A 144,179-nucleotide genomic window follows, 5' to 3' on the forward strand; every position below is an offset into this window, starting at 1 on the left:
AAGAAAGATATATAGGTAGATAGATAAGTAGATAGATAGATAAGTAGATAGATAGATGATAGATAAGTAGATAGATAGATAAGTAGATAGATAGATAGAACAAGCAAAGGAGTGGAACTGAGCAAGGGACAGTGCATTGAAGAGAGGGGTACTTGGACATGACCCGAGATGCTGAAATATTCTAAGTAATGAGTACCTGAAGAGCACCAAGTGACTGAGAAGTCTGGGTTACAAGATGTGGCTGCTAAGGAGCAGGCAACAGTGATAAAATGATAACCTAGAGGCAGGTGGTAATGGGCATCCTAGCAATGGGGGCTTTTGGAGAGCACTGGGAAGCAGAGAGAACAGGAAGTGGCTGAGCAAGACAAAGCAACCATAAAAGATCAGTTCAATGAGACAAAGTTGTGCAAACTTTCCCATATAGTAGCACACAAAGAGAGACACTCGTATGGCCCAGCAGAGTAGAGAGACTGGCTATTGGGGCTACAGACATTTGCTTGAGTGCCAAAATTCTTCCTCACTCCAGAAAAGTATAAAGAAATAAAGTGAACATGTCAAAAAAATATGTGTTCATTGGTTGAGAAGCTGTGCAACAGAGTCTATTTTTCTCAGGTCCAGAGGAGACCACTCAGGGGTGCTGGTGTGGCTCAGAGATGCCATTAAAAGCATTAGCTTCTCATATGCCTTTAATTTGTAGACCTTGGTTTGGTTGTTATCCTCATGTTTCTAATGTAGCATTAGCCTATGATATTTGAAGGGTTCCATGTGACCTCCTTGGCCAATGCTTCAACAAGATGTAACACATTTCATGCACTGAAGGCTTTACTTGGTGGCATAAGACCTGCAGCTTTAGATGTCGCATTTATGTTCCAGGTGAGACGGAAGAGTGGGCAACAGGGCAACAACAGTGTCAAAGGGAAACAGTGCAGGAAGTGAGTGCCACCAGTTAGAAGAGCTGTCCCAGAAGATTTGCCAGAGACTTCTTACACTTTATTGGTTGGGAACCTGTGAGGTGACTGTCATAGAGTAAACTAGAAGATGTTTTGTAGCTATGCATGATGAGATGAATTTAAGAGATTTTCAGTGAGTAAAACTGGCAGGGTTTGGAAACTGCTGAGATATTTGGAGGAATCCGGGCAGTTTAGAAATACTTCCAGACTTCCTATTGCTAACTGACATGTGGAATACAGGTTTATAGTTTAGAATGTGTTTACACCACACAGGAATTTGACTGATTTGAGTCCAGAAACTGGAGGCTTTAACCATATTCCCTGGGCTACCTTTCCTTTCATTACCCCTTAGATATTCTAACCTTTTCTAGAGCCCAGATTACAAGCCACTGATAACCTTTGACCCATTTATTTTCTCCCCTCTTTCACCTATGAAGCTCATTTTGCTTCTGGAAGGTACCAAGCAATGAGGGTGTGTGAGAGAGTGGGAGGAAACCATCACTATTGCCCCTGTCCCTGATGTCTGGATTCAGGGAGGACCTGGACTGAGTGACAGTCTCTTCTTAGCCATTCTTTCTCAGATGCCTATTTTGTACCTGACCAATATATTCTTTTTCTCTTGTCACTGCAACAAATCACTACATTTATTGGCTTAAAGCAGAATACATTTATTGCTTTACTATTCTAGGGACAATACCTCTAAGGTCAAGGTATTAGGGATATAGTCCTGGAGGTTTTAGTAGCCCATCTCCTAGTTTCTAGAGGCTCCCTACATTCCTTTCATGACACCTTATACTGTGGACTCTGATGCTCTTGTTTCCCTCTTGTAAAGATCCTTATTGGGCCCACCTGGATAATCCAGGATCTTGTCCCCATTGCAAAATCCTTAACTGGCTCACATTTGCAAAGTTCCTTTAACCACTTAAAGTAATGCCAACATTTGAATGATTGTTCTCATGTCAAATTCATAAATTCAAACCAACCCCTAATGTAGTGATATTAAGGGGTTGGAATTTGGAAAGACAAATCCCAGGGGCCACAGGGGACTCATTTGTAAGAGTGGGATTGGTGTACCTACAGAAGCAGTCTAAGGGAGTTGATCACCTTTTCAACTGTGAGGATGTGAGGAAGGTACCATCTACCATGCAGGGGACAAACCCTCAACAGACTCCAAATCTATGGAAATACTAACCATTAGACCTTCTATTATTCTCCAAACTATGATCAATACATTGTTGATGTTTACAAATTACATAATCAAATGTTTCATAGCAGTCTAACAGGACCAAGACTGGTAACACACTTATAGGATTAGGTTGTGAAAATGTGATGCTTGGGCCTTATTCTGTCTGCCAGAGTTAAGCATGTTCACTGACATGTGCTCGGTCTTCTGCTCACAGATAAGGCACCATCTCTGCTCTTAGAGAGCCTTACAGCTTAAGGGAGAAGGCATAGAAATACACAGTTAATTCCACAGCATGAGAGGGAAACCCAGATAGGAACTCTTAAGAGAAGCTCTGTTAGATTTTGAGATAGGCATGAATTAGACAAATAAATAATAATGAATTAAACATTTATATATTTATTACTACCTATCAGGTAGTGCTCTAATTAGGAGTAAAGTAGGCACTAGTATCTATAACTTACAGATTTTGTAGGATGGAGTGTCTCAGCTCTCTCTTTTTTTGCCTTATTTTAAAATGTGGATTTTCAACAAATTGGGCTATGCTCAGCCACATTAGGAAGGATAATCTTGCTTAGTAATTACTTACTGCTTCTTATGGATTCTTACTGATTCAAATGCCAGTTTCCTCCAATCACAGGCCTACCAAGAAACAACATATTGCCAGTGGGTCCATTAGCTTCCTGTTGCTCTAACTGACACCCAAGACAATCAGTTTATAAAGAGAAAAGGTTCATTCTGGCTCACAGTTTCAGAAGTGTCAATCCATTAGTTGACTCCATTGCTTTTAGCCCAGTGGCATGGAAGCCAGTAGTGATGGAAGTAGATGGCAGAGGAAAAACAAAAAATAAAACAAAACAAAACTCCAAAACCAAACAAAAAACCCCCAACTGTTTGTCTGATGTCAAGGAAACAAAAAGGGAGAGAGAAAGAAGAGGCTCAAATCCTATCACCTTCTTTAAGAGCCGCCGCCAAAGACCTAAGCTCCACCTCTTTAAGGTTCTGCCACCATCTAGTAGCAACCTTCCACCATCCCAGTAAAAGCTTCCAAAACATGGCATTTCAGAGACAATTAAGATATAAACAGCAATCAGTTATTTAAACAGTCATCAGCTAAAATTATGTGCAGGGATAAAGATGGAGCAGAGATTGAGAAATGGCCAACCAATGACTGGCCCAAATTGAGACACATTGCATGTAAGAGAGCCAATCCCTGACACTATTAATGATATGCTGCTGTGCTTGTGGACAGGAGCCTAGCATAACTGTCTCCTGAGAGGCCCTAATGACAAATGGATGGAAACAGATGTCAAGACCCACAGCCAAAAACATCAGGAGGAGCTCAGGAACTCTTTTGGAAGAGTGGGAATAGAATTGAGTGAGCAGGAGGGGTCTAGGACACCACAAGAAGATCTGTAGGGTCAACTAACCTGGCCCATAGGGTCTCACAGAGATTGAACCACCAACCAAAGAACATGCATGGGATGGACCTAGGCCCCCTACACATACACAGCAGATGTGCACTTTGGTCTTCATGTGGATCCCCTAACAACTGGAGTAGAGGCTGTCTCAGACTCTGTTCCCTGTTACTGGAGCTTCTTTCCCTAACTGGACTACTTAGTTGGGCTTCAGTGGGAGAAGATGCACTTAGGCCTACTGTGACTGGAGGTTCCAGGATGGCGTGGTACCCAACGGGAGGAGAAGGGGAGGGGGTAGTGGGGAAAGAGATTTGTGAGGGTGGGACTGGGAGGAGAGGAGGAATGGAGATGGGGGGAAGTAAAGCAAACAAAGAAATAAATTAAATAAACCAACCATTGTAATGAATAAATGGAGACTGGGGATATTCGTGCCTGTGACACATGCCTTTCTTCATGAACCATTTTGTGTATGTGTGTCAGATATATGCAGGAGCGTGCATGCATGTGTGTGTGTGTGTGTGTGTGTGTGTGTGTGTGTGTGTGTGTATGCCAGAGGTCAACCTTGCATGTCATTCCCTCAGGTTCCATTCACTTTTTAAAGACAAGGTCCTTTATTGCCCTGGAATTTACCATGGAGAGTAGGTTGGATAGAAACTTAGTGCCAGGGATCTTCCCATTTCCTCCCCAGTGTGAAGATCACAAGTTTACTGCAATCCCTGACTTAAATAATGGTTCTGGGTATTTAAACTCAGATCATGGTGCTTGCAAGGCCAGTGCATCCCAGCCCTGCTTTCGTTTCTTGAGACAGACTTGCAGTGTAGCCTGGGTGGCTCGGTAGCTCACCATGTAGCCTAGGTGCCTTTGAATTCACTATCCTGCTTCAGCCTTCCAAGAGTTGAGATCACATACATGTGACACTATGTCTTGCTCTCATTACTCCAAATTACGGTGAAAATCAGAGTCCTCTCTCTGGCTTGACTGTTTGGTGCATGCAACCACTTTCACCCCAGCGTCTTGCCCTCTGCTGTGGAGTCACAAGTCTTCTTCCAGCATTTTGATGGGTCTCACTTTCCACTCCACTCTAATCTTTTGCAACATGTCATTATTCTCTCAGTCTCCAGACACCAGCAGTGTCACATAGCAAGTTCCTGACAGAACTGCAGCCTCTAAGTCTTGTCTTGGGTCATTTCCATCCTCCCTATTGTGATGGTTCTCAACTCACCAGTGCCTCCTTCAGTCTGATTAATCTTTCAATAGATGACTGATTTTTAAACACCTCCAGCACACCTTTGCCTGTTACACATTGACTTTACCCTACCCTATGATAGCTGAAATTGACCACTGCCTCCTCTGTGCTCCCCAAATACCCTGCATTTGATATGGGCCCTATATACTCTGCCCACACTTGAGTTCTTCTAAGGTAGCCACTGACTGATTTCTCTGCTCCTAGGGAGGCATGCCTTCAGTTCGACTATGCTACCCAGAGAGTGCTATAATATACAGAATCACCAAGGAACCACTAACCCAACCTAGGGTCATGGAAGGTTTCTCAGAAAGTATACTGTGTATACTTTGAGTAAAATGGTCATTGGTATTTTAAGGAGAGGAACCTTGATGGCTGTGGAATGAGATAATAGCTAGTCATACGGGGAAAACTTTGGGCAATGTAAGGCCCTCCCCCCCCCCAGATTCAAATGCAGAGGTTGAACTGATTTCCTAGGGCTTTCCCTAGCTTAGTAGGACAACCATGTGACTTATGTTGTCCTTCCTGTATTCTAGAGTATTCCTTCTCCTCTTCCTCCTCCTTTTCCTCATCTTCCTCCCCAACCCCAAATCTTCAAATGCCCTGCAGTTCTCCCTCTCGCACACAGAGCATACACATCATTGTCCCACACATTTTTGCATCAATGTTCAAATTGACATTCCATATTTTTCCCCTCATAATCTGATGGAGTATCACTCACAAAATAGGAACAAGAGCAGAGCAGTCTGGCCACATCTGCTCACCATGCCCCTGCTGCAGTGCCTGGCACATAGTGTTTAGAATAAGGGTTCCAGCATGGACTTGACTAGGCCTTGGCAGATTTCTCTTCAACACCCTACCCAGGTGAACCTCATTCCTAGGAGAATGGCCTAGAAATGGAGTGTTATAGTAAATGCCCCTAATATGTGTCAGTGGAAAGAAATTGGATTGAAACTAGATTTCTTTGAGCCTGTGTTTGTCAGGTATTAAATAAAGAGTCTGTTATGCATCTTCTAGTAATGTTCTGTGAATTCAGGGGCAGTAGTATTAAAGAAAGGAGCGCTCACACAGATGTTGTTGGATCACAATGCCTCCTGTGGAGACAAGTAGGGCCACTCTGAAGGACAGCTAGAAGGACTTAGTGTTCGTTTTTTTCTTTACATCCTGTCTGCAGTTGTGGAGGGGGTGTTATACTTACTGTCTCTGTTTACCTTCATTTCACCATTGCTATGGTCTGAATGTACCCCGAAAGTTGAGCACTGAAACTTAATTCTAGCACGTGGCTGCCACTGACAGGTCTTTAGGGATGACTAAGCCCTGAGGAAGGAGACTTATGAGTGGGATTCAGGCTCTAACAAAAGAGCTCAAAGGGGGTGGTTCTTTCTCTTCTGTGAGTCATGTGAGTCATGGTGTTTACTCTGGAGGACACTGCAATAGTCCTGCATTCCATTTCCATCCTCAACTGCTTTTTATCTCAATAACTTTTGGCAATTAATACACTCCTGTCAATCGTCCAATTTTATTTTTAAATCACCATTGAACAATAGGGCTTTAAAAGTGTCATTGTCAGGCTTTCTTTATTCATTTCTCTGGAAGACATGTTATGTCTCTGGAAGACATTTTTCTATTAAAGATCCGAGGAGGGGTTTAATCCCAGGCAGAGTATGTTCATTAATGGGTTTTCACATGTTATTTTACATAACGGGGCTCACCTCTACTTTCTACTGAAGGGAAAACCATTTGGTAATTGTTTCGACTCCTGTGAAGAAGTCAAATTGGCTCAGAGCCAGGGTGGTATAATGGGGTATCAGGGAGGAGACAGACCCAGGTTTAAATTTTTGCTTTGCACCTACTTGCACAAGATACCTAATCTCTGTGAGTCTTCTTTGCTCAGTGTAAATGGGGCAATGATGCCTTTCACCAGAACACACGTTAGTAGCTGGAACAGCAAAGGCTTTCAGCATACTGGTCCTGTCCCTAGAAACATTTGTTTATATCTAAAGGATTTTGTTGGAGAGTGTCTGGACTAATTATAAAGCATCCTGGAGAGTCATGTGAATCCACTTTGAATTGAACCACTAGTAGATAAGGCTGGACTTAAATAGAAAACCTTCTGGTAATTAACCTGAGGTTGGGTGATTTTAAGCCAGTTTTCATTCTGTGGCAGAAACAAAAAAGATGAGTCTGGAGAAATGCTGTTCCTTTAATTGAAGGAACACTTTCGTGTTCTCAGATCTATTTTAATCCTAAGTGCCGATTATGCATCATTCTCTCCTGTTAACAGACACTTCTGTAAGTGATCTGCACACAGAGAAATACGATTCTTACATAAATACTGCACCAGGAGAAATTATCTTATTACCTAATATGCCAAAAAGCTAATAAGATAAAGAAATGGTACGAGTCATTTTTGGACAATATTAAACTTGCTTTTAGCTCATGGAAATAAAATGTAATTTCTTTTCATTATTCCTCTCATCAGGTAGAACAGAGGCAATGGAAGAGTAGAGGTATTTATTATACAGCAGTGTTCCTGAGCTTTCTTTAAGGCTGGGGGAGAAATTCAGGCAGGATGGCCTTGAATTAGGATTTTGATGACTTCCATTTAGAGAAAACATTTCTTCTGTCTGCCAGAAGCTTCTTACTTAGTTGTAAAAGACTTGCCTCTACCTGCTTGCATGTGTGCATCCACTGAGAAATATATCTTGTCTACCTGTTTACGCTTGTCTCACAGTGCCTGCAGTGCTGCTTAGAGGGGGAGTGGGGTCTTGAGTTATCTATTGCAAAGGTGACTCTGTGCCAAATTAGGATATTTAAGTTATCTAAGAAGTATTAGCCCCACAAGACTTTGAAATGGTGTTCCTTTGGGGAGTTGAATATCATATTTTCAAGTGAATAAACAATTGATTTTGAAAGAAATTTAAGCAGGACTCAAATGAATAAAAATTTCCAGCTGAAATCATCATCTGGTCAGTGTGTGATCTGGGGTGATGGAAGTAAGTAATACTTTGATTTGAGCACTGCTTACATGGTACAGTTATCATGCATGCCCCCCCTGGAGTCGGGGGGGGGGAGCACACTACACTCTTCCTATCTCTTTGATAGAAATAACACTAACTAAATGCTGTCAGCCTCCTGTGACATGCAATTTTTCATCCAAGCAAAATATAATGTACCCTGGACCTCAAAGAAATTTAATAATCTTTCCACAGTCTTATGATTTGCTAGAGCTCCCTACAAACACCCACAGAAACTATATTTGCCCGGAGATTTAAGGTAATGGACAGACAGCTGCAACAAGAGGGATTTTTTTTATTCCACATTAAGCAGACACATTGTGCCTATGTTGGGAAGAGTGTGTGTGTGGAATGTGTCCTTCTAAGGACATCTTCAGAACCTATTTAAAAACCTACATCTATTTGTGAAACTCTCTGCATAGATCTATTATTGGGGTGCAGGAATGAACTACATGAATGAGAAACATGATAGCATCTTTCCATAATCCAACACCAACAGGACCCCTGATGAGTGACAACTATCACAGGATTAATTGCAAAGCTTTTAGAACCTACAGACATATTTGTGAAGCTGTGTTATTTTCTGGGGCAGTTATTTGTTTAAATGTTCATTTTCCTTTACAGACGAAACATAGGGCTGTATTTAGAGAAAACTAGAGGGACCTTCTGAGTTCAACTGTTGAGGTGCAGGCTGACTTACAGGTTTAATATTTAGCTTGGTTAATTAAATCCCATTCTATGCCCTGAATTTAATTATCTTAACTGATGTGGTAATTTAATATAATAATAAAAAGGGGTTAATGAGAAAAGGAAGAGAACTGGGCTATTCATTCATCTGGATCAGTGGGAGCATTTTTTTTTTCTTGAAGTGTCAGTTTATGGATGGTGATGGTTTATTGGGCATTATGAATTTTCAATTAGTGAGAAAATGGAAATGAAAGACAGACAGTAGATCATCAAGGAATGGTCACATTCAGAAATAGGTAAAATGCTCATTCTGTAAAGTTCAGGGCAGATTTTAATGTGACTTGATGATAAGGTAGACACTTTTTACCTTCATAAGTTGTAGATAAATCATGTTCTTTTTACACTGCACAAGCAGGTCTCTGTGCTGTGCTCCTTCTCAAATAGAAAGTCATGTCTTTTCTTCTTTTAAATAAAAGTGAGCATTATAAAAGATGATCTTTCTTGTTGGCTGTCATTTTTCAGAAAAAATAGTCTGCTTCCTCCATACAGTACTCAACCTGACCTCTGTGGAGCCCAGGGCCGGAGAAGCAGACCTTGATTCAAACCTACTGGATGGAGGTTTGCTGTTTTTTTGTTTGTTTGTTTTGTTTTTTGACAGGTTACCCAATCTCATGGAGCCTTGCTTGCATTTCCTGTGAAATGAAGATGATGCTATCTGCTCTTCACGGACTACTGAGAAAATAAAGTGAAAGAATATAGTAGTCCCCACATGGCCTGGCTGACACATTATGGGTGCTTTGTAAATGGTGACCTTTATCTTCCTAACAAGACACAGGTATTCTTATAAATAACAGATAGGAATGTGTCATAATGCTACAGGAAATACCAAATCTTCTGGCTTACCAAGTAGACAGTGTGCCTCAAACTTTAAAGGCCCCGTGATTCATCCTGGGATCTGGTTCTATATAAATTTGCCTTCAGCCTGAGACTCTACATCTCTATCAGGGTTTCAGATGACAAGGACAGTGCTTGTTGGGGACCATACTTTTAAGTAACATAGAATTAGGGCAATGACTTCTAAATACTGAGGAAGCTTTGACAGTTGCAAGCTTTACTAAGTTGCAAAACAGAACTTTACTCTCTTCCTTGATTTACATAATGAGAGAATATCAGGGAACTCTGCATATACTATAGAAAAAAATTGAATAAACACATTTAAAAATTTGGGAAGCTCAAATTCATTCTACACACTTTCATTTATTGTCTGGACAGATAAAGTACAAATAATTCAAACACAACAAGATTATGAAAAAAACATTTACAATACTTTCCCTCAGAAATCATCTAAACTAGCAAGATTAACATGAATTCATTCATTTATAACTAAAGTATACAACTGCCTGGTCCTAAGATTTTTTTTCCTTTTTTTTCCCCCAGATTGAACACATCATAGAGAAGAGATTTTGGCATGCCTTTCCCATGAATGCTTAGCAAATGCATCAGAACTTTGCCAGCAAACTGCATTCATTCATAGCAGGTGACATATAAAGGTTTCCCTGAATGTTGAACGAGTGTTCTCTGAACTGAAATCTGGTGTTATTTATTTTTCTCCAAAAACCGAAAAGAGGAAAAAAAATAGAAAAAAAATTTAAAGGAGTAGTCTATGATGCAGCCTCGGTTTTCGTTATCTGTCTACCACTACAACGACTACTACAAAGTTTGCCTCTTCAGTGTGCAAACAACAGTCCTGTCTACATGCACTTAGTGGGTTCAGCATGGGAAAAAATGCACAAAATAAGCACAAGTTATAAATAACCATAACGTTTTATTACCATTAAGACTAAACTTGTATTGAAAAGATTTTATGTAACAAGACAAGAAAAGCAATAGCAAATTTTACTATCAACTAGATTATGCATAGCGAGTAACTGTTTCTATTACCCAGGGAAGAGCATGAACTCTTGGATTTTTTTGTTTCATTTTTGTTTTAAATATATAACCGTACAAAGCACAAACGTACTAAAATGATCAGTGCGCTGGACATGGGAGTTTGCTCCCATAGTCCTTTTGTTCCCTTAGCTCTGTTTAGATTTCCCCAATCTGAATTACATTAAAATAAAGACCCAGTTTTTTTTTTAAAATTTTTCTACTGTGCAGTAAGAAAAAATATTCACAACAAACATGACAATATATCAAACAATAGTTCTACACAAGTTACCTTGATACCTCTTTAACTGTCACTTAAATATCGTAAGAAAACATTTTAAGACATATACAAACAAAACTAGCCAAGTGTTACAACTTATAATAAATTAACCAAAGGAAAAAATAACTTTATATATATATTTATATTATATATACACATACACACACACAACAGAAGGACACGATAATATGCTTCTTCCCAAAGTTTAAGTAAACAAACAAGTAGTCTAGCCAATCTAGCTATATTTGATCTTGGCCATAGGCATCATCACACCTGCAATTAAATAAATAAGTGTTTCAAGCAACATAAACAGTGTTTCAAATGTACCCACACAGCCCAGTTTTATCAGCATGGGCTACAAAGTGAATTAGAAAATTGCTTAATGAATATAAAGCAAATGTATCTTTTTTTCCCCTCTCCTAAACACGTTTACATTTAACTAATACTAAGATATGTAAATAATTTTGTAGCACCTACTGCTCAAACTAAGGAAGTTTTAGATTAAAAGGAAAATGAATCTTTTTAATTTTTGTTCTGCTGACATCCCATACTGATGACTTAAAGAAAAACTGTCTTTCAACTCATCTCCTTGCTTTTGGGTTTTGACTGTGGGGAACTGTGGTACCCTGGGTAGAATGAACACTCCTTTCCCCTAGCAATTAATATTTTTTATTATTATTACATGCTATGAAAAGATATGAAGATCATCTGTTTATAGCCCATCCTTCAAAAAACAGTCTACGAATCCAGTTTAAAACACACATCTTGATCTCTAAAAAGTTACCAGTGCAGTATGAACGCGACAAAGTTGTCAATTTCCCCTAAATTAGCCAGTCAAAATATTTTTTCTCAAATCCAGATTCTCTTGTAAAAATTCTTTATATTTTATAAAAATAGATTTTTCTTGAAACCCATTTTCAGCAAAGAGACCACCTCTTTGGCAACAATGTTAATGTTATTAAATTGTTAATGTCATCAGGTACCCCCTTTCCCCGTCCCCTAACAGAAGACTGTTTTAGTTCACATGATATAAAAGAAAAAAGGAAAAATAAAAAAATTTGCAAAAGTTTTTTTTCATTTTTGCAATTTTTATTATTCCTCTTTAATTTGTGTGGGGGGTTTTCTTTTTAACCAATCTGATTGGATCAACATTTTGACAAAAAAGAAAAATCTTTTTTTTCTTCCTTTGAATCCCATTACTTTGTAAAAATTGTTTGTTATTTTTTTGTGTTTTTTGTTTTTCTTCTTCAAATGAGCGAATGGTCATCTTAAAAAGACCCACCTTCAAGGAAGGTAGTAAAGTTAGCTGGCTGGGTAAAAATCCCTGCACATTGCTATCTATGTATATTATATTCAACAACGACAGCTATGAAAGAACATTCAATGCATCAAAGGTATTTTTTTGTTTTTTTTTCTTTTTTTTTCTAAGCATTATAAAATCCTTTCCTGGTACACCTCAGGATAATCCAATGTTTTAATACTTAGGCAACGCGGGCTTATAAAGTCCATGGTTGAATATAAGCCTTGGAAAGTTTGTCTCTCTCTTTTGTGTATGTGTGTGCGCGCATGTTTTGTTCGTATATATTTATATATATTTTTAATAGGTAAGGGTGAGAAATTCAGGACTTGTGGGCTTTGTTGGTTTTAAAGGAAACTTGCAACACTCTGTCTCCCAGGCGATAACCATTGAGGCTGGCGATGGCCATGGCTGCCTCATCGTAGTTGGTCATGGTGACGAAGCCGAATCCCTTGCACTTGTTGGTGTTGAAGTCACGGATGACCTTGACGTTGTTCACTGCGCCAAAGGGGCCAAAGAGCTGCCAGAGGACACTCTCATCAGAGTCAGGGGACAGGTTATAGACGAAGATGCACCAGCCTGTGCCTGTGTGACCAGGGATGTTCATTCCCACGAGACTTGTCATCCCGTCAATGGTGATTGGGGAGAACCTGGGGGGACAAGCAGAAGGGGGGACTGGTCCAGACATCAGTCTGACCATGGATGACACACAGATGCACAGACACAGACACGGGGCAAAGGGCTGAGTGAGTGTTTGCAGGAGAGTCTTCAGGGTTTCAAAACCAAAATGCAAAAGCTAACATCTGTGACATTTCTTTCATTAAGATAGATAGCTAAGGCCTGTGCATGCCTTAGGAAATGACCAAGTCATTTCCTAAAAGCCACGAGAGGCCCCCACATCAAGGCTTTACACAGTTCTAACAGTCTATGTTCATACATTGTCCCACCCTGAACCCTACCCGGCCATAGACTGTGAGTTCTCAGGGAAGGGACTCTGGTTCATCCATTCTAATGCTGGGTTTATTCATTCAGTAGAGTGCATACAGGCTGTCATAGACAGTGGCCCATAGAAAAAAAATACATGTTTATTGATTGAGTGAATGACAGTTTTGATGTCAGTGCTTAGAAAATGTTACTCTGTTACCTTTTAGGAGATTAAGAGATACGCCTAGAAGGGCTCAACTGTACCATCATCACAGCCCCTCCACTTACATCTGTCAGAGACCTCTTGGTGTCACTGAGGTTGTAAATACATGAGGAGATATCTTATTATTAACCAGATGAGGGTCTTGTGTTCTATTCAGGAGTTATTCATGAGGGTTCTCCCATAGAACTGGGGCAGTTATAATGGATAACTACTCCTTGATACTGTATCGTCTCAAATCCATTACTGAGCAATCACTGGAACAAGACCTCAAGTGGTTTGTGAAGTTTTAAGTTTTGAATTCCTATACATTAGAAAAGCATAAAAAAACTCTTTGCTTCAGTGAGACTATTGAATTAGGTTAGAAATGTCATGATTTTTGTTTGTTTAGAATTGAGAAGGAAAAAAATCTTTAGATTTTATTCACTGTCTGATAAAATAAACCCACGTGGCATTTGTAATGGAAGAAACAGTTAGGGTACCAGAGTCTATGGCAGAACAGTATTGGCAATATTTTGTTTCACCCTGAACTTTGGCCTATTCACTGATGAGCAGATTGCTTTTCATTTGGTTGGATTTTTTGAGGGGTGAGGGGGAGGAAATGGGGAAAGAGGAAGTCCAAAATAGACAGGGGTATGGGACAAAGTGCAAGTTATGACTATTTTAAAAAGTTAACAGACACTCTTGGAGGTTTAGAAGTCATTAAAATTTCACATTTAAGTAGAATTTAGATAATAATCTAAAGATATGCTATGAAGAACAACTCAGTAGAATTTTTTTCTTTTTTCTTTTTTTTTTTTTTTTTTGCTACTATTCAACAAACCAAGTTTCTCTTTTGCTTAAAAACTAACAGTAAAACAAAAGCAAAACTCTTTATGGTACAGATCCTTAAAGGGGTAAAATGACTTAATTGTTATTTGTATTAATTTTAAGGACTGACTTAGAAACTATTTCTCCTTCAGCCTGACAACTTTCCATTTGTGTGCACAAAGCAACCAACTACTTATTATAAGGCCAAGATCAGAGACAATAAGGGGGTTTTAAGCAGGACTGCCACTCAAGTTGGTGATAATTACCTGGAACACTAAAGTTGGATGGAGGCCACATCCAAATCTTGATTTATTAAAAAGGAGAATCTTGTTACTGACTAGTGCTGGCTATGCTTGATTGGGCTGGGCTGGACTGGATTAGACACTGGATGATGTGGCAACACATGTGTCTTGCAACCTTTTCAACATAGCATCTCATGCTAATTCGCCAATGTTAAAGAGCAGCAAAGATATGGATTAGAGCTAGGAAGATGCAGTGTGCCGGGAACAGGCAAGCAGTGTGTTAGACATGTGGAGGTAAGTCAGTGTCAGCATCGCCAGTGCTGGGACTGGGATTTAAGAGGATGCTGCTATCTCTGCAGGTGAAGCTGCAGTCAGCTTACCCCCTTCACTGTGTGGTAGTTCTCAGCGTCAGGGTACTCACCATGCATAGCCAAGTGGTGAGAGACCTGGATAAAGTGGGGGTTGTGCTGGTGGCTATTTAATACCGCACCCCTTTCCCTCAATTGAGGAAGGGGTATTAAAGAGCACATCTCTACTGAGGAGGAAGATGAGGATGCTATTTATGTCCCTGGCAGTGCAGTGGAGCCTCTCAGGTCACATATGGGCACCTCACGGATATAGTGAGATAACCCACCTAAGTTCTAAGGCTCTGATTTTGGGTTGGGCCTGGAAAACCTTTTGATTATGTTCAGAAACTCTCAAATCCTTGGTCCGTTTTCAGTCTACAGCCTCATAAAAGGGGGGCTTTTTATTCTTTAATAATCTTTAATATTCTTTATAGAAAATAAACCTCAAATGTAAGCCCTCCCACACATATAACTGAGAGAATACTCATAATAACAGCTGAAACCTGTAATAAAAGAAGCCCTTGGTTGAGGTGCACACAGATATACTTCATTCCCAAGATGTGCCTCGAAATGCACAGAGGTGGGGTCAGAGTCAAAGAAGCCATCCATGTTTTAATTCATGATTTGGCCAAGGCTTATGGTCCAAAAATAAAAAAAAAAATTCCTACTGAAAATCACAAGATTGTCAGCAATGATTAGCAAAATATTCTAATTTTGATTTGCTGGGATCTGCCCTCTTAAACTGAATCCTCATAAGAAATGTAAGACAGGTGCTTGGCAAGTCTGCAAAATCAGCCAGAAAAGTCAGGGCTTTCTCCTCAACGGAAGGCACACAGGACTAGATCAGATCACCCAGGACTTGGTAGCTGTGGCACCTGAACCATAGGGAAAGCCCACCTGCAAAAATAATAATAAAAAAAAGAAAAAAGAAAAAAGAAAAAGGAAAAGAAATAAAAAAGAAAAAAGAAAAAAGAAAAAGAAATACATTTTTGTGTGCCCCAAAAGAAACAAAATCAACCAAGATTCAAAATTGAAATTAAGAATTTGACATGTCGGTGGAAGAAAAAAGAAAAATTAAAAAAAAATAAGTAAAGTTAGTGAATTAAAAAAAAAATCTAGCCCCAGTCTGTGCCAACACGGACATCTGGCAATCTGTGGAGTTTTAATTACCTCTTTACGCCATAGGCCATATTAAGCAAATTGTCCAGCCTGCAAAGAGAAGGAGGGTCTCTGGGTTAATGCTTCGCAGATGGCAAGTTCACTCAATGGAACTATTAATAAGAATGCTCCATTTTCAAAGAAGAAAAGCTCAACAACTTTCCCCACTGCTCAGGAGTCTCTCCACGGGAAGTTCTCTCTCTTTCCTCTTTCCAATGGCAAGTAATACATGTCCAGGTCAATGCTAGAGCCTAAAGCAGGTGTCGAACAAACCCTGTTTTCTTTCAAGGTCTGAATTAATTCATTGTTCCCCTACCCCAGAAAATTTGTCCAAATTTCCTTTTATGTCATCTGAAACTGTTAAAGCTGGTGACTTTCTTACATTGTTTACTTTTTATTACAACTAAGCTTGTGAGCAAAGTTCTCTGTTTCAGGTTAACAACACATCATCACAGACTACACGTAGGAAAGGAAACAGATCTTTTCTGTTAGTCTAGATGCTTTTCCTAAATCTGGCCACACATATACAGTTTAGGAGGCAGGGAGATTTTGTAAGCTAAGATTAAAAAAAAAAAAACCAAACAAACCAAAAAACAAACAGACAACCCCTTCCAAACAGCTTACTATTTACAGCCTCAACGCACCTCCCAGCAAAATGTCATTATGTGATAATCTTCCTCCAATGCACTACTTTACTTGAGGACAAGCTATTCACACTATGGGGCAGGAGTCACCATAGTTTCCACCATCAGGAGTCGGCTGGAAAGGCTCTTTTACATAAATACTACATGCACTTCCACACAAAATAGAAATTAAGTGGCTCAGGCCCTTCATGAAATCATTAACCATTTCAGGGCCATGGGGCACAGGAGGACACATGAAGAGACCAATTTCTTCCCTCACACTAGCCAGATGAATGGCTACTATTACACAGAGAAGGACCTATTTTCTCACGCGAGGTTTGACAACGAGAAGAGCCTTTCATTAAAGGGAAGTTGCTACGTGGCAGAATAAAGTAATCGCTTAGAATTTACTAAGGGGAGGTCAAGACCGTGCGTCTCCCCTGCACAACAGAGGCTGGTTAGAATCTTACTCCTGGCCTGGGAAAAACTAGCCTTGCAAAAATGTCCCACAGGGAACTTGTCTATTTGAACCAAGGTCTTGCTGGTGTTGGGTCTCCAAAAAATCACTAGTAAGGGATGGATGAATCTTCCTTTTCTTCTTCCCAGGGTATGTGACTTAACAGAGTAAAGATAATATTAAAGAGAGTCTCTCCTCCCCTGGATTCCAACAGAATTACTTAGGAAAAGGTGAGAGCAAGCCACTCCTGGCAAGGATCTGCCCTTGGTCTACCCTGCCTTAAGACCAAGCTGCTGCATATGGCTGCATCTTAATGATCAGCTCCACTGAGACAGACTCCGCTTGTCTGGCTAAATACAGAGATTTTGTATATACTAGTGAATCTCAAGTTCACTACATAGTCATAGTGACAGGCTGGCAGAGGGACAGGAAGTGCATCTAGGCTCATCATTTGATTTTATAGAAGTGGAAAATGATGCTCTGTCGAATTGGCCCACAGTGATGGCTTGGGTGGGGCAGAGGGAGTGTGCTTTGTTCTGTCCTTCAGAGCTATGGGCGCTCCGGCCCATGCTTCATTCCATAGTGGTGTCTAAGTAGTGGCTAGTAGGCTCCTTCCTTTGCAGGAATGCCTACCTGAATCTTTGAGCCTGGTGGTGGAGAGGGCCTGGGTATCGCCTGTTGGGGGACTGGTACAGCTGGGAGAGCAGGGCCTGGCTGGACTTCTGGCTGGGGTTGTTGGCAAACTTCACAGTAATCGGTTCTGTAGCACCGCTGGGCTTCTGGCCATTCAGCCCTTTGATGGCTTCTTCTGCTTCAATCCTCTTATCAAAGCGGATGAATCCCACCCCTCTAGAGACCCCTGGGGAAAGAAAAAGAACATTTGTAAAGAGTGAACAAATGTATCACTGGGAAGTGCCCTGTGGATATTTTGCAGACTCAAGCCACCTGTGAGGCCAGCTCCCTGAATATTTGTCATTCACCAAAAGGCATGGGTGCATTTCTACCAGCATTGCTCTGGACAGACGCCTCCAGAGCAGAGAGCACAGGGCTGTTTCCCTCCAGGCCTTCACAGCTGCCCTGTTCAGTCCCTATCCACCTTTAGTTATTGTGCCTCATGTACCACATAACCAGAATTGTCATTTATTTGAAGAGCAACCTCTGACCACACACTGCACCCTTTAGGTACATAGTCTGAGCCTCTTTTGAACTCTTTGAATAATGCACTTTATATCTGACACTTATTCTTTGTTGTCTTAAACAGGAACAAATAAAACCTACAAATTACCTTTCTTTGCTACATGTAGATAAAATCCAGACTTTTCAGGATAGCAATTGTTGCCTTTGGCAATCTGGCTTCAAATCTCCTATTGAAATTCACATCAGCCACACTGACTTGCATTGAACAAGTCATATTCATTCTCAATATTCTACCTCAGGATATCCCACCTTCTGCATCCAGACTACTCTGTTCCTTCCTTTTTGCCAGGAAACTGCATCATTCTCCAAAGCTCTGTTCCAAAATTACCTCTGCCATGGGGCCTTTCCAACAACTACTGCCAGGCACAGTACACCTTTTTCTGAGCTCTCCTGGGACAGCACACAGTCCCTAGCAAGTATCTGCCATATTGGAGTCATGTGAAAGCAGGCTCTCTGTCTCCTTTATCCTTGGCTTGGAGTGTCTCTCTCTGCACAGTGTTTGAGGCAGAATCAACACCAGTGGGAGTTGGCAGCATGAATCAAATAGTAAGCATCTCAAATTGGCATCAAATTAGGCATAGACAAGACAGTGTAATGGACAGTGTAGGCCAAGCTACCTTATATCTCTTCCTGAGATGCTGGTTGGGTTTCTTTCTTATGGACAAAGAACCCTGGCACTAGAAACTCAGTCCATACCTCTGCACTGTTGACTAGTTAGTGGGAAATACGACTCCCTACTTCAGATGATTTCTGATGTGTAGAATAAAGCAGCTTGAAGTCTCCTCTAGTTCTTCCTCACTGTGGTCTGGAGCTAGAGCTGTACATATAGTTACTTTCACACACTGGTTGGAGGCTGAGAGAAACTTTGAAGGCCACAGAATACTACTCCCAACTTGACACCCAAATCTTCCTTTACAACTCTGCCGAGTAGTTTAGCTGTGGAGACTCTGGCTTCTCAAGAAGGCTCATTCAGGTGGTCTATGTACAAGTGTCAGAAACCTGCCTGTTCAGGTTATAAACCCTCACCTTCAACAACCACGGACCTACTTCTGTAGGTAAGAGGTACAGGGACATTAACAACAAGGAAACACTTAACCTGTGACTTGATCAACCAGGATGCGTGAGGTGATGATGCGACCGTACTGAGAGAAAAGCTGCTCCAGCTCCTTCTGGGTCATGGTCTTGGGAAGGCCACTAACGTACAGGTTAGCATCCCTGATTGAGGCCGAGCTTGGACGGGCGTAGGACACCTGGGAGAAGGCGAGAGATGCTAAATGCATGACAGGTACTCAGGGAGGAGACTGAGGTAATAACCAAGATGACAGTTCCTTGTTTGTCCTTAGGACCCATGGATCTTGTATAAGAATAAGAACAGGAGAACAACAAGAGATGAACAAAAGGAGAGTTGTCGACAGAACTTGAAACAAACGCACAGATAAGGGTCTCTAAGTGCAGAACAAAATAGCTACTGTATGGCATCTGTTAAATGCAGAACTTCCCACGCATGAAGTTCTGAAGATTTATCTCCTGGATGTGGGAGTATAGATGATTTACTGTATCCAACACATAATAATCTTTGAATAAACCAAAAAAAAAAAAAAAGGCCCTGAAATTCTGTTCTGCACATTTCTCTCTGTGCCATCCTCCCCACCCCCATTCCCTATCCAAAGCATAAAAGCAATCAGGTTCCCTGTAAGATTTTTTTTTTTTATGTCCCATCCTTTGTGTTGCTCCAATCTGTTCCCATGAGGTCTGCTCTCGCTGAATGACAAAGTGCTGGTGAAATGGGGTTGAATGAACATCTGCTTGTTAAACTCGATATGTGACCTTGTTGTCACATCTGCAAGGACCGATTGCCTCTAACTTCGAGGCAGGGCAAATAGAACCACAACAAACAGAATGGGGGCATGGTAGACAAGGAGGAGGGGAAGGATGGTGGGAGAGAAGAGAGAGCCTCTGTGGTGCTTATAATAAGCTTGACTTTGTAAATTTCTCCTCCCAGATCTCCCAACTGCTGTTTTTTTCCTTCCCAAAAAGCTAACACAGAGTTGTAAACAGATCTGAGATTCCATCTGCAAAAAGCCAAATCTTCAGCAGTACACATAAGCAAAGCAAACCCCAGCAGTCATTAATTTTAGACTTTCATTTACTTATTTATTTATTTTTTTAAGAAAACAACATCAGACATTTGAAATATAATTTACAGCTAGTCTAACAAAAGCACTTTCCTGCTAAAGCTATTTCTGGGGCGGTTATGGCTCAGAACGGATGATGAAAGCAGTCATTTTAGAGTACATCTGACAACGGTGGACAGGAAGGGACCTAGATGCCTTAGCATTTCTCAGCTGGCAGTCTTATTTAATCTATACGACAGATCCAGAAGACCCACTAAATCCATAAGAGTGAGAATGCGTGTATGGCTGTGCGAGTGTGATTATGGGTACACATGAATGTATGGGCACACAACTTTGACATTAGGAGCTAACCTTGAGCAGCAAAGCTGGCCTTGTTTGTGACATCTTCAGGCAAAGAAAATAAGTTCAGAGAGAAGATGAAGGGTGGGCAGACCCCCTTCCTCATGGAGCAGTCCCCCTTTCTATGACAGGGACACTAGGTCCCTTTATGAGTTCTATACCTAAATATAGATGTTGACTCAACAGAAAATGAAGTGAATGACTAATCTGCCTCGCTAGCCTCCTCTCACTGATGGAGCCAGGCAGCTTCCTTCAGTATCTACATCTTCTAGAAAATCATGGGTGACCTGGGGGCCTCTGCACACGCCACATCTTCTCAGCACATGGCAGAGAAACACAGTGACCTTTACATGGTGGGTCTGTGTGTGCATTTGAGGCCAGGGAGCTGAAGGATCAGAAGCTCCATGTAAATATCTGGACAGGACTCTACTCCACAGAAAGTGCTCCCATTCTGTTGGGGCAGCTAGAGCTGGGGTCTAGAAAGTGGCATGTTGAGGCAGACTCTTGGGCAAAGGGAGTTGGCACTGGAAAGTCAATGTCATAATCAAAACTTATTTTTCCCAAAGATGATCTTGAGGCAGAATCTCAGCTGAGATGGAGAGAATTATAGCCACAGAACCCCAGAGACCGTCCCAGGCCCAGGGCAGTGGTAGATCTGAAGGGAAGCAGCATCTGGGATATTCTATCCCCATTCTAAGCCCTGTTTAGTTTTTCTCTTCTATTTAGAACCACAGCTTATTGTTATTTTAGCCCTTTGTGCAAGGGACCTCTGAGGGAGGACCAGGCAAAAGTGATTGGGAAAAGATTTGCCCAGTGTTGCATCCAAATGCTCATCCTCAGACCTAAAAAGTTCAACTTCTTCTCTCAAACATTTGTTAAACTCCAGCAGAAGGACTGCAAATGTCAGGCCCTCTGCTAACCTGAAACATGTCCAGCAAAATGTTGACCTTCAGCCCCTGCAGAAGGACTGTACTGGTGGCATGGTGCCCCTCCTGATCTGGCGACTTGGAGCTCAGGGCTCCCGATGTTGGATGCTATAGACAGTGCCCTGGGAGAATTTCACTTGCCTCGAACCATCAGGATCTTGCTCATTTCATTCATCTAGGATCTCTGATGGGAAGATTGGCATTTCTAGGTCAGCGCAGCTCTTGTTCTAGACAAAGCTGTGAGTGAAGAAGCCACTCCTCTTTGTGTGAGGGTGGCCCAAAGGCAGGTGACTGAACTGTAGACTGCACACACAGTCTTGACAGAGATTTTCAGCATTTCCACATGCTCCAGATCTCTCTTCCTGTGAGTTTGTTGTCCCCTTACCCCACTACAAAAGGACACAATAGCAACAAACTTGGGAGCCTAGATGCTAGAAGTAGCCTTGAAAATCTAGTGGGGGACCCAAGAAAGGCTCATCTCCCACAGACGTTTCTGAGAACAGGAAGTTCACATCGTCATGAAGATCCTACACTACCCTTGGCTACCACTGGCTGCTGCAAAGCTCTTCTTTGAGGCCTCAGGAACATCCTTCCTGCTCTTATGAGCCTTCATCTTTGACAGGTGCTAGTTAGAGTGTTAGGTAACGGCATTTTGAAATGTTTCTCCAAAGTGTAAACTTATGTTACTTTAACTGAAATTGAGATCCCAATAGAGAATAGAAGAAAGATACAGAGCTTAAGAACAGCTTTAGTGTTGGAGAACTTTAGGAGTTCTATTCCCTTTCCAGATGTGTGACTTTGTACCTGAGAGGCATCTTTTGAGTAACATAGCTCAGAAGTTCTCTAAAAGAGCCACTTGCATGTAAGATTCCTAGGTGCAAAGATTGGCCCAAAGTAAGTGCTCAATAAACCTTGACTTTGACATGGTTGCTATGTAAACAGGCCTTATTCTAGACACTGGGGAGCAGAAATGTATACAACAGTCCCTGACATGCAGGGCTGCAAGTCTAGCAGAGGAGACATGCACAGCTTCCTTTATTATTTGAAGATCAAGCTACAGATTTTTCCCCAGCCTGTTGTAACACCCTATTCTCTGAGTGAATACAAACTCCCCAGAGCAGGCAGGTCCCCAGGGAACATTCATTCTAAAGAAACCAGGAAAATGGCAACAGAGAGCAGACTCTGGGGCTGCCAGGGCTTCTATGAGCAAGCCCCCCCCCCCCCCCAGGGACCTGTAATCCCACCTGTGGGGGCAGGGAGAACAGAAAGCAGCCAGCTGGCTCCTGAGAACCACAGCTTTGCCTGTGAGGACTGGTTTACCTGTGTGCCTGCGGACTCAGTCCTCTCACAAACAGGCCAGGTGTCTGCTTTTGTGGCTCTAGCCTTTATGCTCCTCTGTACCTGTCACCTGATACAGACCATTCTAAGAAAAATCCTGGGGGTAAGGCCTCAAGGTAACATCTCAGGTGCAGTTTGATCCTGTCACATTCCCCCCACCCCCCAGCTCACAGCTTTCCAATGTGTCTTAAACACCTAGCAATACAAGTCTGGATGCTTTACCTAGGCATTCAGAGCAGTTGGCCCTGGCAGCTGGCCTAACCTCATCTCCCGCTGACCTCCACATGCACCCTTACGCCTTAGTTCAGACAAAGACACAGTCCCAGGTTTCTGGATACGTATTGACAGTTTCTACCTCCACGCCTTTGTTCTTTGTGTTTGATTATCCTCATGGTAAAATGAATTCCCAATTCCCTTCTAGGCCTAGCCATGTCCTCCACGAGGCCCAGGTGTACACGGCGCTTCTTTTCATGGCTGCTACGGAAGTGTCTGTCTCCATGGTCACCGCTGCCATGCCCTATCCCCCACCACAGCCATCTGTCCCTAACACTCACCTCCTCCATCAGGTTGCGCATCACAGTGGTCCTGGCACACTCATTTTCCACCTGGTTTCAAAGCCTTACTAGGGCAGGAGCTCAACTGAAACTGAATGTATAATTCACTTTAGTGAGTGGATTTCATGCGCTTTCTCAGGTGTTGACGCAAATGGAAAGAACCATATCGTTGGGGAGTATCTAAGGGTATCATAAGTGTACCTGAGACACAGCAGGCCTATAGTAGCTGATACACAAGAGGCCCAGAATGTCTTCTTAGGAAGGTTGTGATGATAGAGTCATGTGCCTTGAAACTTCTTTTTTGTTTGTTTGTTTTTTTGTTTTTTTAAATCTATCAGACTGGGGTGGAGCTCAGCCATTAAAGGCTAGGTTCACAACGAGAAAAAAAGCATTAGACTGTCACAGGTGCATACTTCGTACAAGGCTCTTTATGTTTGACTGGGTCCTCTAAACGGGCGAGATGTGAAAGAGGCTTCTTGTCATGATTAGGGGAAGAACTCACGCCAGACGTGCGGTGGAGCACCCGTTTCCTCTCTGCTAAATTGTAGCTCCTGCCTCCTGCTTCATGGAAGACTGGCAGGGGTGTTGCAGCCATCTGGAAACTCCACACTCCTTCCTACCACACAGGACTTCTGAGTCTGCTGTCTGTGTCTTAGTGAGAGGCAGATCCACTCTCTTTTAGTGCATTTCCAGAACGGGTGGGACAGGGGAAGGGATCGGCCCACTCCTGCTCTGGGTCTCTGTCACTCACCTCAGGGGTACTCTTACTTATCTTTATCCCTGGGAGCATTTGTTGAGCACTTGCTGCAAGCCATGATTGCTAACACACGAACCGTCATTATTTCCATCTTCCAGACGATGGATTCCGGTGCAGTGACACTAAGTACTTTGCCAAGGTCACACAGCTGAACTAAGACAAACTTGAATATGACTCAAAGTTCTGGGATCTTTCCACTGGGCCACACCAACCTGGACAGTGAAATAAAAACTACATTCTTGGCACAAACTGTCACTGTTCTTGGGAAGGTACCAAGTTGGAATGGCCATGCTGTAATATTTTATTAGACTATTAGATCTGGAAAGGACCATCTTCTAGAGAGGACATACATTTGGAGAAGGAAAGTGGTGCCCAAGGTCATCCCATATGGTTTTATAGCAGAGCTGGGGCTTGACTATGGTAACTCAGGAGTTCTTCTGAATGGAGAAAAAGGGGAAAGTCAAGGAGGGCTAGGTGCTTTATGGTCCTTAACAGACAAGTCACCTTATTCACAGCCTCATGAGTACTATGTAGAACTATTTCTTTAATCCTCAGGGTCAGAGATGTCCTAGGCCAACATCACTTCACAGAACTTTCTGGGATCACGAAGACATTTGATGCCCATAATGTCCGATGACAGTTACTGCTGCCACAGTTACTGAGTTCTCCCAACAGTCTGAATGTGACTAAGGAACGAAACTACATAATTAACTCCATGTGGAGCTAGTGGCTACTACACTGAATTGAGCAGCTTCAGGCCCAGAAACAATGCTGACTTGTAGCATCTCAGAGCTAGGAGGGCAAACATAATGCCTTAGCCTCACTGCAAATTTTTTTTCCCCAGGAGAATGGAACAGTAGCCATTCAGGGTAAATATGTGGGTGCATAGTTCGCCATCCATCTTTGTTATTTACCTTTGGACAACATTCAAATGTCAGGACTCTTTAACACAGGGGGATGAAAATGGAACACATGACACCAGGAAGACTTGAGGCAAGGAGGTGCACCCTTTCCTCTAATATGGAGATATAACCCTACCCCTGGTCCCTGGCTGCGTAGATGTGTGGTTATTTTGAGGAGCTCACATGACACCATTTGCTTCTTTTCCCCTTACAAATGCTCTCAAACCCCACCGAAGCCTTTCTGAAAACTTGAATGCGCTTCCAACATGTACCTGACCAGTTTTCTTTTGTAATCCAGACCCAGGACCCAGAGAATGACCTTCAAGATGCTGGGATGGTATCAAGTTCAGTGACCTGAGAAGGCAGAACCATTTCTATTTCCAACCCCCTATATCCCTGTATCTTTATATATTCAAAATAACTAATTCAAAGAAAGTTAACGGGGCACCTGAAATCAGAGCAGCCAAATGCATTCTCCCACTAAAGAGCAGCAGAGGTGGGGGCTGGGGGTGGCTGGTCCAACTGGGCATCTCCAGTTTCAATGGCATAACTTTAGTCTTTTTGTTGGGGATTCAGTGACCCAACACCTTGGCTGACCTTGGCAGCCAAGGGCTCCTGCACTCTCTGAGATTCAGCTTTGATGGCAGCGGTAGTGCCTTTTTGTTATTAACAAGATAAGGGGAGGCAGGCTATTATTTCTGGGTGGGGTGATATCCGTCAGCAAAAAATGATCCGCTAACTCTCCAGGAAGCATTAAGAGCTGTGATAGGAGAAATAATTGCTTATGCCGAGTGCAAAGAAAAGATGCCTCAGCGGAATGGAGGCCTTTAGCAAGGCAGGTGGATAGCTGAAGAAACGGGGAGGGAGGAGGCGCTGCTGCCCAAGACCTCTGGCAAGAGAAAGGAGCTGGTGAAATGAATGGGAACCTGCAAAACTCAGATGTGGAGAGATCCCCAGAGGCAGTGCTAGTGCGGTTAGGAGAATAAAGAGAAACTGTTGAAATTATTAACATCCTTACAGGAAAGGAGGAAGAACTAGCCCACTTCCTCCCCAGAGGAGAAGGGAGGTTCCTTCTGAAGAGCTCTCTCCCCCAGCAGCCTCTTCCCTCCTTGGGCTCTCTGAAGACCTGGGCTGCTGCTTAGTGATAAGGAACCTTTTTTACTTCCCACAACTGTAGCTCTCAGGGGCTCACTCGAAGTGACAGAGGTGACCCCTTAATCGGAGACTGGGGCTGAGATTGCTCACACCCTAGTTTGCACAAGAGCTGTGCTCTAGAAATGGTTATACTTTTATCATTTGAATAAAGGGTCATGCAATTATGTAAGGCATAAAGTCATTTATAAACATATAATTCAATGAAGAAAAACCCCAAATATAGTCACACATACATACACACACACACACACACCTTCTATATTATGTAGGGAAAAAAAACCTCAAACCAAATGCAAACCTCTTAATAGTTATTGGTCAAAATCTAAGGCTGATAAACCTACCGTAGCACCCTGCAAGATCCTTGGGGAAAGTTAAGTATCAATCCAACGCCTGCTTGGATGACTACTGTCTTGAGAACCCTTTCTTTCTTCCTTGTCCCTTCTCCTCCTTTTGCCCCTCCATTTGGCTATGAAGCCTTGAACTCATATAACCTCTCTGCCTCAGTCTCCTCAGAGCTGGAATTAACATCACACTCAGTTTCAGTTCTGTTTGTTCTTAATTAATATGACAAGGAGCTGAAGCAATGGTAACCAGATTCAATCCAGCATTTCTTAGTAAGAGGCTGAAGTGACAGGGTAAATTCAGAAGGTGCTCTTTCAGAGTCAGCTAGGATGGGTGTCAGTTGTCAAGGAGTATCAGGGAATCCTTTTGAAGGACCCACAGATCTCAGTTTTGGGATATTCTCAGAGTCTTGTTGGAGACAAGCAGGAAAAAAAATAGCAAAAAGAACAAATAGCGCCCCAGGTCCCAAATGAGGTAAACTACCTCCCCTGTGGTGAGCCATGGTCCATACCACCCTATGGCCCTTGAAACACTTGGACGGAGAATTTCCAGGCCATTGCCGCCTGAGGTTCACTTAAATGGAAGGCCTTAGGCCTGGAAAGTAAGGGCTCAAGAAGTTATTTAAAGTCCAGTGTGTCTCCACAGTTAATGATGGCAAATGTTCTGAACCATAAGTCCATCTATGAAGAACCCGAGAGAACCACATAACTCATTATTTGCTTTTTATATCTTCTAACCACACCAGGGAATTAACCCTTGTCTGTGCGGAGCCAAACTCTCCACCCACACAGCTCACAGGGCTCACATGCTGCTCGGCAAACCAGCAGCTTGCCTTCCCAGCACTGAGGACCCACTGCCAGAGAATTATTTTTAAAGCTTTTTAAAAATATTCCAACTGTCATTTATCTACTGTGTGATCCTGGGTCTGTCTCCTGAACTTCTTCGGGCCTCAGTTTCCTCATTAGCATAAAGATGATAACAGCACATCTTCTTACAGAGCTAATTTTAGAAACGGAGCTGATGTGCGTAGTGGCAAAGCATGTGACTCCCAGGACAGCTCAAAGGTTAAATGGTGACAAACATTTAGAAAGATTAGAATCCTATAGGGCACAAAGTAAGCTAGTGTTACTGTTGTTTGCCGCCATTTCCTCTCTGGTTCCTGCTTGCATGTGCTAAACTGACAGCTGTGTGGCTCTAGGCAGGACACTTTACCTCTCTGGTCTCACCTACCCGGTCTCTGGTAGATTCCTCTCCCTTGAAAGAAGTCTAATCTAAAGATCAATCTTCTGGAATTCCCATTCACAGCTACTCAATGCAGGCCCAGTCAGTCATCACACCCTTCCTTTGCCAGAGGTCTGTCCAGGTTCTTCACCTGCCCTCAGTGTTTGTGTGGTCCCTGTAATTACAACCTCTCGAATAAAAGAAAAGTGGCTTATTTTGTTGTCTTTGTGGATGGACGCCTCCCGCTAGTAGCCAGGTAACGGGAAATTCACTGATACCTCCCAAAAGCACTGATGTCTCTTTTAAATCTCAGGGTCATAGGTAAAAGACTGATATCTGAAGGTCAACTATTATGTTCTGCTTGGTTTTCCTTCATAATTCATTCATTGGGAGATCTGACATAAAGAATATTTAGATTTCAGTTCCTATTGAATAACCGATGATCTGAATTAAACACCTTCAGCATCACTGTGGTCATACCATCATCATCGTCATTACCACCATCATCATTGTCTTCATTATCATCATCAATGTCATCATCACCTCATCATCATCACCACTACCACACCACCATCATCCTCAGTAGACTACTGTCCTTTCTGCCCTGTTAGTTCCCATTACTAAAACTATCCCGAGTGTGGCAGTTAACCATTAACCTTTACTGTGTAGGGGTTAATTCTTGACTTTTTGGCACTAATATTTTTGTATATCATACCCAAAGTGCTGTGTTTTCTGGGTTATCAGAAATGTGACAATAAGCACACACTTGACCAAGTCTGTCAACTTGTGCCAGATGGTCCCAAGATCTCTGTAATGCACGCTTCCAGAGATAATAGGTGTGGGTTGTTGTTTGTGTCATTGTCTGTTTTTGTTTCCAGATTGACAAGCTATCTACTCTTTCCTGGGAGTCAAGAGTAAAGAAATAAACCTCATGCCACTTATCAAAGCAAAGGTAAACAGTGGCCTGAAAGTCAAAAAAAAAAAAAGGCAATTTTAAGAAATTAATAAATGATGAGACTATTAACACAACACATAAGAGGCTTTCTCCTTTTCTTCCATTTTACCTTAAACACTGTGTCCCTTTAGGAAATAGAAGAAAAGTTAATAAAGGAACCTATCAGTCAAACTTAATTTTTTGTATGGCAAATAAACGCCTTTAATGAAAGGGCTGAAATTCCCAGGTTTGTACATTAAATTTTCATTTGTAGTAGAGAATGGAAATTATTGATTCAGCAGTGGTATCACGCATTCTGAATCCTGCAGTGACTGAGGAGCCCACATTTCCGCCGGGTGCAAGTGTGTCAGCGGCATTTCATGCAGGGGGAGGGGGCTGGGCGGGAGGATGCAGAGAAGGATCTGGATAGTGGGGGAGGAAGCCCAGTGAGCAGCGCCTCACAGAAAGGAAACAATCAGCGTTGCTCCTTGTCTCCAAGATCCACTTAGGTAAAGCATCTGAGGACAGGATGGGCTAAGGGGACTACACTGATACTAGAAAGGCTGGGTCCAATCAGTCTTTGGGGGAAACCACAGGGAACTTAAAAATAAAAAATGATGGTTGATGATTTGATCCCAAGCCCTGGGGAGAGGGTTTGGTGTTAAGAAAGCTGCAGAAGATAGAAAAGTACCTTTCTCAGTTCAAGGTCAGCGTGCCCACCCAGGGAAAAAATAAACATTCTAACGCTGAACCTGATAACACACACCACACACACACACACACACACACACACACACACACACACACACACACACAATCAATCAACCCCTCAGACAGCTCTCAATGTGACAAGACCCTCCTCAGAGTCAGGAGACAGGAACACGTTTCTTGACTTAAAATATGAAAATATGTATATTTCTTTTGAAAGAAATTAATCTTTCTGCCTCTCTGAGGACTATGCCATAATTAAACAACTTTTATTTCCCCCTTAGAGAATTCCTAGGAACTGATGCTAACCTTGTCGGAGGCAGCTTAAATCAGGCTTATTTCATTTCAGGGTCTTTGTGTCCTACACAGACAGTAGGAGATCAGAGAAATATATATATATATAATATATATATATATTATATATATATATAATTTTTTTAAGGAATAATCTAAACACAATTGCAAAAATAAAGCTGCTTAACAAAAGAAAAACAATCATGTAACGGGCTCCAAAAAAGAGAAAGGCTCTGCTGTTTTTACTTCCTTCCAGTGAAGATTATCTTATACTGCTCATCTCTTCTGTAGCCTGGATGTCAGAAAAGTAGTTTTGCTGAACTCAAAAGTTCTAGTTTTGTGTGTTCCGATGCAGAGAGCTGGTGCCATCTATAGATTTCCATTCTGGGAGAGGTTTCTCTTTTGTCCTACTTTGCGTCAGACCTGCTGTCATGAGGATAAGAGCGCCCAGGAGACACTTCCCTGCGGTTTAATAGGCTATGAAGGATGGGACTCATTAATCGCCTGGCAGCTGCCCCTAAACAGGATGCTGCCTGGAGGTGGGGAAGACGGGGAAGGGAGGTGAGGAGCAGGCAGCTTCATCCAGGGAGGAGATGACCACCACCACCGCATGCCCAAGGCGGCAACGTCCAGTCGGAAGGGAGCCCATTGCAGTCCAGCCCCAGAAACCTACCGAACTGGCGGAGCAGCCTCAAGGCTACTGTTTTCTGATTTACAGCAATGATTCTTGAGATGTTCCCTGGTCACCTAATTATTTTTAGACTGTTAGATTACTATTTTTGTTGTTCCTTTACTATCTTTTCATCCATTTAACTGGAGCTCTTCTTTCGGCATTGCATTTGTTTACACTTGATGTTTCCCAGCTCCCCAATGGAAGGTTCCTAATAACCCATAACTAAAAGTCCCACTGCTCATTTCCACGCACGAGGTCTCCTGACTTGGATCTGCGTACTCCCCATCCTCCTCATGACCCACCGCCCCCAACACGTCATACCTGGGACAGCTTTCCTGCCTCGGTTTCTTCCTTCAGCTTGTTTCTGGCCATTTGTGCAGAGCTTCAGGCTTGAATTCCAGACCCCAACCTGACTTCTGGATTATGGTCGTCAAGGCTCCTTCCCTCCATTCTTCACCCCAATTTTACTATTTTGTAACGGCTCATGTCCCTTACTTAACAGAGTGGACAGTGACTGTTCTTTGATTAAATAAAGAATATCACTACTGGATCCCACCAGCCTGGGCTTATTAGACCCACAGACTAAAATGTTACCAGGGCCCCCGGAACCGGAAGTCGGTGTGTCGCCTCTTACCTTTATGGTTTTGGTCTGGAGTCTGAGTCCATTTAAAGTGTTGATGGCTTTCTCTGCATCCTTTGGATCAATATAGTTAACAAATCCATACCCTAAACTCTGTCCTGTGGAAATATTCAAAAAAGAGAGACAGGAAGACAGAGAGAGGGGGGAGAGGGAGGGGGGAGAGAGAGAGAGAGAGAGAGAGAGAGGGAGAGGGAGGGGAGAGGGAGGGGGAGGGGGCGGGGTAGGGGAGGGGGAGGGGGAGGGAGAGGGAGAGGGAGACGGGGGTGGGGGAGGGGAGAGAGAGAGAGCGCTCAATATCTCTGCAGAAACCACACTTCCCACTGTCCTATGTTAAAACCCTCCTCTGGTCTGCTCTGGTCTGGGATCTCTTTTCGTTTGGGTTTACCCTAGGATGAGAGGTTTCTAACTCCAACAATTCTCATCCTGGGTATGGGGCTTTGAACTCATAGGAGTTCTCATCATCCAAACTAAAAATAGTAAATGCCCTTGAATAGTCACACCCTACATCGACAAGGGGCAGGCAGTGTGAGCAGGAAGACCGAGTACCAGGGAGTAGAAAGATGGCATGCACAGTTTAAGAGACTTGCACAGAGTCTTGGCCATTTGGGTCATTTTGGAGGGAAGTCATTTAGCATCCATTTCTCCCAGATCTCTTCTCTGGCGACACCAGCACTTACTTAGTGAGATAATGCACATAAAATGCCTACCAAGTACATTGCCTAGACTGTAGTAGGTGCTCAACAAAGGACAGTTATGCTCTGCTCAGTTCTGTAAATTGAGACAAGCACTAGACTCAGTAGTTGTGTCTATTGTCTTAGTTATGCCAGCCACACCCACACTCGGAGGGGGTGCGGGGGGGGGGGGGGAATAGCCGGATCTGAGCAGAGAGGACTGGAGACAGTATTAGTGAAGGATGCAGGCATGGCCAGAATTTAGAGCAGTTGCTACAAATCATTCTTTGCCCTCATCATCCTGGGAGCCAAAGAACAATAAAGAAAAGGAAGGGCAAGGGTTTCTTTTGGAAAGAACTGAGAAGCTTCTAACACACAAAGGGGAAAGCGTAAATGCATTCCGCAAAGAGGATTTAGCTACTTTAGGCGGAGATGATATCAACTTGTCTACAAAGAGGTAGCAAGTGACAGGGCTCCCCCCTAAGTGAAATAAAAATAATGTACTTGCGATCGTGCCACTGATTATAAATAGTCCATCAGCTCTGCCATGTGTCATCAGCCAGAAATATCATTAGGAAACTTTACATTTTCTGACATACTCTTTAAGAAACACAGCGCTTGTGGTGGCTGCAGAGCCAGCCTGAACTTCTCAGGCAATGTTATTGATTTGTGGGTGGCAGCAGAGCCGAAGGGGCGGGAAATGACAGGATGTCATACGTCAGGGAAGACATTACATAAAGCTCTCTTTGGCATACTGGGGCCAGGGCTGGGAGATAATACAGCAAAAACGCCTGCCACGTCCCGGTGACAGGAGCCCATTTCAGCAGCCAAAAAACTGTTTCCAACAGCTTCTGTTTTGCTGGTAAATGTCTGTGTTTGTGTTGGTTGTAGGAGGGAACCTGGGAAAACAAGTTGGGCTCTGGATCAGAAAATGGGTATCTTTTTTATTGTTATAGGACAGAAGCAAAGAGAACAGAGAGGAAACTCAATGACATTTGCTCATCAAGTAAAAACCCCAAATGCCAACGTCTTCTGTTGCACAGCAAAGACAGGCAAACTTTGCTAGACAGGCTCATCACCAGCCAGAGATGGTGCCCTATGAAGGAGGAGAGATTGTGAAGCCTGGGGCACTCTCCAGCTGCTGTGACCTGTGACCCTTTTCTTTTTGTTTTATTCTATAAATTTATATGTCTCTCTTTCTCTCTCTGTGAGCGTGTGTGTGTGTGTGTGTGTGTATGTGTGTGTGTGTGTATGTGTGTGTGTGTGCGCGCGCATATGTGTGCGAGTGTGAAAGAGAAACAGAGAAAGAGAGAGAGTTATATTACAAGATCCTGGTACATGTTCTTGAAATGCCATTTTGCAAATACAAAAATACAAGAGACTAATTTCATTGGCTTAAAAATGTAATCTACCCTAAATTTGTCTCTACCTCATCAAGCCTAACTAAATTCACCTAATTAAATCCATTTTCATCATGCAAATTTCTCAGTCGTATTTATCTTGCATATATAATATTCCTATAATCACTTTAAAAAACTAGTCATGTACCAAGTTGAACTGCTTCTGAAGAACATTTTAAAGCAATTATGTCTATGGCCAACCTGCTGTAGGAGTTCTAGGAAACCAATTGAATGGGTCATTTTCTAGCTTAATATAATTTGCATAAAATTAAAATAGAATATAAAACAAACAAACAAGACCTTCACTGGTTAACTGCTAACAGTAGACCTGATCATCCTGAAAATTTTCTATATTCTTCATGATCATGAAATACATGTATGGTGCATGTTCCCATTATTCTATCCTTCTTTGTTAAACTACTCATATATTAATGGCTATTAAAATATGTATAGTGAGTTTAGGTTTTGCACTCTAAATTTAAGTTTTAGATTTTTGCTTCTGGAGGAAGGAAAACTCAGGCTTAGGTCCCAGGAGGTTCTGAAGGTCAAGTGAGGGAAAGGTCTCCAGTCCAGCAAGATGCATGACATCAACCCCCCAGCCTGGATCATCCCCAGGGGACCATCACCCTGGCTCCCACTATAATTAGCTCTCCTGTGCTATCATCACCTGTCCCAGGTTTAGAGAGACTTCATTTAGCATCAAGGATAAAAAATGCTTCAGGGAAAACTAAAACCCAGAAGAATGTAATTTCACAGAGGAAGATTCTTCTCAGTATAAAATAAACTGCAAATTCTAGAACAGAGCTCTGTATTGAAGAGGCCAGAGATGGAGGAGTTTGCCTGAGAATGGAAGGATAAGAGGTAACTTGGCAGCACGATGAAACTACCTGCCTAGTTCTCCAGCAGGCTTTCTTCACACCTGCTTCACAGCATCCCAGGGGTTCAGCTATGTCTCATAAAAGTGCTTCAAGGACCTAAGCACTCTCTTAAAAAAAATAAAAGCCCAGAGAAGATTAAGTTCCAGAGCAAAAATTATAAAAACACAAGCTACATATTGTTTTTTTTTAAAGGAACCGTTTAAATACTTGGGGAGAGTAAAATGAATAAGAATTTTGTGCTTGAAATTTGATGGCCAAGCACTGGTGGTGGGTTTTGTTTCAGTCGTCCTGTATGTAAGCACACACAGAGAGCAATAGATGGAATACATTCATAAAGAATGCCCGCGCTTTTTCCACGGGGACTGAGAGAGTTGCCATCCTGAGAGGGCTCAGGGGACACAGTCTGGGGCCCAGAGCATGTGTAGTATCTGTAGTCCATAGATAAGTTATTTTCTTTTTCTCCTCTTCTCAAATAGTTAGATTATCTCCTTTTATCAATGGGAACAAAATGTGAGCATATAGTTATGGCAACAATATTTTAAGAACCGAACATTAAACCTTATTTTTGTTCTAAATTTATGTTTACTTTGACTGCAAGTTGAGCAGTCATCCAGGCTCTGCTTACTAACTTATCTTTATTTAAGAAAGAAATGGTAGGAAATAAAGACTGTTTCTAAAATTTTAGGCTACACTATTTGGCTTCTTGTTGTCCACATCTGATCAGCCTCTAGCAGTCCTGTCCAGCTGGCAAGGGTAGAACATCTCTACTTACTGTGCATTGGTAGGAAGCATCCTAGGTAGTTTGGGATAGAAACTTAGAATTCAAAAAATGTAGTTTCCAAGAAAAAAATTGTATGCATAATAGCCACTGCTTAAATCACATCCATATATTTTGGCTTAAACAGGCTCTTGGTTTGAAAACTGTTCTCCTAAATATGAACCTGATATTTATGTTTTGATATAGCACAGACATTTGCACACATGGAGAGATAATATTTCCTCTTGCTATGTGCCCTCCTACTATGACAGAAAACATTTCTATTTGGCTGCAGGTTATACGTCAAACCTCTCCATATAGGAACCAAACATTCCTTTTTATAAGAATTAATTTATGGAAGATTTTATCTCTGAACACAGTGTGTCCTTGGCAGGTGTTTAAGCAGAGCATGTTTGGGGGAAGAGACAAAGAGAAAGTAACTGGGGGATCAAGTTTGCAAGCGTGAGGAAGGAGAGACCCTGACAATACTCATGCAGCGTGAGGTGTGTGTGGGGGTATGAGGATAATCTTGGTGTCATTTCTTATGCACAATCTCTTTTTGTGTTCTGGGTTCTCCTGAAATGCAGATCAGCCACAGAGCCACAGCGATTCTGAGTGCACAAAGTGCTCTCCTGCTATTTCATATCACACTTGATTTTCACAGCAGTGCTATGTGAAGAGAGAAAAGCATCATCTTACAGAGGAGGGAACTGAAGGTCAGAGAAAACTGTAGTTCTTCCTGACACCACAAAACCGAATTTTTGATCAATCAGGATTTGAGTAGGCATTTGTCTGCTTGTTTTAACGTGTAGGGTAAAGTAGTAAACAATTTAGGCTTAGTGGGTCACAGTCCTTGTCACAACAACCATGCCGTGGTGTGTCAGCCAGAGACACTATATGAACAACAACAACAAAAGATGACTGTGGTCCAATACAACTTTAGAAAAACAGACAGTGGCCAGCCTTGGCTTTTGGACCACAGGCTGTCCCTCACTTGGCTCTGACTACTGTTCGCCATTGTCACGGGTCCCTCCTTCAAGTAAGATGTTACTAACAACTGAGGCTTTTTGGACTCATTTAAGAAAATGTAAATTGTTTTATGTAGTTTCTGTTAAGCATTTTTACTGCATTTGAGCTCCAGAAACTGTCCAGTCACAGCCCCTTAAAACTCCTGTTTTCTCAGGGCTTTGCCTGGTCTTCAGGGTCCGAGGATTATTTCGACCTCATGACTGACAACGACAGCAGAAAAGCTGGCCAGAAGGAGCCTCAGCACTTCTGCACTGCCAACTTGCACACTTGGCTCTTTCCCTGTGAAAATCACCCTTCTCCGGAAACCTCACCCGGCTCATCTCATCTGCAGAGCCCCCGAGGGGGCAGCCAGATGGGCAGTTGCTGTTGATGAAAACTTCTGAGTTGAGTAAGGGATTTTTGTGGCCATCAGAACCCCTAGCTCAAGCTGAAATCCTGTTTTCAAAGCACATGATAAAGTCCCCAGTCACCTCGAGATCACCCGCTTGGCAATAATTCACACATTAGGTTAACAGCATTCAACTTCAAATCTCAAGATGCCCTGGCTGCCAGTTCTGAGATGTCTTTCCCGGAGTCTGTCTGAACATACAGGAGAGGCAGGGAGTGTGTGCCTGCTACTGCATGTGTAAACCTGTGTGTGGCTCAGCACCACACTTGCTGTATAACCTTGGCTAAGTCATTTAAGCTCCTTCAGCCTATTCCCTTGTCTGGAAGAGAAGAGCTAATCCTTTAATCCTCATAATCAAAGGATCACTGTGAGGATTATATGAACAGGGGGACTAATAGCTGTTATATTTTATTCAATGACAGTTTGTGCCAGGCACTGTGCTAAGTGACTTACTCATGTCACCTCATTTAATCCTATGTAAAATGGGCACCATTGGGCCCATGGTGCACACACAGAAAAATGAGGTTTCAGAAGTGGTAAAATGACGTGTTCGAAGTTAAGGAGCTGCTAGGCTCCAGGGCTGGGACTTGCACGGAGCCTTTTAGTGACACTCCAGTTCATGCTTTCTCTCCACAGTGGCTGCCCCTCAGCTCACATGCCTAGAAGAGTCTGACATCTGGTAAGTCTTGACGGGGCACGTTTGCTCTCACCAGGACAGGGGTTACCATGAGGTCTTGAAACTGTGGTTGTGTGTCCTCCACCATCCTCTGGAGATTTAACAGTGTTGATCAGTTTGAAACTCAGCTTTCCTATTGAAAACCCAGTGCCATTGCCACCACCGAGTCAGGGATTTCTCTTCTTTTGGTAGTTGGCAGAGTTGCCCTAGACTAAGCATTGTTGCTATTTCAAGCACAGTCCCTGTAATATCCTGGCTGGCATCATCTATAAGAAATGCAGGTCCTCAGGTCCCTCCCTCCCCAGATCTCCTGAGTCAGCATCTGTTTCTCAATGTGATCCTTGGGGGTTTCAAATGCTTGCTGAAGAATGAGACGAACTGGCAGGTTGGATTAGATGTGTGTCTCAGTCTTAGTTCCAAATACTGTTCTGTGTCCCTGACTATGTGTAATTAACCTCCCGTGCCTTGGTCTCTGGGAAAACCACATATCTAATGAATGGGAAGGAGGAAGGCAACCTCCCACAAGAGAGTTATCAAGTTTTCTTAATATATGCTATTTCTTTTGGTCTCCAAACTTCGCATTCCCATTTTAATTCTGTTCTGGTATTCTGATTTAGAAGATAGCACCAATTTTCTTCAAGGGTCCAGTAGGAGCTTTATATGAAACAATTCATGTAAAGTGTCTGGCCTTTAACAAAACCTCAGTAGGTACTGCTGTCTTCTTCTTCCCTCACATCCAGTTAGGTGTTAGTTTTCACGCTGTCTAGGTGACATTCTCTCCTCCATGAGGCCCTAGTCTCCCCAAAGGTGGAGAATGATTTCGATGTTTGTCTTTTACATAAGCACACAAATTCACATGGAATAAGCACTTGATATAAGCTGGACACAGTGGGTGGACCCTGAGATGTTTCTGGGTCTAGGATATTCCTTATTTGAAGAGAAATACAAGTCTAAGAACCAATGAGAGTCCAGAATAAACAAAGCTGTACTCTGGACACCAATTTTCACTAAGAAGAATAGGGAAAGATTCCCAGATGAAGAGGCACATCGAGGAGCTTTGTATTAAGGATAGCATTTGAGAGTGTTTAGCCACCAAAGTGATGACCTTGCAGCTTGAGGACTGAATCCCAAGCCTACCCTTATCCCACAGGCATTCACTGGGCACACACTCTGTGTCAGGTACAGTTATGTTCCCGGGAAACACAGAAGAGAACAACAAACAGCACATCTTTGTTTCTGTCATCATTGAATTGGTATTCTAATTGAGAATAGAGAAGACAGCCAAGACATATTGACAGGATATAGAGGTTGTCAGAGGATGGTGAGTCCTAGGGAGAAAATAGGACAGAGACAGGGAACAGCATTGCTAGGTCATGTCTGCAAATTTTTATTCGGAGGTCAGGGAAGGCCTCACTATTCAGGTGACATAAAGACAGATACTAGAGAGAAGAGAGGTGGGCAGTTAGCCCTATCTGGGGGAAGGACATTCTAAGGAGAGGGTAGCTCATGTTCAAAGGTTCAGGAATATACTCTATGTTAGAGATACAACAGAAGTGAAGGCAATCCCTATCACTCTTGTCAAATGATAGCAAACAGGAAGACATTGTAAAAGCACACTGGCCCTTCCCTCTGACTAACAAACCCTTTCAAACCCACCTCTTCTATATGTGCATGTTTGTGCATGTATGGGTACATATGTTTGTGAGCATGCTCAGGAAATCCTTCATGTTGCTCCTCAGGTGCCATCCATTATTTCTTTATCTGTATTTCTTAGACACTGTCTCTCACTGGCTTAGAACTCATGAGTGGGCTAGGCTGGCTGGGTAGTGAACCCCAGGGATCCACACATCTCCTCCTCCCCAGCATGGGGGGTCACAAGTGCAGCTACCATTCCTGGCTGTGGGATTTTTAAACACATTGATCTGGGGATCAAATTCAGGGCCTTGTGCTTGCAATGGAAGCACTTTGTTACTTGAGCCATCTCCTGAGCCCTCACAACCACCACTTAATGAGTTTCTCTGTTCCCTACTAGACTGGGAGCAACTTGAGACCAAGTGGATGTGACATTCATCTCGTCCCTGGGCTCTCAAAGAGTCCTGGCATTGCTGATTAGCCAGAGAACGTTTGTTGAGTGAATGTATGACAAAGTTTCCTATCTTCATGTGTATTTACTTCCTCTTAACAACTCTCTGTGTCCTACAGACCCAGGAGGAAGGGATCAGGAAGAAGAGCAGAGCCTCAGTCATGACTGAAGGAAGCTGGTAAGTGGTCAGAAACCTGATCTCATTCGACAGCCTCAGAAGACTTGTATAGAGTTAGTCACAGGAGAGAAGACTCTAGAGATACTCCATTACCTCACACTTGAAAGGCTGACAATGGAAAGCCCTGGGTGCACTTATGTGTGAGCCTAGAGAAGAGGACAGGATTAGGCAGAAAACTAAGCCAGGGGGCTGCTTGTTTCAGCCTGATCAAGAGCTTTCAAAGTTTGATATTATAGGTAGGGTGCCTTGTGAAGTGTAAGAAACCAGAGCTGTGTACAGAGGGGACAGATACACCCCTTACTAAGGGAAACAAATCAGCAAAGGTTCTACATAAGATAACTTATTCCCAACTTCCTGTGCACAACAGTTTTCAGTTTGCCCTGAGTTTTAAGGGAGAAAACAGGGGACATTTACTGAGCATTTACTATGGGATCAGCTACTTTAATTACTTTATTACTCAAAGCTTTGCGATTCTCTGAAGCAAGCATTTCCAAGCCTGGTTATGTGATTACAGAATAGCAGCTGAGCTCCCCCCCCCACTCTACTCTAGTGAACTTTTGCTGCAGGTGGGTTTTTGAGCACATGCTGACCTATACATTAACCACCTGACTTATTGCCATGTGTCTGAGAAACTTGGGTTTTATAGCACCATCTCTAAGGTTTCATTCTCTCTCTTAGTTGACATCTCCCAGCTTGTCTGTGCATGTCAAATGGGATCCAACTAGATTATAGATTGCCATTTTGGGAAAAGACTATCAGACCCATAATCTTAAAATCTACAGATGCAGGAAATGAGGATCAAGGAAGAAGCTGGGGTCTGTGCTCTAGCAGGAATGTCAGGCCAGTGAATTAACAAGTTGAGTATGGTTTAGTGCTATAATATTGAGGAGTGAGTTTTGCTCTGTTTTGTTTTGTTTGTTTTTGAGGATGTGAAACTTGAGATCAGACTAATTTGAAAAGACTGATTAGAAGTATCCAGGTTACAGGCAGAGAAGGACACTGGAAGGATGAGATAGGACAAGCACCCAAGCCCTCAAGGGAAAAGACCCTCCACTAAGGTTTGCAGTCATCGAATCCCCAAAGTCGCTGGTTGTTGGTATTGCTCTGCATTGTCACTACTGTTTCTAAGTTGAATTCATCCTCAGAGGTAGCTACAAGATCTCCTTAGACCTTTGGCAGAGAGTCAAGAGTCATTCAGGAATATGAAGTCTTGAGGGGGGTTTGTTTTCAGTAAACACGGTTGAAAGTGTAAGATCTTACCATCGTTATTCTGAATTCCCAAAGTATTAAACATGGCCTTAAGCCAGTCTGTAGTTATTTCCAGAGGCTACATTTTGTATTCATCAGTAGGTGTCATTTTCCATTTCTATAATTATGTGGCATCAGGATAATAAGTGAAGCTTAGCCCACAGTAAGTATTTAAAATATTCTTGTTGAACTGAATATATTCCTCAATAGACTGAAAACCTTAAGGGTGAGTATATGGGGATAGTTAATGTTAATAAGACCAATGCATGATATATAGTAGACTGTAAGTAAATTTCTGTTTAGTATATTAAATTAAATAAATGAATTCACTAAGTGAATGAATAGTACCAAAATTTTATTATTTTGAGTGCCACTCATTATACCAACTGTTTTTATGACCTCACCTACTACTTAAAATAACCCTATAATGCAAGCATCACTACCATTTAAAATCAAGGATACCCATACCGAGGTCCAGATCCTCAAATGAGTCCATCTAATACAAACCCCCACAAAGGCTTCAACTAGAGCTTCCTTCTTGCAGCGATTGTATCATGCAGATGTGAAGTGTGATGCCCTCACTGTTTTGGTAAGGCACAAAGGGACCCACAACACATAGATCCCATTTCTAGCATCTCCCCAGACAGAAATGCACATTATTCGATAAGAAAAGCCAAGCAATTCATTTCTCAAAAGAGATCTTTTTTTCATTCCCTTTGGTTTGTCCTATAAAATAACTTGCTCCAAGTGACAGCTCTTCAAATATAAATTTCAATAATAAACTTCAACAAATGAAAAACGGAACCAATCTGAGTCCTATTTTTTCTGTTGTGCAAGAAAGAATAGAAATTCATAAGATAAAAAGCTAGTATCAAGTGCTTGGTTAAAAAAGGATTGAAAAAGAAAAATATTCTGGGTAATGTACTGAGGACAATGGGAGCTTCAGTGACAACTATCTTACCTTCAGAATTTATTGTACTGAAAAGAAGGAGTGTTCAGACGAATGACCCTGGGGCAATGAAAGATTCTTAATCAAAGCCACGTTAAATTAAATTATGCTCAGAATATTCTTACAAGACAGGAATGAATAGTCATACATTTAAAAATATTTTTAACAGGCTTGAAACAAAAAGAAGAGGATTTTGGCAAAGTCCCAGCTAGCCATAGAAATGATCCAGAATTCTTAATTCTTGGTTGGTTTATTCTCACAGGAAACAAAGGTCTGGGTGTCAGATAGACAAGACTTCCCACCCAGAGTGTATGCAAACAACAGGTGATTCCAGAAGTGTTGCAGATGTTAAAGACAATGGTTTAGCAACAACAACAACAACAACAACAAAAAAGAAGAGGCAGAAAGAACTATCAGATTAATACTAATTTTGTGCTCTTTAATTAGCCTTCAGGCAAAATGAAATTTCGTGTGTGAAGTGTCTGTGGGTGAAGAGAACTACTGAATTCAATACTAAGACAACGGCTTTCAAAACTCCCCCACCAGACACCATTCTTATAAAGGGTACGTGGAAGCTGCTAATGTCACTTTGAAATGTAGATTAAATGAGATAGGCTGTGTGAGAGGGCTTGGAGCAAAGCAGTGCTCCACAAATATCAGCAGAATAGAAACCTACTGGAACAGACTGAAGAAAGATTTTTGTTCTCACTAAAGGAGATGAGAGAGAGGTGTGTACAGAGATAAATCAGGATGTCAAATATTAGCTGAAGCAGGACCTTGGAAGCCCATCAGCGTGGGCTTTCTGCAATAAGGGGTTGGACTTCTCTGGCCTTGGATCTACCAACAACAGCCTTGATAATGTGAAGACAAGCTCTCTTATTCTCACCATGGAAGAGTTCATCATCTGAAAAGAACCTGACTTGATGCCTACCTTTGTGGTCTGACAGCTTAGTTTGACTCCAGCAAATCTTTTAAAAGAAAGAAACTCTTTAAATTCTTAAAAGAAGCAATAGTATATTTGTCTTAACAAATGACAACCACAACAACATTTAGCTTGTGAGGGTAAGGGACTGAGGTAAGAGGACACTCGAGGACAGACACACTTATGTAGAAACAGGTCTGTAGGGTAGGGATGGAAGCCGAAAGCCACCCTTGGCTCTCTGAGTGTCAGAGAGTGAGCATCCCAGGACACCGAGCATGAAAATGAAGGCGTGCCCAGGAACACGCGAGAACTGAAGGCTGTGGACACCCAGGGTGCAGATCTTTACACAATGGAAAATGAAATGCCATTTTGATTATTTGGTGGTCAGATGAACCGATGGCTGGATCATGCCCAGGGCATGCCCAGTGCTTAACAGCTTTCCAAAATGCACAGTTCATGAAGCACAGTACCTGTCCTATGGAGAAGGATCCATCGGGTACCACTTTCGGTCCCTCCTGGAAACAGGTGAGACACCAAGACCTATTGCTTACTCATCTATCACACCTAGGACGATCCCACAGTCTATCATTCCTTCCAAGTCCCTAATACGTGTTAGCACAGAAGTGGGCTATTAAAAGACATGCTCCCTTCAGCTTCCCAAACTCATTTTGCCACAGAACTCCCTTTCCCCTTTCCAAAAAAACCCCCAAAACTAAAACAAAAGCAACAACAACAATGACAACAACAAACTTCACTGCAGATTAAACAGTTTTGGGAAAGACCAATAGGATTCCTAAGTGAATATTAGTCTCTGAAACAGGACTGATCAGCGTCTCATCACTATATAATTACTATAAGGTGGCTCTCAATACTGAGGTACTTCTTATGAGATAACAGAGGGCCAGAGGTAAACGAGGGAAGCGAGCCAGAGATCCTTACTTCCAAGGTTTCTTTTCCCTTGCTGTTGTCTGTGGTTCTTTTCAGAAGACATCATACAGTCATGCTTCTAAGATCAGCTATTTACATCATAGAGCTATAGCGGAGAGGGGATCAGAAAGCTGAAGATACATTTTCATATTAGTATAACTTGGCTCTAACACAATGACCTACACAGGGGAGGGGAGTGGGGAGAGAATGTATCTATATTGACATCTGATTCCGGGAGGTTATTAGTGTAGAGGATGAAAATAGGGCCTTTGGAGTCAAATACACATGGTTCAATCTTGCCATGCTACTTAGAAGACACGTGAGTCTAGAGTTAACTAGACCCTTTTTACAACATATTTTCTCAAATGTAAAATAGGGATAATAATACATAGAACTGGTATAAGGGGCAGTGGTAGCACACGTGCCTTTAATCCCAGCACATGGGAGGCAGAGGCAGATGGATTTCTGAGTTTGAGGCCAGCCTGGTCTACAGAGTGAGTTCCAGGACAGCCAGGGCTACACAGAGAAACCCTGTCTCAAACAAACAAACAAACAAATAAACAAACAAACAACCCCAAACAAAATAAAACAAAAAGAACTGGTATAAATGATATTACTACATGCCAGATGATGTTCCGTCTATTTTACCCATGTTGATACCCATACAATAATCCTATGAATGTTTCTATTTTAGAAGTGAGGAAACTGAGGAAAAGAGGGTGAGAATACCTGTTGTATAGCTACGAAGGCTGGGGTTTATTGGCAGTCTATATTTTTATCACTAGGTTTCTGCCTAGCACAGTGCTAGATTCCAGGAAGTCTGTGATATTCCTCTGGAAGACATAGACACATATGCATAAATACAGACACCCTACACCTCCCCTTCCTTCTGGCTTTAAGAATCTGCTGGCTTTGTTATTAGTTTATTATATGGTGCGGTTCAAGTGGGCAGCATGTGCCAGCTTGACAAACAAAAGGATCCTGCATGGCTGCTCAGGGAAGAGAAGGACAATCTCAACCCTGAGAAATGTTAGTTCATTTTGAGTGATGATTCACCACCGCTATTTTCACAAACAGCTTGCTAATTAAACTTTCTTATGAACTCGGCTAACCAATTTTTCCAATGCATGGAGGAAAAATCATTCATTATAGACCGGAATCCAAAATCTAATATTAACAGCACAAGTTGGATCTGTGGCAATGTAATTTGATCAGCTCGAGCATTAATAACAGTTAGACACTGATGTCTGAGAGAGTTAATCAGCTTTTGCTGAGATGTACGTAGATAACTGAACAAAACATCTGGAAGGCAGACTAGAAAGCAAAGCTGCCTTATCACAGGGTGTTGGCTATTTGTCTTTATAAATCCCCTGCTTACAGCATCCTATATTCTGAGTGACCACAGTAATATCCTGAACCAGTGTCCCTTCAAAAACTCACCAGCATATTAGCATCTCATCTAGTCTTACGCTCTCAGGAAGGCAAGAAGCACTATTAACCCCCTTTATGGAAGCACCTAAGGCACAGAATGTCCTGATACACAGAAAGTCCTGCATCCAATGCTAGAATAAGAACCTGGTATATCCTTGTATTTTTATTGTACTGACTTAATTACCTTAAAAATATAATATACACACATATATAGTGTGTAAGTATGCATTGGACTCCATTCAGGCAGCCTCTCCATATGTATATGTGTATGTGCATATGTATATGCATATTATATGCATATGTATATGTATATATGTACACACATACATATATATATATATTCATGTGTATGTAGGTATGAGGATAATCTTGGTGCCATTTCTCATGTATCATCTTATCATTTTTTTTTTTTTGAGATGGTCTTTCACTGGCTGGGAACTTGAGCAGTAGGCAGGGCTGCTACTGAGCTAGTAGCTCACTGTTGCTAGTGAGCCCTAAGGATCTGCCTGTCTCTGCCTCCTCAGTACTAGGATTATAAGAACATGATACTATGACTGTTCTTTTTGCTGTTGTCATTGTAGTTGTTGAATCATATGTTCTGTGGATCTAACTCAGGTCCTTGCACGTACTTAACTGACTGAGTTATTTATCCAGCCCTTAAAATGGTCTAATTTTTAAAATAATCTTACATTTTATCCTGATGTTTTCAAATACTGAACTAAAGACTTCCACTCACAGTCTTAAAAACCCACCAAACCCATCTTTCCTCATTGGGGCAAGATGCTTTCACACATGTAACCACATTTGAACCCACAAGGGCTATTGTTGTGATCATAAAAAGAGAAAGAGAGACAGACAGGAGGATCAATGGAACAGGATTGAAGATCCAGAAATGAACCCACACACCTATGGCCACTTGATCCTCGACAAAGAGGCTGAAAACATCCAATGGAAAAAAGATAGCCTTTTCAACAAATGGTGCTGGTTCAACTGGAGGTCAGCATGCAGAAGAATGCGAATTGATCCATCCTTGTCTCCTTGTACTAAGCTCAAATCCAAATGGATCAAGGACCTCCACATAAAGCCAGACACTCTGAAGCTAATAGAAAAGAAACTGGGGAAGACCCTTGAGGACATCGGTACAGGGAGAAAGTTTCTGAACAGAACACCAATAGCGTATGCTCTAAGAGCAAGAATTGACAAATGGGACCTCATAAGGTTACAGAGTTTCTGTAAGGCAAAGGACACCATCAAGAGGACAGATCGGCAACCAACAAATTGGGAAAAGATCTTCACCAATCCTACATCAGATAGAGGGCTAATATCCAATATATATAAAGAACTCAAGAAGTTAGACTCCAGAAAACCGAACAACCCTATTAAAAAATGGGGTACAGAGTTAAACAAAGAATTCTCACCTGAAGAACTTCGGATGGCGGAGAAGCATCTTAAAAAATGCTCAACTTCATTAGTCATTAGGGAAATGCAAATCAAAACAACCCTAAGATTTCATCTTACCCCAGTCAGAATGGCTAAGATTAAAAATTCAGGAGACAGCAGGTGTTGGAGAGGGTGCGGAGAAAGAGGAACACTCCTCCACTGCTGGTGGGGTTGCAAATTGGTACAACCACTCTGGAAAGCAGTCTGGCGGTTCCTCCAAAAACTGGGCACCTCACTTCCAGAAGATCCTGCTATACCACTCCTGGGCATATACCCAGAGGATTCCCCACCATGTAATAAGGATACATGCTCTACTATGTTCATAGCAGCCCTATTTATAATTGCCAGATGCTGGAAAGAACCCAGGTATCCCTCAACAGAAGAGTGGATGCAAAAAATGTGGTATATCTACACAATGGAGTACTATTCAGCCATTAGAAACAATGAATTCATGAAATTCTTAGGCAAATGGATGGAGCTAGAGAACATCATACTAAGTGAGGTAACCCAGACTCAAAAGGTGAATCATGGTATGCACTCACTAATAAGTGGTTATTAACCTAGAAAGCTGGAATACCCAAAACATAATCCACACATCAAATGAGATACAAGAAGAAAGCAGGAGTGGTCCCTGTTTCTGGAAAGACTCAGTGAAACAGTATTTGGCAAAACCAGAACGGGGAAGTGGGAAGGGGTGGGAGGGAGGACAGGGGAAGAGAAGGGGGCTTACGGGACTTTCGGGGAGTGGGGGGGGGCTAGAAAAGGGGAAATCATTTGAAATGTAAATAAATTATATCGAATAAAAAAAAAAGAAGCATGATGGCACGGTTAAAAGACATATTCAGTGGAAACAAATATCAAGACTGTTTTCTTGCAAGAATAAATGAAAATATATTTAAATATTTTTGAGTAAATATTTAAAAGTCCTGCCAGAAAAAAAAAAGAGAGAGAAAGAGATTAGAGAATATGGTATATGGCGGTGTGGGGGAAGGGGGTGCCTCAGTGGGCCCATGCTGAGGCATCCCTTCTCCTGAGGAACCAGACACACACTGGCATAGTATAGAATAGAGTTTATTTAGGGCATGGGGGGGGGAGAGTTAAGGGGGATAATGGAGGCAGAGAAAGGCAGAGAGAGGGAGAGAGTAGAGAAGTGGAGGCCAGCCATGACCACATGGAGGGGGGGAGGGGAGGAGAGCCCATGAGGCAGCAAGGGAGAGGCTGAGAGTGAGAGAAGTAAGAGGGGGTAAGAAAGAGTAAGAGTGAGGAGGGGTCGAGCACCCTCTTTTATAGTAGGCCAGGCCTACCTGGCTGTTGCCAGGTAACTGTAGGGAGGGACATAACTGCTGTTGCCAGGTAACTGTGGGGTGGAGCTTAGACAGAACCTTAACAGCTATGAAGTAAAGGAGGGAGGGAGTTTTCCTCTTGGTCTGCAGTTCATCCAACAGCCCCATCATCTATTCAATGTGTGTGTGGGGGGCAGGGAAGGCAGGGTGTTTCTAACTTTGATGTCAGTTTGGGATGGTTTGAAGTGCCATTTGGTTCTGTAAGCAGTGTTTGGTGGGTGTGGGCATGTTTGGGGAGAGTGGCTTGGGTAAGGCCCTTCTCTTTGTATTCATGGTGGCTGTCTCATCCACAAGGCTGCAGTGATTGGGAGGGATGCTGGAAAGAAGAAAGATAGATAAGAATTGTTTTCCATTTCATCGTCACTGCCAAAACATGAGAATGACATTCCAGATTCCTGTTTGTTGTCCAGATTGGGGTCCGGCCACCAGAACAATGGAAACACTAGGGAGGGAGAAGACTGCAGAGACTTGAGGTAGCACTTCCTGGAAGGGTTGCAAGCAGGGGCAGCTTGCTTTGGAACTGCTCTCTTGTGAGCCTTGTCTGTATCTCATGTACAGAGACCTTTCAGGCAGCTTCTCCATGATACTGGCAGCCTTTGCCATACAAAAACAAAAACAACCCCCCCCCCAAAACCCTCCAAATCAATCCAAACTGGATCCAGGAAACAGGTAAGTGCAAAGGAAAGCTCCGAGTATATGATTTCAGGATTCGCAGCCTGTCTTGCCTTATAGCTGGCAGCTGACACCACAACCAGACACCTGGAAATGCAGAGAAAGGGCCATGGAGAAGCTGGAAAGACAGGATAGAGCTCCTGGTTGACACTTGAAAAGGCGACAAAGGTTGTCACATCTGTTTTTCCTTCCTATGCAAGAGAACCCTGGCTAGCTTGTCTGTTCGTTCTCAGACACATTTTATTTACTAACTTTCTGCTGGTGTCTTTTTTACTCTTCTGTATCTATTTCTCTCTGCCTATGAGTTATTTTAATATTAGCTCTTTATCTTGTAAGCCAACTCAAGTCCTTTCAGATCAAAGTGGCATATGTGTAAATAAGGCAGAAAGAAAAAGGAGGATAGAAGATTGTGTGTATGTATGTGTGTGTGTGTGTGTGAGAGAGAGAGAGAGAGAGAGAGAGAGAGAGAGAGAGAGAGAGAGAGAGAGAGAAGAAGAGGAGGAGGAGGAACTGGAGGAAAAGGGGAGGAGGAGGAGCAGCAGGGGGGAGGAACAGCAGAAAAGAGCAAGGAAAATAGCCACATGATTGATTCAAGTCTTCCTTGGGTTTCCCTGGCCTGACTTGTAATGCAAGATTAGACAACTGTCTATGAACTGTCTATGTTGGATGCTTCTACAGGTTAAAGGAGGCGCTGAAAATAAAAGCCTTTGACAACTAATGTGAGCAAAGACCTTACTTACACCATAGATGAGAATTAATCTTATCCAAGATGAAAGAGTTGAGAAATCCCTGAGCAGTCACAGTACCGAGAGTTGCCATCCTAACTCGGGCATCCATGTATGTCACTGGGCTTGGCATTACCATACTTTCAAGTATGAAACAAGAGCTGATTAGAAAAATCAGACTTATAAATCAGCAAGAAATTGATGTGGAAAAAGTCAGTGAGGAAACACGCACCTGACCTCAGGAGGAAGAAAGACATTATCTTGTTGGGTAGGGATATTATCAGAAATAGAAGAGTAGAAGTAGACCATTGTCAACCATTAGTACATTAGCAGGCTTGGGTGGAAATCTCAGCTTCATTTATTAGTTGTAACCTTGAATGAAGCACTTAATCTCCCTGAGCTGTAGTTCCTTCATTGACAAAGATGGCATGCAAAACTTACCTTGTGAAGAGGCCCTCACTGCGCCACTCACTATTCTTTGATAATATTCATATTATACAGCTTGGGCTGCTAATAACAAAAATATTCTTATTCAGATATATTTTTTAAAAAAAGAATACATTAATTTTGTCATCATTCTGGAGGCTGGAAGCCCAAGATCAGGGTACTAGCATGAACGGGTCCTGGCTGGGGTCCTCTTTTGGCATGCGGTGGACTGCCTCAGCTGATATCAGATACACAGAGGGCCCGCTTTCTCTGATCCTTCTCATTAGGATACTAATATTATTGGATCCTATCCACATGACCTCATTTAACCTTAATTACTTGGGCAAAGGTCCTATTTCCAGTTACCCTGAGGACTAGTACTTCAGTATATGAATCTGGTGGGCGAGGAGGCATAAACATTGACTCTTTAGCAATACCTCTGAAGCTTGGATCAATGGCCTCCTTACCATATACTGATTTTCTACAATCTATGTTTTATTATGTTTAAGGGCTACTTTTTTTGACACTTGTTCTGGGCATCTCAGTCCATTTAATTTGAATGTTCAAAGTGAATGTTGTCTTCACCTTCACTTGGTAGAAACAGAATATTAAGGTAATAGACAAATTAAAGGTTTTACAGTTGGACAGACTTATCAGGTAATTCTAGGCTTGGCAGCCTCATCTGCAAAATGGGGTAATAGTCACTGATCCTGGAAAATATAAAGCTTTAATGAAATTACAGACACCGTATGCCTGTCACAATAGCTACCACATAGCAGGAATCCTGCCAAGTTTCCGCCTTGTGCTGTTTCCAATTAATTCTCTTGTGCTGTCCTTCCAAAGACTTGTGTGTGTGTGTGTGTGTGTGTGTATGTATGTATGTGTATGTTTGTGGTATCTATGTGTTTATGTGTTTGTGTGTGTTTGTGCACGTGTGCAGGCACATGGAGGTCAGAAATCGGTATCAGGTGTCTTCCTCAACTGCTCTCCACTTCATTTTGAGAAGGTCTGCCATTGAACCCACAGCTCACTGGTTTGGCTAGAATTGGGCGGCCATCAGACTGTAGGGACCTTCCTGTTTCTGTTGCCTCAGCACTGAGTACTATGTATGCTACTCCAGGTACATTGTACTAGTACTATATACGCTACTTTGACATGGGTGCTGGGATCCAAACTCACATTCTCATTTTTGTGCACTAAGTCCTCTACTCACCCATCAAATCAACTCTTTTTCACAATGTTAACAGTCATGGGTAGAAAAGTAAGATTGGACTTTGATAAAAACCAAATCACAACAAACCACCTTAGAAAACAGAAAAGGTGGCTATGCTTTGGAAGACAGTCACTTGTCTCTTTTTATCTGTGGGTTGGTGAAGGGCCTTAAAATGTCTGGCCTTTCCTTGCTTATTGTCTTTGTAGTAGCATGCCCTTCATTTTTGAACTTCCTCATAAACTTGATAAAGTTTAAGAGGAAATAGATTAACATATTCCTGGACTGAGAGTAAACACTAAATAAATACTGTTGGCTGATTGAAATGCTTTACAAATGTAAAAAGCTATACACAGATATGTGGCCTCTATCTGAATTTTATCTTCTCTCCAAACTAGAAATATCTTCCCCCATCAAAGATCAATTTTGGCACTGTAGAAAATCTAAAAAGGCAACTTAAGAGATATTTTAGTTCTCATGAGGCATAGGCACGCACAGTTCAATTCATCAGTTAGGAGCCTAACGGAGATACAGAATGGGCATGGGGCAGGCCAAAAAGGAAATTATCACCACCACACCTCTCCGATGAGCAAAGTGAATTTCCCTTACATGTTTCAGAAGGCACTTTACTCCAGCCCTGAATGTGATGAGTTACACTTTCAGATGATGGTGGGAAGTTCAGTCCGACATTTTCTTATTGCTTTGTTCCCACTTGTAATCAACCTGGCCACTCTACCTTGCACTATTAAGAATCATCTCTCTCATGCTGTTTTTCCAAAGACTTTTGCATGTATGTATGTATGTATGTATGTATGTGGTATATAGGTGTTGATGTGTTCCTGTGTGTTTGTGCACATGTATGTGCATGCAGTGTGTATGTGAGAGAGTGGGTTGCGTTGTGTGTTTATGTGTGTGAGTGAATGTGTGTGAGAGTGAGTGTGTATGCGCATGCGTGTGTGCGTGCGTGTGTGTGTGTGTGTGTGTGTGTGTGTGTGTGTGTGTGTGTGTTAGGAGAAAGACAGGAGGCTGAGTGAACAGGGAATTGGTTTTATGAACCAGTCAGCTCAAGCACAGAAATAGAAACTCCTTAAAAAACCCTAGCTAATTCACATCCTAGGTAAAAGCCATTGAGACATCACTCCTGGAATGAGAGGATATTTCCCTACCTTGGTTTGGAATCAGGGCAGAACTGTCAAATTTGGAGGGGGAGACAAAGGGGAAGATAACTAAGAGGCAAAGGAAACCATAGCTGGTTGTAATCCTGACTACTGCCATTTTTGGAAAAAACAAAACAAAACAAAACAAAACAAAACAAAACAAAACAAAACAAAACAAAACACTGTTGAAAGAATCCTGATGTGCTGGCACAAACCCTAAACCTCACAGCTCCGCTCAACTGAGAAATTCTAATTAGGAGCAATGGAAGGTCTCTGACTGCCCTTGGTGGGTGTGTAAGAGGCACGATGATTATACGGTTTGCTGTCTACACTTAATGTTCCAATAGTCTTGTTCTCCTTCATAAGGTAGACTCCTCTTCTAGTCTGCAATCCCTGTAGACTAACAAATGTACTCTACATCTATAACATTTCCCCTTAACGTCCCTCAGCAGTGATCAACCCCCCTTCCAAGTCAACACACCAAACCTCATTCATTCTTCTTTGTGGCATACCTGTAAAGTGACCGACTGCAGGGAGGTGGTACATGCAAGCCAGGGGACCTGCATCTTTCCAATTCAGAGCAAAACATGCGCAAACGATTTCCTATACTCTTCCCCTCACTAACACACATCCTTTGCATGTGCACAGAAGAAAACTTCATTTAGAGAATCAATCGGGATTTTCTTGAATATACCTAGCTGTGGCTGGGTTCCATTACACTGAAACCTAAGGCAGTTTCCATTGCAATGCAGTGCTTAGAAAAAAAGGGGGAACATAATATAAGGCATTGCAAGAAGTAAAAAGAAAATCAGAAGTTAAAATACATAATTTAATTGAAAAAGTGGCCATGAATTTGAGGTGTGGGGCATATGGGAGGAGTTGGAGGGACGAGAGGGGGAAATGATGCAATTATAATTTCAAAAAAGCTATATATTAAAAAAACTACTCTAGGTTTGATTTCAGGTAAGCAGTGACTTGTTGAATTCAGAATTTTTCTTTTTAAATGCATATATTTATGTGCTGTTTTCCAAATCAAAAGATTCTGAGCTCTAATTATATTTTCCCTTTATTGAAAGTTTTCACTGACTATAAAGTTTTCACTGGGTTTAGTTTGGAAAGGGGAGAAGTCAGCTGATTGTTTTGTAGGAAGCAGCTAGATATAAAGTACACATTGGCAACTCATAGTGAGACAGGGGTGGATTCAAGTCTCAGCTCCTGCACTTGGGGAGTGATTCAACTTATGAAAGTTGCTTATTCACCCCCAACTTCAAATTTCATTGTAAAGGAGGCTGAGGATTAGATGGGACTCTGTCTTTTGAGCACAACACTTAGTGCACGAGGGTGCTTATCAGACAGAGGCAGCCCCATCGTTCTCTAGAAATCCCAATGTACTATTATTCCATAAGCTGCTACACAACACTTGCCCTAGAAACCACATCAGGATGCCCGTGGCACAGCAAAAGCAGCAGCTAATCATCTTTGACATCTTAATCGGGTGAATTTATTAGATTATTAGATTAGATTATTCTAATAAGTTCACCCGATGCCCGAATTTCTAGGAGTAAATTCAAAGTCTTTTCAGAATTTAGGGCTTTTTTTTCCCCTTGATTCCTTTATTTTTATATATGGTTATCTCTGAGATATGACCAAAGCCTTATAGTGTTCCTACAAATCCAGTTCCCTAAAAGCAGAGGGGAAACAGAACAAGCCTGGAGCCTTACTCTCTTCTCCCAGTTTCCAGACCATGCTGTCTGAAAATGAGAGGATATTTCCTTACCTAAGTTTGGAATCAGGGCAGAACTGTCAAATTTGGAGGGGGAGACAAAGGGGAAGATAACTATCTTAATCCCCTCGCCTGGAAGCTCTAATGGAGACAGGCTCACCACTGCTATGATCCATCCCAGTCTCAACTCCTGAGAGACATGGAGGCTGCTTGGCCCTTCCTTCACAGACCCAAGGAAGAGTTCTGGTGTCACTATATTGAAATAGAGTTTCTTCTCCTTTTAAATTAGAGATAAAGTCAGGTACAAAGATACTGACAAAGAATTCCCCCTGGTTCCCAGAGTGTTTGGTGAGATTTTACCCACTTGTTCTGTTTTCACCACTGAATGGTGTTACTAAGTCAATGACGCGTTATAAGGAAAAACTCTAGTGTTGAGAAAAGTCATAACTATTTTAAGGCATTCTTAAGTTCATCTGCCAATGCTGCTTTGTATTGGACCACTGCTTCCAAAGAGCCACCTCCACCTTTGAACTGTGCTTGCTTTGGCCAAAGCACAGAAGGAGAGAAAATGCTTTTGCTCCTTGCTTGAAATGTCAGCTCCATGTCTTTGTCTTCATTCCCTCTATCCATCTTTCTAATCTGCAATAGCATCAGCTAACGTCTCTACTTTCTTCAAGCAGCAGAGTGCTTAGGGTCTATCTTACACACAGGTGTGTAATGTTCAGTTTGGACTGCTCTATTCTCAAAAAAATGCCTGTAAAGCTTTATCTTGGCTGAAATGACCATAAATTTATTCTTAAAAGCTATTCCTGTGACGATGCAGATAAAGGGACTTAGGTCTTTGTTGTTGTTGTTGTTGTGGTGGTGGTGGTGGTGGTTGCCAGAGCCTTACATAGGCCAAGCAGGCAAGCTAACACTGAGTTTGTCCCCAGCACTCTTTAGAGACTTTCTTTTGTTATTTTTATCCCCTTCTTTATTCCTTTTGGGGTGGGACTGTAACAAGGTAGACATTTATAATAATGAAGTTTAGCATGTCCTGGCTATGCTGTATGCTTCTTCCCTAAAATTCCAATCATACAGAAATCTGTATTCAGTAAAGCAAAACAAAATCCAAGGGCAATAAAACACAACCAAAACTAGGAACCTAAATGAATTCTCACAGGTCCAGGGAGAAATACATAGCTTTCCCCGGGCTTGGCATTCTTCCCCCAACCTTGAGGCTCACAGGACTTGTCTCTTTCTCTTCAGCAGCAAGTGGATGGAGGAAAAACGCAGAGACTTGGCTTTCTGTGATATCATGTACCCAAGGCTATACCCAGAAAATAGATTTTCTCTCCTGGCTACCTAGATGAAGTGTCTTTTCCCAAGTGCAAAATGAAAAATCAAGTGTTTCTGAGAAGATATTACTTAGTAAGTTGACAAAGATGTCCCGAAGCAAGCGCTATAAGGGAATCTGAAATCTGGTACTCTCGTAAATTTGCCTGAACGTTGAAGAAAGATGCAGGTTGAATTATATCCCCAGAGGATGACAAATATTGTTATCCATGCTTCCCTTCATACACAGGAGTCTTGTTTAAGGGCATGGTGCATTAGGGATGCTCTCCAGAGGGCAGGCAGCAACCTCTCCTTGCAGGAACACAGTGTTTGTTTGGGTTAGTGGGAGGGAATTAGCTGTCTTCCTTGCACATACTCCAGAATAAAATCAGGCTTTTAGGTGATTCCTGAGCTCACAGAGGATAACCGTGCTGCCTTGAGAAGTTACTTAGCCTGGCTTCAGTTTCTTTTCTAAGAAAATAGAAGCTGTCCTCTGCGGTGAGGATGTGAGCTATGTCCAGTGCTCAGTAAGTATCTAGCACTAAGTATTTGTTCATGGTGTCCTCCTGTCCTTAACATCTTTGACCAAGTTTCTTTTGTGCATTCTCACAAAGGACAGAAAGCCAAGAGCCAATCGATCTGAACTTATCAGACCCTGCTCCCATTCTCTCCTAAAGAATGCCCTGGGGTTGGGAAATCTTAATCTTAAATTCTTATCTTTTTATCACCCCTCCCCCAATCCTCCCACTGGATGTTTAGAACTTCTTGTAAACTTCACAGGATCGAGATGCATTGGGATCTGTGGGAGGTGTTGGAAGAAAAGGGGGGACTGGCATGTTAAAATTCAGGGCAACAAAAATACCTATGATGTCATTCACCCTGACTTCTGGACCTGCTGTGGCCTTCACACTTGCCTGGTGTGATATTTCACTCCTGCTGGCCTGGGTTAGGACCGAACTCCCAGCAGGCCTCTGAGGGTCTTCCTAGAGTGATTCTCATCCTTCCCTACCTCCCCACAGCCCCATCTCTCCCTCCTTCTCTGACTTTTAGCATAGCCAATTAAACCTGAACAACGGGCGGATGGAGGAAATATGCTGTATCTATGGAATGGTACAGCAGGGACCAGTTTCACTGTTAATTTAAAATGCTAGAATTAATTAGGTAGTGTAAATGAAGAATTTAATAAGCACTCTTTACAACCATAAGTTCTACTTTTATTAAACACTGCTACCAAATGAGGGCAAATATCTCTGGTCTCTCAATATTTCCCTGCCTCATTCCCATCAATTCTCTACAAATATGTTTTTCCCTGAAATAAAAAATTATGTAATTATAAATTTATGCCCAAATTGTATTTCTGCCTTGAACCCACAAGCTTCATCTTTAAGGCCAGATGCTGCTGTATGTCTCTGCTTGTGCTTGATAGTGTGCTAAACAACGCAGAGTTGACAATTTTGGTTTTGTATACCAAATTAAAGGCTGTCTTCTAAGCTGTCACTCGGATTCAGATCTACTGGGTGAACTACCAAATTAGCATTCTTTCAGTAAAGGAATCTGCTTGTTTAAACATGTGTCTTCAGGAAACAAGGAACAACACCATGAATCAGTACTTAAAAAAAAAAAAAGAATCTCACTACCATTCCGAGGGAACTCTCCTGAAAAGGTGATTAGTAATACCCACTCACTAATGTAGCCTGCAGAATCCCTATTTAGAATGTAAGGCAAAACCAAAAATACATTTTCTATATAGGAGTGGGAGGAAGAATCATATGGTTAACTGGTTTTAATTTGGTTTGAATTATCATCCCATTATGTAAAGATTATTCAAGGAATCTAAACATCGGCTTCATGAAAGTACAGGCATTTTTGTTAAAGAATAGAAGATCCAGGACACGTGGGTAAGAGCTGGAAAGCCTGGTCCTGTTAGGGAGGCTGGGTATCAGCTTCCCATCTTGACCACACTCCTTTAAGGATACTAGCTATATCTTCATAAATAGCACTCTCCACCAACTAAAGACTTCTCTCCAACAGCCATCCTGCTAAGTGTGATACAGCCAGTCTCTCAGTTCATCCTTACAATACACTCTTAAGATAAGTATCATCTCCCAATTTTACAGCTAAAGAAACTGTGTTGGGAGCACTGTGTGACCTACACTGTAGCAAATAGCGCTTATTTAAAGGGGAAACATTTATGTGTGAATTAGAAGAGTAAAAGAGCGTATTTATTTGTATGCACATGTATACACTGTAGCATCTGATTTAAAAGGGGGATGATATCTTATCCTGACTAAATCACAGATCTTCATTTTTACTTATGCAAGCCAGTTGCTTGTCAGTTAAACTGACACAGCAGTCAACATTCACGACTGGCAGACAGGGACTCCAGGTTGACGTGAGTGACTGCAGGAGTGGGGCACTCTGCTAGCAGCTTCACCGCTCTCATTATGCAGCTCATTAATTTTTTAAGGAAAATATTCTCACTTCCAGTAAGATTATAGTGAACCCCCCCCCCCAAAACAGTCATAGTTTAACTGTCTGACAAAAACATTAAAATCCTAATTATTGAGGTTATATGGAGATAAGGGCATTGCTTTGTTTTTAAATACAAGTCGAGAAGAAAGAGCTTGATTAAAGACCATCTTCAAAATGAACAAATATATGAGATAAAACATCTCCCATATGTATCTTTATTAAGCATCTCCCTTCTTCTGTATTTACATTCTAGAATTATCTGCTATCGTTGGGACTTGCTCTTCTCACAGACAGAAAGCAATTATGTCATCCTTCTACTTGGCCCCCTTTAAAACACTTGTTGTGACATATGGAAGAAAACTGGGCACAATGTCTGAGAACAGAAGAAAGAAAAGCAGCATGGAGTACAGGGGAGGAGAGACAGCAGGCAGAACTCAGGACCAAAGGAAGAGCTAGGGACATAGCTCAGGTGGTAGAGTACTTGCCCAGCATGCATGGAGATCTTATCTCTAGTGCCCACAAAACCAGGCACAGTAGTACATGCCTGTAATCCCTGAAGTCAGAAAGTGGAGGCATCCTCAGCTATACAGTCTAGCCTTGGATACATGAAACCCTATCTTAAAAAAAAAAAGTAGTGGCATCTGACCAAGAATGAGTATAAAACCAAAGGCTCATTTTACATAAAGGTGAAAAAGCTTCAAAATCTTCCTAGTCTTTTCATCCTGTAGGATCCTGTGGTGTACATATGTGTACATGGTATGAATTTATGTTGTGTATGCATACAATCCTTTTATGTAGAATATTGGTGTAGGTGCTCAGATGCACTTCCACCCACATGCACTGTGTTTGAGGTCTGCCGTGAATCCCTAGCCTGAATGTTGAAGAGCATACCTGTAATTTTGTCTCTCACGAGTTTACAGGATTCTATTTCACCAATGCTCCCAAAGAGACTCCTGAATTCCTCTTGGGTCATATTCTGGGGTAAGTAGTTGACGATGAGGTTGGTTTTGCTGTCATCTGTGGCGGCGCCTGTCTGCATGGGAGAAGGACAGTTTCTGTTGTTGCTGGAGGGCCCATTGCTTGTACTGGATGTCGGTCCATTTGACACCTGAGGCTCCATGGTGCTAATTATCTAAATTAAAAAAAAAAGGAGTATTTTGAAATCTCAGAAGACACAAAGTCTGTTTCTAGATTTTATTTGCTGAAAAGAAAGAGAACAAGATGAGGCAAGATGGAGCAAAGCCAATTTAGAAGCACGTTTTTAACCAGGATGTTAAGTTCCTCTTGCTATTTTTAGACCAGCCCCTTGATTTTGAACACAGACTAGAATGCAGTGGGAAATCTCCCATTATTTTGTTAATGAAAAGCTAATTCCTGTTTTCATTACACAATCATTCTCAGAAATGTATACTTAAGCCACACCAAATTATAATTAAAATGTAAAGTAATAATCATGATTAAAATTATAGTTCCATTAAAGCTGAAAAAGCTAAATATAGAGGACTAAACTCACAAGATCAAATACAGTACCTGTTTATTAACTATCTCATAAAATAAAATGACATTAAATTAAACAGGGCTGTTCCATACAGGAAGGTCTTAGATTTCCACTGGTGTTTAAACACTGATCAAACTTCTGTTTTCATGGGTGTATTCGGGGGAGATGAAAAGTCATGTAATTAAAAAAAAATCAAACTATTCTGTTACTATTTTTCCCGGTGTGGTGTCTCTCATAATACAAACAAAAACACAAGAAGAAAATTTTTTCGCCTAGACCTTCATCTCTGATCTACCATTGATCTGATTTATTACTCAGAGGAATTTCTCTTAATATAAATATCCGTTGAACTGTCCCAGGAAACATGCAAAAACAATTGAGTCCCCAGCCTTAGGAACACGTAGTCTTAACTGCTGAGCCACCGCTCCAGGCTGGAGTATATAGTCTTAAGAGGTCACAGAAAACAGAAGGCTAGTGGTAGGGTGACAGTTACTTAATTATTCCTGTTTACATCCAGTGACTGTTTGTAGGAATGTGGGTCAGTATCCGGGTCTACCCAGATTTTCTGGCCCCAAACAGAGACCACCAGTATCCCCCTTATATTTGATTATAGTATTGCTTCCTAGTTGACTGTGTTGGTTGCGATTTTGTCAACTTGACAGAAACCAGGATCTTGGAAGAGGAAACATCAATTGAGAAAATGCATTCATCAGATTGCTTGTAGACAATCTGTGGGGGGCATTTTCTTGATTAATGATTGATGTAGGAGCCCACTGTAAGTCCTGAGGTGTATAAGAAAACAAACTTAGCAAGCTGCAATGAGCAAGTCAGTAAGCAGTGTCCCACTATAGTTTTTTTGCCTCAGTTTCTGCCTCCTGGTTTCTGCCTTAAGTTCCTGTCTTGGCTTCCCTCACTGGACTGTGATCCTGGATAGGGATATGGAGGCAAACGAACTCTTTCCTCCCCATGTTGCTTTTGATCATGGTCTTATCACAGCCACAGAAACCTAACTAAGAAACCATCCATCATGATGTGAGTTCTTTGGAATTGTCATCAACTACTGTGGACCATGTCCTGCCAAGCATCAGCTCTGTGACGTCCGGCAAAGGGGCACAGTGATGCCTGCTCTGAGAAATGATGGGAAGGGAGATGACATTTATACAGCTGCTGAACAGTAGCAAAAACAACTGCAATCCCTGATAGTTACTAACGTCATTCTGCCTGTCACCTCATGGGTCCTCTTTTACTAAGTTCTTAAAAAAGGTCAAGGCTATGTATTCTAGTATGTTTTATATATCAGCACTTAGGAAAACCAGGGACAGATGACATCTGATAACCCATCCCTTCAAATGATTACTGTATGAAAGCCAACAAAATATCTCTGGTAAACATTTTAATGGAATATGTCATAAAACATTAAGGCTACACATCAAGAGTGTTTACTAAATGAAAGGACCTGGATAACCTCTTCTACGTCATAACATGGGATATGAATAGAATGACAGAAAGCCTCTTCTGTCCTCCTGTCCTCCTGCCACACCAAAATAACCACAATTCTAATTTCCAGTCCATAGATTGTATATATCCCCTCTCAAACTTCATATACATAATAGTACCATATGCACTTTGTGGCTTGTCACATATCTGAAGTGGCATCTGTGTTCGTACATACAACCATAGGCTGATCTTCTTTGTTCTAGAGAATTCTATTGTATGGAGTTAACACAGTTTACTTATCTGTGGGTGAACATCTAGGCTGCTTCTACTTCTGATCTAAGGACAATGAGCGTAAGGCACATGCCTTCTGGTATATCTATACACATTTCTGGAATTCCGATTCTGGGGTCATAAGGGATATGTATGATAAGCCGTAATGGATAATTCCATTGGGTTTTCAAAGTGCATATACCAGCTTAACATTCTTGTCAGCAGAGAATGAATACTTTGGTTGGTGTTGAATCTCACATCACATTCTTTTCAATATTTGGTGATTTTTTTAAAATGAAGTTTTGTTTTTATTCGTTTTGTCAGATGAAGCATGATGTGGTAAAAAAGGAATAATCCTTTCATTTTCTCTTAATGTTGTTTTTAGTTATAGCAATATGAACATTGTTGCTAAGAGAGTTTTACTTATTAATATTACTGTTATTATTATTATTAATCTATGCACATATATGAAGCTCAGGATGACCTTCAATTTAGGATCCTTTGGTGTCAGGGTCTCAAATGTATAGATTAAAGGTATGAGTCATGTGATGCCTGGCTGGAATTTAAAAAATTTAAAATTTTATTTTAGTGTGTGTGTGTGTGCTTATGTATGCATATGTGTGCATACCATGACATAAATGTAGAAATCAGATGATCACTCGCAGGAGTTGGTTTTCTCCTTCCAGTATGTAGGTTCCTGGGATTACATTCAGGTTTTCAAGCTTGGTGGCAAGTGCCTTTACATGGTGTGGCATCTTCCCCACTCAGAATTTTTTTTTTGTCAAGATGCCTTAAAGTTTTAGTTCTATCCCTTGTTAGCCATGAGATCTCAGGTGGGTTACTTCATTGCTTTGGCCTCATATCCTGGAATGAAGACCAGCATGCATTGCTGCCTTTAGAATGAGAGATCTCGTCAACGAGTACTTGGAACACACAGTGCCTAGAGGCATCACAACTATATTTCTCCCCATGTTCAACACAGGTGAGTGTTCCTTTATTTCCTCCTTTGATGATTACATACAGGAAATGAAACTGAAAGAAAAACATGGCGTCTTGAAAAGAGCCAAGGAAACAAAGCAGATCGAGGAAGTTGGAGAGTGTCTCTAGTTTCTTTACCACCATGTAAGTAAGTTATGTGGCTCCATTTCTCACATCACCAAAACTTCCTTCTTGGTCTCAGATCTACTGGAGGATCCCAGAAAGCTGGTCCAGACCGTAAAGAGAAAGCAAAAGTCTTCTGGGAAGGTTTTTAACTGAAGCTGTCCTCAGGACTAATAATGAGAACTAGACCTAGAAAGTGGATTGCCCTTGAGACCAGGGTTTAGGAGAAGAGTCAAGGCTGCTGGGGGACATGCTAACAGGGATGAAGTCACAGGGCATCGGCAGAACTCCTGGCTGGGAGGCAGCTTTCTCCTGGGTCCCACTCTGTGGGCCTGTGACCTGCGTCCATGAGCTGCTATGTTGTCCTCTGCCTCTTTATGTCCCAGATAACAAACACAGGAGACACTGCCGAGTCAGCAGTGAACTTCAAAACCAGAATTTATCTATTTAGGAGGTCTCTCTGACGGAACCTCAGGCTAACCAGATTTTGAATGTGTTTTAAACGATGCCCTACATTTCATATCTGTTACACAATCTACAGCCTCCCTTTCTTGCGAATCACCTTTCTCACTTTAGCCTTCTTAGAGCTTCACCAAAGAAGCCAAGCAGACAGCCTGGACCACAGCAGCTTTTCTGCTGCTAATGATAGGACATATATAATGCATGTCACACTGAGGCATTCGAAGAGACATCCAGCAGGTTCATCTTTTATTTGCTGAATGCCCGTCTCACAGACAGACACGTGGCGAAAGCATTTGCCCATGTGAGCCTCTTGCAGGTAAAGCTGTTCCAGGGAGGCCCAGGAGGCGGCAAGTCTATACTTCAGTTCCTCCTCCAGCTTCCACATCTCCTCGCATCCTAAGCAGGCTTCCTGATTTATGTCAGTTCCCAGAATTGAGCCCTATCTATATATCAGACAATCCCAATTGACCCCTAACTTTTGAAAAAGTGCCACAAGATGCAGCGTGTTCACCACTGAGCTACTTCCATAGGCTATATGTAGCTATAAACTGGGTCACGTCCCTTTTGTGTGCTAGACACACTATACAGTTATTCTTTGTGTGCTCAGAAGAACTGGTCAAAATATACGTGCATGCAGACACACATACACACACAGTATTCTCAGAAAAATATAATCTGAAGGCTGAGAAACTGTTGGAGATGTTTCGAATAGATCATGTTAAAAGACCCCTCACCGGTGTTAGCGATTTATTCCAGGATGCATCACAGGATAACAAAAACAATCAGAAATTTAAAATGTCAACATTAAATCTGGCATCTGAATGAATGAGGAAGATTCTTAAAACACTGCCTGGGAATGAGAGAAGTTGCTAAGGGAGAAGATGCTAAAAGCACGATTATGAAGCTGTGGCATTTTAAGGTTACTAAAGAGAGGAAAACTGTGTTCTCTACTTTGGGAAATGGACAGGAAGTAAAGAAAACACATTTAATGGGAAGCCCATCCTCAAATAAGCACAGAAGCTGGCTAGGCAAAATCAAAACACCTGTCCTCAGGAGAACACCTCTGACATTCTGACAGTACTGTTTTTTGTTTTTTCATTGCAAATAAATATATCATTTTCTCACTACTCAGATGCACGTTAATGAAACATTCTGCGAGGGTCTTACAGCCAACTTCGCAGTTGACCAGACGCCAAACCCCTAAAGTGCCTGCCTTTCCTCTCGTGAATGGCAATTAAGAGCAGAATTACTGTCAGCACCCAGGATAGAGCTCCGAGGAGGTTCAGTTGACTTCAAACTCTAATGGTTGTACAAAGCACTGCATTAAGTCTTTTATGTTCCTGTGATATATTTTAAGAAACATTATACAGGCAGAAAATTTCAGGGATAAACTATCAGAACAGTGCACAATACCGTAGGCACTCAAATCCTGCCATTGAAAATGTCGATGGTTTGAGTGACTAATTGCTTACACTCAACACATTAACCTCACCCCTCCCATCACTCTTTTCTGCAAAATACATAACAAAAGCGAGAGGGAAGGCCTCGGCTGTGCAGCTGTCAGATCTTCACCAGGTTGTTTATCTCTGCAGAGGAAAGGAAGGAGCAGAGACCTTTTCTGGAGGTATTCCCAGGCTTGATAGTGATGGTGGGGAGGGTGGATTATCTTCTCTGCTCTTCATGGTACCCCTGTTGCTGCCACATAGAGTATTTAATCAACCTATAGCTCTACTTCCCAGACATGACATAGTCATATCCACACAAAAAGGGTTTATTTCTATCATGGCTAGATCTAGATATGTTGGATGTACAGAGATGTATGCCTGGTGTGTCAGGCTCTGAGATAGGACCTGGCATATACAAATAAAGACAAGAAGCAGACACCAGTGAGTCCATGATGTGGCTACCCAACTGATAGCAGAGACTATTGGTGACCACAATCCCAGAGCCATAATTTCAGTGATGAGACTGGAAACCTAAGGAAGGACTATCTCAAGGTTATGCTCCTACTTAAAGTGAGAGATGGGACTGGAACCCCTGGCTACTGATCACCCCAATTGTTTCACTCCAATTGCAGGAAAAGCCATTTGAATGAAGACTTGCTTCTTTCTGCTGAGGTACTGAGAAGGGCATAGTCTAGCAATGCACTTGAATAGAGACCCAGAGACTTACCTATCCCCAGGCTTCTCTGGGTATAGCAATCTACTGCTCACAGAGAACAGTGACTAGAACTTTGCAGTCTACAGAACAGAGATAACATCCCTTGCTTATTACAATATGTATATGGTATATGCAGAACTAGGCTTGATAATAAGTAGGCTATAATAAAAGACTATTGAATGAATGAATGAATGAAAATCCTCATGTATTCAATCACTTCCTGGATCCCTCAAACAACCTGTAAAACACAGCTACCTGTGATAACTATCATCTCCATTATATATATATATATATGCATAAAACCACACAGGTTTTTTTAATCCATATTTGAAATAATAGCCAAATGTATGCTTGGTATATAATAGATGCTTAATAAGATGCTTGTTCTAGCCTATATATATTTATAATAGTTTTATTTTTTATAATATATAATATATGCTGTAAAATTATATATATAAGCATGCATAGCAAGAAATCTATCATCTTAATTGTTTTAGGGATGTAACTAAGTTGTATCAAGTAAATTCATATTGTTCTATCACTACAATCTATCTTCAAAATAATTTTTCCTTGCAAATCTGAAACTGTGTTTATTACATAGTAAGTCCACAATCCCCAACCTCTAGGTCCTGGAAACCACTATTCTAGAAACTACAATTCTACTTTTTTTATCTCTATCTCAAATTCATTCAAGCAGAGGATTGAACTTTTAGCTCAGATGGATATAGCAGAGAACCTGTTGAACGCCCTGGTCTTTCCTCCCTAGAAAGCCAATTTATTATTGTTACTAGACTGAATGCTCTCAAATTGAGCCTTCCTATTTAACCCTCTGACAATTTCTCCGTCCTTCTGGGAAGCAAAAGCACGATTCTTTCTCTTTCAAAACTTTTATTACATTTAGTCTGTGTGTATATGTGTGTGTGTGTACGCGTGTGCGCGCGTGCGTGCGCGCGCGCAGAGAGAGAGAGAGAGAGAGAGAGAGAGAGAGAGAGAGAGAGAGAGGAGAGGGAGAAAGAGAGAGAGAGGGAGAGAGAGAGAGAGGGAGAGAGAGAGAGAGACTGAGAGAGACTGAGACTTGGTTCTCTTAACCACATGGGACCTGGGGATTGGACTCAAGTTGTCAAGCCTGGTGACATGGTGTCTTTACTAGCTCATCATCTTGCCAGCCCAATGCTCTTCCCTTAACTTCCTGACTAGGTAAGCTTAGAAGCCCATTCTACTTCCTCCATTTACTGTCTCACTCCTTGGTCCCATATTCCAATGCAGGTGAGAACAGTTGGTTAAGAAACTGGGATCCCAGAGCACTTGAGGCCCTCACTGGGTCCCATCTTTGCCCCAGCCTCATTTAATTAATCATGAGGGAGAAAGGAGAACCTGAAATCCCCCAACATCCTTTGCTCTCATTGGTATGAAAATGATTCCTGCTCTCATAGAACTGCCACACTCTTCCTGGCTTGGTAACTCCTCTACAGGTACTATTAATGGCAGATGTCAGTATTATTAGAGTGAACAGGAAGAAAGACAAAATGAAAACCTAGGAAGTGAGGTAGGGAGTTAGACCAGAAAAGCTAAGCATAGCAATAAAATCACAGGGTAAATGTTTTCTTCTTTTCTAAACCATTCTTTTTATATATTTTCTTCCTTTTAAAATTGATTCACTCATTGAACAAGCAAACTTTTTTTTTTCCTGAAGAACTCAAAGATTAGAGGAGAAAGTTTATTCTTATCCATGGAAGTCCCTGAAGTGTCTTAGGGAACACCACTGTAAAATTCTAAAAGTATACTTAAGAATTAACGGTACTTCTGGTCCCTTTAGTATGTTTTTCTTGAGTTCATGAATTCTTTCTACATTGACAATCTTCCATACGACTTCAAATTGTTCACTTTGGGGAAAAATCAGGCTGGAGTGAGCAGACTGATCTTCCTTTTCACTGTTAAGGACAGTCACTTTGTAAAGCCCAGAGCCACCTCATGGAGAGTGCACAGTCCCCTCATCAATCTTGCCAGTTGTCTCATATTGTGTCTTTGCTCCAATATTGTCCATAAAAATGCCTGGCAGACCATAAATTACTGTTGTATTTCTATATTTCAACTCAGTTTACACGTTCAAGATTTACTTTGTGAGGCAAGTAAAAGGTTACAAACTTACATTTTAGGACTCTGTCCTGACTTAGAACTCACTGCTGTCATCCATCTGGCCCTGGCAAGGGCAGGCCCTTGTATACCATCACTGTGTACCTAGCTGTCCCTGGCTTCTGGTTTCCAGGTGGAGGTGTGGTCTCACCACTCAACTTATGCAAAAGAATCAAGAGGAAAGAACCATAGAAGGTCACAAGAATAATAACGTTCCTTTTGAATCTCTTTAAATGTCAGCAGTTCTATAGACTAGAAAGATGCTTAAGAAATGTATCAACTGCAGCCATGTCTCAGTGTACACATCTAAGACATATGTGTAGATCTTGTTAAATACTATCACCAATATTTAAAGGTCCTTCTTCAGCACTGCATAAGGTCTTCTTGAAAATTTATATATAAAAGCTAACCCTTATGTAATAGAGCAAGTGTTCCCAAGAGCATGAAGAATAGTGTTTACCAAGGGCAGTCACTGAATCGAACCATTAAAGAAATAGATTTAAATTATTCATGAGAACAAAAATAAAAGTCCTAATTCTTTTTGTAGGCGTTTCTCTCTCTTAACCCCTTTAAAACTGAGACACAGATGTTAGACTCTCGTGGGACAGCTTCACCCATGCCATCTTACCTGCCTTTCAAATGTCTGAAAAACAAATCCCCAAAGTTAGAAAGCTGCATAGCAGGTGTTGTGTTCCTGAAGAAGACATTATTTTAGGAATGAATCCTTACTTCTGTTCTTACTCCTTTAAAGCTGCTAAAAAATGCCCACACAACATCCCCAATTTCATTTTTCTTTACAGTTGGTTTTTATCAACCCATAAAGTCGCTGATCTCTGCTGCTTTTTACTTTTTAAACTTCTTCCCCCAACCCCAGAGGCAGGGTTTCTCTGTGTAGTCCTGGCTGTCCTAGAACTGGCTCTATAGACCAGACTAGCCTTGAACTCAGAGATCTGCCAGCCTCTGCCTCCCAAGTGCTGGGATTAAAGGCGTGCGCCACCACCGCCCAGCTTCCTCTCTATTTGTTTTCAATCACTTAATTGGTTCCAGTCCCTTCATGTTAATATTTTTTGTTTTTAAAATTTTAATTGTTATTTTAAATTGCATATTTGTTAAATTGCAAACTGTTAAAATTGCATATTTTAAGTGCAACATCTCAGTTATGATTCAGTGGTGAAGGGACAGATGCTACTAATGGTGTTCAAGAGGAAGGGCTGAGCTTGATGATCTGTACTCCTCCAGGTAAAGAAAACCTGGAGGTAAAGAGGGCTCTCAGGCACAATCCCAGGTGACACAGACTGTGCTGGTCCAGGGCACCTGGCTGAAGGCTACCCTGGGGTCCCTACACTATTCATACCAAGTGTGTGTAGAAACTGCTGGAAGGTAACTCGAAAACTCTAGGAAAAAAATTTAATTTCAACTAGGAAAAACTGTCTGACAGCTTAATAATACCTTCAAGTAGATGTACAAATAACCAGAAAGACCTATTTACTCTACGAAGTTAGGGGGCACTAAATTCTCAGCATATTCTTGAAACAAGTGTATTCAGTTCAGCACGGGTTTCCTGAATGGTATCACAAGCCAAGACAATGTTCTAGGACTTGAGTAAACAACAAACAAACAAACACAAACAATTTGGTCTGTTTATCCAGAGTTAAAGCAGGAAAGACTGGAGGTAGGCAAGTAATTACTTCTAATCAACTGTAGCCATCCCTTTGTCTTAAGCAATCCCTCTCAGAGTTTCTCTGTTGACTCTTTTCCTCAACCACATGTGGCACCGAATCAACTACATTCCATGAATTCTATGATGTTCTAATACACAGTAACCTCCCCACCCCCTGGTCCTTTTGGAAATGTCTTCTCCTAAACAAAGACTGTTGGTAATAAGGAGGGAAACTCAGGTTGCCATTCCATTGAAAGAGCATCTTCTTTGCTGGAGAAGGCATGGCAAATGTGCTCTGAGCAGAGGTAGGCAGGGCTTAACAAACAATGGAGAAAACCCAAAAGCTCAGACATGGCTGGAGAGAACAAGGAACATTAATACTTAAAGGAGCAGGCCAGCAGTGATAGGAACAACATCATCAAACTTTAATTTCTCTCAGGCATTATCCTTAAATTCACAGAAATCCAAGTTTTTAATCTTCCTCAGATACACTATACAGTTTTTCTCTCTTAAATAAACTCTGCTTTCCTTTATACCTTACAGCTTTCCCCCGAGCTTTACTTTGAGCCTAAAATGATTTCTCAGTGTGTCCATCTTGGTGCTGTTGGTAAAACTTGTAGGTGTTTGATTTTAAGACTTTGATGATAAACTCATCAGAGCTGAGGGGCAGGGTACGTGTCAAGTTTGTCAGAAAGATGAGGGAAACTTCTTTGACCCCTGCCACCACCCCCACCCCACACCAGGCCTTCTTTCCTAAATGGCCAGGAAGCAAAGGCAATCTCAAGTTGCAAAACTAGAAAGAATGTTATTTTCTTAAACCTCTAATAGACTTCCTTTGTTAAAGGCATATTTTAAAATAGATGAATATTTTCATTGTAATATAAATACAATTTTGTGGACAAGCTCAAGCTTTCTGTACAAAACATTAGGTCTAATATGTATATTAGATTCCATTGGAATCTATATATATTCTGCTGGACACACATACACACACACACACACACACACACACACTTCACTGGAAATAAATTTCTTCTCTTTCCATCCCACTCACTAAGCCCTTCAGAACCCTGATATTTAATGTGGATAAAATATTCCAAATGCATAATGATAAGCTATGGGTACCTGTTGGATGGGGACCAGTTGTGATAGTAAATACGTTATTTTCGTTTTTCACACAAAGAGTAGTTAATGAATCATTTGAAAAACTGCCCACAGACTGATTAAGTCGGATTTATCTTCTGATTAAATGCATAAGCAATAGCCAATGGCACAATTCATGTAAACATTAGTGTTGTATATTTATAAACCACCTAGCTAGTGGCTCAGAGTGAACAAAATCACTGAGATTTAGCTACAAAAAGCAAGCTGCTTTATTTCCAAATTTAAATGTTGTGTTTGTAATCTGATTAAGAATCTCAGAAATCAACGTAGAAAATATATTTTATTTTAAAAAATGAATGCTATTGTCTTAACATGGACGGTGGGCATGAGGGTGAGGAGGGGAAGGGAGGGGAACAGAAGGACTACGACTCTAGAAAAATCTCGGAGAATAATCTCTCTCTCTCTCTCTCTCTCTCTCTCTCTCTCTCTCTCTCTCTCTCTCTCTCTCTCTGCTTGTTTTTTGGTTTTTCGAGACAGGGTTTCTCTGTGTAGTCCTGTCTGTCCTGGAACTCACTCTGTAGACCAGGCTGGCCTCAAACTCAGAAATCCGCCTGCCTCTGCCTCCCAGAGTGCTGGGATTACAGGCGTGCGCCACCACAGCCCGGCCAATCTTCTCTTTTTCAAGGGAACTTTAGGACACCAAGAGCTTTTTCACTTGTGCCTTTCCAAAGACAGAAGACAGCTGTCTTTAGAACAGCTGATTTAGAGCCACTCAGTGAGAAGAAGGGCTCTCAGCAGTTCCATGTGTGTGTGCATGGTTACAGAAAACTGTACCCATAGTTAATTCACACAGGCTGTCTGTCTGCTTGCTCATTAGTGAAGAGGAATTGTATTGGAACTGTTCACTCCCCCTCCCCGACCCCCCCAATCTCATAGCATAGCCTAGGCTGGTCTCAGATTAGCAACCTCTCCAGCCTCCTCAATGCTGAGATGGTAGACAGGTGGTACAGTGCTCACTTGCATCCTCTCCACACACCCCTCCCCTCTCCTCCTGTCTCCTCTCCTCCTCCCTCCTCCCAGTCAGTTTCTGACCTGACTGGGCTAGTTTGGACACCATCCCCATGCACATTCTCTGGGAAGGTTGAGCTGGAGGGGTGAAGCAGATCTCACCTAACCAGCCCATGCAGGCTTGTAGCCGCAGGCTGCAGGAAGTGTAGCTTTGAATTCTATGTGTGGGAGAAGTTCACAATAGTAAAGACAAGCTCTAGGTTTGCCTGAGCCAAGCCTCGAGTGCTATGCAATGATCTTCCTCATCATTACCTGAGAAGTCAAAGCTGCCACAATCTTTTTTGTATGTTATGCTTCTATTTTTGGATGTCTAAAGTATACCCCATAAGGTGTACAAAAGAAAATAGCAAACCAAGGTTCTCTGACAAGGGAGGCGGCTGCTGGTTAAATAGCTTATTGAATAGTTTTAGGAACAGTATTTTACAATCGTTAAGATTATGTTTATAGTGGGTTTTTGTAAATGAGAAAATATGTTTGATTCATGTAGAAAAAGAAGTGAAAAGATGTCTATCTCAATTATATAAACATTCCTAGAATAGGAGAGAGACATAAATACACTAATAGTAAAGCAGGATTTCAGGTGATGGTTATACTTATCTGTACTTTTATTTTCCGACATTTGCCTCGTTTTTATAATAATATAGCACTACTTTATCTGAAAGGAAGTTATGAAAAATAAAAAAGAGCAAGTCCTTTGGTTGGGAGCCACAGAGCTAAAAGCCTTTTTTCCTCCCTAAGAGCCAATAGGCAGGAAGGCTCATTGGCCACACCCTGTATCCATAGTTCTTGATACAGTCTCCTGCTCAGTCTCTCCTTTACCTACATCAGCATGAATTAGTGAGGTTACAGCGTCGCACCTGCTGCAGCGCCTGGCAGCAACCTTCATGCGGACACAAGGAGAGAAGATGATTTATAAGAAGTCCGCTCCCTGGATCGGGGAGTGGAAAGCCCCGAGCCGTTCTGAAGGCTCCGGCTGACAAACTCAGATATTAGGAACGTTCTGCACTTGGACAAAAGCTCCCACTTTCCATAATTGCATGGTTTGAGCAGGAGCCCGCTTTCAGGATCGGCCCAATCATACAACAGCCATTTATTTTCCCAACTGCAGCTGCCAAAATTTCCCTGATCTCTGTTTTGTGCTCCATCTTCAAGGACATCTTGTGAATGTGTGACGCTGACAACCCCCATTCCACACCGTGCTTCTAAAGGCCTGTTCCTCCACACAGAGATCCTCTCAGGTCATTAGTTATTAAAAAGTCCACGAAGCAAGTGGGGAGAAAAAAAAGTAGGTATCAAAATATTTCTGTCTGCTTTGAGGTGAATTCTTTATTCTGACAAGCCACCAATATTCTCAGTCTTCAGTGTGGTGGGCTTTTTTTTTTTGAAGGTACCAAAGAGAGTCATTTTGGGGATATTAAAAATATACTATCAAAAAATGAGTGTTAAATCTTCACTCTCTTGAGTGTAAAGAACATAGGGCCTCACTGAGAACTTTTGTGCACATGTGTAATACCAGCATCCAGGAGGGTGAGGCAGGAGGATTGCTGAGAGTGTGAGGCTGCACAATGAGAACTTATCTCAAAACCCAAATAAATACATATATAAATCATGAACCTTACTTCAGAATTTACCTTTGGAATTTTTATCCCCTTTGCCGAATTCACTGGTTGTTCTATTTTAAAATATCTACCAATGTATTTTATGGTTTGTCTCATAAAAATGAAATTTAGATAATAGAGAATAAACTTAATATTTTCTCTTTACAAACTGTTTTCTGTTTCTAAAATATGCTTTGAATTGGCACTAATTGGAATTTAAAAAAATTCATAAATAGTAAGACTTTTAAAATGCATTAAAATCTCAAAGCATTGTCATTCAGGAGATCTTTTCAGAACTGATTGACTATGCCTCTAGAAAACAGTTGTCACAATACTCATGAGTGAAATGAGGTATGGAAAAGAACAGAGTTCTGTGAATACAGTCTCTTGCTCTTTGAAATCACAGCCACAAAGTAAATTTGCTTGATAAATTCTTCCAATTCTGGACACATTCTTCTTATCTCAGAACAAAACAAACAAACAAACAACAACAACAAAAACAAAGGCTATCAAAACATGTGGAATCTTTTGTCAAATGTTACATTTGAAAGGAGCATTTGAAAGCAAGTTATAAACCACAACTGAATGCTTACATTATATCACGGTGTTTAAATATCCCTTCCCCACAACTGACATTAGCTCTTAAAAGCAGAACAAGAATAGTCTAAGGAACAGAAGCCAAGCTAGTTGCTGTCACATACACAAGTTCATTCAAAAGGCCAGAAACAATTCTAGCAAATGCCAGGAATAAGAAGGGGAAAAGAAAGAGTTCCTGCTTGCAAGGAAGTAAATAAATACGTAAATGAGTAATTAGCATACAAAGTCATAGATGCAGTAATGGAGAACGTCCTTGTCCGGAACACTGAAAATTCTTAATGCATGGAGATCTTGTTGTAATGCTGATTCAAAGGTTCTTTTGGGTCACCCAGGAAAATGTTTAGTCAAGCGATTACCATGGACCCCTTCCAATGAGAGCAGCACTGGATTCCTAATAAGTGCTGAACTAGTAATGGTGTCTTCACACACATGGCTTCACTCCAATCCCACAGAAAGTTGCAAAGTGGCTATTGACATTTTCCCCATTTACAGATCTAGAAGTGTGGTCACACTATACATGATGGATGAAACCCTGGTTAATGTCTACCGACATTACAGTTCACTGCAGTGTTCAGTGTCACTGCAACTAGAACCCAGTTCTGAAAAACTCTGCCTCCTTTCTTATACTTCTGAGCAAAGTTCCCAAGTCTTAGAAAAACCAAATACCCTAATACAATTAAGACAATCTAGCCAGTGTATCTGCTGTCTAGTCTATTAGCTGGGAAATACTGCCAAATAAATAGATAATTACGGGAGGATAGGAATCATAATTCTTCATGGTATAATGGAAAAACTGCAGGAGTTGGAGTCGATTTGACCTGGGTTTGAAAACCAGGGCTGGCTGTTACCTTGCTTTAGCCCCTTAAGACTCTCTTAAGTATAATTTAAATGCACTCATCTGAATGATGCAAACAAATCTATTGGCCCCTGGAAGACTAAAAATAACAACCTGAAGGCACCTGGTCCAGAGCTTGGCACACAACAAACCCCCAAGACTCATTACTTCCCCTTGTCCAAATCATAACATACTAAAAACTGTGCCCATACAACATGCTGCAGGTGATGACGGGCACTAACCTGGGCGCTGGTAACGTTTGTCTGTGGAGTTTAGTATCTGAATGAGAAAAGAGGGTTTTAGACCTCACTGCCTATCACCTAAGCTGGCAGCTACCTCCTTCATCTTCACATCGCTTTACAAGCATTCACTAAGTTCTCAAGATAATGTTAGGCAGGAAGATACACAGCAAAGGTGGTGGTGGGGTTTAAGAGAAAGCCACAGAATGAATAACGAAAGTACATTTTGATATTTACCAACATAATTTCTGGCATTTTTTTGCCCTTTCAAAAAAGCCTCTTCGGTGAATAGACTTAGGTATTTTGAATACAAATAAACCCAGTCATTACTGTTTCTGGTTTCTCCTAAGGACAGGCTCAGACACTGACGGAAGTTTCAGAACACTGCCACAGTGTACTCTGCACACTGAAAACCGAAGGTCTCTGCAGTTTCTGCTTAGGGTGGATGAGCGGGTGTCCTGTCCTCCACGTGCACTGCTCTTGAATCCCGAGGGAGTAGTCACACTGACAGAGCACTTGGAAAGTCAATTTTCCAGGGTGCAGCCAGAAGAGTGTGGTGGGGAGAACAGAGACAAGTGGTAGTTCCCTCGGAAGAAAGGGCTTGGCCGCCATGGAACTCCCACTTAGAAAAGGATTCATCAAATTACAGTCACACACTTTACTCCATTGTATTTGCCATGCTCATGTTTAGAGCTGGGTGCAGCCTGCCTTACCAAGGGCAAGTGGAAAGCAAAGACACTTGTACTTGTCCTTTTTCAGATGGTGCAGAGTTGGGGTTAGATCACTGACTCCAACTTCCTTTTTTTTGTTTTTTGTTTTGTTTCGTTTTGTTTGTTTGTTGGTTGGTTTTTTGGTTTTTTTTTCCTTTCTTTTTTTTCTTTTTTGATACAGGGTTTCTCTGTGTAGCCCTGGCTGTCCTGGAACTCACTCTGTAGACCAGGCTGGCCTCCAACTCAGAAATCAGCCTGCCCCTGCCTCCCAAGTGCTGGGATTAAAGGCGTGCGCCACCACCGCCCAGCTCCAACTTCCTTCTTTATCCAACACATGTCGCATGCACCTTGGAAAGCACATTCCAGGTGACAGCCTTCTGCAGCCTTTGGTAGCTGGCTATGAGAAACAGCACGCTGTTTACTCCACGCTGCCCTGTTCACCCTCTCTGCAACAGTGCCTGACAGGCCACACACCCCCGCCCCCACTCCCATCCCGTGCTCTCTTCACAGCTCAAACATGCATCCTGTATACACACTCTGCTCTGGCTGTTTACCGCACTCCTGTCTTCTTATAACTGGACTGTGAGCTCCTTGATGGTGGCTGATGCCAGTGACTTATTTGCAACCCCAGATAGTAGTGAGGATCCAGTGTAGATTCTAGGCTCTCTTGGTAGCATCCGTGGATCAATGAATGGCTTGTTAGGTTCTCATCTGCTTCCCACAGCCAAAGCTGCTCTCCTTGCTCTTATCTACCACTCTGCAACTGCCTAAACCTCTCTCTTATCTGTCCTCTTTAGGATCAATTTAAAGATAGGAGCACTTCATCCTTTAACATACACTGGTCTTTGCTGTTGTTGTTGCTTTCAGATGAACCCAAAAGACTGCATTATAAGTCCATGGCCTTTCACTCTCTGGGTTAGGCCATTTAATTCATCCCTGCATTCCTTCTACCTTTGGTTTTCTCTGTCTCAGTCCCAAACTCCTAACAATTTAGGGAATCCATTTTTATTCTTAGTTGACAGTCTTTAGTACCTACAGGATGTTAAGAGCCTATGAAACATTTTTCACTCATAAGAGTTATTGTCTGTGCTGTTTTTTATCATGGTATTGATATCCTAGGTTGACTTGGAACTCTTCATCCTCCTGCCTTAGTCTCCCAAAACGCTGGCCTTGTACTCATGTTTTAACATACCTGCTTTGAGAGTTTCTACAAGTCATGCAAATCAAAGAAAAAGCCAGTGCGAGCGAGCTCTTATTACTTTACTGTACAGCCATTAGATCTGATCATGCCTAGATGCTATTTCTTTTTAAGTAAATGAATAAAAATACATACTTGTACAATCATTCTACATCTTTTAGGTTAAAACTCATCCACATATTTATGAATTATTTATTCTAGAGCCCAATAGTTAACATGAACATTAGAGTTGGACTACTCACGTTCAAATTCTTGTCTGTTCTATGCGCTTGGATAAGCCAATTAGCCATTCTACTTCAGTTATCTCAAGTGCAATAAGGGACATATTAATAAGATAATGCTGATATAATGAGATAGCTCATATGAATATGGCAATGATGAAGTGAATTATTTTGTTGTATAACTGAGCTCCACACCATTTGATCCCTGGCTGCCCCCTAGAGTTCAGTCTAGAGGTTAATAGAAAAGTCTGCAAATAGAGTTTCAAAATGCCATAAAGCAAGAGTCGCTATTTTCTGCAGTATGTTCCTTCCATGTCTCTAGCCAAGGGCCACCAGAACCCCAATCTCAGCTTTACCTTACTATGTCATTTCCTAGAACTCCCTGGATCCTGCTCTGACCCACACAGCTTCAGGTACCTCCTGAGTTCTCTGATTCCTGGTGGCAACCACTCCATAGCTCCAAAATATTTAGAGAGCCACCTTATGTTTTAACCTGTGTGGTTATCAATAGACTGGTGTTCCTTCTAAGTAAGGTGTGGATTTTGGACAACTTCTTGTCTTCTGCATACAAAACACAGAACCCAACCATCACCCATTGAATGGACAGAACCAGAAGTCTGTTCAAGAGGAAGGCCCAGATGGGCATAGAGGAAGCCTTCCTTTTCCCCAAAACCAACTGCCTGGCATGCTGAAGAACATGTATGTCTCAGTTTTAAATCTTCTCTATTCTTCATGCTGTGATCAAAATAAATGTGAACCAGTGGCCAACAGGGTAAAATAAGTTCCAGGAGAATCATGATACTAATATGGCAGTAGCCAAGAGGGATAAAATATTTAGGACTTCTTCTAGGGCTCTGCATGAAAAAATATGCCAGACAATGCTCAGGTAATCACTCTTTTCTTATTTTTGTTTGATAGAGAGCTTTTTTTCTTGCTAAATGGGAATGACAGGGGTGTGGGGTGAGAATAAACTGTACCTTCCTCTCTCTCAAGAAACTTAATGCAATTGTATGAAATAGTGTACACAACGGCAAGGTGATTTAAAAGTCAGCAAGGCTTAGGTCTGTATTTTAAAATGAAAGTTCTCTACTCATTCACTGGAATGTCAAATAGATCTATCTGTAATCCTAGTAATAAGGGGTTCTCCATGAGTACTTTTGACCTATAAAAATAAAACTATCCCTTCTCCCAAGACTCCCTTCCCCATTCAAAAGGAAATATTTAATTTACTATAAGAATTGAACTCCAAACACTTACAACATTTCAGAGTCCAAAGCCCTTCTATCATCTACTTTTCTTCACACAGTCTTCACATAGAAGGGCTAAGGGCTTGTAACCCCAAGAAGATGGAGACAACACTGCTCTGTGGTAGAGACTGGTGGGTTCAGTCTTTATCATGCTGATTTGAAGCAAATCCAGTCTTATTTTCCTTTGGCATCCACAATCCTTTCAGGGATGATATAGCTCTGGTTTGAGATGATCTGCTCTGTTCTTTGAAAGCTGTAGGCTGGGATGTAGCTCTCATGTTTCAGTTTAAATCTCTCCCTGTGAGTCCAGAAGTAAATGACCAATACCTAAAATGTACACCCTGGGGAGACTGAGCTAGTTTTGAAAATCCTCCTTCATTAACTGCTCACTGCACACCAGACTCTGAATCAGGGTTTATACGGATGCTAGTTTAATTTGTCAGGAGTCATCTAAACGAATCTCTGGTGTATTACATCTCATTTTATAGACATAAGGAAACCAAGGCTCAGACAAGTCAGTGACTTTGACAAGAGCACAGTGCACCAGGTGGGTAAGGAGCAAGAGCCTTCTTTCTAGGACTCCATAGGGGATGCTTTGCCTCAGTTATGCTCTTCTAACCATGACTCAATGCTATATATAACACTGTACCAACCTATTACAGGAACCAAGTGGAGATATAGGCTTCCTTTACATGATAATGTAGTTGAGACTGTCCTTAGCTGAATGACTAGATAAAACCCTGTGACTTTCTTGGGATATGTATCCCATTTCACTGCCAAATAAAAGACAATAAAAGGAGACTATTCCCAATTGGCTGGGAATATTTATGAGTTGGCCTACTTGTGAGTTCTCTGTGTCATGTTTCACTGAGACCCAGACATCTTAACCTAGTTGTTTACTTTCCTTTTACAGTCTAGAGATGGCACCTTGCCCCTAGTACAGCTGTTCCCTACCCCAACCATAAACTGGCCATATGAAGCTCAGTCTTTTAGAACAGGCACTGCTGACTCTAGCTTACTAGTTAGGATCATGGCACTGACTGAACTAGAGTAGCCTTATTGAGGTATGGTAGCCACAACATACTCTGTATGCCAATTATTTCCTATTATAAAAAAATACCATTTTATTATGAAATATATTTTATATTTTATGACATGATATATAATAACAGATACTAATATAGACCTATTTTCTTATTCTGTGTTTGCCTTTCCCATCAAATAAAAACTCCATAAAGACAGAGACTTGTCCCCACCATTGCTGTTGCCTCCAGCACCAAGAACAGTATTTGGCATATAGCAGGCACTAAGCAAATATTTGAAGAAGGGGTTACAGATTAACCTGTATGATAATAACAATGATGATGTCCATTACCATTTTGTATGCCAAACATAGTCTCAAATTCTCACTTGGCACACCAAATCTTAGCAAGTCTAGTTTACAGATAAATGACCAGTCACAGGTATGTAAGTAGCTTGTCTAAGACTGCAATTGACAAAGCAAGGGTTTAAACTCGTGCATTCTAGATCAAATATTCCTACTAATAACCACTAGGATAAATTCGTTTATTACTTATTACCTTTGAAGGGATGAGTATCACAAAATGGGAAAGAGCACATGGGTTTAGAAATTAAACAGCCGCAGGATGAGTCTTTGAAGTCTAACATGTCCTAGCCTTGTGACCTTATACATGGCGCTCTTTACTTACAAGACTTGTTATGAGATTGGATGCAATAACATAATTGGATTCTTCCCCTCCCCCCGCCCCCAATCCCATTCTGCACACTACAAAGGGCCGCCATTATTGTGATTTATCACTGTTGGCTGCATGGTGCAAAGAACAAGTGACGAAGTAGTCTAGTAGAAAAGAGTTACTGAGGCATTATAGTTGAGTCATGGTGATCAGGAAAAGGTTCACGTAAATAGGCACTCTCCAAAGTTGGTGAGCAATAGCAGCGTCATAAACAAACTTCAGGATGAAGGGCTTTGAGTCCAAATACGCAACTCAATAATTGACTCCTCTGTGTGGAAGGACAAGGCTAGAAGGCCAGCAGTGGCATTTACAGAAGAACCTCCTGCACAAAGTGGGTGATGGGAAGCCTTACCAGGCGAGATGAAAACCTTGTGAAACAAGGTGAGAGAGTAGAAGGATGCTGGACCTCAAGGTCTGTTTGCATAGCTAAGGAACAGCAGGGTGCACTTTCACAGTGGAGTAGAAGCAGGAGGCAGAGAGAGATGCATGATGGGAAACTGAGCAGGAACACACTGCCAGGTCACAGAGAGCCTCCTTGGTCTTGAGAAGACAGAAGGACTTACACCCAGGCCACAAAACATGAAGAGACCATTTCAGAGACCATCCCAACTGTATGCCTATAGCAAAGAAATGGTTTCTCTATGATGTATAAACAAAGCACGCTCAGATAAAGAATCCATTTGTTTGTTTGCTTGTTTGTTTGTTTCAGGCTCACAGCTGAATCTTCTTGGTATTCTATTTTTGTCCTGAATAGATCAGAGGCATTTTTAGCAGCAGCATATCACTACCCCACTGGTCCCCTTTTGTGCTCCAAAGCCATTTTAAAGTAAATTCTGCTCAGCAAATGTCACTTTCCCTTCTTTAGCACAGTACCTTGAACAACTTGGTGAATATTTGCTGAATTGGGCTGGATTTATTCAGTAACTATGGTATAAAAAGCAATGTGCCAATAGACTAAGTCTAAGACCCAAAGGCAAAGGGGACAAAAGAGATGGGTATTTGCAACACTTTTGCCACAATAAGCCTGAAATGCAAATAAAATGCAAATGAAGCATGTACATGAAGGTAATAAATACACATACCTCAAGGAAACTCACAGGGTGCTGCATTCTTTCAGTCTGAATCTGACCTTTTAGTGCTACAACAGCTCCCTGCAAGCAGAACACTATGTGCCTTTACTACTAGTTCTTCTGAGATCACCAAATAAGTCTCCATAGTACCTATCAAATGGATTTATTTAACCTCCACAGCCTGAGAGATATAACTCAATTTGCAAATATGTAAACTGAGGCTTGGGGAATAATATGGTTTGTGGATATAAGGCTAGCACGTGACACAATAAAACTAGCAACAAAGCCAAGAGTATTACTATTATTATTTTAAACTCTAAGAAATTCCCACCCCCAACTTGTTTTCTAAATGCTACCACTGAAGGGTTTTTATTTTCACATTATGAGGAAAATGTCCTTTCTGGTTGGACAGAACTCAAAGCTTACAATTTCAGTTCTCAAACTCAGATTGAGTGTTTTCTACTGTCATCTTTAGGAGCTCCAAAATGCTGGCTTCAGGACTAATGACCACATTGCAGGTAAGGACATCTACACAGTGAGGTACAGTCACACAATCTATAGGGATACTATGACTTAAAGGTTCTCTAATATTCTCTTCCCAATTCCTAGGCCAGAATATCTCCTGTTATGATTAAATCAGAAGCCCAACGGCAGCTAATCCTCAAGAGGAGAGACAAACCGAGCTAGCTAGCGTTGTAGAGCAACTGTTCATGCACAGTAGGCATTTCAATATATTTTCATGGAATCAAACAACTGCTTACTGGTTTATCAATACTGGTTTTCTGTGTATATACTGTAGAAAAATGCCACTGCCAATGTCATTTTTTTTAATGGATTTTATCATTAAGAGATAAAATTAATTCAATTTTATATACTTAGAAATTTAAACCTAGAAAAGTTCCGTGATTTAGGCTAAACAGACTCCTGTAAGTTTAAACAGATTCAAGACTCTCAAGTTTTCTAATTATAGATAGGTTCTTTATGGAAAAAAACACAGCAAATTACATTATGATAACTTAAATCAACTTATGTAAACACTTATCAAGGACCTACTACATACCAGACATTGAAAAAAGAGAGCATTTGGCATGATCTTTTGTCTCCAAGCTGAAAAAAAAATAACCAAGAGAGACCTAACTCAGAAAAGTGAGATAACTCAGCTTTCAAGAGTTTAAGTGGCTACACTCCTTTAATGGCTTATTTCTTTATGATATAAAAATAATTTCATATTCTCACTCCTGTTGACTTGGTTTACAGAGGTTGGGTTACAGGGTCAGAAAGCATCTTTAGAGAGTCATGACTTTTGAAATGTGTTAGCTAAGTAAAGACATCTTGGTCTTGCAAAAATGACCAGGAAAGAAGCATATTCTAACCTAAGCTACCAATTCAGTGTTAAAACCACATCCCAAGTCTCAAATCTTCTTAGCTGGTGGCTTCTGCCTCTAAGGCTTTATCTTCTCACACCTTTTGTTGCATCCACTCAAGCGCTCTTACTTAAGCACGTCCTGTAAGTTCCTGCCTATGTGCTTTTAGACAGACTATTCTGTTCACAAGAAATCCCTCTTTCTTCCGGATCTGTCTATCTATGGGGGTTTCCTGGAATTTAGTCCATGAAGCCTTGTCTCCTTTCCCAGCAAGAATGGATCTTTCTTTCTTGTGTGCAGTATAGCTCCTCTGTCCAGACATGGTCTACATCTAGACTGATACCATTTACTCACTGTATTAAGGGTATAGATAATGAAGCATTCTAAGAGGGATCTACAACATGGTTTTACATGTAGTAGATATGCAATTTTGTTTGCTTATTCTACAATTAAAATTTCAGTCTAGAAAAGGAATTACCTTTGTTTTCCCCAAGAAATACAATTTTTTGGGAAGGCAAACATGTTTCCAGACATTTAGGAGTGATGAGTTCTGATTTTGCTGAATTTATAATCTTAGGTAGTGTCTAAGCTTTATTTTCTTTTTTTATAAAAGGCGGCTAACATCATCTGCCTTAGTTACATTTAAAGAGACCAAATTGACAGCGCAGGGCAAGAGTGGTCCATGGTCACATAAAGGTGAGGGGTGATCTCCATGGGCACACGTGTGTTCTAAGCAGAACTGAACAGGAAGAAGCTGAAGTTCTAGAATGCAAACTTGCTTCTCTGTCTGTGGAACACTGCTACAACCTGCTAGCTGGGAAAGCACCTAAGCCTGCCTCTCCAAAATTCATTAAGAGGAGAGCTGTATAAAAGCTCTTTTTGTAGAGTCTGGGTCTATACTCCCATAATTCCAGCCTTGGGGGAGCCTGAGGCAGGAGTATTATGGTTTTGGGATCAGCCTGGGCTATAATAGAGAAACACTACTCTGCTGCAAAACAAAAGCAAAAATCCCAAACAAACAAACCAGACAAAACACATCTTTATAATTGCAATTTTGAGTTCAAATGTTTTTCTTCTTGTAGAAAATTGTAAGCCAGAAAAAAAATAAAATCCAAGAATTAATTTCTTATATACATTGATGAAGTTTCAATTTTTAAGTATCACAAATATCTGTCTAGCATGGACCTATAGCTATCTTCCCTACCCTTCCATTTGGTTACTCAAGTTATCAATACAATCTTTTCTTTTTGTCCTTCATTAACAGGTGACTTTTTTTTTATCCCAGAGAAATGTCTTCTCCATCTCCCCTTTCTAAAATCAAGCTCCCTACACTCTTAAGTCTGGAGTCTGAATCCATAGCTTTACACAGGCAAGGAGTCGATCACTGAATTGCAGACCCAGCCTCCCCTTTGTGCAGCTGTATTTATGCCCATAGACCCATACCATAAAAATCCCCAAATCTGCTGAGATTGACTGCATACACCACACAAGGCATATAGATGCACACCTGTAAATGTAACTTTTATTCTCCTACAGAAATTGTCTCTGAGCCTTCTGCCTCCATCTGCTAACCGAGGCCCAGCCCTGGAAGCTCCTAGTCTTTGTACAATCTTATCTAGGCTAGAATGTTTTTAGCCTCTGACATTTACTGCTGAATAAGCTCACCCTTTCAAATTCTTTCTGAGACTTGGGTGGCTGGTCTTCTCAGCTGTCCTGGGTCAAACTACTCTCCGAACTGACTGATTCATTCTGGCTTCTTCCTCGACGCCTCTCCTTAATTGCTCTGCTTGGCCTCAATCTCACTCTAGTAATCTGTTCTAATCTCCTGGCTCCTTCTCATTCTCTGTCTTTACCTGTGTCTTGTTCTCTCTTCAGCCTGTCTCTGTAAAATTCTTCTTGTAAAACTGCTTCCTTCTTCTCTCCCCCTCTCTCTATGCTGTCCTTGAAGTAGCGTCCCTTCCCTCTCTCGTGAGAGTTGGGCATATTCGACTCTGTCAAATCTTTCTGATCTGTTACTTTGCTGCTCAATTAGACATCACTTTCAATACTAAGGCTTCCTTCTACAAACTAATTTTACCTCCACTGTTTGGGATTTAAGGGGTGCACTTAGGGTTATCTGTATTCCAGGCAGAGGAATTAAAGGTGTGTGCTAAGGCTGAGCCACACCCCAACTAGAAACAAGTTTGATCACAGCGTGATCAAATATCCTGCAACACATACTTGCTAATCTCATAGGAAATTCTTGGAAAGGACTTGAAATGGATTCATACGTAAAGAGAAACATTTCCCTGGCTTTCACAGAATCACAGCTCTTAAAAAAGGAAAGCCCAGAGCTTAGAAGACTGGGGAGAGGGTCAGATTTGTCTATAAGCCCTTGCCTTTTTTTAAGGATCAAACTGAAAAACCTACTCCTCTCCATTCTGTGGTGCAATTAAACGTTTGTGACATTAAAACACTGTTTTAAGGACTATGGTTTCAGTTCAAGTCTTGAACTACTTCAGCAACTTCTTGTATTTTTCTTCCAGCCTCACCAGCAAAGGTAAGGGGGCACCTGCTTAGAACAGTGTGTGGATTTATTTATTGTTTCAATTTAGTCACCTCCTCAGAGCCATGGGATAAAGGTATAAATATGAGATTTGGCCCACCAAAGACCTGTCCTGACTGCCTAGTATGTGCGTCAGTAACTGCTAGTTCAAGGCTTCTGTGATGGCTCCCTTCACCCATCACTGCTCTCCCTCCTTCCCTCCCTCCCTTTCTCCCTCCCTCCCTCCTTCCCTCCCTCCCTCTTCTTCTTTCTCTCTCCCCCATCTCTCTCTTTCGTTATTCTCTCTCTCCCCAAATAGGAGGGTAATAAATAGAGGGCCAGCATTATTCTCACATCTCACACACCTCTTCAATCACTTCCAGAGCTGTCAGTGCTGCCATGGCCATCCATCCTCCTCCTCACTAAACAGAGGAAGGAAACTGAAGGGAAAGTAAGAAAAATTACATGAACTCTTTCTGCTTCAGCTTCTTCTTTGAGAAATAGAATTTTCAAAATGCAGCCACGTGTGAGAACACAAGGTAGATGGAGAAAAAGGCAGAGGTAGAGACAATAAAAAAATAGCTCCAAAGGAAGTTTTCTTTCTGGGAAGAAGTGAAACAAAATATTAATTAAGCTGAACCCGTTTTTATTTTCTTCCTAGTTGTTTCCTAAAGATTCTAACAGACTCTTTCATGATTTTAAAAAACAGTACAGATCTGGTTTAAATTGATTGTATCCTCAGATTTTCTTCTTTTTTGATGACTAAATCCCAAGTTAAGTCTAATTCCAAAGGATATGTCCTTCAAAATTGGCAGGACACAGAAAACATAGCTAAAGCCACACAGTTCCACAGAAGGACTGAGGGTCTGTCTATGTGAGAAACCTACCACGAGAGTCAACTAACTCCCCAAGTGCTGTGAAGAGATGCTGGCTGGGAGGCGTCAGGGATGTGGTTTCCCAGGACAGTGGGCGAATGGACCTTTGTTCCCTGGAGGAGGGATTTGCCAAGAGACAGAGGACTGACAGACTGAAGGAAACTCTCCTTGAAGTGCCTTCACTGTTCAGGTCCTATATATGGAAGGTTCTGTCCAATACTGTTAATCCTTTGATCCCAATAGAAGCTCTGTGAATCAGGTATTATCTTTCCATTTTAAAGATGAGGGAGTTAAACTAAAAAAGGTTGAAAGAGCTTCTCTACCATCACCAAGTTGGGAAAGTCAGGACTCTAATTCATGTATACCTGACTCTGAAAAACTTTTTTTAAAAGTTTTATTTTTATCTGCATGGTGTTTTGCTCGCATGTACGTCTCTACACCATGGGTGCAAGGTGCCCTCGGATGCCAGGAGAGTAGGATCTAACTGGAGTTAGCATGGTTGTGAGCTACTACACGGCTGCTGGGAACTGAACCTTGGTTCTCTATAAGAGCGGCAGGTGCTCTTAACCACTGAGCCATCATTTTAGCTCCCTGAAAACTTTTGTATTTTCAGCTTCTTAAGAAATAAAACAATGACTGGGGTGATACATTCACGGATAAAGTACCTGGGAAGCAAGCATGAAGAGCAGAGTTGGATCCCAAGAACTCACATAAACAGCCATGAAGGGATGGCAACCATCAGTAATCCCAGCCCTCAGGAGGTAGAGGTAGAGGGTTCCTAGGTCAAACCAGCTAGCTAAACAAGCCAAAATTGGCAAGCTCCAAGTTCAGCAAGAGATCCTACCTTAATAAATATAGTGGAAATTGATCTTGGAATATATCGGACATCAATTTCCAGCCTCCATAGACATGTGGACATACATGTGCCCAACATACATGCAAACACACACACACACACACATGCACGCACGCACGCACGCACGCACGCACGCACGCACATATAAAAGAAGAAGGAGGAAGTAAGATGTTATGAAAAGAAGGAAGGAAGGAACAATGAGTGAATGAAGAAACAGTATTTCTAGAGTTTTGCCAGTACAGGTGAAGATCTTCCTGGTTCAGAGGCACTTCAGGTTCTCCAACCCCTGAGCTAGCTTTACCAACATAAGCTTACTTGGTCTGGAATCTGTAGGAATGAAGCTAATTTTCTTATATGAGTACAGACCAATATATATGTTTTTAGCTTCAAGAGCACAGTGGCCCTCTGGGTCCTAATCACAACAACCAGGTTGATTTCAAAAGTAGAACCTCTTCCATTATAGAGGCAATTAAAATATAATCAAGCTGAAAAGTTATCCTCCCCCAAAGCCACCTAAAACAGAGCAACTCCAAAATAAAAGCAATTTACATATTTTAGTCCAAATTAAAAAGTAAAAGCTAAAGATTGCCTTTTAATATCCTGAATAATAAATGTACGTTTATGTAAAGCTTCCTTTGGGGAACAGTTACTATGAGGACAACTCTCCCAATATTTTTCTTAAGTATCATTTTTGTTTTGGTGTTACTGTAAGAATCTGGACTTGGGGGAATTGGACTGTCTGTACCCAGTACATCAACAGAGATAATTAATGTTTAAGACATGTACGACATCCAAATTTTAGATGTGTGGTTGGCTACATTGCAAAAAGGAACATAAGAGAGCATGAGTCAAATATGATCCAAATCACAAATTTGCAGGGATGTAGTCAGTTTACTCCACTTTAAGTGAGCAGTTTCCTAATGCAAGTTTCACTAGCAAAGATGTCAGACTTTCCACTTTTAAACAACCCTTAGAGCCTAAGTTTATCATTAGACCTGTATTTACAGACTGTGGCTTATTGAAAGGGGACATTTTAAGTAAGTAAGTAAGTAAGTAAGTAAGTAAGTAAGTAAGTAAGTAAGTAGGTAAGTAGCTCAACTCATTTCTTGTTTTTCACATACAAATTCAAAAGCAAAACTTTTATGGGGTTTAAGTTCATAGGTCAGGGAAACACAGACTACTTGATAAGTCATTATTGGCACAAGCCTCTACTATGGCATAGTAGAGGTCACAGGCATTTTTAACACACACATGCACACACACACACACTCACACACAAAGAGGTTTGGAGACAGAGACAGAGAGATAGACACATATACAGATATAGACAGATAGATGATAGATAGTCCACACTATCTAGATATGTATTTAAAGCTAACACTAAGCCTTCTACTCCATCATCAAAGTTCTTGCTTGTGCAAAAGTATGCCGAGGGCATTCCCAGGTAGTCACAAAGCAAAGGCATAAAAGAGACATCTGTGCCAGGTATAGTGACATACAAGTGTAGTTTTACACTCTTAAGACTGAGATGGGTGGGAAGATGGCTCAAGTCCAGTATTTTAAGACCAGCTTGGACAGCATGCACTGAGGACTTGTCTCAAGAAAGAATTGAAAATGAATTTCTGTTTGAAGAAAGGTATTCATATTTCTGTAAAAGTAACAAGTTCCAGGCAAGTTTCACATTTCCTGCCTAAAAGACTACTTCTTTCTGAGGGTGAACATCTGGATACATGGAACCTTACAGACAAAAATGTCTAGAAGAACTTTAATTTCTGTCTTTTGAAGTCATTTAGAGACTTTTACAAAGGAAAAACCACTAATGTTCAACTTGAAGGCTCCGATGAAATTCTTCTCACACTTCGACATAGCGACATTGGGTAATAGTCACCTCAAAACCTCTCACCTCATCTTTATGCCTAGCCATAGAAACAGCCTCTAATTGTGTTTTTTGATCATTGAAAAAGTTGAAAGTGGCAACCTTGAATTCCAAAGAATGCACATAAGACGTCCTCAGGGAGCACATCTTCCAGGAACAAGGATAGGCCATCAGCTCTGCTGTACGCTGATGGCCAACCAAACCCAAGGGCTGCATGTTACAAGAGGGGGACAAAGAAAGGGTTCATAGAAGCACAAGAGCAAGATAGGATCCCATGCCTCCACAGTGCAGGTAGAGCAGACCTCCAAGATATGGCGCTCTCTGAATTTGTTGTCTAGGCTGGAATTCATTCTTCACCTCCTTCTATCCTGAAAAGTAATCACATTTTCTATAGAAAACAAATGTCTTTTTTTATAGTTGAAAAATTAAACTCAATAAATGTTACTTTTCAAACCAAGTGTCCACCAAAAGTTATTTTCAGGGGATACCTAAGTCATGTAATTTTTTTTACTAGCAAAACTTCCTATGTTAGTTTTGTATTTAACTACTTCTGGGGTTAAAAACAATTATCTTTTAACAATAGCACCAACAACACAATGTACTAACAATATTTCTTTAATATTTTTACTGATTTCATAACTGAAATTTATTTAAAGATTCTTTGATCGATCTCAGCATTTCTTGAGTCTTGAGACAATCTTTACTGGTGTGTGTGTGTGTGTGTGTGCATACATGTATCTCAGGTGTTAGCTACAAGGATCTTGGTAAGACTAGTCCAAAGCAAAAATGGTGGAGGCAGAGTCTCAGGGTTGGGGGAGGGGAGGGGGAAAGAGAGAACTGGGAGGGGTGGGAGAGTGAGACACTAGCTTGATACAAAACAAAAACATAGTTTTGTTTTTTAAATGAATTCAAGAACAACATAAATATTACCATCAAGCTAAGTGGATGTCCATTCCTAGGTAGTTGGCTGATTGTTTTCTTATTTTCTTCCTTTTGTAACAATTTCAGTTCCGAAGTGACTGGCTCTGAACACTGATGCTCCAAAGCTATTGTGGACATGCTGCCTGAATTATTAATGAAGTAAACAACAAACACAATGGCTCGTCTTTGTACCCCCAGCTAGCACCACAAACAGGCTATTATTAAAGGTGTGAATAAGCAAACAAGGAAGTACTGAACCTGCAAAGTCAAGGTTCAGATTTATTACTCATTATCTTCTACCGCAGACCGCTATAGATCTACATGCTGATGCGCTGTGCCATGGTCTGATGCCCCCCACCCAACTATATTCCCACCTCTCATTCTTGTCCTTCAGTCTCTTTTCCTTTTCATTGCTAGAAGCTAAACTAAGACAATCACTGCTTGTGAAACCTCCACCTACCCACTTGCCCTCCCCACTTTTAACCCTTAGAAGCCATTGATCTACGGACATCCTCTAGCCATAAAAAAATACTGAGGCTTTAAAACCCAAGGGTGACCCTAAAACATCCTACACTTACAAAACTTGAAAACAAAACAAAGCATAGGATGCCAACAGGGCGATTCTATCACCTCCTCCTCCTCATTATTATTATTATTACTGTTACAACACTGGCAATATTGCATTAATATGCCCCTAAACAACAAAAGCTCCCATTTTAATTCAAACTCTATCCCTTGATCCCTTGACCGAGTGGGCACTTTTTAGCTCACAAACATAGTTCAGGATTTGCACATTTATAGTTCCTCAAGTGGTTGGTACAGAAAGTGTCTGGCTTCTAATGGAAGTCTGTAGAGCCTCAACATCTTTTTGGATAAATAGATGAAAATTCATATTTTTCTAATCAGAGAATTCTTACAAATACTAAAGAAAATAAAGTACTCAAGAAAAGCAGCCTACTTCAGTTTCCTTTCCATTTAGAGATCCATATACATGTACAGGTAAATGTTTACACATTTGGTTAACACCAAATAAGGAAAAGCTAAGACTGACGCAAGAATTCATAAAAATACAGATACCGCCCTCTCCCCATATCCATCAAATGCATGAAGGAATGGATAGTCAGTAATGAAAGGTCGACGTTGCTTCCTTCCAAAGGGGAATCGACCAATTCTGCCCACAGTCCATCAACTGTAAGACAGTAAGATAGAAGACTGAGTGTTCACGTCCCTTCTTACCCACAAACTCCCAGTGACACTGGGAAAAACACTGCATTGCAGCACTTGCCAGCACATACTCTCGTATGTCTAGCAATCACTGACTAGATTACCAAATTAAAAAAAAATAAGTATTAAATGTCTAGGTATGTAAATTAAGCGTGTGGTAGCTACAGCTCACTGGAACTGCTGAAGAAATTTGTCAAGACTGAAGTAGTTCTGCCCATATGTAATGACCTCTAACAAGACAGTCTGTCCGCCATTCCTTACTTGTGGCACTCACAGATAATTTGTTTCTTCTTCTTCTTCTTCTTTTTTTTTTTAATGAAAATCAGGTATTAAAGTACCAAATGCTAAATGAAGCAGAATGTCTCTTTATAGATGGGATAGTATTTTGTCTAGGAAGAGAATTCAACCACAGAAAGGACACAAGTGCAGAGAGAAGAGACCAAAGCAAAGGATTTGCCCTGAGGAAACCCTTTCATTGTTCATAGGACCTCTGACTTGAGAAAAAATATCACTTCATCCACAAATCCTTCTAGAGACAATGAACACACACACACACACACACACACACTACTACTACTACTACTACTACTACTACTGCACAAGTACTATTTATGCAATGACTTTAGATTTAAAATTTCAAACCAATTTTTTCCTAATAGAAACCCTAAATTCAAAATATCTGAAGTCGACCATGTCTTAAACACTTTTAGCGATATTGAATCTGGAACTAAAATATATACAGACTATCATTTTATTTCTCTTTCTTTAAAAATATTCAGCTAGAACTACCTCAAAATAACCTGGTCTTGCTTTCATAACAAAATTCCCATATTAAAAGAAACAAGAAAGGTCCTTAGGAGAATAAAAAGTTTTAAAGCTTTGTGTAAACCATCAGACATCAGCAGGCCTATCTAGTCTCGCCAAGAGGATGAATTGAATAAATGATGGTTAGCAATGAATGGAACTAAGACTCAAATAAAGGCCTAAGTTTTTAAAATGTGGTATTAAAATCAGAGTATAAATTAATGATTCTCAGAGTAATTTTTTCCTACTCTCCTTTGCTCTGTTCATTTAATTCCTCCAAAAAAATTAAGTATCATCTGATTTAATCAATGCATTACTATGAAACGCAGAGGCATTTGGAAATGGCGATACAGTCAATGTTTTTGCAGCAATAGTTCCATCCAGATTTTTACTTTGCAATAATCGCTCATCCGGCCTTGTGCTTCCATCAGGGTATCCCTCCACATGTAGGTAGTAGGTATTAATATTTTTTAAAACAAAGAGTCAAGAAAGATCAGCAGCAGAGCTATGTGTCTTCTTTTCATAACCAAGCCAAGGTGACAGTTTTTATAGAAACCATTTCCCCTAACTAAAACCTGCCAGAAAATTCTCAAAAAATAAAACTTTATTGGTGATAATAAAAAACTGTTCTATTTCTATAGATTATATGTGGCTATACACTAAAGATAGAAAAACAAGGTTCAAGCATAGAATAAAAATGTTTATTTTTTTTTATCTTAAGAGTAAAACCAAAACAATACTTCCCCCTAACCAGAAAACAAAACAAAAAGAAACGTTTTCATAGGAAAAAAAAAGGTGGGGCCAATGGTGGAGATTTGTAATAGAGAGAAAACAAATTAAGAGGATTTTCAATAAAGGCAATTATATTTTCCACCCTTGCAATACATTTGAGTGTCTTAATCTTTCATTTTGGGGCTTCAAATTAGCTACCCTATTATATATCTCTATTGTCATCAGGAAGAAACCACAACTGAGGGCTATTTCAGGTTTTATTTATGCTGCTCTGATTCACTCAAGTACTCTCTCTCTCTGGTAGTCCTTTTTTGGTTGGTACCCACCATCACTGGGAAAAAGACACTACTCAGACAAGCACTCAGAGAGAGGCAAGTGAGAGATGCCTGTCACCCGGCGTGCATGGGTCCCCTCAGACATCAAGAGGCACTTACAAAAGATCACCTTTTCACTCAGCTTATGCCAAGACCAGACCCAAGACCAAAAGCATTTGCAAGTGGGGGGCATGGATGGACTCTGTGACCGGAGGAATGGGCGGTGGAGGAAAAGGTTGCTCAGTTATTATACTCTAAAGACACTTATTTATACTCCAGATCTAAAATGAGAGATACGATGAACTCTTTGAAACTACAGTATCAGCATCCAATGTAGCAAAAATGCTAGTATCACCTAACACAGAAATCACTGGCTAGCATAAAGCTAATCTACTTACATTTTTCCTATGAATAATTGCTGGAAATTTTGGAGAAATCATTTGTAGAACCTATCAGCTGTGGGAATTTACTATTGTGCTTCCATCAACTTCATTCAATATAATTTACATTTTTCAAATGGTCTCACAAGATTTCTTGTAATTTTTGCACATATAGTTTCACAGCAGGGAAAGGGGGAAGGAGAGAGAGAGAGAGAGAGAGAGAGAGAGAGAGAGAGAGAGAGAGAGAGAGAGAGAGAGAGAGAGAAAGGGAGACAGAGAAAGACAGAGAGACCCTATTCTCCCTTCCCCCTCCTCTTTTTTTTAAACAAACAAACAAAAAGAAAAAGAGGAGAGACTGAACAGATGCTTAAAAATAGATTCGAAAAATCACTGTAAACCAGAGTTAGAAATGTAATTAACACCTATTTATGAAGAATAATTAAAGTTGAGCTAGTCACAAAGAACAGCAAAGATAATCGAGGTCCTGTCCCCCCTCCTCCCTTTTTACACTGTTTGCAGTGTGCTCTCATGATAGCCACCTGCTCCCTGCTCGGCTTCTCCTCTGTTCGTTTCCCCGGCAACCTTTCATTGGGTTTTCCTCCCAGCTATCGCTTTCAGTTGGGCTGCTCGGTCTAATCTTATTTGTTTTACACCCATCAAAACAAGCAGCCAGACAAAGGCAATCCTCTAAGAATGGGAAAAAGACCACAGCTTTGTTACAACATCTATGCAGAGTGAAAAGTCCTCCTCGGGCTTCTCTGGTTATTTAAAAAATGAATTTATAGCTTTCCCCACTACCTAGCCCAAGATCCCCTGGAATATACTGCTGGTGAAAATTCAGAGTCAAAGTGGTCACTCGTGGCATCTATTCGTGCCATTTTGTGCCATATCTTTAGGGTCAACGCCAGGAGACAGGATCAGCACTCAAGGAGTTTCCCTGTTTCTTTTTCCAAAAAAAGGCGATGCTAAAAATAGATTTACTACTTCGGCAGAAAGGTTTTCCACTTCCCTATCCACATCTCAAAGTCCTGTTTTACAATTGCATCTGCTGGTACTGAATCTCACCTCCTCCACCCCTCATTCCCAGCCTTCCCCATCACTCCGAACATGAAGACTGAAAAAGAAATGTGCCTTTAACTTTAACAGCCGTGTAATTCGGCTGAAGGCTCACAGAGGCGGTGGACACGCCAGCCAACAGTGACGGTGACATTGTGATTGTCAAAAAAAGATACCAACCTTGCTTGCCTAAAATGTGTTTGATGGTAGAGACAGCATATGCCTTGTGTGCATGCAATGCCATTATACTTAGAAGCAGATTCTGAATTTCAGAAAAAGAAATACTAATACACACACATACACACACACACCAGAACAGTGATTTACGATGCAGTCCTCCATCCTTACACACACACACACACACACACACACACACATGGCTGGAACCTCCAAGCTGCCTTCTTCTTTTCACTTACCATCTTCAAGCCATTCCACTCCATCTGTGATCAGAAGATGGACCCTCACACAGGGTGTCAAAAGCAGAAAAGAGCGTTATGTAAAAGCTGACATTCCCTTCTTACTGAGCTGCTGCCCAGAGAAGGAAGCAACAACTCAACACGCCAGGCACCGCTACACATACAAGCCGCCTCCTCTTTTTATGAGGTCATGACAGGAAACTCTTTGAAATACAAGATGCAGCGTTTACTGAAGCCCAAATAAATCACTCTCTTTGCCGTTTTGACTGCGCAGTCCCCAGAAACACAACTGCCCATCTCAACGTTCAGCATCCAGGAGCTGTCTCTCGAGGTTTACATTTCCAGCACAGAAATGGAGAGATTCCTAACCCTGCTGCATCCACCCAATGCCCCACAAAACCCAGGCATGTAGACAAACCTCTTCTCTCCTACAAAAAGAAACCCCCTTCCACCCCCTCATATGGTCTCAAGTAATAGAATCTCTTTCATCAAACCAGCAATTATTTCAGCCCATCCCCACCCTCCGCTTTTATGTGGAAGGGAAAACTGACAACGACCTGTTAAAAATGACAATCTCTCTCCCCACTGCTTTTCAAAAAAAGGACCTACCCGCACGCTACACAAAAGATATAGTAAATGAAGGAACCAAAGAGCAGCAGAGAACTAAACTCTCGTGCAAGCATTAAGACTGGCCAAGGTGTAGACGCGTGTCTTCCCTCCAGCAACACGAACAACAGATTATATATCTAGTCATACCTACCATAACCATTCTTATTGGCAAATATTGGGTCTCGCAGGGCTTCGACTCTTCTCTTAAATTTGCAAAGGTTTCAGGATATACTTAAAAATTGACTACTATTGTTTTATATATATATATATATATATATTAAAGATCCACAGAACACAGTGTGGATGATTGTAAATCTATTATTGGGAGGGGGTGGGGTGGGAGAGAAAGGGGAAAAAAAAGAGAGGAAGAAAAGGCGCAGTGAGCTGAAACCCCTGATTCTAGGATGTAGATAAGAACAACTGAACAGAGCCTTGCTGAAATTGGCTCGAAGCTTCCCCTTTTTACATCCATTTATGGGACCATCTGTCAGCTGAAGCCAGACTCTGATTGGCTGGGGAAACGAAGGGAGGCGTTGCAACATCAGGTGCTATTTAAATTAGCTACTGCCAGATTGACGATGTTAATGATCTGGTGACCTCTACAACAACAGAGACCAGATTTCTGAACTGCTTCTTGTGTCTAGTAATTAAAGCCCGGCTGAAGCGACAGCGGCCACGCTTGTATTTTTTACCTTTTACCTTCTTCCAGCTCAAAAAGTCCTGTCACAACTGCAGGTCATTGGAGGACTGCAAACCCTCACAGTGGGAGTGTCCTTCTTTGCGGTCCTGGGGGATACAGGAGCCCATCCCTCTGATAGAGGGCTTTTTCTGTGGAGAGTATTTTCAACCACCTTATCTTTCTTGACAGTTGCTTTCTAGCGAAATGCATATTTAATGATCTGCCTCTAGGCTTAAAGATACAACAAAAGCACTTTAATGTGCTAATAATTCTACATTTTAACTTTATTATTTCCCAGTACCGCTGGTTTTTCTGTAAGCAGTGCTTCTTTTTGCAGCTAACATGACCAACATTTCAAAAGCATTCAAGTTTGGGATTAAGCTTGTTGGGTGAATTGTGTTCACTTAACTTTGCCTTAAGAAACTATTTCCTAAGAGTTAAAAAAGAAAGAAGGAAAGAAAGAAAGAAGGAAAGAAAGAAGTTAGGAAAGAAGGGAGGAAGGAAGGAAGGAAGGAAAGAAAGAAAGAAAGAAAGAAAGAAAGAAAGAAAGAAAGAAAGAAAGAAAGAAAGAAAGAAAGAAAGAGAAAAGAAAAAAATCTGGGGGTGGGGAAGGAAGAGGGCAGCTGGCAGCCTCTACCTTTCTGCCTTCTGTATGAGCTTTCCAAAACAGAATGATGAATGATTTATTTAAATTAATTTATTTTTCAACTTAGGGGCATGCTCTGAATTTAGAAAAAATGGACTAAAACATCCTCCTTTTTGCTTTCCCTATATGATTCTGAACTACAACAGCCTCATTTTTATTACCTGTGCAGGACACTCATCTTGCTCAACTGAACAGGAGATTTTGCCTCTCCCTTCACTTCTTTCCCCAGCCCCTGCCTTCTTAAAAGAAGCACGGCGAGACATATAGCAAGTGTGTGGTGGTGTACATAGACAGTATGCTTATACGACACATTTCATAGCCTCTGGATCACTACACTTGCAAAACTAATACGCACAGGAGGTTTTGGGGCCTGGGCTTTTAAGTGGCTCACCTGAGACCCTTTGCTTCATACCTATGAAGGGTAACACTCCATGTATTTAATAAACTTCACAGTTTAATAAACTTCCTTTCCAATAAATACACAGAGGTAAAAAATAGTCAATGCAGTGTTTAATTTTTGCCTGAAGTTGACAGTGGGCTAGATCAGGAATAGTGGAACCACAGATCAAAATATATTATATTTCTGGGCTTCAGAGTCTAAGCACAAATGAGCTTGTGAAAAATTGCCATAAAAGAAAAATACAACCCTTCATTTTTAAAGGTCAAAACAATTCTTTTCAAAATTGCTTCATGAACACAGGCAATAAACATACATATACACACTCTATGAAAATACAGATATACTATGGAATGATGTATTGGGCACATGATGTAAATCTTTGTGCTTAAATATAAATAAATCCAGCTTTTAGAAATGAAGGTGGATGAAGAAGGAGTGGAGACGTGACTGGGGCTGGGCCCTTCAGGTAGAGCAACAGTGAAGGAAGTGAACTTTAAAATGATTTCCTTAGCACCTGCATGATGAGTCCTGCGAGTCACACTGGAGTCGTAGCACTTGCTGAGCTGCACTCTAAGGATGAATTCCCAGGTTCAATGCTCCAAACAGCTTGGCGTTCACACATAGGATAGGTCTATGTGTCCTAAATTGACAGCCAAAATGCCTCCTTGAGTGTATCTCACCAATATCAAAATATTAGAGGAGTATATTGACACAATTCTGACAGTTACACAAATAAAAACAGCTCTCTTGGAACAAAATATTTACCTGATATTTCTATGCAGGTTATAGAAGGTGACATTTTTAGAACCTCTTTTTTCTCATCCATATTAATCACAATATACTCATTAAGCCCTAAATTAACATTAGGTATATTCAAAAACATTCCGGCCATGTTTCCGAAATAGTAACCGTGCATTATACCATAAGCAATTACCTGGTCTTGCTAGGCTTAAAAAAAAAAAAAAAGAAAGAAAAAGAAAAACAAAGAAAAAGAAAAAGAAAAAAATCCATTCGCTTTGTATATTGATCACTTCTGCAAAAAACCTCCACTCTAAAGTCTTTCAAAGGAATCCTCAAACAACCACACAAATGTCCTCAGAGGCCTTTTCTCTAAAGACAAAGGCTGAATCCTATTGTTGGGAAAAGTCAACCTTATTATCGCATTTCCAATAGTACCATTCATCTTTCAGCGTGAGGGGCTGACCGCTACATCAGTGGTGTGACATTTGTAAAGCAACAGATTCTCAATATATTATCTTAAGAATCAGGCAGGCGAGTCTCCCAGTCATGCATGTTTTTTTTTTTTCCCTTGCTACAATCCACCACCACAGAAAGAAACTTGTCTCACTCAAGCAGCTAAGGCAACCTAAAAAAAAACGGTGTCCCAGCGCTGTGGGGCTGGCTGCGCCGCTGTGTCCCTCTTACCATAAATGAGCAGTTTCTTGACTCATTAATAACAATTTCCCTTAAAAGAAGTAATCCCATATCAGGCAGCCCCTCGCCACCATGCACACATCCCAAAGGCTGCAGATATCTCAGCTCAGTCGCCGGCAGCCAGCTTTCCCACACAGAGTCCAGATGGACTGTACCAGAAGCCAATTCAGCGTTAATAACTACCTACTCCGCACAGTGGAGAAGCCTTACGTGGCACAATGGGCTAGGAAACAGGAAAAAAAAAAGATAGACAACCAAATTCTCCAAAAGCACGGAAAGCAAGGAACAGAAAGAGAAGCATGAATTATTTTTCTAGACTTCTACGAAGGAGGGCGGGGGAGGAAAAAAAAGAGGAAAGGAAAGAGAAGAAAAAAGAACCCTTCATAAACATAGGGGGAAAATGAGGGGGAGGGTAAAAACAGATGCTGCCCAGAAAAAAGTGACAAAATATTACCTCATTATTTAATAAAGCAGCATTAAGCGTCCTGCTGATTTCAAACATCTTGCCACAGATTTTGTTTTAAGAGAAACAGATAGAATCCTTTGCAAAGCGCTCCGTCTGCAAAGGGTTCTTCAATTTTCTTGCGCACCACGGAACAGTCAATATATTATTTCCCCAGAGTTCGCACATTAAAACCTCTAGTCAGTGAGCTGAATTTTCCCCTTATCTCTCACACAGTAGCCTCCTGTTACATGCACTGCTCTCTTTGCAAGAGCAGCCTGCCCCAAACATGGCTGGTGTTTAAACTACTCTTTAAAGTAACAGTTCACTATATAGCCACCAGGTGGGTAGAGTGCTCAGATGGAAATAGAGAGACTTAAAAGGTAGCTCTCTCTCTCTCTCTCTCTCTCTCTCTCTCTCTCTCTCTCTCTCTCTCTCTGTGTGTGTGTGTGTGTGTGTGCGTGCGTGTGCTTTTTCCTTGGAATTGCTTTTAAGTATAGAATGTGATGTGAGGAACACCAGCATCCTAATAGGCAAATTTGTTTCTGCTGCATTATGTCTAAGTAAATAATTTTCTTCCTCTTGACTTAAAGCAAGGAGACAAAACAGAACACTACCAAGCAATTCTAATAAGAACTGTGAAGAATGAAACACAAACAAGATGATGAATGAGGGAAATGCAATTAACCCTGAGAAAGGGAGAACTTAAAAAGTCCATGAAAATATTTTCTTTTTACAGTGAGGGAAATATTCACATGCGATGAACACTGGATTCAGATATGTGTATGCTATGTGGATAGAACAGACACAAATTGGAGACGAGCTGAAGGTGTAACTTTTCTTCTGAGTTTATTTGATACTGTCTCAACTGATTCAAATGACCAAAAGCTTAAAAGCAAAGACATTGAAAAAACAAGGAAAACCAAAACTAAGTATGTCTTTTAAACGTGCATTCATATGACCAATTATAAACGACCTGTCTCTATCCAGATATCTTCTTTCCCCTTAAGATCTACCCTGAAGAGGAACACTTTTGCTAGACGTTGTTTTGGAGGTGTACCTAACTTGGCATCTTCTTTATACCACTCTATTCCAATTAACCTGACCTTCTGCCAAGAATAAAGATGAAAATAAAGTTGAAATCTTGAAGAGATGGAGAAAAGGGAAATGTAAAGAGATAGAGCTGCACTGTCATATGGTCACATCTTAAGAATCTTACAAATAACAAAGCAAGCATATGTCAGTTACTTTCCCATGTGTCTACATCAGAAGCCCTGCCCCCCCACAAACACACACACATACACACATACAAACACACACACATACACACACGTGCACACACACACACACACACACACACACACACACACACATACCTGGCATTTTTGTTTTTCTTGCCTGGACAAAACTGAAGCTCTGAACGTCCACATCTCTGGAGACACGAATGCCAATTCTTGTATTTTTCCAGTCCATCCAGGCAGCACTTAGCTACACAAGATAGCAACGGCCTCCTTTATCTTTAAGTCAAGTCTGCATCATTTAATAGCATTTAACCTCCTCGAATATATTAAGTTTCAAGTGACAATTTTTAACTGGGGAGTGAGAAGGAGGAGTAGCTCTCATCAAACTCTGGTTGTATGAAATAAGCTAATTTGTACACTCACCATATGTCTTAAACACTAATTAAAAAATGTCACTTTCTTCAAACATTAAAATGTAATCAGCCTAGTAAATAAAATATTCTCGAGTTTTCTTGCCTTGGTGATAATTTAAAGAGTGTTTATCTCAAGGTAACCTTTCTAACTTGATTACCAAGGAAGACTTTAGATTCCAAAAAGGAAAAGGGAAATGTTAAGGGTCAGGGCTTTGGGGCAGGGAACAGAGAAAACCACTACTGTACGAAGCTGCACAAAGGAAAATAAGATGAAGCGAGGGTTTTAAAGACCCATAGTCTTGTTACCCTAAGGCAAATCCAGCCAATCAATACCACCCATTGACGGTCTACCATCTGCCATGCTACCGAAAGATGTGGCTAAACAGACCTGTTCCATATGACTGTGGCTGGCTCATTTTCAGTCGATTAGGGCAGTTCCAGAGCATTCACGTGCAACACAAAACTCCAAGTCAGTCTGTGCCTCTCTCCACACCAGTCCCCCGAGCACAGCTGCAGACCTTGCCTCCTGTTCTGGCTGTCCAGATGATCTCTTCTTGCTCCTCAATTGAATTAGCAAAATGGTGAGGGAAGGTAGAACACACACACACACACACACACACACACACACACACACACACACACACACTTGCTGGTTCTCCTTCACTGCCATGCAGAAATCTGAAATTCCATGTGCTCTGTTCTAATAGAATTATGGCTCACCATTTAAATAGCATCATCAGACTGCGACCTGACATTTTCCTGTTGTTCAGTTTCTTTTTATCCTTTTCCCTTTTCAAAACAATATAAACATATTGTTGGTGTTTCTTTCTTTACAGACAATATAATTAATCTTCTCAGACAATGGGGTACTATCTTTAAAAGCTTTGATAAAATCTAAAGCTTAATTTTCCTCTGTTGAATCACGGTGTTGGCTGTCTTCTTTTTTCCCTCTGTAAAAACATTAAATCAGTTTTATTGGAAAGTGGACACATATCACTGAGGCAAGAAAGATGCACCAGGCTGACACAGACTCTGAAAGAGGATTAGAAATTCACTGTGGAATGTTCTCTTAACGATATATCATCTGACTGATGCCTTTCTCCTTCCTAAGAGGCATATCTCTATTATAGTCTGCCGGAGAGCGCTACTGTCTGGAATGCATGGCTAACAGATGTCTGGTATACTTGAACTGCTGAGAGTTCACCTGTGCAGGTAAACCGACTGGAGCAGACACCATCACCCACTCTCCTAAACTCGTGCTTGAGTGGCTTCTAAATGTAGCTTCTTTCCAGAGGCAAGGTACATTTGCCTTCTCAAATTTGCCTTGGACTACATTCTTCAAAAAATAATATGACTCTCTGGAAAAGAAATGCAAAGGATAAGAAGATGGCTTCATTTAGGAAGTTTTCTAAAAAGGACAGAATTTAGGTATATCATCAGTTTGGACTTTTCTCTGATATATTCTTCTTCCCAGCACATGACAGTCTGCAGGGTCAGTGTGAAAACACACAAGGATTTCAGAAGATCCCTGAATTAAGGGATTTGAGACGTTTTAATAATAGTTCAAAAGAGCTCTACGAAAAAGAAAATAAAAATAAAGCAACAAAACCTTTGTCTAAATTTAAGTAAAAAAATAAAGCACAGCAAGCGATGAGATCTGGGATAGCGTTAGGCTCTTGGGGGATGTAATGTTTAATTTGCTTAATTCTGTTCTGAAAGTAATTCTGTGTGTTATGAAAGGGTCTAGGTTCATTTATAATTTTGCAGTTGATAATAATGAAATTGATGTATTTTAAAAGGCAAGATTTCCAGTTTAGAAAAAAAGAGGAGAATGAGGAGGGCATGGAAGGAGAGAGGGGCAGGAGGGACAATAATAGGGTTTATAAATGAGAACCAAATATGAGGTCCTGTATCAGAAGCTATCATATACTAAACAATGTACTGACACACACACAGAACATCACAGCACACAGAAGTGTGCCTTCCTTATTTAAAATTAACTTTTTTCCTCCAACGTGGAACAATGAACTCAGTTAAAAAGTTGTTGAATGACTGAAAAAGATGGACACAGTCAAGAAGACAGAAGAAAGGTAAGGCAGAAGGCATGTCTAAGTTTTCTCAACTGAAAAAGACCAACAGATTTATTTGTTTTGTTTTCAGCCAAATATGGCCTCCAGTTGTTTCATTATAATCTACTATGATTAGGCTGTAAATCAAGAATGTGGGAGATATGAAGGATTAAAGCTGGAAGGCAAAAATTCCTAAAGCCCAAAGGGCAGAAATCCCAAACACACCTTTTTTTTTTCCAATTCCTCTCCTGTATGTCTAGAAGAGCTCAATGATCATTGCTTGAATTAACTACTATGTTCTCATTTGTAGACAGTACAAACACACACACACACACACACACACACCATATGTATTATATTAAATATATTAATTAATGTATAAATAAAAATGTATACATATGTATGTATATATAGTATATATATGTATATATGAGTGAAGATCAATAGTCACATATATACTATCCAAGGTCTAATTCATTCAACCCAACTAGGTTCTCTGAACAGTTCCTTGGGATTAAAATGATACCCTAAGCTTTATTAGTCTTAGCTTCCTTTTCTGTAAACAAACACAATACTTTTCTTAAAGTTTGTTGCCAGTGTTAAAAACAAACATAGGCCTGGTAGAGATAGTCTTTTAGAGTAGAGATAGTCTTTTAGAGGCAGTCTTTTATTACTAATATAAAGAATGTAAAGAATGAATAAATCAGTACTAGCTTCACAGGAAAATCTTGTTGCAGAATGTATGATATAATGACTCTTCAAACAATTGGAGAATAATAACACAGTAATAGCTGACGAAGGTTTGAATGGACTCTCTCCGTTCTAATGCTCGCTGTAGATAAACATTTACTTAGCCTTGTGGGTAAAGTTTAGTGCTAAATTCTTACTGTGAGACCCAAAAACTAATTACAAATTTCAGTCCTCACCTTCAAGGAACTTAAAATTCAAATGGAGAAGAACTTTGATTTGTATGAATTGAGTCTTAACATTATAGGGAGAATGTCAAAAGACAGTATAAACTGGAGATACTACATCTGAGCCCAAACTTTAAAAAGTGATAGAAGTTTGCCAGTAAAGTTACAATATTTTGCTTTAGAACAAAACTAGTGGATGAGAGTTGGAAAATAATATTAACAGCCAGATTATTCTAGCCATACTCCTTCCAGGGAACCCATAGTAACTGCTCCTATTTTTAAATTATAAGCAGAGCATGATTATATGATGATGAAGGCAAGGACCTATATTTAGAAGCACTGTTGTAAAAGGAATGATAATTAAAAATCACAGTGTCTATTATGTGTCAAACATTGCATAAAATGTTTTGCTAATAAATATCAATCTCATAACCCTGAGACTTCAAATGAAGAAATAAATTACCAGGACATTTAAATGTTTTTCTGAGGATCATATGATCATTAAGAAGCAATTTGAGGTTTCATATATAATATGTGCTCCCAACTTGTTCATATTTTTTTTACCATAGCATATAGTGCTTTCCATTTAAAAGTGTAGGTCTAAAATAAATTAAAATATTATTCTCTATACTATTTTATACTTAAAAATTCACATTAAGAGCAATGTATTTGACATCTCCTGACTTGTATAGTAGTAACAACTGGCACAACCCAAAATACCCATGTTTAAGGCTTGGATTGCAATTTCAATATCCTGCCACCAGGTGATGATAGACCCTGACCTATAAAAATTAAGAGCATCACAGTTGCCCACTGTTACATTGTATGTATGTTTTCTGGTCACTGGAAGTAGATCAGAAAGTGCTTTGTCTTTGGATGTTTACTAAAACCCGAATGGATTTACCATTCAAGATATTTTATAAATGTATTTATATAAAAAAAAATCAACTGTGAACATAATCCCAAGCCTCAATAATATTTCAACAATTCTATTATAGACTGTATTCAATGAATTACAACCTACTGTTATTTTTACACTGTACTGTGATACTGCATGGTAGAAATTGTATGTTATTTCCTTAGAACCCCAGCACACAGAAAATCAGTACTTGGGATATGGTGGGCACTCAATAAAATAGCATAAATTATTGATTCCAAATATTTTAGACAAACTTATGAAGAAAATGCTTAGGGTACAATTATTTGGTACTTTATGCACTAATACATAGTTCTCTATATTGACTCACTCTTACCGTTGGGATATTAAAAAAAAAACAAACCAAACCTTTGCTGAGGTTGGGAACCAGCAGATGTATTAGATCAGCAACCACAGCTGCCTTCTCTTCAGTGGGCAGGCACTTCCCTTTGTCTTAGCCAAGGATCTTCTAGTTTCACAGAACCCTGCCCTGCCAACTGGCCTAATTTACATGTATAACTTTCATACACACACAGAGGTTGCTTCTTTTCTCCATGAGAGCTAAGGAAGAGTAGGGGGGGAAAAGAGTTCATGCTAGATAACTGTCAGAAAGAGGCAACTCTCCACTTGACCCTTCTCATTTTTCCTTCCTCTCTGGCTCTGAAGCTGGTGTAATGATTTTACTATTTCTAAGCAGAGGAGTAAAGTTGCACATTAGTGCTGAGTAGCTCATTTGCCTTAGCAACTCCTTAGCAACAGCAGCTTTAAGTTCAGAAAACCTCCTTGAAAAGGATCACATCTTTAATGAAGATGAGTATTTTTTATGTAAGGCTTTTGGGCAGAAGTTTTAACATTACAACCTCCTTAAGAATTGTTTGCCACATAGTCCTACTACATGTAAACATTTTATAGGTAATCAAAGTGATGCTGGCCTCCTACAAGCATTCAGTCCCTGGAAAAGCCCTGGTCCTACTTTGAAATTATTCTTAAATACACAATTAAAAAAATCAAGTCACCACTTACCTTGAATTCCTACAGAAATTATGGTTTTATATATATAATTATTTTATAATGTGATATTTTAAAAGATATGATATTCTTGTAACAAGTCTATATCAGAATCACTATCTAGCTATCCATCATGATATCTTTCCTGAGAAGAGTAAATAGCTAAACTCACAGTTTAAAGTCAACATTAGGCATTTACTATGCTACATGGAACCTAAGGTTCTGTGCACAATACAGATAAAACACAAAAACAAATGAACTTAGCTTTAAATTAGAACTTTGGGATTTCATGATTTGATACTTAGGTTGTCTGCTTCATAAAATGGAGTTTAAGATGACCAAGGCCCATCACAGTTGACTGTACATTGTCAGTGAAGTGAGAATGCTTTCAAAAAGTATTCCTAGCCTCCAAAAATCCTCTAAATCTAAATGTGTGCCATATATGTTATATCTAGCATTAGAGCTTCCAGCTTGTTCAAGACTTTTGAAACTCTTAAGGTTTTTGTTACTTAAATAAAGTACAAACTCCAGTTTGAAATTTGTTATTTTCTGATAGTGCACTGGTACACTGAGGAAGAAAGAAACAAACCACCAATGCACAGCAGTCTTGGTGGCCTCTTCACGTTTAAAGGTATATTACAACTTGCACCATGCAACCTATATGTGACAATTCCAAGACACTGAGCACCAAAAGATGAACTATTCTTCAATATCTCTCATGCAATACCAGTAGTCAGCCCAGTTGAGCCATCTACTCAATACAAATATGCATTTCCATGTAGAAATTTGTTCCATATTTGTAGAAGAAAGAGTCTAGAATAATGGCCTTTATGCACAGAAGCTGCTCAATCTATTTTCATGAAAGGAAGATACATTTTAATTCACACTAGAGAGTATACAGGGAGGGATCATGAAACCTCAAGAATGGTCAGTCTTTGCCATTTTGGTAATGTTAATTCAATTGTGTGTGTGTGTGTGTGTGTGTGTGTGTGTGTGTGTGTGTGCTTAGTCATGTGGCATGCTCATGTACATGGGGTACAGAGGACAAGCTTAGGTATTGGGCCTTTACTTCCACCTTAAGATAGGGTTTCTTCCTTCCTTCCTTCCTTCCTTCCTTCCTTCCTTCCTTCCTTCCTTCCTTCCTTCCTTCCTTCCTTCCTTCCTGCTTTGTACCATAAGTTCTTATTTCCACCTCCCATTTTGGCATAGATTCTCTGGGATTTCAGGAATGTGCTACCATACCCAACTTTATGTGCGTCGTGGGTATTTGAACTAACGTCCTTTTACAATTTAAGAATTTTGCATAAAGGGGAAAAACTTGATGAAAATTTATAATCTTCCTCAAATGAAGAACCAGGTTCCTATTGTAGTATTCTGATATCCATTCTGGTTACTGGAAATATTTTAATAAAATGTGGAACTGAACTTGTTTGGTTAAAATAATTGAAACCACCCATTTTTAGTAATTAGGATCAGGACTTTGATCAAGTCCATAGATACTCTATCAACTTTATGGACAAAACATATTCAAACCCAGAACAACAATAATTTTGTAAGAATGTAAAAAGATCATCCAAATAAGGAATGGGTATGACACATGAATAAGTAGCCAGACATGTTGATTATTTTTAAAAGATTTATTTTCTTGCTTAATGTACTGTGTATGTACACCTGTGTGTGAGTGTCTGTGGAGATCTGAGGACGCTGTCAAATTCCCTGTGGCTAAATTTACAGGCACTAAAGAGCTGCCTGACATGGGTGCTGGCAACTGAATTTGGGTCCTCTGAAAGAGCTCAAGTGATCTTAACTGCTGGGCTATTTTCTACCTCTCTGAGTATTTTGGCATCAGGTTAAAACACATGAAATTATTTTTTATAGGTCAAATACTATTAGCTTCTGTATTTTGCTTGGGTTCTGTTTACTCTCCCGGATTAAAATCCTGCTAAGAGCTTCACTTTTCAGGTCAAGTCTGACATTCAAGGCCCTTTGCCAGTGGTTCTCCTTTACGTCCTATGGCTCTACTGGGACACTGATTTTTAATACACTGTTCTAGACATGATGATCTATTTTCCCCATAATCCTTGGCTCTTCTACTCCACGCTTCTGTTTCTGTTGATTCTTCTATTTGGAATGCCTTTTCTTCCAGGAAAATCACATTTCTTCTTTAAAGCCGTGACCTCAGTAAGCAAAATTAGCTCTTCTATTACCTGAAATTTGATAGCGCTTGTTCTTCCTGCACCACAGATTTCATGCTAGAGCATCACCACAGTTACTTACAGGGCTGTTTCTCCCACCTGCAGTCAAAGTGCTCAAGGACAGGGACTATCCTTACTTGTCTTTGTTTCCTGCTAGTTAAGCTGAGTGGTTGTCATAATTGGTACTTGGTAAATATTTGCCAAAGTACCACAAATACACTCCCACAGCAGGCTAAAATATGACCTCTCTTAGAAATACATGAAAATAGATGCATGCTGAAGATAACTTGAACTTACCCTTCCAAAGGAATCTGTTTCTAGTGTTATGAAATTTAACTTGGATAAATTTAGGGTAGTATCTTTTCTTTCCTAGAAATACTCAAGTGGCTAGAACAAGAAACTGTAAAGTAAAAGCTTCTCCTTGGGACAAATCCACTCAGCCAAAGCCATGAGATTTTAACAGAGACAATGTTTCATTGATAAAGATAGGAGTGGTGTGTATAAAACCTTATCTGGTAGAGATAACATGGAGGATCTGCCCCCACAGATTTATGTTTCCATAGCTGGAGAGGTTTTTAACAGACACAAAAAAAAGAAAAAAAAAAGAGTTGCTGATTTGTAATGTGAGAATTCATCATTTAGTTGTCCGCAAAAATGTACTCAGCAGATGTCTAGTCAAAGAAGCAAATTTATAGGAGATGGATTGCTGACAAAAACATGTGTACATTCATGGTCTTATTTTGCATATCTGTCTCTCTTATTAAGCTTGAGTTCTTGGAGGATGAGGCTTACATCTAACTCATAAGAAACACCTTGTTCTGGAAAGACTCAGTGAAGCAGTATTTGGCAAAACCAGAACGGGGAAGTGGGAAGGGGTGGGTGGGATGACAGGGGGAGAGAAGGGGGCTTACGGGACTTTCAGGGAGTGGGGGGCTAGAAAAGGGGAAATCATTTGAAATGTAAATAAAAAATATATCGAATAAAAAAAAAGAAACAATGAATAAATAAAGAACTGGAAATTTCCCTGGACAAAGCTTCTAAGTAGCTGCAGAACTTATGAGAAAGCTATAAGTAATGCTACTCAATTGTAAAGAGTTCTTACATTCTACAGTTACCTACTGAGCATTTGCTTTTGACAAATGTTATCCTTAGATTTTTTTACATTAATTCATTTAACATCAAATAATTCTATAATACAAGTACTGTTATCGTTATCAGTTCACTCATACAAAACTTAAGAAAGGCCCATAGGTAAGAAACATCTATTTATGGCTAATTATAATCCTTAAATGTTTAGTGTGTACTGTATTACTCTTGTAACCAGCTAGATAGATAGGATAGGCAAGGTAATTGCTCTGAAATATAGACAAAGGAAAGAACATCCTCATCCTTAGGGTCCTTGGAGCATCTAGAATTCACATTCAGTAAATACCTATTACATAGGTGTGGAGCTAGTGTTCCTAATCTCTAGTAGCACACTTTTCTGTATCAATAACTTTTCTTCACTGATGCTTGAGAAAAGGGATCCCTTAGTGTAATCTAGAAACACCTGAAAGTTAAAGGTTTCAGTTTAACATCTATGTCTTCCATGCTTGGCTTACCTAACTAAAAAGGAGTCTGAATTCTTTCCCTTTCACCAAGCCATACTCTCTAACCATTCCTTTGAGTTCACAGCTTGATTTCTGAACATTTTAAGATTGCAAAGCAGTCCCTTGGTACTCACAATGTCCTGTTCTCAGCTTGGGGCTTGGTATATGCAGCAAGGATAGGATATGCCTCAGGATCCCTGAGTATTTGGAACTAGACCTTGGGGCTCAGGATTAGTCATGAAACAAAGGCAGAACAAGATAAAAGAATACATAACTAACTAGATGATGTGGGTCAGATCAAAACAATTCTCTATATTCAGAGAATTGTACTAGGTCACTATGGGTCTAAGAACAAGCTAATGGGCAAATCTTACAGGACTTCCTCAACCATCTAAAGAAGAAATGATCATGCCTAATTCTGCCCCTTTCCCACTTATATAGTTGCCATCTGTGGTCCATTCATTATTAATGAATAAAATACAGTTATTTGTATTTATTGTTTTTTATGTGCTAACGCTACAAGACTATAAACTTTTGAAAGACAAATCCTGACTCCCCTTTGTATTGTATTTGGTGCAAAGTTTATGGATAGACATATGAGTGAATGGATTAACAGATAGATAAAGTCTATTAAAATAGAGACACTCCCTCCTCTCCCCCCACGACACACCAAGCATTAGCTGATACAACCTTGTGAAGTACGGTGAGGATCTAGTGCAGCACATTAGTACAGAGGTTTGAGTGCTAATCTTGCATTTGTGTCAGCTAATCTCTGTGGACCTCAAGTAGCCTTATCTATTAAACAGGGACATAGCATGAAATACACAGCTCACATGACAATAGCTGTGAACTTTAAAATGTGAAGGCAGAAGTGAGACAGTCTTTAAAAATGTTTCACTATAGCATGATCTCAAGGGAGAAAAGAAAGCAGAGGCCATTGTAAATGCTACCTAGAAACATTTTTAATGGAAGCCAATCCTTTTTCCCCCCATCCCAAACCAACTCAGGGCTGTGATTTTTCTAGGCCTGTTATAGAACAATAGGTGGTGACACACTACTGTGTTGGGAGTCTCTGGGATGAGTTTCTTTTTCTCTTGCTAGATAGGAGAAAGATTTGTCTTCTTTATGGGACTTGGGTTTCAGCTCTCAAGGTCTAAACATTTTTGATGGCCTTGAACTAATTTCGGCCACCGGCGACAGGATGGGAGTGGAAAAATCCCCATCACATCTGCCTTGTCAGGGGGTGGAAGGGAGAACTTTCTAAAGAGCCTCATTATTGGTCCCAGCTGAATTCTGCTCCTGTTCCATGATGCCAGCAAAAGCATTTTAGTAAGATGCTGCCAGCATCAGAAGCAGATCCACTTACGGTTTCCTGTAAGCATATCTGCAAAGGCAGAAGGTGGCGGGCAGCCAGGTGTGAGCGTGCGTGCATGCGTGCGTGCGTGCGTGCGTGCTAAAAATCTTCAATACGTCAAGCTGGAAGAACAATCTAAAAAATTAGATTCCACTTTCTATTTCTACTCCAGGAACTGAGTTTAAGGCACCAGAAATTCGGCACTAGACTCTGCTACTTCATTGAATCAGAGAATCTCAGAGACTGAGAAAGCTATTGCATTCTTCCATCATGAGTCCTTCCTACCCTCACACCCTCTTCTAAAAAGACTTTCAAACAAGGGGGCCATGGGATACTTCTTACATCTGTTTTCACTGATAGTGAGCTCAATCACCCCTTTCCAATAGCTTGGCCAATTGAAAGCTAGCTCTTAGCATGGAGTAAAAACTGCCACCAAATCCAGTTTGCTTTTCCGCTTGGCAACCCAGCTAGACTGCAGCAAAGCGGTATGCCCACCAGTGGAATGGAACTGGAAGTCAGATACATCCTTCTAAAACCTGACTCCTAACCTGACTCCTATGCTGTGCCTGCTGTTCTTTCTCTCTGCCTCCTGAGGAGATGAGAGTATGTGAGGAAGAATGCCAAGGAATTCATTAGCTGGGAAAGACCCAGGGCCCTAAAATACTGCATGGAGCATGGTCTCCTGTGGACACATGTTAAGAAATAACCTTGACTGTGTTACACATCTGAGACTTGTTATAGTTATTAGCCCACCTTGACTAATATTGAATGTTAACTCAATTAAATTACAGCAACACCAGACTAAATGATTTTGGAGTTTCTGTGTCACCTTGTCTTGAAGAAGCCATATTAGCACAAATTTGTTTCAGAACTTCTTTCTTTATGGGCTTCTGGCTCCTGAAAAGTAAAATATACTGGTGTGGAAAAGTAGGGAGAGGGTTATGGGAAGGGAGAAGTGGCAGAGAAGGCCGTCGGTTTTTCAAAGATCAGGCTTCTTACTCATGAGAAAAATCACTTAAGTCTTACAGACAATTTGAAGAGAGACACGTAGATGCCATCACTATTAAACGGAAGAAACAAGACACCCAGAATGGTGTCCATAACCCTGGTAGAACCTGTTTAGCTCTGCTATTCAGTACTCATTTGGCAACACATCTTCCTTTTTTTTTTTATTTGGTTTTTTCGAGATAGGGTTTCTCTGTGTAGCCCTAGCTGTCCTGGAACTCACTCTGTAGACCAGGCTGGCCTCGAACTCAGAAATCCGCCTGCCTCTGCCTCCCAGAGTGCTGGGATTCCAGGCATGCACCACCACTGCCCGGCTCCATCTCCCTTCTGTGGACAGTTTTCACAATTCTCACCTGCTTTTCTCATGCCCAAACACCATTAGGACTTCTGTACTTCACATGGGAGACTCCAAAGGCCAGAGTTTATATGAACCCTAAACATACAAATCCTTTGGGTACTGAATTTCCCCTTCAGGCTACTCTTCTGCCGATGGCTTCAGCAAACAACTCCATTCTCTTTGCACCTGGCACCTTCTTGCCAGTCTTGTATCACACTTTGAGGAAACACCCTTTCGAAGCCATTCTAACAAATGAAATGATGAGAAGCTTTTAAAAAACCAACACTTGAAAGGAGGCTGAAATCAAACCAAAGTTTAAAAAGTGTACCAAATGGTTGATGAAGAGGATGATCGTGAAGTGGGAGAGGGGAGTAGAATTCAGGTATGAAGGGAGGGGTGGGGCGGTGGGGGGGTGATAAAAGTAAGGTCGGGAGAGAGGTTTAAGTCAGGAGAGGGAGGGGTGGGTATGGCAAAGGAGGTTGGGCAGGGATGAAAAGGTAACACTAAGAATGTTCATGTTTCCTAAATCATTTTTTTTCATATAAAAGGAGTCTAATCATTGTTATCCTACACTATTGGGAGAACAGTGCTTCACCCAGAAGCCTTAGGTTGTCAATTAATAAGTCCAGTGTCAAGTCTGCAGAAACTCTTCTCATGTCATTGGTCAGTAGGTGTTCTGGAGATCCACCATGACAACAAAACAAACAAACAAACAAAAAACAAAAAAGCCAGTGCTGACTATTGCTATTGCTTTTGCTATTGTTTACCAGAAATTGATGGTAAGGGCTTATCTCTGAAGATACTACACACTTTACCCATAGGACATAGAAAAATCAAGTTGGTACTGACCAGGTAGTTTCCTCCTTACTGGTTAACTTTCATAATGCCAGAAGGTGCTATCCAGGCTTCTGGAAGAAACAGTCAATACTGTTATCCATTTGGGAACCATGTAAAGTACAATGATGACCAGCATAATAAGAGAGACTTGTGGTGCCATGTGACATGAATTTGATGAGGATAACAATCCATTTTTTCATATAATTTAATGCCCGCTCTATAGAAGGAACACATGCTTGGTACTATAAATCTGGCAAGAACTTATGGCTGGAGAACTCATAGGTCCCATGGGTGAACAAAAGTGCCTTCTAAATTCATATCTCTATACCCACAGTACATCTTGCAGACCTTATCAGAGAAGTTTCTTTGTGCAAGGGATAATATCGAATTCAGAAGCTTACAAGTAGTTGAAGTGTAGAGAATAAGTAACTGTGAAGTGCTTAAGCACTCTTCTCTCCCTACCATTAGGGACTATTGAAGAAGAGGTGGCAGAAAGGTGCCTCTGTAGAGGCAGAGGCTGGGAAGACCATAAAGAAACAGTGTCTTCTAGACATAACAGGACCAATGCACTCATGAATGCATGCTTGCCTGCAAAACACACGCATAGGATCAAGGCAGATACTCCTAGTTGCGTTTCTATGGATACTTGATGGCTTCTTGGGGAGGGCAGGCCAGTTTTCTTTAAGGGTGTGATCTTTGGTAGTTTTACAAGGAATGACACCATACCCATGAACAATAAAAATTAGATTTGGATGGGTTATTTAAAAATAGTTGGAAGGTGAATGGATATGGAATGAGTTAGGAGAAATTATAGGGCATACCTATGATCAAAATACACTGTATATATGCATAAAATTATCAAAGAATTAACAAAACTATTATATAAAAGCTCCTGAAACTATAAGGATTACCTTTGAATCATAAACAGAAACTTTGTAAGTTAACAAATACTTTATCTTTTCCACCGAACTCTAGTTTTTAAGACTCTAACTTAGGGACCCTCCTTCCACTCCTTTCCCATGCTAACATCATTTTTCATCGGCACAACTAGTTTTCATGCGTTTACCTTCTGCTACACTGAGAATTCTACAAAGTTGGATACCATGTCCAGTTCTTTTTTACAAAACACTATGCCAGATATTACTTGAGGAGTTCGTCTGTTTTCCGGGTGACTCATTCTCCTGAGGATGCTCAATTTCTTTGTCATGGAGATTCCAGTACTTGATAGAGTCAGCATCATTGGCTGTGACATGGAGCTATGACTGCATTTTGCCTGCTTGCTTCACAGAATAACTTCTAACCATAAGTAGAACCTAATAGTTACAAGAATAATCTGATGCTTGTGGCCATTTGCCAAAGTTTAATGGGTTATTCTGCTGTCTAGCATGTAGGGAGCAGGGTCTGTGGGAGAATGTGAGGGGTTTACAAAGGTGGCTGGCTTTGTGAGTGGCTACCCTTTCTTCTTTCTTGGTTTCTAGTACCCTGAGTGCTCGAAGGCGCTGGTCCATCCTTGAAGGTGGAGGGCATTTGGTGATTAGCATTATGGAAGTATCATAACCCCTCTACTGAGACTCACAGGTCAGCAGTTCTTTGTTTACTTTTAAAAAGAACTTTATGAAGCTTGAGGCTGCACATTTTTAGATCTTTTACTTGGTTTGAGGTTGCCTTGTTAAATATTTGTTTCCAATTTTGACATTGGCCGAATCCATTAGTGCAAGGGCACCAACACTGCAGGAGGGCGGCGGGAGGAGGGGCTGGTGAAGGGAAAATGAGAGACTCAAAAGTATTTTTGTAGATTTCCTGGGGAAGAGTGGGTTTAGGAATAGAAAGCAGGAGTTAGAAGGCCTCTTAATGGGTGACTCAGATATTTTGTACAAATGTTAATGTGTGTGAGTGTATAATTAAGTGATTTCTGGAATTCAGGAACAGTTCCCAGCTCAGCAAATTCTGCCGCAGCGACTTCATGATACTAATATATCCTTCATTCCTGATTCAGTAGTGGCAGGTCAGCTCCTATCCATTATGTCTGCTCATGAGCCAGAGTTCTAGGCAACAATAAGCTATTTCTTACAATTAAAGCAAGTATTCCTGAGCATTCACAACAAGTGTACAACATACTAAGGAAATAATTGGAGTAATTTTCTTTTTATTTGGTATTTTAGGACACGATCTAGCCATGTAGTTGAGGCTGTCTCTGAATCCCTGATGCTCCTGAGTTCACCTATCAAATACCAGGACCTCAAACATGCAACATCGTATCTGCCCAGAGCAATGTTTCTAATAAGCCAATGCTGGTGAGTTCAATCTGCATGTCTACTGGGTCTAGGAACCATATTTTTTTCTTGTTGATTTGAGACGAGGCTGGGGGTGGCTCAAACTCATAATCCTACTACTTTCCTAATGCCTGTCTAGGAAAAAAATTTTAATAAGACAAAAGAAAAAACCCTTTTATGTTAGTTAATGTGGATTGCCATGATAAAATGCCATAGACTGGGTGGTTTAAAAAAAGGGGAACGTTTTTTTCTTGCAACTGTGAAAGCTGGAAGTATGAGACTAGAGTTCAGCATGGCCAGATGCTGTGTGAGGAGTCTCATCCTAGTTTGCAGATGTCTGTATACTTCCTGTATCCTCACAGGATAGAGAGAAAAATCCCACTCTACTTCTAAGGTCACAAATCCTATTAGAGAGGACCCTATCCTTATGATCCCATTAAGTTCTCCTTTTGAAGCTCTATATTGCAATGCAGCCAAATTAGGAGTTAAGGGTTCAAGACATAAGTTTTGAGTGAGTACACAATTCCATCCATAGCAACCTTTATATAGAAAGTTCAGTGTCCACTTCATGTGGTTACATTTTAAGTTATGCCAATAAGGTGAAATTCTAAAAATAAAAATATCTTTAGCCTTAATGGATTATTTTAGCCAAGATTTAAAAGCTGTAATAGGGATGTGACGCATTGTTTATAGGTCAAGCTGTAAAACTTGCGATGCTGGAGACTGTGGGAGGAGAGAGTGCAAGGCAGCAGAGTAGCAAGCATGAGTGGGAAGTGCCTGTGACGTGTCACTAACTAGTTCTTTACCTGGCCAAGGTGTTAGCCCTTTCTGTATCTCTTTCTCTACATCATACTAAGCTGGTTTACAAGGGAAAACACATTCATTTAAAATGAACCATGTTTTAGAATTACACTCCTGATTGGTTGTTTGGAAGATCCAAATCAGTACAGTGATTAGGAAAAGAATTTCTTGCTCTAGAAGGGTCTTCCTACAGAATACATTAACACACACACACACACACACACACACACACACACACACATATTTACACATATATATGTATATATGATATGTAAGGATATATGATAAATATCTTTTATCATATGATAAAACTCTGGGCTTCTTTTCTTTAAGTTTCATCCCAGAAGATAACTGATTGACCCTCTAAGCCCATCCTCTTCCTTGATGCTGGCATTCTTTCTTGGAAAAATTAATGGGAACAATGAGGGGGGCTCTCCTCTTTTCTCCCTTTTGTTGAGAAACAGCAGAGGCCAAAGAGTGACTTGAAAGCTCAGAATGAAGGACTGGCCTTGGATCTGCAGAACCCCTGAGACAATGCACTTAGACTGTAGCAGCCCGCTTCCTTTTCAGAATATAACAGCCAGCCTTCCTTCACTGAAAAGCAAACAACAAAGGAACACTGGCTACAGTCCAGTTATCTGGGGGTGGGGATGCAACACTCCCAGGATAGCAGGAAGCAGGGGTCAGAGAAAATACATCGTATATAGAGTGCATGCTGCTGACTTTAAAACATTAATTCCATTGCAGAGTCACCAAACCATTTCCCAAGAATTCCCAAGATTCTCGAAGGCACCAAAAGCATCCTTATTACATTAGTATGCTAAAGGATCCTTAGTGTATTCTTGCAGAAGAGAGCAGGGGGCTGTGAGTGGGAAAAAAGAAAAGGGAAAAGGGACAAAGAGTTGAATGGTTCCAGGGAACTAAACAAAGCGAGACCTATACACCTTGTTTTAAAACTTGTTTTTCAAAGCCAAATTGGAAAAATCTTCATGCTGATTTTGGATAAGATGCTAGAGAGCTACATATTTACAGTTCATGACTTTGATGTTATTTTATGCAATTATCAAGCCCCTTTCCAAACAAGCCCTACTTATTAAACCATAAAATAATTTTGCAAAAAAATAATCATTTATTTAATCATAGACCTTTAGATGCTTAAATGCAAGTTAAAAGGGAAAAATATGGACCACATGTAAATTGAAATCTCCAGTAACACCAAAACAGTAAAACAAACGGGGGACAAGCAGGAAAGTGCTTTTTATCATAGACATATTACAAAATACATGTGTTGACCAAGACAAAATACATAGTTACCACAAAGAAGACTTTTAGCTACTTACCAACACATATGAAAACATCTCCTCTCACAACTAGTTAAATAATGCCAATAAAGGAAGATTTCCATCACCTATGTCAGGAGGAGACTTTCACCTCCTAAGTAAAGTTAGATTCAACAGCTTTCTCCTGGGTCTTGGCCTCAAAGGTAAAGATTTTAGCATTCTATGCATTAAATGTTACCTATATTTAGGGTATCTTTTAATTTGATATGTAAATAAAATGGCACTTTACCTATTAAGAGGTTCTTTTTCAAAAACAGAGTTATGTGTATAGGAGTTTTGCTCACATGTGTGACCGTGCACCGTTTGCTCACATGTATGACAGTGCACCATTTGCTCACATGTATGACTGTGCACCATTTGCTCACATGTATGACCGTGCACCATTTGCTCACATGTATGACCGTGCATCATTTGCTCACATGTTTGACTGTGCACCGTTTGCTCACATGTTTGACCGTGCACCGTTTGCTCACATGTATGACCATGCACCATTTGCTCACATGTATGACCGTGCATCATTTGCTCACATGTTTGACTGTGCACCGTTTGCTCACATGTTTGACCGTGCACCGTTTGCTCACATGTATGACCGTGCACCATTTGCTTGTCTGGCACCCACAGAGATAGAAAGGTGGTATTGAAAATGGAGTTATTGGATAGTTGTGAGCCATCATGTCATCTGGGAATCAAACCTGGGTCTTCTGCAAGAACAATAAATGCTCTTAACTGCTGAGTCATCTCTCCAGACCCAGAAGATAATACTGAAATAGCATTTTGACATGCATGTATCGGTTATGACAAGGTAACCCTCTTATTTTGTTCTGAAATGGTCTTCCCCATACTTAGGGGCTGATAGAGACAGCAGGGGGCAAGGAACGATTCTAGGATTTTTTTCTTTGACTCTTGCTACTTGTGAGGCTCAACAAAATGAATTTTCCACAAGGTATAACCCATATTATGAGAACTATAGATGGAGTCAGTCTATACCTCTCTTTGCTATTATCTTCTGCTTAGGTTCTATGTGATCATAGAATATTTTGCCAGTATAGAAAAGGTCATGTGTGTTACTGGAACTCTAGTCAGGCATCAACTTTATGCCATCATTCCTCCATCAAATGAAAGAGAGCTTCTACATTGATCAAGCACGTGCATCCTAGATTACCTATACTGCTCAAATGTCATTTGAGTCATTTATTGAAATAGCAAAGGCTTTTTGCCTCTGATCATGCTGGCAAGGATGGAGTAAGTTTGGCATCCTTACACCTTGTTGATGACATATATTCCTCAGGAGGCTGGAATGAAATTTTTGAATATTCAGAGGAAACCTATATACATTTAAGGTGAAATCTAAAGAATAAGAGAGAAAAAACAAATAACAACAACAACAAAAGAAACTCTTGCCATTTGAGAACTAAGAGTAGCCAAAGCAGAGGAAACAGCTAGTGTGAAGGTCTATCCAGTACAAGAATGGTCATGGCTCGCTCCAGGAACAGACAGAGGCTGCATGTCTGGAGTGTGACATGCAGGTTAGAAGAGGTATGATACAGAGGCAGAGAGTGAGGTAGAGCCAGGTCAGACAAGAACATGCTTAGCCATGACACTGAGTGAAATGAGAGGGTTGGAAATTGTGCTTACAACATGACCTCGGCCATGAAAAAGTATGCATTCAAAGAGACCAGGGAGAAACACACTACAATGTTAACAGTAGTCATATAGGATCGCTCAGGCTTTGGAACAAGGAAAAACCAGAATGTTCCATCGATACTTCACTATCTGCTACTTATTTAACCTTCTCAAGGCTACTTTATAACCTTAGTTATAAAACGTCTATAAAATTATATTTGATAGTGACAGACACACAAGCATGGCATACTTAGAGCATTTTTTTATTCGATATAATTTATTTACATTTCAAATGATTTCCCTTTTCTAGCCCCCCCACTCCCCGAAAGTCCGGTAAGCCCCCTTCTCTTCCCCTGTCCTCCCACCCACCCCTTCCCACTTCCCCGTTCTGGTTTTGCCGAATACTGTTTCACTGAGTCTTTCCAGAACCAGGGGCCACTCCTCCTTTCTTCTTGTACCTCATTTGATGTGTGGATTATGTTTTGGGTATTCCAGTTTTCTAGGTTAATATCCACTTATTAGTGAGTGCATACCATGATTCACCTTTTGAGTCTGTAGAGCATTTTTTTTTTTTTATTATCAAGACTGTTATTTCTAGATGAGGACCATAAGCGATGAATTGTATTTATACTGTCATTAATTTTCCTAATTTTTAACAATGAACACGTGTTTCTTTCACAGTGAAACGCAAACTTTATTTTAAAAGCATTCTCCTGGCTAAAAGAAAATGAATTATTTTATATCGAATGCCTTTCCATTACAGCAAATGTACTTCCAATATCATACAAGACATTTGAGGTAGCCTCAAACACAGAGCGCAATACAACATTTTTAAGGGAACTTTAACAATAAATGTGAAACTAGGCAAATACTCAGAGACTCACAATTGGCTTGAAACACCCAACAAGTTATTACTGACTTTGAAGGAATGTCAATAACGCTTCAGGTTATCTATAAGATCCAAAATGAAGATACATGGGTGCCCAGTTTAGTCCTAAAACAATTTTCAGAAACGTCTAAAACAAAACAAAACAACAGACAAAAAATCTCAGTAAGCATTCTTTCTATTTCATTCAGTATTCATTTCATATTTCCCAGAATCCAGGGAGGTGTGAATGCTATGTAGAAATTTTTGATTGCAAACTTATTTTCTGAAACATGGAATTTTCTCCTAAAATGTTATATTTATTGACAACAAAACTGACTAGGGGATTTAGATGAACTCTGGAGTATACCTGCAGGTAGTTAATTCTGCTCAGCTTGTGAAAGGTAATGTGGAGCCCTGAAGCCAGATAGACTTGGTTTGGAGGTGAATTAAGTGGCATCTCTTTAAGCTCCAATCGCCTCACCTCTTACTTGTAGTAGTTTGTTAGTAGATGTACCTAAGAAGCCCATAGTAGCTACTGCTCTCTGAGATTTGTTCTAGGAATGGCTGTCAGTACTGTGCCCCAGGAGAGCTATTTCATGGCTAATGCCATCCTTCTTGCCTTCTCAAAAATAGCTCAAGGGTTTGGGGGATGGCTCAGCTTGAAAAGCGCTTGCCATGCAAGCAGGAGTACCCAAGCTAGAACTCTAGCACCTAAATCTTAAAAATGCAGGCAGAATGGCAAGTGCCTATGATTCAGGCATTGGGGCATGCAGAGACAGATGGGATCCCTGAGGCTAGTGTAGTCAACTAGGCAAGCTCCTAGTTCATTGAGAGACCTTGACTCAAAAACAAACAAAAAAAGTGGAGAGCAATTGAGGAAGGCCCCCAATGTCAGCCTCTGCTATGCATATGCACAAAAGTGCTTGCACCCCTGCACAGGCTTGAGATCATGTGCTTGTTTGTGTGCACAAGGAAGGTATGGGTTCCAGAGAAATCCATAGGGCACAAAGATAGCTGATTCACAAATACACGAAACAATGGAAAGAAGGAGAAAGAAAGGTTTGTTCCATAATTATGGTTCAAACAGTTCTAGCCAGCAGTTCCCAGGTACAAAAATAAAGACCATGTCTTCCAGAACAAAAGCTATGTCTGGAAAACCAAAAAACGAGGTCTCAAAAAGGTGCTCTCACAGGGACAATGAATTAGAATATCTGAAATCATGACTTTTTAGAAAAAGTCATGGTCTTAGATATGTTACTATTGTTGTGATGAAAAACCACGACCAAGACAACTTTTAGGAGAAAGCATTTAACTGGAGTCTTCCTTATAGTTTTAGAGGGTTAGTTCATGACCATCATGGAGGGCAGCATGACAGCAGTCAGGCATGGTGCTGGAGCAGTAACGGAAAGCTTAGCCCCTGATCCACAAGTGGAGGAAGAACAAGACTGGGTCTGGCACTGACTTCTGGAACCCCAAGTCCCATTCCCAGTGACATACACTCTCCAACAAGGCCATACCTCCACCTTTCTCAAATAGTTTCACCAACTGTGAACCAAAAATTCAAATATGTGGACCCTATGAGGGCTATTTATGTTCAAACCCTCACAGTTACCTTAGTTGTAGGAAAGTATATAACTGGCTCTACAAAACCCAACCCACTACGAGATGTATGAAGACTATTAGAACCACCCTGGAATGATTTCTAAATTACAGTCTCATGGGTTCTTAGAGATCAATAGTTTAACATGGCTCAGCAGGTGGTTTGGGGCATGTTAAGAGCTAATGGCCTTACAGAAGAACTTACGGCTTTCTTGCTTGACAGTGTGTTCTTCAGACTATGACGATGTGCTAGAGCATGTACCACTTCTCCACATTTTAGATACACATCCTTTCTCCATGTGCTCACTTATCATAGTCTTCACTCTGGGCGCTCTGCACTCTTAAGGACACATCTGATCTACCAGCTACAGATTTACTCTGGATCATGTCTTGTTGTATATGTCTGCTCAACCAACTAGGATACAGGATAGTCCAGAACACTCTTCTCAGGCTAGGGAAGGTTTGTTTTTATACATTTGGTATCTTCCAGCTCTTTCAGCACTTCCACAAGAGGGCACTCAGGGGAAATTTTCTTTTTGTCAGAAAGCCTATCTTAGGAGCTTCTAATCCTGGAATCAAACAATGACTTTTGGTTCTTAAAATCAGAGAGATAAACTCTCTCTCTCTCTCTCTCTCTCTCTCTCTCTCTCTCTCTCTCACACACACACACACACACACACACACACACACCCTGCGACATATATGTTTTAACTATGAAGGTTTAATACACAACTTTCCCTTTTCTCTCTCTATATAACTGGACCTTCTCCATAAGGCCCCCAAATTTATTTTCCTCCAACCGTGGTTCACTTTCTGGGAGAAAAGCAGGCAGTTCAGAGCAGCAAGTGTGGGTAAGCCAGGGAAGGCTATCTGGAGCAGGTGGCATTTGAACTGAAACTTGAAGGATGCTTCAGCAATAGGCAGGCTTTCTGGAGAACAGAAATGGCATGCACAAAGACAGGAACAGCTGGGGACATGGTTTAGTGGCAAAGTGTTTGTCTAGCATGCATAAGCCCTGGGTTTGATCTCCAGCACTGAAAAAGAAACAGACAAGAACATACAATTCCTGGCATATTTATGGACATAGAAGGGCTCTGCTAAGCCTTTTGGCTCTGCAGAGAAGTGACACAAAAAGATTTATGAGTTAGAAATATGTATGCACATATACATACATTTGAGATAAATCATATGACTTCAGAATTAAAAAAGAACCAGATTAGTTCTCTCTCTCTCTCTCTCTCTCTCTCTCTCTCTCTCTCTCTCTCTGTATGTGTGTGTGCGTGTGTGTGTGTGTGTGTGTGTGTGTGCACACGCGCAACAGATCATACCTTTGAACTCTCACACAGCTCTTGTCTTTAAGCAGGTGGTTATTGGAATTGACTCTGACTTGCTCAATATTCTTGATCTCTAGACCATTTATCTTTTCCATTGACAGCTTTTGCCAAGGTATTTTGATGTCTGTGCTCTACAAGCTTACAGAACTGACCCAGGGTCATTATAAAGTTGGGAAGCTAGGGCCAGCACTCATTTACATTTAATTAACCCTATGGACAGGAACTGTTAATGCTAGCAATGTTTAAAGACTGCATTTAGACTCAGAATTTCTCTGAGCTTCTACAGCATATAAAGTGTGAAGATAGATAGATAGTCAAGAAAGTGCTTCCAGCTGCTCTAACCATCCCGGATTAAGGTCAAAGTTCAGAACAGTCATTTCAGTAGAAGGGAAATCAAATCAAACCAACCCTAGAGGTTTTAAAATAGGATGGCATAAGCACTTTCAAGACGAGATTAATAACAAAAGAGAGAGGGGAAAGGGTGTCTTGCAGGGAAGTGAGCAGAATAAAAACAAGGGTATATACTGACTTCCTGATTCTCACTGAGGAGATGCTCTAAGAAAACAGATCTGGACTCAGTTGAAGACATTCTTACTGAGCCTAATGATACTGCTGCTAATATGAATAATAATGAATATGTACTAAAACGTCAGACTTGTTTAGCATAGACTGTTAGGCTTTCGTTTGTATCTGCTTTCCCGAAACACTCAAAAGTCATTTCAGTGGAGGCTGTTGAACTGTCTTCAGACTATCATTCAAAGCTGAAGGACTTAGTCCTCTACAGTTACCCCTCTTCGGAATTGCTTTGACAGAGTTGTCTCTTTCAAGGTCATGGGCTCCTGTGAGGTACTCACATCCAGTGACTGGTCAATATAGAGTATTGGAGTCAGGACTATTGTGTAAAGGTATGACAGCCTTAGCACTCCTCACAGGGTCTGCTGAGTGTTCACGGAAGGTGGACTGCAGCCTCATTTTTGCCTCTGCTTCATTCCCTCTCTTTGAATCCCTTTACCCCTTCTTTTCTCCTGATGACCCACACCAAAGAATCAAAGAACCTGCTTACCAAGAAATGCAGTGCCACCAGTGACATTACTATCTCACATGTATTTCTAAAAATCATTTTATTTATTTTATGTGCATTAGTGTTTTATCTGCATGTGTGTGTGTATTAGGGTGTCCAATCACCTAGAACTGGAGTTATAAACAACTGTGGGTACTGGGAAATAGGCCGGGGACCTCTGAAGGAGCAGCCAGTGCGCTTAACCACTGAGCTATCTCTCTGGCCCTGCTCTCACTTACTTGCTTTTTTCAGTGCTGATGATTGCACCCAGATCCTTGCACAAGATAGGTAAGTCCTTGAGCCTGTGCTTCATCCCCTGCCTTTTACCTCACCTTTAAAGGTGGGATAGTAACCATATAAGTAGTATATTCATTGACTGGAATTTATTATTTGATGTTAGATGATCAATGACTAGAGCTGAGCAATGGAAAATGTCACTCAGTGGACGCGCTCGTATTTTAGGGCAGCAGGCAATGGAAAAGGAATCAGGCCTAAACTGTCTGTGCTCACAATAAAGTAAGGAACACAGACAGAAACAAGGCCATAGCTGGAATGGTCCCCTTCAGAGGCACAGGTTAGAAGTATGAAGATGAAAGAGGGAGGGGATGTTGATGTCACTAGGATGTGTGATTTGCATATGGAGGGCCCGAAAAGAGAAATATTCCTGGGGACTTCAAGGAACACCAGACCTGTCCCCTTTCCTCACTTGACCTCTGCTACAGATAAGTGAGCAATTTCATCTACAAGGTGTTGTAAATGGGCCGTGAGATGGACTGGCTGTTCCATTCTCCCAGAAATCTTCAGGCTGTTTGATAGATCAAAGGGGTATCACGACGGTAGATTAAGTCCTCTACCCTCTTTGTTCAGTCCCAGCTCTCCCTGGAGAGCTTACTTGTAAGTGATCTTAGATTTAGACATCTATAAAATGGACTGTTTTTTTTTAAATTTATTGATATATTTATTTACATTTCAAATGATTTCCCCTTTTCTGGACCTCCACTCCCCGAAAGTTCCATCACTCCCCTTCCCTCCCCCTGTTTTCCCACCCAACCCTTCCCTGTTTAATCCTTGTTAAGAGAACTATTTATACCTATTACATAGTTTTGCATATGGTAGTTCAGGGGTTAAAAAAGACATGATTCTGTGGTCCAAGGAATACTTTGTAAATTCTAGCTTATAATGTCTTTATTAAGAGACTGTTAGTATTAACCTCTATCATTCACAGCTGTTTTGCACATGTAACTGGTGCTCAAGAACATATGTGTGCTAACTGTGAAATTATTATTATGACTACTACCATCACCATTACAACAGACATATATACATATACAAATTATATATGTGATACATATGTATGTATATGTATATGTCAGCCAGTGTTCTAATTACTTTGGGGGGTCCATGGAGTGCAGCGTGGTTATCTGAATAAGACTGACCCTCATAGGTTCATATATTTGAAAATTTGGTCCCTAGCTGTTGGAACTGTTTGGGAAGGATTGTAAGGTGTGACCTTGTTGTAGGAGATGTGTCACTTGGGACAGGCTTTGAGGTATCAAAAGCCCTCACCATTACATTAACATTCTCTGTGCCTCATGGTTGCATCTCAAGATGTGAGCTCTTTGCTCCAGCACCATATCTGCCTGCCTACTGCCATGCTCCCTGAAATAACAGTCCCTGAAATGGACTCTAAGTCTGAAACTATAAGCCCCAAAGTGAAAAAGTCTTTCTTCTGTAAGTCATCTTGGTCAAGGTATCATAGTAACATAAAAGTAACTAAGACATATTTATAGTCAGCCAATGTTTTAAGTACTTAACAAGTGTAATTCCATTTCATTGAAGGGGGGGGGGCTGGGGACTAGATACTGAAGAAATTGAATCAGTGATTTGCCACTAAGTTGATGAAAGATAGGACAAGGCTAGAACACAAGTGGTGGCACCTGGAAGAAGGGATAAGATTACCTTTAGGGTACAGGTTATAGAAGCCGACAAATCCCCAAATCCTCAATCAGTAAGACCCAGGAGGGCTGGTGGTTCATTCCTTTTCTAAGGTTAACAGGCTTGGCACTCAGAAAGGGTCTGTATTCTGGTTAGAGCCTGAAGGAAGGAAAGGACCAACACCCTCACATAAATCAATTAGGCAAGAACAGCTCACTCTTTTTTTTTTTTTTTTTTTTTTTTTTTTTTTTAGTATTTTTATTTTCTATATTCTCTGTTTACAGTCCAAATGATTTCCCCTTTCCCAGATCCCCCCTCCCCATATATCCCATAAACCTTCTTCTCTCCACCCATTCTCCAATCACCTCCCTCCTTTTTCTCTGTCCTGATACTCCCTCCAATGCTAGATCAATCCTTTCCAGGATCAGGACCCTCTCCATACTTCTTCATGGGAGTCATTTGTTATGCTATTTGTGCCTTGGGTATTCAGAGCTTCTGGGCTAATTAATATCCACTTATCAGAGATTGCATTCCATGTGTGTTCTTTTGTGATTGGGTTACCTCACTTAGGATGATATTTTCCATATCAAACCATTTGCCTAAAAATTTTGTGACTTCATTGTTTCTAATTGCTGAGTAGTATTCCATTGTGTAAATATACCACATTTTCTGTATCCATTTCTCCTTTGAGGGACATCTGGGTTCTTTCCAGCTTCTGGCTATTATAAATAAGGCTTCTATGAACATAATGGAGCATGTGTTTTTATTGCATGTCGGGGAATCCTTTGGGTATATGCCCAGGAGAGGTATAGCAGGGCCCTCTGGAAGTGTCATGTCCAGTTTTCTGAGGAACCACCAGACTGATTTCCAAAGTGGTTGTACCATCTTACAGCCCCACCAGAAGTGGAGGAGTGTTCCTCTTTCTCCACATCCTTGCCAACATCTGCTGTCTCCTGAGTTTTTGACCTTAGTCATTCTGACTGGTGTAAGTTGAAATCTCAGGGTTGTTTTGATTTGCATTTCCCTAATGACTAATAATGTTGAGCATTTCTTAAGGTGCCTCTTGGCCATCCAAATTTCTTCAGGTGAAAATTCTTTGTTTAGATCTGTACCCCATTTTTAATAGGGTTATTTGGTTCCTTGGGGTCTAACTTCTTGAGTTCTTTGTATATATTGGATATTAGCCCTCTATCAGATGTAATGTTCGTGAATATCCTTTTCCAATTTGTTGGTTTGCCGTTTTGTCCTTTTAACAGTGTCCTTTGCCTTACAGAAACTTTGTAATTATATGAGGTCCCATTTGTCAATTCTTGATCTTAGAGCATAAGCTATTGGTGTTCTGTTCAGGAACTTTTCCCCTGTGCCCATGTCCTCAAGGGTTTTCCCCAGTTTCTTTTCTATTAGTTTCAGTGTGTCTGGTTTTACGTGGAGGTCCTTGAGCCACTTGGAGTGGAGTTTAGTACATGGAGATAAGAATGGATCAATTCACATTCTTCTGCATGCTGACCTCCAATTGAACCAGCACCATTTGTTGAAAAGTCTTTTTTCCACTGGATGTTTTTGGCTCCTTTGTCGAAAATCAAGTGACCATAGGTGTGTGGATTCATTTCTGGGTCTTCAATTCTATTCCATTGGTCCACTTGTCTGCCACTGTGCCAATACCATGCAGTTTTTAACGCTATTGCTCTGTAGTATTGCTTGAAGTTAGGAATACTGATGCCCCCAGAATTTCTTTTGTTGTTGAGAGTAGTTTTAGCTATCCTGGGTTTTTTGTTATTCCAGATGAATTTGAGAATTGCTTTTTCTAACTCTGTGAAGAACTGAGTTGGGATTTTGATGGGGATTGCATTGAATCTGTAGATTGCTTTTGGCAAGATGGCCATTTTAACTATATTAATCCTGCCAATCCACGAGCATGGCAGATTTTTCCATTTTCTGAGGTCTTCTTTGATTTCCTTCTTCAGAGACCTGAAGTTCTTGTCATATAGATCTTTTACTTGTTTGGTTAGAGTCCACCAAGATTCTTTATATTGTTTAAAAATATGGAACACTTCATGAATTTGTGTGTCATCCTTGCGCAGGGTCCACGCTAATCTTCTCTGTATTGTTCCAATTTTAGTATATGTGCTGCCAAAGCGAGCACAAAAAGTTCACTCTTACTCTCCGGCTTTCAAATGATTGGTTGCAGCATACCCAAGCCTCTCTAATTTTACTTAGTTCTTGGACTCAAATGTAATTTTTACTGGAGACATCTCCCTAGATGTACACAAAGTAATGTTTGACCAGATATCTGGACACTCAGTGGCTTGGGAAGGTTGACATGTAAATTAGCCTTCATGTCTGCTTTGTTGGTGCCATAGAAGAGCTATATGCGTTGTGAAATGCTGTGCAAATTGAAGGAAGTGTCACCACTGATTTGAAGGAGAAGGTTATTCCTTGATGACAACAGCTTACCCCATCCAGGACTTACTCTTTTCTGGATGTTACTGTCATTTTCACTAACTGTATCTTATTTAACCCTTAAAGTAATGTTATCTCTGCTTCCAGGCTGCCATCATTTGAATCCTAGCCCTGTCCCCAGCTTTCATCAACCCAGTACCCAGAGCATGAGGTGCTCATTGTATACCCATTACATAGTGAGGAATCTTTTTATCTCTGCTTTTGCTGCCTCTTGTACTTACACTGATCCACTCTCCTATACCTCCGATGTCATCATCTGCAAAATTCCTGTTTTATATTTGGGAGTTAGGTACATCATGCTCCTCCTTCTCCAAGGTTTTCAAGTCACTCCACTTGATCTCCCACAGTTCAAGTAGCACTGAGCTTACCTTAATGCCTTTTATCTTTTGGGAATGCTCCTCAACATAATGGACTAGGTCCTTTTCATTCCCTCGAACCCGTGATCCATAGTCACTACTACAGTCACTCAAACTAGTGGATGACTGTAAGTTAACATTTCATGTTAATGTTTTACATGTGTATGTTTTGTGTATATATGGCTGCTGAAAGGAAAGGAGGCACGTTGTCCTTAATTCCTTTTTTTTCATAAATATTTTATGTATGTTATTGACTGTACTGAAATGGTTCTGCAAAGCATTTTAGGTAGCATTTGTATCTAACCACACATTCAGTTATAATGATTTTTCGAAAAAAGGGGAACTTTTTTTTGTTACTTTGTTTTAAAAAGATCAATAGAGCTTTTGTGGCCGGGTTAAAGAATAAAATAGCTCTTGCTTCTTACTTAAGGTGTCTTTTATTTTTTTTACAAAAATAAAGGAGAATATGTCAAATATCTTTGCTTCTATCCATATAACTCCTATTTTTTTTTTTAAGTTTAAGCATGCAGAGGAAGAAAAATGACCAAAAGTCTAGTTGACTTTGGTCCTAATTGTATAACCTACTATGAAGGTCTGGCAGAATGTCCCTGCCTCAATAGCTAAGTTCTAATGCCATTGTTAGGCATTGTGAAAAGGCTATGAGATCCATGTGTGGAGACTGTGTGTCTGGGCCCAGGCTAAGTAGAATGCACAGGTAAGAGCTTTTTCTATTTTTTAAAAAAGGTTTTATTTTATGTAAATGAGTACACTGTCACTGTCTTCAGACATACCAGAAGAGGACATCTGATCCCATTACACATGATTGTGAGCCACCATGTGGGTGCTGGGAATTGAACTTAGGACCTCTAGAAGAGCAGTCAGAGCTCTTAACTGCTGAGCTATCTCTCCAGCGCCAGTAAAAGCATTTTCTAGTTCACAACTCAAGAAACAGGTTAGAGCACCAGCCACTCAGAATAGATTTCAAGATGACATCACTGCACTAACTGAACAGCTACTGAGCTAGACAAAGGTGAATGAGACTCTCTTTTCCCCCCAAGGAATTCAGAGTCTGGCTGAAAAACTGGAAAAATTTAGAGTGATGACCATGCAGCACTGGCTCTAGAGTTAGATGGCTTCAGCTAATGTCCCAGCTCCTCAACCCTCTAGCTATGGTACTTTGGGAGCACTCTCTCTCAAACCCTCAGTTTCCTTGTGTACAAAGTAGAGATAAGCATGGTACCCACGTCGATAGAATTGTGGAAAGACTGAGCATAATGCTCAGCAAAGAATCAACTTCTGTAGAAATATTACTACTTCCAGCTATAAATGCCTGACATGTAAAAGGCCTTCAAGATACATCACTTTGACTATTGAGACAAGGAGGTGGTTAGGATACAGATGCACCTTTCCAGGTCACTTGTCAATCAGCAATAATAAGGATTTTTGAGGGGCATTAAGAAAGATGGGCATCTTTGCTTCATCAAGTGGCAGAGGTCACAGTGAGACTATATGGAGCAAGTATGCTCATATCTGCTACAGAAGAAGCACAAGGAGGCTCACATTCACACAGAAGGTCTGAGAAGTATTTGCCCACCCAAACCACAGTTTCTTCCTCTCACCACTGGCCTTTTCTGCGACAGTGATGGAAAAAGGAAACAACCTTGCTTGGGCTAAGATTAGGTTTTGTCCTTAGTCCATTTTCTCAATCATTTATTCATTCACTTCAGGACATCAGCTCATTTCTGTCTCACTCTAGAGTCTAGATTCATAATCACTACACTCAAGGGCCTTCTCATGCTTAGAAGTGCAAAAAAGGGGAGCAGAAGGCAAGGACAATTAATCACTAACATCTCCAAGATGCCCAAATCTTTACAAGTGTTTCAAATGATTTCCAAGTGGTTTAATAGTATTAATATAAACAGTAATAGGTACCATTTGTTGACTATTTACTGGGTGCCAAATACTTTTTATGCATTTATATCAATTTATGTGAATGCCTCTTGATGCAAACTGTTACCACATACATTCTCTCTACAGTTTTACAACAACCCTTATGTGGGAAGCAACTCCTTCCTCATAACCCTTCTCCACTTATGGATATTGTTCTGCAAACAAGCAAATTGAGATATAGAGGAGGAACTTGATCAGCCACATTAATAACAGGTTATTTGGCATTCTCCATTTCCCTAGTTTGGTTATAGAGCCCACGAGGTTCCAGACAAAACTCTTGATGATCTCTTGGTATACACAGATTCAATTCTCATTTTTAACTTTTGCTACTTCTCTCAAGGTCTCCAGCCAGTAGTAAGCTTGCATCTAACAACTATTATATAGACAATTCTTAATATTCATATTGGTCCTGATTTTGACTCCAAGTCTCTATCACCATGTAATCCAATAAACTTTCATTGGCTAAGTTGGTAAAAATAAGAGGTGTGTAACTTAAGGAGAAAAGGTTGATATTAAGAACTCTATCCATCTTTTGTAGAATGGATTGTGCCATTTGCAAGCCCTGTTGCAGGGTTGGGGATGAAAAGAAACCAGAGAGATGAGGTCTCTTTCCTCATGGACTTCACTTTCAAGTGAGAGGACAGTGAACAATTAATAATGAACTAAAATACTTGTAGAAGATAGTAGTAAGTAGTGTAAGGAAACCTGCGGAGGATGGGGGTATACACAACTAAGGGAGTGAGAGAGGATGTCTAGATTAGAGCGAGGGGAGAGTAATAGCAGGGGTCCTTCAGGCCAATGTCTGGGCTAAGTGAAGCCTACACTAGGGCCTGGAGGTCCAGGTTGAGTAGATGATGCCAAGAATTCAGCCTGGCATCCAAGAAGAAGAGCAAGAGGGTCAGCTGGGTCGGAGGTGGGGAGCAAGAGTTGATGGTGACCCCACGATAGGTGGGAGAAGCAGTCTGGCTCAGACAGTGCCAGATGTTGTGAGCCGCGTTAGGAATTTTAAGCCTTTGCTGCTTCACTAACTATCCTATGGCGTTTGCAGTATTTATAGAGAAACGCATTGGGGCCTAAAAGGTTATATAACTTTTTCTGTCCTCTGAAACCTCACCACTTAACAGCGGGGTTTTCATGCTCCACAGTCTTACTATCAAATGAAAGCACAGGCTAATTAAAAGGAAAATTTAAATGATGGGCAAGGGAGTCCTACAGAGGAGTCCGTGTGCCTCTTACCATAGTTCAGAATTGACTCTCAAATAGTAGTGAATAAGTAGAAGCCAAAGGAGAATTCAGGGAAGTAAATGCAGTCTTCAGCCCTCTCCAGCTTCTGTAATTTCATTGCTTCTCCTGAAACTCAAAGACACTGCTCAAGAACTGCTGTCTCCTTCATTCCAGGAATGATGATTTAGAACTGCACATGCTGTATCTAACACCATTAACCATGCTAAAGATGCTCAGGAAAACAACTCCTATTGCCTTGTAAATAAAACGATGCTTAGTCATTCCAAGAAAATAAAATTCTGCACTTAGCAAATGTGCCTAGGATGGAAAAGAAATTGTGGAATTTCATAGATGATATTAGTAACTGATCCTCAAACAGAAGGCGCTTGGGAATATTTTAAATGCTGAGGCAATCATATAAATAACCTTTACCAAAAACTCATAAGAGATATTCTCTTTAAGTTTACTGAATTTAGGGAAGAGTTACAAAAGCAATCTAGTAACAAGGCAAGGAAGGCAGGCTATTGAGTTAGACTGCCTGTGTTTAAAGGCTTGATTCACCTGAGGTGAAGTAACATAAAGTGATTAACATAATATTCTCTACCCTAAAATGGAGCTATTATTAGCTTCATTATTGTAGAAATAAGCTGCACACCTCACCTCAAGGATAGTGAGATAAGCAACTATTCAGAAAAATACTAGTGAACAGAGATGTCAAGAACAAATTCAAGGGTGTAGGGGACCAATGTTCATGTTTCTTAAAAATTTTTAACTGAGCTACAACTCTGGCTCAGAAGCTCATAGGAAACATTGCAAAGAAAGTATTACATGGTTGCTTACTATTCTGAAGGAGTTCACTGTAACTCCTTTCAGTCACATCTAATGTTAGAGAAAATACCAGTGAAACTTGTGGATTAAAAGAGTATACAACCCATTGATGGTAAGACTATTCCAGAAGCAGTAAGACAAAAAGCTAACTGTGAGAAGCGCTGGTCAGGGTATAAACAACACTGTAAATAATCAGAGATAGGAACAACAGTGAGGGAGCAGGGGCTAGAAGGGCTTCATTACCAAGAGATAGGTCATAAGGCACCTGACTCATCATAGTAGCTGGGTCTCCAACCATTCAGGCCAGGCAGTCTCCTTATCTAGTAAAATGATGCTGGCATTGAAGAAATTGAAATACGACACAGAGAAATGTCAACAAATCTTGTACAAAACTGTTTCATAGAAGATAGGGAAATGCAGTGGAAAAAGCATGGACTTAGGGGCACAAGTCCCTGTGATTACTATCTGTGAATTCAGGGATAAATTACTTATTCTAAAATAAATACATGGCTGTGAATAAGTGAAGTAAATAGAAATTAGATTGCTATATCCTTTTAAAACTAGGTACAGTTCTATCACCAACAAAACCAATTTGGTCCTAGGAAAAGAAAATGCCTACAAAATGAAAAAGTTGTTATTATTAATTCATTTCATCCAAGGATGTCAAAATAGAGTATTTTCTTTAAGGGGAAATACTTGTAGATTTCCATTTAAATCATAGCCATCTTCATAAGAAGATCCAAGGATTTCACAACACCAGACATGTGTGATATTCAGAAATGCAACTCAAAAATTAACTCATGATCATTGACTATATCTCAGGAAGTGTGACAGGCAAGAAGGATGACAACTATTATTTCACAGGTCGTTAACCATGCTTGTTAAATGATGTCACAAGCCACACTGTATTATTAGACTGCGTAGGCTTTTAGACTTTGCTCTGAAACCACTAGGCATTTTTTCCAGGTTGTTCCAACTTTCTCCTTCTTATCTTTAGTAGGAAAAGAATAACAATGTTTACCAGCTATCCAGAGTCATATTCCCTCACCTACCTTTAAACAAGTTACAGTGGATTGATTTTCAATAAACACCCTGCTTGTTTTCACATGCATAGTCATGTCTAGTCTTTAGTTCCAGGAAGGCCTTTGTTTCTCACCCACTATCTTCATATATACCTGACTACCCACCAAAACTAATCTTATCCATTGTATTCCCATTTAGCTACTATGCTTTCACTACAGCAGTTAATGATGACCAATAGAAAAATAACCGCACTCTTTCATATAATCAGGTTGCTATTTATGGTCCCTCCTGGAATGGAAACCTTATCTCCAGACTGACAACACAAACTTCATACCATGGTTCTGGCCATATTTTTCCTTTCAGCACGATAATATTTATACAGACAGACAAGTATGTCTTCTCCATGCTTGGGGAGTCTTTGAGGTCTCATCCACATTTCAATTTCATATCCTCTGGATACCTAAGGGAGACCATTTCTTGGTAAATGGCTATTGAGTGAATAAATGATGTGGTCTCTCAGCTAACACTTGTTTAATAAATGACAAAATTTCATCCTTACCAGTTCCTTAGCCTTTTTAATTTTGTCTTTATTTGATCCTCGAGAACATGAACATATTTGACCAGTAACATGGAAAAGCAATGTGTAATTTAACCACACGATTGTTTTTCTTCCTAGCCATCAATTTCCTTGGTAGAGATTTTGCAAAAAAACAAAACAAAAAAAACCCAAAAAACCAAAAACCAAAAACCAAAAAACAAAAACCCAAACAAACCAAAAAACCAAAAACCAAAAACCAAACAACAACAACAACAACAAAAACCTACCAGTTTCTTCAAGAGGAGCAGAGAGTGAATACTACCTTTAAAAAAATGGTACACTCTTCCCGACGGCATCAATCTCTGCTTGCTGTGGGTACAAGCTATTTTTATCAGGTGATACTGTGATATTCTTTTTCAACACACAATATTCACTCTTTCAAGCTGTTCGGCACTGTTCTATTTGGTTTCATGTTACATCAATGAGACAGTTTGAGGGAAAAGGGAAAATGGGACAGGCTATATTTAGTAGCATCACTAAAACCCTAAATAAAAACTCTGAAATCTCCTAAGCTCCCTGGCTGCCCAATTTATATTCAGGACCCTACTTACCAGTCCACAATTAAGGCAAGTGAGAAAAGCCTTTGTTCAGGAAGTATTTCCTTGAGAATCTTAATAATAGCAAGACCTTTTTCAGTGTCTCTAAAATTTTTAGGGGCTAAAGAACACAGACCCCTCAAATGATCACTCCATTTTTTTTTTGTATTTTTTTGTAGTATTTCAGGATGCTAATAATCAGTTTATTCTATAATTTCTATAAATTTAAAATTATATTTTAAAAGAATTACACATCTGGCTAAACATCTGGACATACCAAGGTTAAAGTAGCTATGTGGTATCTATTGGGCCAAGAAACTGTTAGCTTGTAGAAGACTTTAGGGAGTATAGACTACAATATCAATGTCCTTGCATATTGTAGAGCAGGAAAGCATAAAAGTAAATAGCATGCCACTTGAAGAGTCAGGAGCAAAGAAGGCTTACTCAAATGTTTTCAATCAGTATAAGCTTAAAGATATGCCTAGGATAGCAGCTAACATATTGTAAGGGCTCTAATAACTCACAATATCTTGTGGAACATGGCAGCTACAAGCCAAACCACATTGTCATCTGAAGACTATGATCCAGATACCTGTTTCTATTATTTCTTGAGGGAATGGAAGGGTGTTGAGGTAGATCGGCTATAAAACTGGCTATGATCTTCATCTTTTCTTGTGTTCATGCCCCTCTGCAACACGATTGCATTTTCTTTCTACCAAAAGATGTGGTCTTTTTCTTCATTCCTATTTTGGGCTTGACCTTGTGGTGTCCTTTGGCCAGTGGATGGTGTAGAAATCTCAGAATCTGTTCTATTTTATTGTCACTGTCTCTTGAAGCCCTGAGCAGAAGCTGCCTTGTAAACAAGTTCTGGAGTGGGAAGTGAGGAAGGAAGGAAGGGAGAGAAGGAGAGAGGGAAGAAGGGAAGGATAGTGGGAAGGAGGGAGAGAGGAAAGAAGCAGAGAAGGATGGAAGGCAGGTAGGCAGGCAGGCAAGACTCACATAAGTTCAGCTGACTTGTATACTCATAAGAAATAAGAAACAGTTTAAAACTGTATCTTAGAAAGAGTTTAAACACAGTACTTTGGCTACCTTGAACTTACCCATGAGTCTGGCACTGCACTAAAAAAGTTCCTTAGATTCTTTCCTAACAATAATATTTATTCAGTAAATATTATTATCTCCATCTTAATCTCATTCTGGGGTGCACAGAGGTTAGAGTAACCTGTTCCAGCTAGATAACAAACAATGGGGCCAAAACTGATATACGGCATTTCCGCTTCCCAGAAACAGCAGTTGGTGTAAGAAAGAAGACATTTTCTTAATCCAAGAGATAAGGAACATTTCCAGCCTTCTTTAGGATTGATACTTTTTGCCTATACTTGTACTCGTTCCAACTTACAAGGCCATTTCTGTAAGTAATTATAGGAGTGACTGTGACTTTATTTATTACTACATTATGTCTTTTCAAACTTAAAACCATCTGAGTGTTACAATATGGCCTGTGTCTCAGAAAGCGAATCTCAGGGAGGTCACAAGGCCTCACATGTGCCCCATCCAACCTGTAAGGACATAGCTTCTCCGTGCTACAGCATCAGATCTGATCTCTCTAGAGGTTACAGCCAGAGCTGCTCAATTTACATTCTGCATATTCTATGCAGGCGAGTTTTCATCCAACCCAAGTTGAAGGTCCCCATGCCTTCTTGCAGCTTACTTGCCAATCAAATTGTTCTATTCATATAACAAATATCCTTTCTGTCTCTAGTTTTGGAACTGGCCCTTGAAGTTTCAAAGAATTTAAATCCAAATTCTTTACCATGAAGTAACTTAAGTTATTGCAGATATAGGACTAACATACACAGAAAAGATAAAGAATACATAGGCTTGTACCACACAGTGATGGGTCTGTCATCAATGATGGGTCATATTTAGGATGGTAGACTCCTATGATTACAGTAGCTGAAATTTTTCTATAGCTTAGTGTCAGGGTGTCGTTCATATATACATATAAACATTGAACATATGAATATATATTGAAACAAATGACTCCTGTTTGTAGTGACATTGATGTAAACAAACCTAGTATGTTCCATACCCCCCAAAAATACAGTGAAACATAATACATATAGTATATAATAGATGGGAATGATTAAATGACTTTTTGAGCCTATACTATATTCATTTCAATATAAATCCAAATGGAAAATATATTCATATATTTTAGAATCATTCTTAGAAGAAAAAACTTTCCTACCATACATTTGCCATGTTACACTAGGAAGGTTGGTGGTTCCTGCAATCCTTAGTTGTGTCTGGATGCCACATTAAGTGACTGACGTACACCAGCTAGGTTGGTGTAAGCATACTTGATGTTGACAGTGATGAAGTCACCCAGCAACACAGTCCTTTAAACATATCTCTGCCACTAATCAACACAAATCCCCAAAATAAAAATGAAATGCAAACTAATTGCCAGATGAATGGAATAAGGAGTTACGTTCCTGCATTTGAGAGGGAAGTTAGGATAACATGGGCTTGTATCTGTCTGGCAGGGCTTTCTATGGGAAGGAATATGAGGGCTGCACAGGGTAGGAGAGTTCCTGTGGGAACAGTCTTCTGTTGTTATAGGTATATGATTTTATTATAGGTTGTCATGGTGATTGTATCTTAAAGACATCCATGCAGTAACTATTTAAATCTAGTATATTTGGACAAGACCAATTCCTTATATATAGGCAAAAAGGATTCATCTAAAAGTCCCAACATATCTAAAAATTGCATCTTAAAATCTTGATGCAACCACCAGGTCATGCCAATCAATAGATTCAGAAAACAGATAATTTTGCAACAGTTTCTTGGGGTGGGCACAAAGAAAAAGCATGGAAAAAAGGAAGAAATGCAAGCTGTGCAAAATGCCAACCAAATAGTAGAGACTGATATTGTAGCACTTGGATGTTAGAGGAAAATGAGTGCGATTGCACTTGTAAAAATTCAATCAGCTTCATTTTTGGTTTATTTTCTTTCTATTTTCTTTTTTTCTTTTTTTTATTCAATATATTTTTTATTTACATTTCAAATGATTTCCCCTTTTCTGGCCCCCGAAAGTCCCATAAGCCCCCTTCCCTCCCCCTGTTCTCCCACCCACCCCTTCCCACTTCCCTGTTCTGGTTTTGCCCTATACTGCTACACTGAGTCTTTCCAGAACCAGGGGCACTCCTCCGTTCTTCTTGTACCCCATTTGATGTGTGGATTATGTTTTGGCTATTCCAGTTTTCTAGGTTAATATCCACTTATTAGTGAGTGCATACCATGATTGATCTTTTGAGACTGGGTTACCTCACTTAGTATGATGTTCTCCAGCTCCATCCATTTGCCTAAGAATTTCATGAATTCATTGTTTCTAATGGCTGAATAGTACTCCATTGTTTATATATACCACATTTTTTGCATCCATTCTTCTGTTGAGGGATACCTGGGTTCTTTCTAGCTTCTGGCTATTATAAATAGGGCTGCTATGAACATAGTGGAGCATGTACCCTTATTACATGCTGGGGAATCCTCTGGGTATATGCCCAGGAGAGGTATAGCAGGATCTTTCAGAAGTGACATGCCCAGTTTTCTGAGGAAGCGCCAGACTGATTTCCAGAGTGGTTGTACCAATTTGCAACCCCACCAGCAGTGGAGGAGTGTTCCTCTTTCTCCACATCCTCCCCAACACCTGCTGTCTCCTGAATTTTTAATCTTAGCCATTCTGACTGGTGTAAGGTGAAATCTCAGGGTTGTTTTGATTTGCATTTCCCTAATGACTAATGAAGTTGAGCATTTTTTAAGATGCTTCTCAGCCATCTGAAGTTCTTCAGGTGAGAATTCTTTGTTTAGCTCTGTACCCCATTTTTAATAGGGTTATTTGGTTTTCTGGGGTCTAACTTCTTGAGTTCTTTGTATATATTGGATATTAGCCCTCTATCTGATGTAGGGTTGGTGAAGATCTTTTCCCAATTTGTTGATTGCCGATTTGTCCTTTTGATGGTGTCCTTTGCCTTATAGAAACTTTGTAATTTAATGAGGTCCCATTTGTCAATTCTTGATCTTAGAGTGTACGCTATTGGTGTTCTGTTCAGGAACTTTCCCCCTGTACTGATGTCCTCAAGGGTCTTCCCCAATTTCTTTTCTATTAGCTTCAGAGTGTCTGGCTTTATGTATAGGTCCTTGGTCCATTTGGAGTCTAGCTTAGTACAAGGAGACAAGGATGGATCAATTTGCATTCTTCTGCATGCTGACCTCCAGTTGAACCAGCACCGTTTGTTGAAAAGGCTATGCTTTTTCCATTGGATGTTTTCAGCCCCTTTGTTGAGTGGCCATAGGTGTGTGGGCTCATTTCTGGATCTTCAATCCTGTTCCACTGATCCACCTGCCTGTCACTGTACCAATACCATGTATCTCCCTAATCTGACACAACCTAACATCCCAAGGACTCCTCTTTCAACACAAAATCTGCATCACACAAGTATAGCGTGCAGGGCCTACAGCTCCTAAGCACATCCTTTTCATATCCTCTTGTCACCCTTGACCTCTGTGACACTGCCTAGTATGTTCTTTCTGCTGGCCCTCTCATCTTCTGTCAGTAGTGTATGCACACATGTAAATTCCCACTTAGTTCGTTTCTACATTTTCTTTACCCGATAGTGTAAAAGTCATTTTGAGTGCAAGAGGAAAATAGGAACTACGGAAGAGAACTATCACCATAACTAAGGAAACTTATTCCAATTACAATACAGAGTTCTAATTGACACCTATACTGAGAAGTCTGAGAAGAGAAAGGTTAAGTGATAAGGAATAAAAGAACTATCATTAAGACTCAGTTCACAATGCTATGGGAGCCTCATGAAAGCAGATGCATAAAAACAAGTCTATCTAATAACTTTGATGAAGAAAACCCTTGTAACCAAGAGGTAGACAAGATGTCAACAAACCCCGAGTAATAGGGAAAGAAAAGAATCAATGCTTTTTTTTTTAAAAAGAGGATGTTTAGCAAAGAGACAAGTTCAACAAAGTGTATCAGTACAGATACTGCTATCTATACACAGATCTGAAGGAAGTGGGTAGAGGATATTAACAAACCAACAGGTCACATCATGGAGGTGTTTCCAATACTGACAGCTGCACAATGGAAAGGTATGCAATGTGTAGTTTCAAAGACACAAATAGAATAGCTGCAGACACGAGCTGGGAAATATAGTAAAGGGAGAGAAATGTAGAAATGCAAGCACAAGGACACATAATAATAATACTCATCATTTACAAATGCTAATAATGTTTTGTTTTAAGAACAAAAAGGGCCTTTGAGGATACCCAAAGGAAGGAGCAGAACTGACAGCGTGCCATTTGGTAAATAGGGGCACACATATAACAGAGTTAACGATAACCATTTAAAGGGACTGGACCTGGACGCAAGAACTAGGGTCTTGAGGACATTCAGGATGCATTTGTTTAAGAACAAATAATTCTGCTAGAATGAAAGCTCCTTATTAAAGATACTGTGCTTTTTGTACATCAGTACATGAATACTACTCAGCACTGTTCTTGATACATAGAAGGCACCCCACATATATGTTAGCATACTTAAACATATATATTTATAGTATAAATATATGAAACATACCTTTATATATATGAAAAACTATATATGAAAAAATATATATATGGAAAAAAATATATATGAAAAACTGGTGTTTGAATATTTGAACCAAAATTTAAAGGGGTAGGAAAACATCCCTGAAACTAAAACTAAAACTAAGTCTGCCAATGATAATGAGAACTAAAGTCAGAAATTAAGAGAAAGATAAAAAGCTATCTGCCCTCATCACCCCTATCCTGTGCATTTACTTTCAAATCTCCTTTCTGTCTACACTTTGGAGACTTGTAAGTTAGTGTATAAATAGGCTAATTAAATAAATGGTTTCCTTTCACATATTCAAAAGAATACTTCCCATGTTACTTCAGTTAGTCAGCATGTTACTGGCACCAGGCTCATGGAGAGCTAAGGGATAGGTGGACAGACATCCACTAAGGTGGTATCCTATTGTAAATCCAGAGGTTCCTATGAAAATATAGAACAGTCATACCCAGATAACTTTTTAAAAGGCAGCCAAGATGGGTGTGGTGAAATCGCTGAAGGTGGGGGAAAGGAAGAAGAACAGTAAGAAGTCCAATGCCCAGAATGGAGGAAATGAGAAATTACTCAAATTAGGTCCCTCCACTCTACGCTTTCAGGACGTCCTCCTCACGGCTGCTTAGAGCACAAATTGAAACTGTCTCCTTATTCCCCTTGGCCTCTACAGACCGGGATCTTTGAGATCAGAAGCTATATATCATTATATGGATTTGAGCAGAGTTCCCAGAATAGAAAGGATACATAATTGGATGAACAAGAGTTTTAGAACAAGGAGGTAACATACCATTATAGTTAAGAACATATAAAGAATACTGAGTCAGATTTGGATACAAGGTCTCTACATTTTAACCTTGGTCTCAACATCTACAAAATGAGGGAATAATGGTCTTTACCTTTGTCCAGATGCCTCTTCCAGAAATAGATCCTGGGACAGTTAGCAGTAAAAGAGCTTTATTATTTTATTGAGAAAACACAAGAAATTAGGGATAGAAATGGAGAGAGTACTCTCAGACAATAGCATAGATCATATGAACGCATGGTCAACCCTGCAGAGAGTTTTTTACTAGAAGAGTTCTTACACAAGGCAGAAATGGCCAGGACGTAGTATACCACATCCAAATCCTGCTCAGTCATTGTCTATGGCTGCCCAATAACTATAGCCTGCCCAGAGAGGAGTCCAGATTAAACTGAAGATGCTCAAGCTAAAACAAAATTAGCAAAGAAATCAGTCACCATTCAAGTTTGGCTAAAACTCAAATTTTGAAACATAAAGTTGTACATAACTTAACTTTCTGAATAAAAACAAACTATTATTTAAGATACCTTCTCCAGCACTTTCAGTCAGTTAGATTGAGGCAGAGCATCACATGGAATCTGCTCCCAGGAATCCACATATCCTGCTGGACTTGGTCTTATTGTTTGAGGATTGGTAATTTAATTTCAAGAGATACCAAGGGAGAGTGAGGTTTCTTCTGTATTGGGCGAAACTTTTTAATGCATAGTGTTATTTTCTTCTGGTAAACAAACATGCTTATATTTCCCTTCTCCATCAAGAGAAACAGGAACTATTACCTTGAATGAGGTGTGCAAATCCCGTTTGAGTGCTCTGAGTCAGAGTCTTGGGAGCTTTGTGTAGTCATTCTCCGTAAGCTGGAGCATGTATGAGGAAGATGAACTCCTGGTTCACAAAGCATGAGAGGAGTTCGCCGTTCCGAAGGAGTGCTACAATCTGTCTGTGATGTAGCAAATGACAGTGTGTTTGAGAGGAAGTACTCTGACAGGTGAGGTCAGAAGGTGGCAGTTTGTTAGTTAGGATCCCGTCTTGTACATTCTCAGTGGAAGACGGCACAGACTGGCCTCCACATGCTACCCGTGCAGACCAGCCTCCACATGGTTAACAGCAGCAGCTTCTGCTTTACAAAGTCCTTAGCCTTAGCGCTGGATCTTGATCCTGAACCCACCCACAAGCACCATGGCTTACTTGTAAATGGCGACACCGCTCAAGAAACCTGAGTGGGACACATGGTCACACCTGCTCTTCTTAATTACATAGAGAGAGAAAGCAGGGCAGCTTCTACTGTAAGTCAAGTTTTTGAAATAGGTCAGGTAACTAAAAGACATTCTTTGGTGACACATGAAAAGGGCAGACCAAATTCTCCTCAGTATACCAAAATTTTAGATCTATATAAAGAGATTTGAAAAACGTATTCTTTTTTTTTTAAAAAAATTTGAGCTGAAATTTAAATTACACAAAATTAATCATTTTCAAGTGAACAGTTCAGTGGCAGTTGGCAAGTTCATGTCATTGCACAGCCACCATCTTTATCTAGTTCCCAAACATTTGCTTCTTTCCAAAGTAAGGCCACTTATTCATTAAGCAGTTCCTCCCCAGTCTCTCTTTTCTCCCCCCATGGCAAACACCAATCTGCCTCTGGTTTTCTGATTTATCAGATCCAGGTTCCAGATGCCTCATAAGTGGTCACCCTTTTATCTAGTCTTTGTCACTTCATATGCCTTGGAGATTCCTCCCTGCCATAGGACACATCAGAACTCCATTTCTTTTGTCACCGAGGAATACTATATTACGTGCTTGTACCACAACTTGTTTATCTCTTCATCCATTGATAGTCATTTGGACCGTTTCCAATTTGCAAGTACTGCGGCTGTGAACATGTGTGAACAAGAACTCAAATAACTATGGCCCATTATTTTGAATATATGCCTAGGAGTATGACCATGAACATTAGATGATAATGTTGCATTTATGCTTTGAGGAGCTCACAGACTGGCTAAAGTGGCTGCACTACTCTACATTCCAATTATCACATGAGGGTTCCCACATCACAAATACTTGTCTTCATGTGTTTAGTTTTAAAAGTTATTACAGCCCCACTAGTGGATATGAAGTTATATATCACTATAGTCTTGATTTGCATTTCCCTATGATTGATAGTGTTGACTATTTTCTAATGCTTTTATTTGGACTAATTTTTAAAATAGTAAACAAAGATATAAATTTAATCTAACATTCAGTTGCATGCGAGGGTTTCAAATACAAATAATTCAATTAACATGGCAATTGGGGCAATACATTCTATGAACTTCACTGTGTTCACACACATAAGCACAACTTATTCCTAAGTTTTCCTTTAGTTTGTTTTCAGAGTGGTGACTGAAAAAAAACACATATACATTTCGTAAATGTTATCTGAGAATCAGAGAAATATGATGCATAAGAAAGTGTAGGCTCCACAAGGGCAAGACCAATAACTCCAGGAATAGGATTCGCAATATGGACCCAAAATAGAACTGCAGGTAGGAAGGCAGAAGATTGGATCTAGGATAATTCTTCAAGATTCTTCTGCCTAGGGCTGAGTGAACAGTGATGAGATTAGCCAGGATATTGAACTCGGAGACAAGAACATGTTGATAAAGGAATTGACTCAGAATTATTATTAATTCAGAGTTTCATTTTTACTTTTTTAAAAATTCTTTTTTATCCTTCTTTTGTAACACCCTTCCTATGTGGAAAATTGTAAGAGAAAAAAAATGAAAAGGTAATACACAAACAAAAGGTAATAAACTTGCTGCTTCTGAGCACTTCTCAAGTTTCAGCGCTCCGGCTTTTCTCCTTTTATGTTCTATCTCGGCTTGATCTCTGCGGCACAGCAGTTCGGTACTGTCTGGTTTTCTGTGGTTATGATGAAGATGCTTACATGCTGCTTATCTCAGTTTGGTTGGAAAATTTATTAAGCTTGCTCTCTGACTTACAAATTAGAGCATGCTGTCCACTGAGCAGAATTAGCCATGGAAGCAGACTGGTGCACTGTGCCTCTTCTTTAACACCGCTTTGTGATTCGGGGACAAATCACTGACTTGTTCTTTACTCTGAATTCTCTCCCTTTGCAACCTCCGATTCTTCCATTTTCAAACATTAGCAAAGAAAATTAAGCTCACTTCAATTTGGTAAACTGTGTTGGGGCTACTCATCTCTTTAAATTCATTATAATACCATACATCCGCATCATTATACTGCTTAAGAATAAATCATATTTTTGAAGGTGAGAGAAGTATTTCAATGTCTAAGAATGTTCCACATATTCACAGATCTCTTAACCTTTGTTCTTTTGTCACATGCCCTTAAACGACACAGTAACCCTACCCAAGTGATAAGATTGTGAGCTGCTTGTTTGTTTCTTGTTTTGTTGTTGTTATTTTTTGTCTTTGTTTCTGTTAACCTGATGCAAACCTAAACCTCCTTTGGAAGAGGGGATCTTAACTGAGAAAATGTCTTTGTATGATTGGCCTATAGGCAGGTATGTGGGGGTATTTTCTCAGTGAGGGCCCAAGCACACTGGAGGTGGTGCCACTCCCGGGCATGTGGTCTTTGGGTGTATAAAAAGGCAAACTGAGCACATAAGGGGAGCAAGACATTAAGCAGCCCCCCCACCCCCCTTTAGCTTCAGTTCCTGCCTCCAGGTGCTTTCCTTGAGTTCCAACCTTGGCTTCTCTCAATGGATTATGACTCAAGGTATGTAAGTCAAATAAACCCTTTCCTCAAGTTGGTTTTGGACATGGTCTTTTGTCATAGCCACAGAAACCCTAACTAAGACAAGCATTATTGTGGCTGCCGTTCATGCTCCTGTCAAAAGTCATTATCTGATGAGACACAGAAACTCTTCTGAGGACACAAACTTGAAGTATGACTTTTTAATATAGCCATGAACCAGGCACTGACAGAATGTTAATTACAATGACCCAATTAAGACCCTCAAAATAGCTGCTTTGCAGGTGATCTTCTTTTAAAAACTAATGCCTTGAGACCTGAAAGAATATTATCATTAGACATGTGGAGATGAAGGGGAGGTCAATTTTAAGAAGAAATAAAAATCCCTCTATAACAGCAGCAGAGCAAGAAATTACAAAGAAACTACAGGGTAGACAAGAGACCAGAGTTGCACAGAGTCCTAGTCTGTTCTTTAGCACTAAACACACGCCTCCATGACATAGAAACCCTAACTAAGGGTCCTTACATAAAGCACTTGCTAGCTGATGACTCTCAAAATTATTACATTTTAAAAATGCCTTCTCCAGCCAACCTTCCTTGATTTTAATTAAAATTGGGGAAAAAAAGAAAACACCCCAACTTTAATACTTTTTGTTTAGGCTTTGATAGACTCATACTGATACCTTTGCTCAATAAATAATTTATTAACTATCCACTAAGTAGAGTCCAGGATCTAGTACAGGACCGGGGGTCTGGGACTCTAGGGAATACAATGACAAGTAAGAGCTAGTTTCTGTCCTCATGGAGCTGAGTACCTTTCTCCATCTCTGTCAACTCTGCCTATGGGGCCCAAAAGGGTTCATGTAGTATTTTCAATAGAACAACTATAGATAAGTAGTTTTTCTTTAACAAACGGTGGGCCTAAGAGCAAGGAAAGATATTATAGGTAGAAAATTGGCAAATTTAAAAGGACAGAAGCAGATATAAAGAATGTTTTGAAAACAGCAAATGATTTCACATTGGCAATATAGGATTTGAATGGGAGAAAGTGGCATGACAGAAGGTTAATTTAAGGGTGAAGATGGATAAAGAAAGGCAAATCAATAAACCTGGGCATCATACTGTGGACAGTGTGTGGTCAAGAGAAATAAAGAGGTGAGATCTGTGTGCTAGGGATAGCATTTACTATTTGTGATCAAAGAGAAGGAAAGGGACTTGAAAGTAGTACAAAGAAAAGCGGATTTTGTGGTAGAAATAGCAGTGCGACTTTAAAAAGGAAACTCAAAGATCACTTACTATTCAGTGAATCTACTATTCTGTGACTAACTAAAAGCAGTGGTCTAAATGAGTCCTAATTTTGTGTCCCTACTTCTCTTTTGGAGAGATGACATGCTTCATTTGTGGTGATGTGGTAAATGACATTGATAATGAGTCCTACTCTTCACAAAAGGGGCTTCTATAACTAAAAATACATATAAATAACAA

General features: G+C 40.5%; 1 protein-coding gene and 1 non-coding gene across 4 annotated transcripts; both read right to left on the reverse strand.

Moving 5' to 3' along the window:
• Positions 1-12,323: 12,323 nt before the first annotated feature.
• Elavl4 (ELAV like RNA binding protein 4) lies at positions 12,324-96,454 on the reverse strand. Of its 3 annotated transcripts, XM_052176996.1 has the most exons (7): positions 96,380-96,454; positions 57,808-58,048; positions 30,892-30,995; positions 19,076-19,229; positions 17,416-17,641; positions 15,715-15,753; positions 12,324-12,651 (listed from the first exon to the last, which is right to left on the reverse strand). In XM_052176996.1, the coding sequence occupies exons 1-7, from the start codon at positions 96,437-96,439 to the stop codon at positions 12,324-12,326; spliced, it is 1,152 nt and encodes a 383-aa protein (XP_052032956.1). In that variant the 5' UTR covers positions 96,440-96,454. The 3 variants fall into 3 exon arrangements, with proteins under 3 accessions (XP_052032956.1, XP_052032957.1, XP_052032958.1); XM_052176997.1 differs by lacking the exon at positions 96,380-96,454 and having other exon boundaries at positions 12,324-12,693; positions 57,808-58,051; XM_052176998.1 differs by lacking the exons at positions 15,715-15,753; positions 96,380-96,454 and having other exon boundaries at positions 57,808-58,051.
• Positions 96,455-125,577: 29,123 nt separating this feature from the next.
• On the reverse strand, positions 125,578-125,684 carry LOC127682030 (U6 spliceosomal RNA). Its single transcript, XR_007977332.1, has one exon. It is a non-coding gene; the product is annotated as a U6 spliceosomal RNA (small nuclear RNA).
• Positions 125,685-144,179: the final 18,495 nt, after the last annotated feature.

This window comes from Apodemus sylvaticus, chromosome 3 (genome assembly GCF_947179515.1).
Source record: "Apodemus sylvaticus chromosome 3, mApoSyl1.1, whole genome shotgun sequence".
NCBI classification, from domain to species: domain Eukaryota; kingdom Metazoa; phylum Chordata; class Mammalia; order Rodentia; family Muridae; genus Apodemus; species Apodemus sylvaticus.

Excerpts from the sequence above, each read along its gene's own strand:
- Elavl4 (XM_052176996.1), bottom strand. The coding sequence starts at position 96,439 with ATGGGATTACTTCTTTTAAGGGAAATTGTTATTAATGAGTCAAGAAAC. Across the intron at positions 17,642-19,075 it reads CCTGGTTGATCAAGTCACAG|GGGTCTCTAGAGGGGTGGGA; the intron begins GTTAAGTGTTTC and ends TTCTTTCCCCAG. Across the intron at positions 15,754-17,415 it reads CACCAGGCTCAAAGATTCAG|GCTGGACAATTTGCTTAATA; the intron begins GTAGGCATTCCT and ends TTCTCTTTGCAG.